The 140164-nt window shown below is 39.3% G+C and overlaps 13 protein-coding genes and 1 pseudogene across 18 annotated transcripts; 8 read left to right on the top strand and 6 right to left on the bottom strand.

Moving 5' to 3' along the window:
- Positions 1-387: 387 nt before the first annotated feature.
- LOC104442308 (transmembrane protein 120 homolog) lies at positions 388-7123 on the bottom strand. The gene is made up of 10 exons (XM_010055692.3): positions 6624-7123; positions 6424-6502; positions 6197-6291; positions 5000-5104; positions 4821-4900; positions 1901-1991; positions 1720-1827; positions 1484-1570; positions 929-997; positions 388-808 (listed from the first exon to the last, which is right to left on the bottom strand). Exons 1-10 carry the CDS (start codon positions 6873-6875, stop codon positions 677-679), a joined length of 1098 nt encoding a protein of 365 aa, XP_010053994.1. The 5' UTR covers positions 6876-7123; the 3' UTR covers positions 388-676.
- An 11281-nt stretch (positions 7124-18404) lies between these two features.
- LOC104442307 (HEAT repeat-containing protein 6) lies at positions 18405-33035 on the bottom strand. Of its 2 annotated transcripts, XM_010055690.3 has the most exons (27): positions 32574-33035; positions 32248-32343; positions 31963-32138; positions 31477-31750; positions 31327-31394; positions 31062-31131; positions 30596-30964; positions 29700-29779; positions 29546-29597; positions 29144-29297; positions 28875-28962; positions 28569-28671; positions 28402-28492; positions 28166-28263; positions 27083-27259; positions 25951-26202; positions 25396-25491; positions 25194-25288; positions 25022-25085; positions 24862-24949; positions 24705-24778; positions 22065-22316; positions 21907-21980; positions 21539-21645; positions 20627-20745; positions 19239-19316; positions 18405-19159 (listed from the first exon to the last, which is right to left on the bottom strand). In XM_010055690.3, exons 1-27 carry the CDS (start codon positions 32781-32783, stop codon positions 18950-18952), a joined length of 3615 nt encoding a protein of 1204 aa, XP_010053992.2. In that variant the 5' UTR covers positions 32784-33035; the 3' UTR covers positions 18405-18949. The 2 variants fall into 2 exon arrangements, with proteins under 2 accessions (XP_010053992.2, XP_039167124.1); XM_039311190.1 differs by lacking the exons at positions 18405-19159; positions 19239-19316; positions 20627-20745; positions 21539-21645; positions 21907-21980 and adding an exon at positions 22317-22387 and having other exon boundaries at positions 22071-22228; positions 32574-32895.
- An 11771-nt stretch (positions 33036-44806) lies between these two features.
- LOC104442306 (RING-H2 finger protein ATL79) lies at positions 44807-45750 on the top strand. Its single transcript, XM_010055689.3, has one exon. It carries the CDS (start codon positions 44830-44832, stop codon positions 45622-45624), a length of 795 nt encoding a protein of 264 aa, XP_010053991.3. The 5' UTR covers positions 44807-44829; the 3' UTR covers positions 45625-45750.
- A 2015-nt stretch (positions 45751-47765) lies between these two features.
- Positions 47766-52034, bottom strand: LOC104442305 (actin-7). Its single transcript, XM_010055688.3, has 6 exons — positions 51768-52034; positions 51545-51624; positions 50225-50298; positions 49366-49759; positions 48336-48949; positions 47766-48112 (listed from the first exon to the last, which is right to left on the bottom strand). Exons 3-6 carry the CDS (start codon positions 50282-50284, stop codon positions 48047-48049), a joined length of 1134 nt encoding a protein of 377 aa, XP_010053990.1. The 5' UTR covers positions 50285-50298; positions 51545-51624; positions 51768-52034; the 3' UTR covers positions 47766-48046.
- Positions 52035-55147: 3113 nt separating this feature from the next.
- LOC104442304 lies at positions 55148-56850 on the top strand. Its single transcript, XM_010055687.3, has 2 exons — positions 55148-55498; positions 56309-56850. The coding sequence occupies exons 1-2, from the start codon at positions 55283-55285 to the stop codon at positions 56540-56542; spliced, it is 450 nt and encodes a 149-aa protein (XP_010053989.1). The 5' UTR covers positions 55148-55282; the 3' UTR covers positions 56543-56850.
- Positions 56851-60616: 3766 nt separating this feature from the next.
- Positions 60617-62801, bottom strand: LOC104442303 (WAT1-related protein At1g43650). The gene is made up of 6 exons (XM_039311285.1): positions 62466-62801; positions 62202-62381; positions 61843-62101; positions 61595-61753; positions 61174-61325; positions 60617-61056 (listed from the first exon to the last, which is right to left on the bottom strand). The coding sequence occupies exons 1-6, from the start codon at positions 62636-62638 to the stop codon at positions 60909-60911; spliced, it is 1071 nt and encodes a 356-aa protein (XP_039167219.1). The 5' UTR covers positions 62639-62801; the 3' UTR covers positions 60617-60908.
- An 8543-nt stretch (positions 62802-71344) lies between these two features.
- LOC120292776 lies at positions 71345-73464 on the top strand. Its single transcript, XM_039311197.1, has 2 exons — positions 71345-72046; positions 73077-73464. Exons 1-2 carry the CDS (start codon positions 71846-71848, stop codon positions 73308-73310), a joined length of 435 nt encoding a protein of 144 aa, XP_039167131.1. The 5' UTR covers positions 71345-71845; the 3' UTR covers positions 73311-73464.
- A 1893-nt stretch (positions 73465-75357) lies between these two features.
- On the bottom strand, positions 75358-77460 carry LOC104442301 (WAT1-related protein At1g43650). The gene is made up of 6 exons (XM_010055684.3): positions 77122-77460; positions 76858-77037; positions 76500-76758; positions 76251-76409; positions 75838-75989; positions 75358-75697 (listed from the first exon to the last, which is right to left on the bottom strand). Exons 1-6 carry the CDS (start codon positions 77292-77294, stop codon positions 75550-75552), a joined length of 1071 nt encoding a protein of 356 aa, XP_010053986.3. The 5' UTR covers positions 77295-77460; the 3' UTR covers positions 75358-75549.
- Positions 77461-79834: 2374 nt separating this feature from the next.
- LOC104442299 (THO complex subunit 7A) lies at positions 79835-82351 on the top strand. Of its 5 annotated transcripts, none has more exons than XM_010055681.3 (3): positions 79835-79952; positions 80680-81322; positions 81914-82351. In XM_010055681.3, exons 2-3 carry the CDS (start codon positions 80729-80731, stop codon positions 82043-82045), a joined length of 726 nt encoding a protein of 241 aa, XP_010053983.1. In that variant the 5' UTR covers positions 79835-79952; positions 80680-80728; the 3' UTR covers positions 82046-82351. The 5 variants fall into 5 exon arrangements, with proteins under 5 accessions (XP_010053983.1, XP_010053984.1, XP_010053982.1 ...); XM_010055682.3 differs by having other exon boundaries at positions 79844-80042; positions 80697-81322; XM_010055680.3 differs by having other exon boundaries at positions 79847-80042.
- A 12374-nt stretch (positions 82352-94725) lies between these two features.
- Positions 94726-100880, top strand: LOC104442298 (dnaJ protein homolog). Its single transcript, XM_010055679.3, has 8 exons — positions 94726-94910; positions 96456-96631; positions 97555-97747; positions 97852-97993; positions 98936-99069; positions 99376-99518; positions 99827-100025; positions 100147-100880. Exons 2-8 carry the CDS (start codon positions 96482-96484, stop codon positions 100485-100487), a joined length of 1302 nt encoding a protein of 433 aa, XP_010053981.1. The 5' UTR covers positions 94726-94910; positions 96456-96481; the 3' UTR covers positions 100488-100880.
- Positions 100881-103313: 2433 nt separating this feature from the next.
- On the bottom strand, positions 103314-106446 carry LOC104443277 (annotated as a pseudogene).
- Positions 106447-114579: 8133 nt separating this feature from the next.
- Positions 114580-118983, top strand: LOC104442297 (nuclear pore complex protein NUP62-like). Its single transcript, XM_039310958.1, has 4 exons — positions 114580-115035; positions 115182-116064; positions 117298-117391; positions 117884-118983. Exons 1-4 carry the CDS (start codon positions 114580-114582, stop codon positions 118803-118805), a joined length of 2355 nt encoding a protein of 784 aa, XP_039166892.1. The 3' UTR covers positions 118806-118983.
- Positions 118984-123694: 4711 nt separating this feature from the next.
- LOC104443276 (Werner Syndrome-like exonuclease) lies at positions 123695-124257 on the top strand. The gene is made up of 2 exons (XM_010056606.1): positions 123695-123897; positions 123993-124257. Exons 1-2 carry the CDS (start codon positions 123695-123697, stop codon positions 124255-124257), a joined length of 468 nt encoding a protein of 155 aa, XP_010054908.1.
- A 5755-nt stretch (positions 124258-130012) lies between these two features.
- Positions 130013-137356, top strand: LOC104443275 (uncharacterized serine-rich protein C215.13). Its single transcript, XM_018872439.2, has 3 exons — positions 130013-130852; positions 135650-135743; positions 136266-137356. Exons 1-3 carry the CDS (start codon positions 130075-130077, stop codon positions 137191-137193), a joined length of 1800 nt encoding a protein of 599 aa, XP_018727984.2. The 5' UTR covers positions 130013-130074; the 3' UTR covers positions 137194-137356.
- The last annotated feature ends 2808 nt before the right edge of the window (positions 137357-140164 follow it).

Raw genomic sequence — 140164 nt, 5'->3', positions numbered from 1 at the left:
ATTATCAGCTTTGAATAATCAACCCGTGACATAAACTATTTCTAAGACTCATGGCGAAAGCTAAAATAGTTCTTTACACTGTCGGCGCACCTGATGATAATCACCGAGAAAGTAAGGCTAGCTTGCCTTGGGAAGTGGAACATTGACGCTCATCAGATTTGCTCTCAAAAGGCAATTATTATCTAATCATCAAAATCGAGAGAGGAGGAATCCAAACCCACTAATCATGGCGAGGTATCGTGCCCACATGTTACCTTAGGTCCCTGGTTTTATCAACTGTGCAATTATACTTCCACGGTGGTATGGCAATTAAGAAGCCTGCCCATTCAGGCAAAAGTCTCAGATCCTGATCAAACTCATCGAAACTCAAGTGCTTTTCTCAGATCCTGATCAAACTCATCAAAACTCAAGTACTTTTTATCTGGAAAAAAAAAGGTACACGAGAAGAACACGTAATGTGGTTGTGGATAAAGAAACATTTAGAGGATGGACCTATTTCCATGGCCTTGCATTATCATCGACAGTCATCACACAAGCAAAACAGGAAAAGGGAAAAAATTGTGGGGCGGGCAGAAATGGGTATCTAGAAGCAGAAGAGACTAAAAAATGAGAGCTATGGAACTTCTAACATAAAAAGATTCATAATCTAAGCTATAGCTAGGAGTTAGGGATGTGCCTAATCCAAGCACTGCTTGCTCTTTGTTCTTTTCATCTTTGCCTTAAACCTCGACTTCGTCATGAGTGTCTGTACTGTATTCACAAAGTTGCCGACTGCCATTATGACCAAGAGCATTCCGCAGAATATGACCTGCCAAAACCAGGTTGCATGTGCTTGATTTCTACAAAAGTTGCCCGTCTATTCCAAAAAGGTTGTGATTGAATGAAGGAAAAGATACCAATCATCACAAGCATCAAATGCATTACGCACCTGCCATTCAGAAGCCATGCCAACAAAAGCAGTTCTGAGCAGCAAAAATCCAACATATGCCTCGAAACCCTGAAGTACAGTTCAGAAGAAGCACGAGTCATTTATTAACAAAAGAATCAGTCCAGTGCACAAGTTCTACTCTTCAACATGATAGCATCATAGTCTCCAGATAATTGTCTTAAGCATACATCCGCCATTTCAGAGAAGGCCCAATGTTCGAGTCAAAAAGCTTTTGTGTGAAAGGTGTGCACTTGTGCACACAGAGAGAGAGAGAGAGAGAGAGAGAGAGAGAGAGAGAGAGAGAGTTGTTGTGGCTATCTGGGATCCATATTGTAACCGCCAACATAGCCCTAGGATAGATCATCCTATCAGTACAGAACTTTCGGGTTCTTAAGCTTGTTTTCCTCCATGCAGGAAGAGTTTCAACATGACATTCCATTCTCAGCTAAATAAACAAATATAGGCTTATAGGTTGTTTAACAATTTATAGCTTTATTGAAATGAACAAAGAGCTGCTATATGCAAAATCCTTTGCTTATCAGATGCATGTCTGACCTGCAAAATGAAAAGTATGGGACACAGAAGCCACAACTGGCCTTCCACACCTGCTGTTTCTCCCCAAACAACGTCCATTCTCTTGGCCTGAATCAATTGTTAAAACATTAGCTTTGGTCCTCAAGATAAAAATTATAGACAAGCAAGTGAAAAATCAAAACACAAAATACTTCGAACAAACAAAATATGATGCAATAGTATACAACCACATAAAGATTATGTTTGTATCTAAGCACCTTTCCCAATGCAATACGAGTATATAGTCTCTGACGTTGGTATCTATTCTGTAGAAGCATCGCCACTCCTTGCAGTATGGCCCATTGTAGGAAAAGTTGCACTCCTCTCTGCAATAAATTCAAACTGATCATCCAAAACTCAGACCAAATTTGAAGCATTTTATAACGAAACAAAATTAACCTGCTTTTGAGAACACTTGGGTTGTCCTTTAATTTCCCATGTCAAGCTGACAAGTGCCATTATCATGGCAAAATAGTGATGGTATATCCACCTGCCAAATAATCTTTCTTAGCCATGCAAAAGGCATACCATTACTAAGCTTATTACACACGTGCCAAGGTTATCCATGCAACCATCACACCGCCATCGAAAGGGGAAAAAGAAAGAGAGCATACCAACACAATTGTGCATGAAAAAGCACATTAGCAGTTACATAGAAGCTAATAGAGAAGCCATTGGGCCAAGAAAAGATTAGACCAAACTATATGTAAGGATACTTCCACTCAATAAAAGAATTTTAAAAAATCAGTATAAGGGTGAGGAAACACAGTAGAAACCGTCATGTTCCAAGTTGAAACTCACAGCAATAAAGAAATTAATCAAGCGATCATGCTTTCTCCTACTAAGTGGGCTAAAAGTTCGTGATCCTTTCACACCACCACATTCTACCTAGAACAAATTCTCCATAAAATTTACATATTCAAGATCAATCCCAAAAATTCCGTCCCTGTATTATTAGGCTTTCCCCCACCCATCCCGCATTTTAAAGATGAATGTGAGATCCCACCTCTGTTATGAGTTTATGAACTTAAGCTTGTCCAGCTATGGTACTCAATATCCTCCAGCATGCATGTTCGACAAAGTCAATGTAGCTCTTCAAAGCCTTGTTATCATTCTTGAACACTTATTGGCATGATCCCATAAAGGGCATAATATAGACTGGAAAGATAACATAGAAGACTCCTTTGACTACTTGTCCCTTATGACAGATTAGCATTTCTTAATACAACAGAAATTACAGGTTTTTTCAAGTAGTGCCAATATATGGCCAAAAGGAACAGTTGGTGCAAATGGCGGCACAAGACAAGAAAATCGCAAACCAGCATAAGAGGATGAACAAAGTTCTTAAAGAAATAGGATCTGACTAGATCTCACAATCAAGGAAGAGCAAATTCGATATTGACTAGGCAAATGAAATCAAGTCAAACATAGCAGTCAAGGGCTTCAAAGATGTGACTGAATATATGGAGGATGGATTTCAAAAACCACAAGCAACACTAGGGATTTCGCTAAAAGGTACTTATGAACTAGCATTTCCGGATATTTGGAAGAATGCTCCATGTCCAGCAGTAAATATAATGCAAGAAAAAGGTTGTGACTCAATTGTGTACAATTTCTTTAGTTCAAAAAAGGAGTGAATTCACAATCTTGGATATAGCTGGCAATTACACTTCACGTCTAGATGAATATGCTTGGCCTCTCCCCAACCTTTTCCCTTATATTAGTGAAACTCGTAAAGCTTAGCTACCATTGGACTAGCGGAACATGTTTCTACATATACTTCAGTGTATGTCTACACCACGAAAAGTCAATGAAACTAAGAAATGAAATCTTATTTCCAGTTAACTTTACAAGATCTCTTAAGTTGCGTATTTTAGCATAGATGCATGCAGTGACACTGCATGAGAAAAGATACAAACCAGTGACCTCCATTCAGAGACTTCAGAAAAAAAAAAAAGTACAACTCAGATACTACAAATTGATATGCCAACAAAGGTTGTGTTTGCTTCACGGAAAACTCAAGATTTGGAAAACATTTTCCGATGAATATCACTTAAAAAAATTTAGTCGACAGAAAATATTTTCATTATCAATAACAATTTATGCCAAATTATTTTCATGTATGATGATAATATTTTTCATTCATTCATTCATTTTTTGAAAAATATAACCAATTATTTTTTGGAAAATGTTTTTCAAATCTTGAATTTTCCATGAAATAAACGCACCCAAAGTTTCAGACGCTTTCGCCAGACCATATCAAAGGTTCAAGCAAGCACACTGGGTGCTGTGCCTGTGGTATGATTTCATGGCACAGAATTTCAAAAGCTACTATTTTGTTATGGTTTCTAAACTTAACACTCTTAACATTAAGTGTCAGGATTCACTAGCTCCGTTGAACGTATCTTCTTGAAGGTGGCCTGGGGAGAAAATTCACATTGACACCCATGATGTAGGTAGAGCCAGATGACCTTCTTAATTTTCTTGGGATCACACATGCATTCTAATAAGTCAGGTTTCATATGCCAGTCATTATTCTACTTTCAATTCAGCACAAAAACCCTATTCATGGTTGAAAGTGTTGGTGTGTCCAAATTCTACACAAAATGCAAAATAACTTATGTATTTTCACACATAGTGACTTATGCATATACTACATGCCAGCTTCCTTGCATTCTTTTCACCCCAGTAATCTTAGTTGTAGTTCAAATTCTTGCATATAGAGTACTGGTGCATCTACATACTCATGAGCGAGAGAAGAACCTCCAAAAAGACGAAATTGACTTTTAATGTCTGGAGGTAGTCACATAATAAATGAATAGTCAAGATCTTTACAAGCAATTGAAAATATTCTAAATTTCACTTTAATCTGAGATTACTTGTAAAATTACTTTCAATTTAGCCAGAGACTGTATGCATAGATTTAGAGAACACTAATTCTCAGGGTCCAACAATAATTTAATTGAGCAGCAGGATCTCATTAACTGCACAAGCAAAATGTCAAGTTCAAGAACCAACTTAAGTTGATTTCAAACAAAATTGATTCCTCCACTTCTTCAAGTTCCAGATACAGCTAAACGTATGAAGATCTCCAATTGCTCAGTAACAGTACAAACTCAGAGACAAACTAAATATGACTGATCATGAAATCTACTAAATTGTTTTAAACTATGCCACTGGAATGTTGGATCTTAGAGAATTAGACTAGTGCCTACGAGCTCAAGTTAGTGAAAACCAACCACATAAGCCGACTAAATTTTGTAGAGGACATCAGGTTTATGAATACAGGTCAGCATAGTGTGTACATGAATTTACTTACCATGGACGAATATCGCTTCCGTTCACTCTCAGTATGTTTTCCCTGAATGCCAAACCAGTGTACAGGACCAAAAGCCATGCCTAAGTCATATGCTCAAGTTAAAAGAAAGTACAAATATTCCGCTGCTACAGACATTGACAGAAACTTCATATCAGCATGGAAATGCTACCAAGGGATACCTGGTATAACTGAACTGGAAATGCTGGAAGGCAGCCATCCCAAATCCGAGATCTCAATACGAGTAGGATTGCTGGGAACAGAAGAAAAAGGAGGGCAGTTCTATCCTGCTCCAAGGAAACAGTATAAGTTCTGGTTCCAAATATGAGTTCCTTCACATTCGCTTCAGATGTAATTCATATACACTATGTGAGGACCATACACCCGTGCAGTAGGATAAAGCTTAGCATGTTATAGGCACAACCCCAATGAAGGATAGACCTTACAAGATTTTCAAGATAACACTGTTTTAGTGAGCTTTCCAAGAAACTTAATAAATTTTACAGGGAAAGGGAATCTGGGAACGTAGAATGCATCATGATTCAAGAATCTTACCTACACAACAAAAGAATTACATATATTTTATAGTTGACATTACCTCAGTCATCATAGGATGAAAATTACAAAGGAGTCCAATTCTTGCCATCTAATGGCATTACATCCATAGGAAATAATGATAAGAAACAAAAAATGATTAAGTGATATAGAAATTCATCTTGGTCAAATGAGCTGCACGCACATAGCCTTGAACAACAATGACATAATGAGAAGGACAAGAAACGGGGAATATTATGATTTCACCAAATGTGAGGAATCCATTAAGTACCTAGTAGCAGCTTCAAGCTAGAAATTTGATTCGCATACCCAACGTTACTTTGGTAACGTAAATGGCATCACCACCACTGTTGGTACAAGTCAATCATTTCAGCTTCTAAGTTGTGTTGCTAGGGGAAACTTTAAGGGGAAAAAATCCTTGACAAATGCACAGAATGGCATTTCAAGTTTGTCCTTTGCAAGTCAGGAGGAATTCCAATGCAGCCGCATCTAGCTATAAAGCAGGTAAAACTACCTGCAGCCATGTAAGCTGAAATGGCCGTTTGCAAAAAAATAAAATAAAACCAGCAGGACACCATTAGCGGCTTGTTGTTCACAAGACAGGGATTGTTTTATACCTATAACCATTCAAGAGGCCAAAAAAGTGTACATGCACCACAGCAAGGCCAAGACAAAAAAGAAGGGAGGACACATATGTGCAGTCTCATCAATTGCCCAACAGGAGAACAAATTCATAAGAGTCGATAATCGACTCTGTCGAGAAGCATCCTAACGGCACAGCCCACCAAATCACGAGAATTCGTAATCGGTAAACAGGCACATACTCTGTAACTGTTGTACTCCTCCTTAACCTTCAGCTGCACATCTTTCTTAGAGGCACGCACGTTGATTGGCCCCAGAAACATCCGCAGAAACCTCCCTGCGCACCATTATCAATCATAACCACCTTCGCCGACGGATACCAACACAAGCAGGCCTTCAAGCTTCAAAAACTTAAATTTTTTTGCCCCCCTGAAAAGGGGACATTAAGGACGTAGAAGAGCAGACTCACCTTGAGGCTTAGGAGGAAAGAAAGAAGAGGCGTCTCCATCAACCATAATACACCTCGCTCTCTGCAACTCCTCTTCTAGCTGCATGCAACACATTTCCGATCACAACTCCCTCACACACGACGACAGTACTCGCCATAATCAACCGAGAGCGCACAATAATGATTGCACAGGGAGAGAAAGAGAGAGAGAGAGGAGATGCCTTTTCGGCGAGCTTAGGATCCAAGAGCTTGAGATTGAGTTGAGAATCGATAGACGAGCGGAGGCGGCGGAGGGTGGAATCGAGCGCGACGGCGCGCTGCCCGATGAGCTGCTCCTCGCCGGAGGTCCGGGCGTTGAGGGCGGAGGCCATGTCCTGGAGCTCCTTGGCCTGCTCGACGGCGCGGCGCACCTCGTCCCCAATCCTCTTCGCGGATTCCTCCGCCGCCGGCGCCGGTTCCGCTCCGTCCGCCATCGCTAGTCCGTCCGTCCGTCCGGCCGATCGGATCGATGGATGGAATCGCCGCCGACCGAGCCGAGAGGAGGGCGAGGTTTTGGCTTGGGAAGGAGAGGAGAGTGTGATGGTTGGGGTGGGGATTTGAGGAGCTCTGTATATTAGGCTGCTGGCGAGAGGCAGCGAAGGAAGCGGACGCGACTTTTTGGCACACACGACGCGACGTTCGCTTTTTCGGTTCGGGTTGGAGATGAAATTGAGTCGACGCTCTCTCTCTCTCTCCTGCCCACAAAGGAAGAATCAGCACGCCTTCCTGCGTGAGGCCACACAGAGACACAGCACCTCTCGTGGTGTACGTTTCCCTCAATTTATTTTATTTTTTATTTTTACTTATTTATCGTTCATACAAATAACAAGAGTATAAGTAAAACTTGTCAATAAAGTACAATCGACCCTTAAAACTTACAAAAATATATATATAATTAAGTTTTAAAACTTATCAAATTGATTAAAACTTACTAACAGAAAATGTTGATGTGGCCTTGACGTGGCACTTTAATTAAATTTCTATCTTTCGTGTGTCTTTTGAAATTATTTTTATTCTTCTTCAATTAGATTTAAAATCTAAAAAGGAAAATTTAAAATTTATTTATAAAAAAAAAAAAACAAAACTATTCCAAAAAAAAAAGGCACCGATGAGCTTCCGCCCATCGTCGAAGGGGTCGGCGATAGTCGTTGGCCCTCGGTGAGGGTGGTCAGGGGAGGCCTTGCTTGTCCCAAGTGAGGGCTAACCACCCCTACGAGGTTGGGCAAGGGCACCCAAATCTAGGCATGTTGACCCTCACAAGGGATCGATGACCAACGCCCACCTTGGGTGAGACCTCGTAGACCCTCACCTAGGGTCAACGAGGCTTGCCTGATTTGGGCAAAGGGGCGAGTCCTTGTCCATGGCGGGTGATGGTCATCGGCCCCTTGCTAAGGGCGGGCGATGGTCATCAGCCTCTCGTGAAGGCCGGCGTGCCCAAATCTAGGTGCCCTCGCCCGAGCCTGGGAAGGGTTACCACCTGGGGCAAGTGAGGGCCAACCACCCCGGGTCGCCGACCATCACCGGCCCTTGGCAATGGGTGGCAACAACGATGGAAACACCTGCCGATGCCATTTTCTTTTTTTCTTAACAATTTTTTTAATTAAATTTTAGCTTTTTTTTTTTATTTTTTAAATCTAATTTTTAAAGATTTTGAATAAAAATTAATTTAAAAATTCATGTGGAAAATAAAAATTCATTTAAAATGCCACATCATCGCCATGTTAGCATTTTCCATTAGTAAGTTTGACGGTATTAATTTTATGACTCAATTGAATCAATTTTACAAATTTTAGTACTTAATTAAAATTTTTGAAAGTTTTAGGACTCAATTGTACTTTCTAGACAAGTTTTAGGATTTTTATTGCACATATCCCTAAATAAAAAGAAGAAGAAGAATTACTTATTTATTTAACTATTTCCAGTTTTCACTTTCCCCAACTAGACCATGACGAAATGGGTCATAGACTCATTTGTTTAACTTGTATTAATGGGTTGAGTTATTATAAGGATGGGTTATATTTAGCATTTGAGTCATGAATGGGTTTAGAATGTTAAATTTACTTAGACCCAACTCACCACTATGATCCTCTCTTTACTTTGGCTCTCGATCGATCTCACGCTCATTCATTTTGCTCTTTGACCTAAGTTTGTGCATAAATTTTCCTAAATTGGGTTAAATATGAAGGTATTTTAGTAATATGAGTCAAATCGAATATGAGTCGCTAGATTTGTTTTGAATGAAAATAGGTCAAGACAGATTAAATAGGCTAAATTGGATCAGATCATTTTTTACCTATCTCAAACTCGATCCGATCCCATATGATCCACTTATCTGATGGGACTATTCCCACCAAAACCTAAAATAATAGTTGAAATTTAAAAATCATTATTACTATTTGCTAGGATTTTCGTACGAAAAATTGGACCACTTAATCTAAGATGACATTTCACATCATCGAATGTTTGCAGCTTATCTTGATGGGGTAGACCGAGTCTTAAGGTTGCCCTCAGAAAATGACAATGCGATGTCCATGTTTCTTAGATCGTTGGAGTACATCGATTCCAAGGCATTCAATTTTGCCGTTTTTCCGAATTCCGAATACTTTGGAGTCAATCGCGACAAATCTCATTGGATGCTAATAAAGAAAGAATTGGCATTTGACCGCCATCTAAAATTAAAGAAAAGTGGAGAAGAAAAATCAATACACGGAGAGACGAGAGAATAAATGCGCCGACCAACCTCGTAAAGCTTCATTTCTCCTAACAACATAGTGTGGGGATAATTATGTGATGGGTCAGTCATCGACATGAGACAATAATCTAATTACAACGTCATGTGAATTAACCGAATTATTTCAGAATTTATACAAATCAGACGGTCAAATTACAATATTTTTATAACGTAAGAGGATAGAGGGTATCTAAATTGAGTATGTCCTTATATAGATTTCGTATGAATTTTAAGATGCAAAACTTCGGAGGTATTCCCTCCTAAGTGGACAAAAAAAACATATACCTAAGAACTCGAGAGCCATCAGAGGGAGGGGGCAAGGTAAATTTTCTATCACTTCTTTGTAAGTAGCTACCGTCGAATAGGTAGGTATGATAACCTTCCGCACCTAAAATGAAGTGGCGGGACACTCCAGTGTTCTTGCTAGATCAACCTGTGTTTTCCTCGATGTCTTGTACCTACTTGTCCACCTAACACCCCCAGCTACAAGACACTGTGATTGATAAAGGAGATGATTGTGTATTGTGTAGCCAATTTTAACAAAATAAAGAACAAATGAAAGAACTTAATTCCTGCCCTGCACTACAAGAAGCTAGCTAGACAGCCGCCAATATTGTTTAAGGGACACCGGCAAGGGCGTCCTTGAATTTCTGGATTTGTGCAATGTTAGTTGCTCTGTCATATGTTTGGATATAAATGCTGATTTGACGGTCCAATGGCCATCAAGTGTTTACGTAGCAACTTATGTTAGATGCGCATAAGTGGTATCGCCTCAAATAAGAAAAAGAATAACAATAAAAAGAAGGAAATTAGAAGGGGAGGGAAGCAAAGGGTCCAGCAACCCCCATTTGGCAATTGGGCATTGTATCATTAATGGGCGCACATGCTTGGACTAAGAGAGGGTTTGACAGAGATAATCGGGTCAGTTTGGAGTGACTTGGTTGTCATATTCGTTCTCTACAAAGGGGGCGAGGGTGGTTAAACCTCGCCCAGAATTGAATAAGGGTTTCCCAGATTTATATAGAGTGACTACGGTCGAGTGTGTGTCTTCGCATGAGTGGAAGATTGTGATAATTTTTGGATTAACTTTTTCTAGGTATTGTTCTCTTTTATCTTGTCCCATACTAAGTCTGACCATTAGCTTTTGTTTTTTAGCGTACAAGTAGTCATTTTCTCTAAAGGTCACATATGATGTTAGTATTATAACCTGAGCACACATAAATATTGGAGTTTTAATGCTCAACATTAACTGTGTTTCAAAAAGTGCTTCTTGTTAGTTAATTTATGAGCGCTCCTCCTTATTTGGCACAAAATACAATCCACTCCCTTCTTCAACCTAAATGTATATTAGGAGCTGCTTATGGTGCATTTAGTAACCATTTTGTTATTCGAAAATAACTTTTCTTCAGAAATATTTTTTTTTTTAATTTTGTTCTCTGAACGAATTTCTGAACATTCAAATGTATTAAGTAATTATCCAAAATTTTAATGCGTTTGATACGACATTTAGATTTTTTATGACTTCCAGCTCTCTTTGCCATTTTAGAAGCCAGTTGGAAAGTCACTCATTAGGTCTTCTCACCTTAGCAATCACTCTACCCTCATCAAGCGAGGCAATTGCAACCCTTGCCGACCTCACCACTAGGCAACAAGTGTCGAACCTCCCCATAGGTTTGGTGAGATTCGTGGCCCTTGCTAGATTTGAAATTGTAGATTTGGTGAGAGGGTTGTGACCCTCATTCAGATTTGAGGCGAGGCAATGGCCCTTGATGACCCTAAACGCTAGATCGGCTGGTAAGGGTTTGTGGTCCCAACATTTTGTCCTCCACAAATTCTGCCATGTACACATTGTCGACCATTGAAGTTTCTTTTTGAAATTTTTTTAAAGAAAAGATTTACTTCATATATCTTTTAATATTTTTAAAAAAATTTGTAAAAGCCACATAGACAACACGTGGCTGCCAGGTAATGCAAGCACTTAAAGCCATTTGACTGCAACTATTCAAGCATTGGACAGAAGGATTTATATTTTTCAAAAAGGTTCAAGGTTCCAATTTTAAAAAAAAAATGTCTAGTGACAATAATGCACAAATCGAAAAAGTTCAAAACCCTTAGTGTTATCATCCCTTCTATGTACCACACTTTATGACGATGGTGAAAAAACAAAACCAGGCGAGCTATGTTTATGAAAAAGTGCATGAAAGATGGGATGAAATTTTTTTTGAGATTAATTTTCAAGAAAGTGAATCCAAAGTAATGTCCCGAGCTAAAAGATGCCTAAAAAATAAACCAATTTAATCATAAATTTTAATTTTTGACCAGACAAAAACTATAAACTTTAATCTCGTCGTCATCATAATAACACTTGCTCGGATTAGGCATCTTTAGAATAGGACTAGGGATCGGATGAGATTTTAGCATTTACTCAAAGGGAGTTTTATCATTAGTTTGACCGTGTTTTTGGCTTTTCTTTGCTAGAAAGTTGTTTGACCTTGTCGGCAGCTACCTTGGTTTTGTCTTTCTCCTCTCTGAAAATAAAGGAGAAAGTTTATACCCCGAGTCGATCATGATCCCCCAAACGTTGATCAATTTTAAGAAAATATAATATAATAATTGATAATGCTAAAACAGAGATTAAGGAGTTTGAATGATGGGAGGAATATACCGAGTCATAATAGCCCTCACCCAACTCGAGTAGCTTGGAGTGCTAGTCTAGCAGAAGCAAGACAGTGCAATTTTAGGCCTACCAAATGAGATAGGCATAAAGGGTTGTGTTTGTGATTTGTGTAGATTCGTGTCGTTCTGGAGTATCTTGATTTCAATTTTAAATGTCAAATAATTGAATTACAATGAGAACGTGTTAATTCATTTTAATTCGTCTCAACATATAAAATTTGGTGTGTCGGTCAGGTCGGTCTAATTTAGGTTTCTTTCTTCATACGTCACATATAACTCCTGACATATTCTGTCTGGCAAACTGAATTTTAAGGTAAGATAATGAGGAAGAACAAGAGAAAAGAAATTTAAGGTTTTTGTTAGTCTTATTGAAATTGTGGCCTGCCAGATGTTGAGAGTATCTTAGGATCATTGCAAAGGACATTCTGCCGGCCCTACAAAGTCATCTATGTTTTATCAAATTAAAGATTGCTCTAATTAAAAATATTCAAGATCGAGTTGGTTGAAGACAAAGTCATACATAGAATTTTGGTTATATGTATATAGGTCAAGATTTCCAGGTAGCCCACATTTCTCTGGTAGCAATAGATGGAATTTTTCGAGAGGCTATTCTTTGCCGGCAATAAATCAAAAAAGGTCAGAACAAAATAATTAGGATCCTTTTATTTCTTATCGGGAAATAGAATTAAACGAGGAACATGTGTGTACATTTTCAGGCCAATTAGCGGATAAATATCAAAAAATTCTGAAGCATATTCCATTGATATCAATTCATTCCTAAATCATTTAATTTGATTAATTTAATTCTAATTATTTTTACATTAGTACTAATTGAGTCCATTTAGTCAATTTCGGCTAAAAATTGTTAATGTGGACATTGATTGTTCTACGTGATATAGCTACTGCTCACGTGATTATTTTTTTTTCCTAAAATTTTAATTTTTTCTTTTCTTGTCTTTTCCTTCCTTCTTTTTTTTTTCCCCATTATGACCAATGAGGGTTGCCGGAGCTAGTCAGCCACTAGACAAGGCGCTAGTGGCCATGGGCAAAGGAGGCCTTGCTTGTGGCTAGTGAGGCCATAGCCACCTTTATCTCAAGGTCGGTAAGATAGACTTTGTCGGCGGCTGCCGGACCATCAATAGTCATAGAACGAATTAGCATAGAATGAAACACTTTGACTAAAGGCCTATTTGTTAAAAAAAAATTTATGTTCTTTGAAATAAAAATTTATATTCTTTTGTTTTAGGGAACAAAAATCTATCCCGGGAATAGATTTGGAACATAAATAAGAAGTAGAAAAAAGTAGTTTCTTGTTTCCGGGAATAATTTCTAGTTACAATTTTTCTCTCTTTTCTTTGTTCTTCTCTTTCTTTTCTTTTCTTCTTCTTCCTTTTGCCATGGCTCGCCAGCCTTAGCCATGGCTGGCGCCGCGACTAGCTAGACGGAGCATTGGCAAGCCTCCCGAGACACTAAGCCACGGCAAGGCTTGTCGCCCCGAGCTTGGTAGTGGCCCGGTGAGGCCTCACCGGTGACTGGGCAAGCTCACCCTCGCCGGATCCGTGCGAGATCAACCTCGCCCAGCCAAGCCTCGTGCGGCCACAGCGAGGCCGAGGCTCGCCGGGCCTCGCCCTGGCCTAGTAAGGCTCCAGCGAGCTTGTCGGACATCACTCAGCCAATCGCCGACTACGACATCCAAAGAGAAAAAGAAAAAAAGGAAAAACTAATAAAAAATAATTAAAAGAAATTAAAAAATCTAAGAATCTTACCAAATGTATTTCTAACCCGGAAATATAAATTTTGGGAAATTGTTACCAAATAGAAACAAAAAAAATCATTTTTTATCAAAAATTGTTCTCGGAACAAAATCGTTAAATTAACTTGTTCGAAGAGACAAAAAAGAAAAGAAAATGGAAAGCGAAGGGGAAAAGACGGTAAAATTGCAATTGATGGGGTTGAGAAACGAAAAAATCATTTTTTATCAAAAATCGTTCTCCAAAGCCCCTTGGGATAAATCGTGGTGTTTGGCAAAAAACTTTGAAACAGCATTTTTAAGGACGGCATAACTTGCCACAATCAGCAAAGAGTACGAAGAGACAAAAAATGAAAATGGAAAGCGAAGGGGAAAAGACGGTACCTAAGTTGCAATTGATGGGGTTGAGAACTACATGATGCTCGGGCTTTGACTCCAAGACGTCACCATGTCTCATTTGCTTGAGGTTCAGCTCGAGTTCATCTCCTTTGGAAGGTCCGTGTTTTAGAGAAGCCATTTGCCCCCGCCAGACCTTTGCCATGCGACTACAGCAAAGGTGGCCATGACCTCACCCATGGCCACAGGAGAGGGTCGCAACCCTTGCTTAGTGGTCGGCCATGGATTTTCGAGCCTTGTCTAGTGGCAGGCAAGCTCCGAAGATTCTCGCTAGCCACAGTGAGAAAAAAAAAAAAAATGAAATGAGATGAAAAAAAAAAAAAAATATTTTTTTAAATTTTGCAAAAAAAAAAAATATTTAAAAAGTCTATATTAATGCAAATCGTGTCACATAAGACGGCCGCCACACATATCAACAATTTCTAACTGAAATTGGCTAGATGAACTCAATTAGTACCATTATGAATAAGTTTAAAACTAAATGGTTAAATTCAAAGGTTTATGACTAAATTGGTACCAATGCATTAGATTTAAAATTTTCTTAATACTTCTTCCAATCTTTAACCATTGTTGCAAAATCAACAAAATATTTCAAAAGTCTAAAGAGAGTACATATCATCGTTGTGAATTTAACACTAATTTTTGAACATTTCGAAGATTAATGTACACAACATCTTATGATCATTATGAATTTAGTATCTGTCAATATTCTATCTATTTTCACCATTATCTCTTCCACATGTTAGGCACAAATTTGACACGCGTAAGTTTTTTAATATAATTAACATATATAGTAATTTGTCAATGACACAATTTGTTATGATTACAAACTCAAAAATGACATGAACACGAATTACCAATCGTTAAATGTGTTTTAAGAAAAGGAGGGTAACTTTAAGTCACAATGGCCTTGATACTAATTCCATCAGCCCCAAACCCTTTCTTTTTCTCTCTCTCTCTCATTTTCACACAATTTTCTTCTTCAACCTTCATGGAGGAGAAGGTTTAAGCTAGACCTCTCCCTCCCCTCTCTTTTTCCTTTTCCTTTGACTGTTTGGTTCTTTGTTTTTATTTTCTTACTTTCCTTCCGTTTTGAAGAGCTTTTCTCTCCTTAGAAGTTTCTCTCTTCTATTTCAAGGAGGTTTCTATCTTAATCTAGTCTAGATTTAGGATTTGTTTGCTTATATGATATTGGGGTCTTGCTTCTCTTGGTTTCGTTAGTGTAAAAGTTCAGTTTGAAGGGGAACATAAGAGTTATTTGAATGTTTCACTCTTATAGGTGTTAGATTCATGCGCGTTCAACCTTGTCACTCTAAATGCGATGGCATGGGAGGCGCCGAACCTAAACGCGCACTGTCACCGCCAAAAGGTAAAATCATAGTAACAAATAGAGATCTCGATCTGTATTCATTACCGAAGACAAGTTTGGTGATCGAACACTAATTTTGGTTTGAAGAAGCCATAGATATGCTCTTTAAGCATGTGACGCCTAACCTTATTCTAATAATTCCTCTTTTTATCTGAGTGCTAGTCTTCCTCAGCCCTAATTTCTAATTAATTTTGCTGGAAATGAGTTGCATGGTATCATTTCGAAGGGGTAACGTACTGATGTACCCGTCAGCACAACAACAGCCATTGTCTTACACATGGAAAAGACGACAGCGAAAATGAACGGAATATTAATGGATGCTAAATTGGCAACAATAGTAAAATGTGCTTTTTTTTTATATAGAAATTAAAGTCCGCGTTAAGTTTACAAAAAAGGAAAAAGGTTGCATATTTTATGAAACGTTTTAAAGTCCGTACTAATTTCGCAACAAGGATAAAGGATAGTATACTTTCTTTTGCTAGTTGGCTGTGGATGTTCTCGTTTTTATTGGACGAGGATATTTTATTGGGAAGTATGGATGCTTTTTTCAATTATGGATAATTGCACTAAGCTTTCTGACATAGGAGAGAAGAAAACCTCAGTGTTTGGTTTGACAGGATCAAATAGAGATCACATCAAGTCAGACCAAACCCAAGGCGTTGTTTGGAGATTCAATCCATTGACATTGTCAGTGTCACTTGAGGAACAATACCATTAAGATGTACCAAATGAACATTTAGATGTGCCTTTAAGAGAGCTTGAGTACATGCCTCAATGTTCAACAAACCTTGCCCAAACAGTGTCACCTAAGATTATCCTTACAAATCATAACCTCAAAGTTCAATTTAAGGTCAAGTTGAGTTCTTAATTCAGTTCTCTTCAAAAGGGGATAATTTGATGATAGAGCTTGCTCAAGGATAGGCCTTTCACCTATGACAGCTAGTGGTTGGTGATCGGTTGGATGGCTTTACTTTACATTTGAGTGCCATCTTTTGGTCAACCAAACTACATTTTCTAGCTCCAGTAAGTCTATGAATAACAAGTAGAGCTCATTGTGTAAGTCAAGTTTTTCTTGTTCTTGAAGACATAGGGTAACTTAATTTGAAATACTAGGATTCAGATCATTTCAGGCGGTAGGGTGTAAGGTACAATGGGGTTGAGAGGTCAAGGTTGAAACTCATACCGAGTCCTATCTTCCTTGGAAACTAGGATTGGTCCCGCTTTGGAGTTAGATGAGAAATTTCATCAATTATCTTTCCATTTGTCTAAATACTTCTTTTTCCACTTGTGGATGTGAGGTTCCAACTGCTGTTCTGTGAGGCAATTTACCAAGAATCAGTTCTCTGCTTGAATTTTCTTTTAGATGGGAAAGGCTTACTTTACTAAAGAATACAATTCTAAGCATTGAATCCTACGAAGTGGGCATCTATTCTGAGGAAGTAGATGTCCTCCCCAACAAATAAATTGGGCAGTTAAAGTAGTACTTTTTGTGGGGTATCTGGGCAAAGAATTTAATCTTTAGAGAGAGCAAGAGACGGGACCATATAATGTCCTTCTGTATTGCTATTTGAGGAAGAAGGAACGAAAAAAAGGTCCATGTTTTTGCCTCGTCGAAAGAAGCAATACTTGGGACAGGAAAGCTCCCAATTCGGTGAGGCTCTCAAGTTCGAAAGAGAATGATGTTAGATCCCCCTCAAAAGTCACCAACCATTAAGTGAGGAAATTGACTGCACGAGTGTTGATTAGACAGGGAGAGATGGATAGGGTGGTTGGCTTGAAGTGGGTCATCTGCAAGTATGCAGAATTTGTTGTCCACCAGTGGAGGAATTCGCGAGATTTGCCTATCTTCCCTTGGTGTCCCTCCCAAAGCAGGAGCGATTCGGCTTCGCCAAAGCCCTTCAAGGCCTTAAAGGCCCTTCAACATATACAAATGACGTCGGGCAAATTTTTTTTTGAAGACTTTTGGAGAAATGCAAATTACATTTTCAAAGGCTTCTAGGCCTTTGGCTCAAGGCAGATTTGGAGGTGCTTTGAAATGTTGTATTTTCCAAAATGCAAATAGATTTTTTTTTTTTTTAATTTTACATTTGATATACTTCCATAATTACAAAAATGTTCTTAAAAACCCTAAAGTTGCCGGCGAGCCACCGCCAATCTTGCGATTGCTTTGGGTCACAACCTTGTACGAAAATGTTCTTAAAACTCTAAAGTTGCCGGCGAGCCACCTCCAGCCTTGCGATTGCCTTGGGTCACAACCTCAGGCAAGGTTGATAGTTGATTTGGCTCGTGACAATTCAATTTCATGGAAAAAGTTTGGATTTAAAAAAAAAAAAAGAATTAGCAAAAATCATTTGCAAAGTGTAGTTTTTTCTAAGCATTTAAATCAAAGTTACTTCTAAACAGTATTTAAATTAAAGTTACTTCCCTATGACAAATCCATTTTACCTAAAATCCTTTACATTTTCCTACAAGTTTTCCTCCAAAATCGAACCAAACACATCCTAATTGTATCATCAATGTTGCACTTGATTTCCTCTAAAGGTAGAAAGATTGCCAAAAAGTGAAATCGTGATTTAGGTAAGAGCTAAGGGCATAAAGATGTTGTACCCGTTCGACTCACTTGTTCTTCAAAGTCGCACACATTCAGACTCACGCCATATTAGCAAGAACGACCTGAAATGCGATTGCTCACCACTTTCACATGATCAACTACCTTATAGTGGGGTATCGACTTACCCAAACTCTGACACCGAAACTGATGAAGTGCCGATGCCCTATGTTTACCTCAATTTGCTAGCTATTTGCCAACTCCTGGCGGTCACCATAGAACGATACCTGCATTCTATCTTGATAGACGGCGATAGTTCCTAGGTCGAAACATTACTATCCTACCGTCACTTAGAATGTGCTCAAATTGGCCAGCACCTCACACAGCTCTCTCGACTACTGAGGAAAAATTCTCTGCATCTCGACAACAATGAGCTGGGGGAAGGCGTTAGATCATAGAAAATATAGATTCATCAAATATGCCACGAGAAAACTTCTTAAAGTATGCCATTTCATAGCTTTTACCAGGCAAGCTTGATTGACTGTGTCTGGACACTAACAAATACAAGGCTTAAGAACTTCACTATGCTAGAAACGCTGATTTAAAGTATGATACAATTTACATTATCTGGCAATTGAATGAGGTATGGGAAAGCTAAAGAAATGTCATCTGACTGATACCTGCAAAATTTAAACGCAACATGTGGGAAGAAAAACTGAGATTTCTGGGCCATACATGCTACGTTATAAATACCCAGAGCAGCCATGCATTCAATATGAGGACCCCATCATCAGACATCCGATCCTTGATCAATTAACACATGGGTCATGGGCCTCCTGGCATGCACGGTTCATCACAATCTTCAAAAGCACCCTTAACTAAGCAATTGCCTAGATTATCCCCTTCTGAGATGCGACAGCTACCGCGAGTGTTCCAGGCATCAAGCACCATACAGTGCATGGCCATAATGACTAGAACCAAATCTTTGTGCTTATCTTAGTCATCAAACCATAACGCCCTTGTCAACATGAGATATTTTCACCATATCATCTCATGCAGCACCTTAAATTTCTCTGCTGTTGCGTGATGGTTTCCGCTTTCATACACCTCAACTAAGGATCTCAAGGCCTTGGATATAATCTCTTTCTTTTGGTTCTCAACTGAAATATCTTCAACCTCACAATGGCTCCTTGTCTCCTTCAATGATGAGCATAGTGCCTTCAACCATTCCTCTAAGAAAGAGGCTTTCTAGAAACAGAACAGATATCAGAGAGGATTCCATCAAGGAAAAAAGGAGGACTTCAAAAATGAATAATAGGACACTCACTTTCACTAGAAAATCTTTCAAAGGTTGGTGATCTGTACTCCAGACAAGGCTGATGACGTGTAGCATTGAGGAGGTCAACTGCAGAAGATAAAGGGACAATAAATAAGAATATGCAACAGAAGATACAAAAAAAGAAAACCAAATAAACCAAATAAACTTGCTATAAGTACTAGCCTACTGGAAAGTCCAGAAGATTTTATCAAATTTGCCAAAACAAATATTATGCACATGGTTAAAAATAAAGTGCAATGGCATAAGAAGATCCATACAACAATCCTACACAGCAAGAAATGATCCATTTGTCATTGTCATTACTGCTATTGCTGCTGTAAATCAAATTTTATGCAAACTTCTAGTATCCTACTCTTGATCTTCTTACTTTTTAAACTAAGCTTACCACAGGTGCAACAACAAAGGATATGCAACCAAATAAAAGAGAGGTTCTTGCTTTTGCTCTGACATTCTTTTTCAAAAAAAAAAAAAATAAAAAAAAATGTTCAATAACCAAACTGCATAAGAGGCACAAGCTGGACTCCAGCTATCAAGTTGTGCTCTAGGTTTCAACTGAAAAGAAATATTAGAGATGCTAAAAAGTTAACATTTTACAGCATGAAAAGTATGGTTATATCTGTTAGAATGTCAACCAAAAAACTTAACCCATTAGGTGGATGGAGACCACATGTATATAAGGCACAATTGCATATTTAAGATATGTGGGATTATACTTCCACATCCCTCGCATGTAAGCAGCTTGCTTAGACGTGCTCGGTTTGGCTTGGCTATTGTGGAATAGGCACGACCCCTATTTTATGCCGGCAAGTTATTGTGAATCTTTTACGAGTGATGAGTTTGAGAGGGAAGCGTTAGGGTCTGATACCATGTGAAATTTGATGGAATCACAGCCAACTATTCTAAAAGTTTAAGCTTTTGAGTTGGAATTTCTAACATGGTATCAAAGCCAGTGCTATCCCTTTTGCGAATGTGCATGATCAATTGATAATGTGTTCACTTGCTGCTCGTAATCGACGAGCGTGCATGTGAGAGGGGTCTTGAAGTATTTTCCCATATCGCTTGACAACTGGTCCTGAATGCTTTATATATTCATGTGGTCTCCCTTGACCTATTAACTTAAACTTTTAGAATAGTTAGTAATAATCCCACAAAATATCATTAACATAAACAACCCAAAATTTTAAAGTTATAATATGAAGGGTGGCTATATGTACATATGATACATTATAAGTGATGTGCGATTCAACTTGACAGTATTGTACCCATATCATCAGTCAAATACTTTGAGTGAAAGTCCCAGAAGTAACATGTCAAAGGCATCTTCTTTTACAAAGTAAGGCACCAAAATGAGGAAATAAGATGGAATGTTACCCAACCTGCTTCTCAAGTGCAACTCTATACTTGAAACTAGAGGGGTTTGCTACTTGATCCGAGCCAAGATTCTCAAGCACATGCTCCAACCCTTGGACCACATCTGAGAAGGATCTACCATAATCTGCATCAAGCAAAAGAGCGAACATGGTATTAGAAGAAATAAAATATTGTGCAAAGCCTTTGATGTGCTTAAAATAAAGGGTTTCTTCCTCGTATTCTTCAAGTACAAAAAATAAGAAAATGGATCGGCATTCTTGTGGACCCATGGAAAGTCAAGATGTTGGAAGGCCATGAAAAGCATGGATCAGAGAACTAACTTGATCCAGCACCAACTCATAGACACTAATTTCCAGCATGATTGGCTGATAACTCTCAGTTATTACTTGATATCAGATTGTATTTTTTATAGTTGGTCAGCAGGTTTTATTTTTTCAATGGCTATCAAGATCTCTTCCAAGATGCAAAGCCACATGGTAGCATCTCATGGTATACCTGCTTAAAAAGACAACAAGGATGATACCCTCAAACTGCTAAACAACTATCATTCTTTCTGTGCAAAACAGAAACTCTAAATCCTGACTAACCTATGCTATCACTTCGCATATAAGTCTGAAAAATCCCAAATTAAGAATAGTTTAGCTAACTATCGAGTAAATTAGGTTTTCCATGCTGTTGCAATCAATCTGTACTAAATCAAATTCTCTTTTGTTTCATGTCTGGATCAGTTTTTGGCTCGCATCCCTCTCCTCTTTTCCGTTTCACTTCATCTTATCCAGGACAGAAAGCGCATTACTTGTAGAATAAGTAATAACAAATTAACATGTTGCGCTAAAAGTGACCATACATAGACCACTTACTAAGTCCACCAAAACGATACTTTTAAATTGAACAAATAAACTGCAACCGGTACTCACAACGTTTTGATGCTGGAACAGCTAGAGCAGCAGCAGCTTGTATCCTGATCTTGAAGTTAGAAGAATCACGTAGAAGTAATAAAAGAATACTGAAAACCGATGGAGCCCTGCAATAAAAATGAAGGTGCAGAACCTATTACATTGAGAATGTCCATACAATAGTAAGTATTGTCAGAGAAAGAGAGATACATGCAGTGAGGCACAATATATTAGCAACAGAAAATCAAGAGAAGAGGGGAGGGAACAATGAGTTGAGAAAAAACAGGAAACCATCAAATGCAAATAAGATTGTCAGGATAGAAAGCCATTGAACAATGCGTGAGACTGAACAATGAAATGAAATGTGAGGCAAATTTAGCAGGACATACCAATCCTCATCTCTCAGCTGCAGTGTCTCATTACGAAATAAATTACTCAACGCATGACAAACATTCCATTGGACCTGTTAAAGAACTTCAATTTAGATAATATTCAGGAATCAACACTAACTACAAAAGAACGACTGGAGAGGTTATCCCCCGTGCACCTTAACGTTCCCTGTCGTCACACAGGAAAGAAAAGCCTGGACCATCCTTCCTAACATATCAGAACCTCCACAAGAAGCTGCACCGGACAATTGTCTCTGATTCTGCAGATAGATGGTCGTTGGATGTCCCTCAGAGCTGCTAGTCCTAGATGAACTTGTACATTCTGCACGCCTCTCATGATCACCAGGTAAGCTTGTACACTTGACAAATCGGGAAAGACTCCCAAGAGCCCGTACAGCATTTGACTTTACCTAGAGAGGAGATCAGAGGACGAGAAAGAAAAGCCTCGAGTGAACAGAGTAGCGGGCAAACAGGAGCTCCTCTGGGAAAATGAGAATTTTTTCAACTATAGAAACCTTTTTTACTTCAAAAGTTATACAGTTGCAAGTTGCTAGGCCTAGATTGAGATGACATCACAGAAAGCTAGCCAAACAACACACTTGAGCTCTAAATTTGAAAATAGCATGAATGGGAAAATGCTTTGGGATGAATCCCTTGTGCTTCCACAAGTCAAATAAAATCAACAATAAATGGACATGTAGTTGGACAAATATTGATACCTAGTGTGAAAAAAATATATATACTCATCAAACCAGTTGATTCAAAGTCCAGTAAACTCTTACCATGTCTGCTTATAATCTTAATTGCCTTATAGACAATTAAGATCTTATTTGGAGGAAGAATAGGTCATTCTTTAATAAATCAAAAACCAACATTCAAATTAGTCACCTTTCAGTATTTTAACTTAACCAATTCCAACATTATCTTGCGTACAGTTCTTTCAGAGAGTATCATTGCATAGTATGACCCCACCTGTTCATGGAATAATGATATCCTTTGAAATCCCAATCCTCGTGCACAATAATCTAATTGCCAAACCTAAATATATCATGTATACACAAGCCTATTATTGACAAATAGAGCCTTTCTCAAAGCCAAGTGGCATTTTGCAGTCATTATGCCTTTTTTGAATTCATCTAATTGGATCCATAAGCAGCAAATCTTACCCTTGATGATTGATACAAGCAAAAGCCAACATATTATGTTTTTATAATCTCATTACTAATTAATTTCCCCCTCTCCTTTTTTGACGGGAGAAGAATAGCAAGAGTGCCATAACTTTTTTTTTGCTCACTCGAGTACCATATCGAAGTAAAATCGATCATTTGAGTGCCGATTTCAGCAAATCATCCTACATAGATTCTTTTAATAACTTCTCATCCAACGTGGATTTTTTTTTTTTTTCCCTTTTTTTTTCTGGGCCGGCACCGACCGCAAAACCCTCGCCTAGAGGGCCACCTCCCCCTCAGCCATGAAGGCCTTGGGCGAGGCCACCTCACCTAGATCTGGCAATTCGTGACGGCCTTGCCCAGGGCCTTCCCGATTGAAGGCAAGGCAGCCCTTGCCCAATCTACACGAGGGTTTCACAGCCAGCAACAGTCGCTAGTGACCCTCGCCAGCCATCCTTGCTAGCCCTAAAGAAAGGGAAAAAGGAAAAGAAAAAGGAAATATAACAAATTCAAAAAATATTTTAACAATATTAAAAAAAATTTCGACATCAACACTAACGAAGCCATGTAGGACGACTGATTGCCACATTGGATTTTCTGGCTTAGCAAATCGCCGATAGCACTCAAAGTGATTAATTTTTCAAATTTGTGGCACTCAAGTGAGTGAAGAAAAAGTTATGGCACTCCTACTATTCTTACCCATTTTCTGACATATACATAGTACTAATTAGTTTCCTCCAAAACTAACAAGTTATAAATGGTGAGGTGGCGGAAGATCTTTTCCTTTCTAACAAACCAGTTCACCCCCAGACATGGTAAAGGAGTTGGAAAATCCACAGGTTCCTGCTTCTATAAATGACATAAAGCTGAAGGAACCCCCCTCCCCCAACCTGAACTTTCCTGATAATTAAGTGCACAGAATTATCATGTTTATCATGTCTATCCTTTCTTTTCCTTTCCTCTTTCCTTCTGTTTGAGAGAGAGAGAGAGGCACCTTCTAATTGATACATCATTGGTTAGGACTTGTTTGGGGTTTTGAGGCAACTTATTTTAAGTCAATAAATAGATGGGATCATTCTTGCCAAAACATGAAAAAGATAAATGAAATGGCTCAAAATTCTGAAAACTTTGTCAATATGTACCGTATTTAGAGGAACTTAATAGTTCGCTGTTAAAACAAGTCAAAGCCAAAATCATACAAGTAAAAAGTACAAGCAAAAAGCATTAGACAACTCCAAAAACATGCAATGCTGGCGAGAATATAGGACCCATATGTGACTACTATGGGCGCGCATGATAAAATTTCTACTTCTCAATTTCTCTATTCCCCGGAACAGTTTTGGAACAGAAATCCGTTTAATAACGCAATTTGATTTTTCTATTTCTGAAACAGATTTCTATTTCAGAAATAGAATTGAAGAATTTCAGAAATTGAGAAATCAATTTCTGGTCAAAAATCAATTTCTGTTCCAGAAATTTGGTCATGTGCACCCTATATCAAATAAACCCAAAAGCACACCATCATCAACCCAGCATACAGAGATTCATGTTCATGTACTTCATCATGGACCTGGAACATAATGCAAAAAATGGCTTGTAGAAAATGTTTCGAGTCAATATCACACTTACCTTGTCTCCGTCATTGGTTAAACGCAAAGCACACTCAACTAAGAAGGCCAAACGTCGATCACATTTCTCCAATTCTATAGGACAAAAGATTAAAATAATTATAAATAGGTGAACACCATCCGTTTAAGAAAAAAATTCTAATGCCTTTTAGATTAACCTAGAAGCTCCATTTGGTGTATGTCACCAAAACAGTGACGGAGAGAATCACATATGTTTGCCAAGGCCCAACAGGCTGTCACACGCACCTGAAACATATACTCATGCTTAATCCCACCTCAAAAAAATCCTAAAAAGCCACAAGCGAAACAAAAGAGTACCGAAACTATGGAATCACGGGTGTTAACTTCCACGGCATGAATCAACTTGTCAACAATCTCTGCACTACAAAGATTAACTTCTTAGTAGATATTATTTTATGCATGTTCTTCTTCAATACGATACTAACTACCGCCATATTTTGATCCTTATTATAGCCAGTTGTTTGACTACCTCTGAGAAACTTCTGGAAAACATGCAATCACACCAATGGCTCGACAAGCAGCAGACCTGACAGAAGGTACAGCATCTTCCAAAGCAGCATTCATCTACAGTTTTCAAAGGTCAATCGACATTCAATAGGGAAAAACAATGCTGGTGTTCATGAGCAAACGAAGGGAAATGTTAGGCTTAAAAATTTGATTAGAGAACCTACTGTAGAAGACAGAATGAAATCCTGTTTGAGCTTTGGCAGCGAATTGAATGCCGAGGAAGTTATACCAGCAAAAGAAGTGACGGATGCTGTTCTCACCTAGCAGGCCCAAAAACAAAAACAAGGAGAGAGAGAGAGAGAGAGAGAGCTTCAGTTAAGAAAATTGCATTCTAAATGTCAACAGCTTCTCCTAACTATTTAAATGAGAGGGGAAAAAAAAGATATAAGTTGTAAATAGAGAAACAGCTAAATGTGGCTTTTATGCCAAAAATGATGTCCAATTAACATCTTATCAGTAATTACTGCACTGATAGAAATCATTGTGTTTTGACAAAAAACTTAGTCAACTACAAACACATACATCTTGTCTTATATTAAGTAAGCAAGTCTTTTGGTACTGTGGTGGGAGCTATTTCAGCAAATATTATTATGTAGAAGAGCGTTTGCTTCCTTTCTCAACAAACAGTGATTTTGACGGACAAAGAAAAGCAGAAGGTACTTTTCAAAGGTTACTTATACTATGATCAATGTACATTTGGGGATGAGTAGTCAACCAACCAGTGAAGAAGTGTGCCACAAGGTCAGTGACAAATATTTCTCAATTGCCTCACACCACTGCTCACTTCCTGTATGACTTGCTTCAGAATTGTCTCTGGAATTATCTGGGCTTTCTATAATATACGTTGGGGCAGATGAGATCTTCTTCATCCTCACAAAGTCAGATGCAAAAGGGCTATCAATTAATCTATCATCACATAGATCTTCAGTTCCTCTAAATCCACAAATTGCTCGAAGACATTCATCCAAAACCTGACGATTGGATTATAAAGTTAACATAAAATAAAAAAATAAAAAGAAAAAACTCAAATTTGGTTTGACTTGAACACATGAAAAGTATTAACTATGCTGCTTGTCTATAGTAAGTGTCAATTTTACCTATATATTGCATCGCTTAAAATGGTTCTTTTAAGTTGCAAGATTATCAATGACAAGCAATATGGGATAAAAATAAAGTTAAGAGAGCAAGAAAGGAAGCAAAATCTGGAGACTAAAGCGATCTACCAATCTACCCAGAGAAATAGGTGCATAATCTACAAAAAAAGAAAAATGTATGGCATTTTTTTCCAAGAGGAGATGAAAGGTTGAAATACCACACAAATAGAACCTTAGAACACATTTTGATGTTATTTTTAAAAGGCAGTGCGAGATTCATCCCAGATAAGCCATGCACCAGATTCTTTGAACGCTTCGTGACAATAGTATACATGGGTCATCAAGCAATAATATTGCCAAAAAGAATTCGATTAAAGACTACCATAAGCATTATCTCCTATATACTTGGATAACCTTCCATTTTAAAGGTTCTCTGCACTTTTAAAAAAGGAACATGAAAAAAGTTAACTACAAAATACTTAATTGTATTAGTGGTCAACTGATTCAGACACAGTAAGACAGTCACTCGAAAAACCAAAAGTAACAAAACACCATTGGTTGGATCGAAGAGTATTGGTGCACGAAGTTCCAGCGATGCATGGGGTCTGGGGAAGGGTCGGACCGCTTTGGATCCATGAGTATTAACAGCAAAAAGACCACGACTGCAAGTGGTTATGCTATATAGCAGAAGTGCTGGTGTCGTTACTAGCACTGAAACAAACTACAGAATGTGGAAGGAGGGTAAAATATTTCACACCTTGACAGCCGCTGCAATGACTTTCTCCCCAAGGACCCCACATATATTTCCACTTTGTCCTCTGCATGCACTCCTATGGAACTCACCAACTCCAAGGTTAACATAAATGACTGAGAAAACTAGTTGCCAGCACCCTAGCATTATGCTCGGGTAATTGTGTGATACAGCTCTAATACCCTGCAGCAAAAGTAAATGTAGAAGATTTTCAGAATGACTCAACATCATGATATTGAGACTTTCAGATCATTCAATCAGAATTACAGTAGGCAAGTATTTAAATGAGTACTTATAATTCCATTTTCTTTTTTTCATGAGTAATAGCGATTCAATATGAGGCACCAAGCAGGTGCCAAGCCATGTACAGAAGGAACTCAAAGCCAAAGGGAGCTTGTTTACAACTTTTAATGTAAAGAATAAAATTACAAAGCAGATGTATGGGGCACTTGACCCCCAAAATAGGTTATTCAAAATGTCAAAAGCAACAGACCATTACTCCCTAAAGTCATGCTTGGATTCCCAAATGTGATATGGTGGGTTGGATTCTCTATAATGGTGTCAAAGCCAGGTTTCAATTTCATTGTTGCACTCCATTCCCTTAGTGTCTGGTTCTTATTCATCATATTCCCAGTAATTCATGTCCACATGTGTTCTTCATGTGATCTCATCCAGGGTTGCACGTTGAGGGTGTTGATGGCATCTCAGCTCATTTGCGTCTGGGATTTAGTGGCCTTATGAGCACATACTCTCCCTCCTCCTAATTGCTTAACTTTTGGCTTAGAATTTCTAAAAGAATGGCTAAATTAGACAGGACAACGTGATATGCCAAGACCTTCAATTGGCACCTCTGCAACTGTATACATATTTCCACATTCACTATGTTCGTTGAAATATCAGATTTAACCATAAATAGACATGCTATAACTGCCTTGTCCCAGTTCCATCCTGATTTCTCAGAATACATAAACTAAAACATGTACTTATATATTTAAAATAAATAAATAAAAGAACACTACATCACCTGGTCGTTTGTCTATTATATTGTCAAACCTACTAAATTCCTCAGAGTCACCATAATTAGCGTACCTGGAGAGCCTCAAATCTTGTTGTCAGGTTCATAGGTGGCTTGGAATGATTAAATAATGTAGACAGAACACCTAATTTCTTCTGGTTCTTTGAGAAACCTGAAGAACAAGATTGAGAGCCTCTCATGTACTCATAAGTGAAGAAAACATAATAAAGTCTCTGAAGAAATAAAACAGATTAAAGTACATCTAGATTCCAAGTGGTAGGCATGCTCAAATTCAGTGAATACCACTAACCCTGCGATATTTCTCCAGTGAGCATTTCTTGCACTGGCACTGAGGGGAATGAAGTTGACAGAGCCGCGGTCAAACAACTGATTGTAGCTGCCTGTCAAGAATAAAACTACAAAGGTTAAATATAAGCACATATTCTATATTCATAATTCAAAATTTAGTATGCTAACCAGAAGACTAGTTTGATCCATTTTGGATGAGAAGTCTTCTTCTATTCTGGCTTGTAGAGATTTAATAACAGTCAGCAACAACTCAGGAGGCATTCTCATATATCTGTAGAATGAACACCATCAATAACCATAATTATGTATAAATGGAGTAAGAAATAACAGGAAAGTACACCTTTACCAAAAAAAAAAAAAAACAACAGGAAAGTACACCTGGTCTAAAGCACTGGCCATGGGGAGATCATGGAATCTTAATATCTTAAGAGAGTAAAGGAAAATAGAACAATTTCCTAGCAAAGTGATCCTTACGGTGTGGATGATATCAAGAGCATAAGAATCTTGAACAAAGATCCCAGCAATCCACTATGAGTTTCACGCATGATTAGGTGGATGATTCCTGCCAATACAACAATAAACCACACTATTTAATTCAGATACTATTAAAAAAATAATGGCTGCACCGTTGCAGGTTGCATGCGCTACCTCAGCCTGATATCAGCAATCTTCTACTCCCTCCAAGCTAAAGTACAGAGAAAGCAAATTTTCTAGAAAATCACTAAAAAACCCTCTTCAAGTACCTCTATGAAGTTGCATTAAAATCTCGCCAAGGGAACTTGATAAGGATGTAAAAGATCCCAGCTTAGAGGAATCCCTGTATTCTGCGATCTGCATAAAAGCAGATGAAGGACCATCCAACACAACAGCCAGAGTGGTTGTAGCTGCTATACGCACCTAGACACAGGAAAAAATAGCTAAGAGCAACCACATGAAAGTTTTAATCATTATTGAACCAAAAATGGTAGAGACAATACAGAAAAATAATCCAAACAGTGGCTGATAACCTTAAGAAATGGTTCACCCATGTGACATAATACTAAAATAATTTCTCATAGAACATTCAGCAACTGATTGGATTACTATTTGGGTATCAATAAATCCGAAGTGGTCTGAAAGGAACTCGTATAGAATTCTACAAGTACCTTCAAATAAGGATCGAACAACAAGCATGTCATCAGAGTAGGATCTAATTTCCTGTAGACAGAATAAGATCATGAAACAAGGACAAGGATGCACAAGGTTCAATGACATGAGAAAATCAGTTCACTGTGAAGGAAAATGAATTGATCTCCCTACCTTGACTCTAGTGCATCACTGGTGGGTAGAATCATGGTCCACTGAGCTGTGAAAGATTTGTGATCAGCTTGACAAAGGTCCTTCTCACCAATTAGAGAAAAGAGTCAATTAAAAAGGTTCTAATGAACACTCATAGTTTTCAGTCTGCAAAGACGATGAATGTTAATCTTGATCAATTCATTTATATGGCCATTCTTCAGGCATAGAAAATTGGAAAAGAAAAGAGAATTCCATTGCTGCAAAATATTACCAAGCCTTAAGCGCATACAAACCCAAGGAAACAATAGAAATTTTACAGTAACAAACTCAACCAGAATATCAGCCATGATAAGCTCAAGCACAGAGGGATTTAATCTTTTCAGTCATATAGTCTAGCCAACCCTCTTCACCACATCAGGAAGAAGATGTCTCATCCAATCTTTAAGCCCAGAGACTAGACTGAACCAGACAGAGCCAGTTGCAACTCAAGTACCACATATGCCAGGAAAAAAGGTCCTAACAATTTGCAAAACTCATAACTAGAAAAAATTTAATTCAGTGTAAACTTGATAACTTGTTTACCATGTCGTAAATGGAGAGGTATTCTGTTGTAAATAAGAAATAATTCTAACGAATTACACTCATGTCTTAATAACTATCTATATATTTAACCCAGACCTGGTTTTTGTCTCACTTTCTATATATCTCCACCATCACACTTACACCAAAATAAATTTATCTATATATTTGATCCAGAGCTGGTTATTGCCTCAACACAAGTTTCTCAAAAGGCAAAGTAAGAAAGTGAAAAACCCTAGAGAGCAAAGCCATATGCCACAAGCATCAAAAGCCTTGCATGACACTTATCTTGTATTCAGCAAATTTGGAAGCAGAGAGTCATCTTGTTGTAAGATTACCTGGATGCAACGAATGGCGGCTATTCTGACCTTAGAGCTCTGTGTAACATTGCTTTCTCTTCCTAAGCTGTCACTATCGCTGTAATCTGAATCTGATGACATGAGCTCTATTGTGGAAGATTCATGATCTGATGAACTCTGTGAATCCAACATTTTAATGTGCGTAGACCGAGAACTGTCCTTTTTCCGTAAATGCGGAGGCCTATATGGTTTACGATCTGCTTTTTGTTGTTGACCTAATCTCGAACCTGAGCTCCCAGAACTAGCTTCCTTCTCCTCCCAGCTAACAATTGGGAAATCATGTTGCAGTCTGCTACTTGTGAGACCATATGTAAAAAATCCACGTAAAGCTGCTACAAAACCAGGTACCTGCAATGGATTTCTCGAGTTGAGCACATGCTGCATATGTATATGTAAACATATCTAGCATAGGAATTAGTAATTGGGTCCAAAAAGATCCACTTACATGGTCAGAAAGGGAACACTTCGGTTCCACAAGAACCAAATGCAGACACTGAAGCAGAGAAGCATAAAACCTGCACAGAGGAGGTGCCAAACTTTCCTTCGGTAAGTAATCCAGTCACCAAAAAACTGGCAATCCTCCAGATTGCACGAAAAAGGTTATTCTCATTGAAGCACGTGTGCACATATGTGCATGAACAAGCGTGATGTGCTCATGTGTGTGTGTGTGTGTGTGTGTGAGAGAGAGAGAGAGAGAGAGAGAATATTACTTGGACATGACATTGTCTTCCACAATCAGATTCATAGACGCCAAAGGATCCATCTCTTTCCGTATCACCTAATTAGTGACGAAAAAAAAACTTAGGTGGGGCATGCTTTCACAAACATAATGACCACAAAAATTGGTATGCAAAGCATACCTTGATGACTAATTGCCAGATGTCAGGAGGAAACAAGGGACCAACTCTGGAGAAAGCTTCTCCAAGCATAGTAAATGCAAGAGTCTGAACTTCCCATAAACTGCTAAATCTAGGTGTTCTCTTCTCAGCAAAAGCAGCATGTATCTTGTTGCCACTTCTATAAGATGAAGAAAGCAGTTTCACACGGGTGCGAGCGACATTGTGGCAAAGAAACTTCACTAGCTCCATATTCTCAGACAAAGATGATCTTCTGTGGAAGGCACCAATAAGGCATCTGAAAAGAACCAATGAGAAAATTAGAGTCAAAATATTATCCAGCAGACTTCAACCTTGCTAAAGGCAGGCAGAGAATGCTGACAGAATAAAGTGAGAATGACCTGATGCATATTTTCTTATATGCCACATTGTCCTATAATAACATTTAGGAAAATCTTTTATATGGAAGAATGCTTAGAGCATTCAGACAAGCTCTACTCATCCACTGACCTTAAAGTCTCTAAGCAGTCCATGATAGGCCTGATTCTAGCTGCATTGGCAAACTGCCCACCCTTCATTCCCTCTCCACCCACCAAAACTTCCATAGACTTATCAAAAGAGTTGAGGATACTCATCCAAGAAGAGGGATTTATATCCAATGAAACACGTCGAGTAACATCATGAACCTGAAGGAATCAAATCAATTCAAAGAATTAGCCCATTCAGTGCCTCTGCAGTTTCCCATTCAATAGAGATGATAAGCTGGAGAACTGGTTTGCCGAAGAAAACCCATACCAAGTGACACAACTGAGTGTAGAAAGAGCCCCCATTTCCATGAACAAGATCCGCACTTGAAACCAGTTCTATCAGGAATAGCACATCTGAGGTGACCTGACAGAAAAGCGAGCAACAAAACAATCAACGCCCAAACGTAAATGATTACCAATCAAATTCAACGCCATCAAACAATCTATAATGGGAAAACTAAACGATGACACAAAGCAAGAACTCCAAAAACGAGCCTCCCGCAACAATGACGTATCAATTCCAACACGTTGAGCATAACGGCAGTTACAAAAGGCCAAAAGCAGAGCAACTCTCATCGCAGAACGTGAAAGGACCTCGTGAGGCGGGAGGTTAGGAGCGGCAGCGACGAGGGCGGAGGGATTGGAGAAGATGAGGCCGTGGAGGAGATCCGCGAGGGAAGTTCTCGGAGGGCTCGTGAGCGTCTCGTCCCTCAGGGTCAGGAACCCCGTCCTCCATGACCTGATCGCCGCCGCCGACGGCGCGGCGGCGGCTGCGGTGGTCGCGGACGCTGAGGTCCCCGCCATGCTTCAGCAGCCGCCGCCGCCGCCGCGGGCGAAACCTCGCATGCCGAGATTGTCAAATCCAACTTCTCGATTGATTTGGAACGATGGAGTTTGCGGCGACGATGCCGGAGGCGGGCGGTGGCGGGTGCGCGTCGCCGTCGAGTCGGAATTCTCCGTGGTCCGCCGTCGATCGTCGAAGCCTGTCCCCAGTGAAACGCAATGGGATCGCGGCTTGTTCTCTGGAATTTTAGGAGAATGTCACTTTGCTCCCATCTAGTTTTCAGTTTTTTCAGTTCGCACCACAATTTGACAATACTTCTTGATCCACCTTTCCGGCTAAAAAGTCCAGATAAACTTTCATTCTCCTTTTTCAATCAAGTTCCATTTGTGTCAGCGAAAAAATGAATATTTTCGTAGAAATGATCGCTTGAAATGGTGACGATGAAATCAGGTCCAAGTGCCGGAGACCTAGATGCAAGTGTCACGGGCCGATCATTCTTTCGGACCATGACACAAGCACCAAAGTTCGAACCTAACATCGATGGATTCAAATGCAAATGCTAAGATCCAAGGCCTATCTTCAATGTAAGAGTGTCGATTGTTTGATTTGGTTCGGATTTTTTAGGAAATCCAAACCAATAAGGGAAGCAACTAAATCAAACCAAATCGTGATTTGAACTACATTTTGATTTTTGGTTTTTGGGTTTTTTGGTTTTTGCCTTGTTTATTAGAAAAAAAGTAACGATTATCTTTCCATTATCTGAACCGAAACTAAACCGTATTGAAAGTGCATGAAATGTCAATTTGATTGGGTTTGGTTCAGTTCGATTTTTCAATTCAGATCTAACATCCCTACCTCAACATACTCGAGTCTAGGCATTGGGGACCTAGTCCTAGGCGCCAAGGTTCGAGGCCTAGCCTTAATAGACTCGGGCATAGCCGGTTGGGGTCCTGACCATAGGCCCGGCCTCAATGGATATAGGCATGGGAGCTAGGGTCCTAACACAACCTCGATGGATTTGAACCTGGGCATCAAGGGACCTGGTATTGAGATTAATTTTGTTCTAATTTTTTGTTCATCATTTGATGTCTCTATTAAGTTAGATAATTGCATTGTGGGGTATACTTGCTTGCCGCTGTTGTAATTCTCCCAACTAAACTTTTTTAAAATATTCAATTTTCTTGCATTTACTTTTCTGGTTTTGATCCTAAGCTAGGGTGACTCTGTTGTGATTTTTTTGCAACGACGGGTGTTTCTCAACCAAAAATATTTAGATGCTTAACCTGGAAACCTGAATAGCCATTTTTTCTCACTAATATATGTTAATATTCTGGATTGATTTATTGTTTTGGTCTAAATTCTGAATTGATGAATAGGTGGACTATTTGGCTGAAGATAGAATGGAAGCTTTTTTTGGGCATGTTTGGGAACTTGCCAAATAATAACCGATTCTATTATTTTATTCTCGGGAATAGATTTAGAACAAAAATCAGTTCAGTAAATTTTTTGTTCTAAGGAATAGATTTGGAACATAATTAAGAAGTGAAAAAAAAAATTGTTTATTCGTCCTTGACAATGATTCGAGAATCAAGTCAAATCAAATTTCTTTTTTCTTTTGTCTCTTCTTTTCTTCTTGTTCTTCTTTATTCTCTCTTATTCTTCCATCGTTGCCAGTCATCGGTGACCGATTGACTGAGGTCTCACAAGCTCACCAGGCCAAGGCAAGGTTCAAAGAGCTCGTCGGAGACTTCGGAGACTCACCCAACCATCAGTGATCCATTGAGGTTCAGCCAACCCTTGGCTGGGCAAGCTTGGCCAATGAGGCGTAGCCTTGCTAGGGATTGGTGATGCTCCGACAAGGTCATCAACCCTCGTCTAGCAGATCGCCAGTCATCCCGAGGCCGGTGATTGACTAACGCTTGAAGAAGAAGAGAAAAAAAAAGAAAAAAGGAAAATTAAAAGAAAAAAAAGTAATAAAATTATTAAGAAAATGGTTTAAATTAGAAAATTTGAGGATAGTGTCAAATGCAATTCTATTCCAATAATAGAATTTTTGTGCAATTATTAAACATATTCAAATGCTTAAAAATTGTTTCTAGGAAACAGAATAAAATGAATCATTTATGATAAGAAATTATTTTCGAGAACAGAATGATTACCAAACACACATTTTATGTGGGGAAAAAATCTCGTAACTTGTGATCACATATAAATAACAAGGAAAAATTTTATTTCATCATAAAATTTCTAGGAAAATTTGTCAGTACTCAATAAGTAAATTTAACATTTTTCGCAATTAATGTACTGATCAAGTCACAAACTTAATACTGTGTAAATCTGACTATATAATCTAAGTTTAGGTATGTAAAAGCTAAATTAATTTGTTACGCCACTATAATAGTTATCGAATACTGGCCAGTGCGTTAGAAAAGTCTTGTAATTGAATAAGTCACTCTTTCCTCTGGTAGTGGGCCTCCTCTTTCGACCGCTTTGCATGAGAAAGGGTTCCAGAGCCAGATATCCTGAAGAGGGCATAAAGTCAGGCAATTTGCGTTCTAGTTGCCAATTTTTTCCCTGAACGTGAGGCTTATCATTTCATATAAAAACAAGCCTATAGAGTAAGAAGCATTAAAACACATAATCTCCCATAGAGGGGGTCATGGGTAAGAAACTTCATAACATGGAAGGGCCTTACATCTAAAGGCCTTTACAACTCAATCTGCTAGTCTATTTGAATCTCGAGGACAGCAAGCCAAGTCAAGACTCTCATGAAGGGCCAAGAAGCCTAAGCATTATGGAATAAATGCGCATTTGGTAACGTTTCTATTCAAAAATTGTTCCAAGGAATAGAAATAGTTAAACTTGTATAATTATTTCTTTTTCGGGGAACAATTTTTAACATTTCCGTTCAAAAATTGGTTAAAAATTGTTCCAAGGAATAGAAATAGTTAAACTTGTATAATTATTTCTTTTCGGGGAACAATTTTTAAACAGAAAACGCATTTGATAACCGCACAAAATTTCTGTTCCAGAATAAAAAAAAAAACAAAAAACACGTTTGGTAAACTTATATAATTTTTTTGTTTCTTTTAATTTTTTAATATTTTTATTTTATTTTTCCTTTTTCTTTTCCTTTTGGCGATCACCGACTTTGCCCGGCCAATGCGAGGCTTGCCGTGGCCGGGCGATCTCGGCCTCGCGCCCCCTCACGGCCGATCGGCGGCCATAGCCGAGGCCGGCGAACCACCAAAGAAAAAGAAGAAGAAAATGAGAAAAAAAAAGTGTTTCTCGAAATTGTTTCTAGTAACAAGAAACAAGTTTTTTTACTTATCGTTTCTATTCCAAATCTGTTCTTGAGAATAAAATGTAAACAAACGCGTTTCTGTTCTTTTTTTGTTCCTCGGAACAAAAGAACAAAAATTTGTGTTTCGGGGAACAAAAACAGATTTAAACAAACAGGGCCTAAGTGGCTCAACGTCCCAAGAGCAAAGAAAGGAATCTTGCAGGAAGCTTATCAAGATTGAACTATATCAGTTTCCAGCACATATTTCTATCTAGATCGACTAGCAAAGTGACAAAGAGCATGGAGACAAGCAAGGGTTTCGAAATGAAGAGCGGAGGACACTCGAATTGGTTGTGCAGCTCCTTTGATCAATCTCCCTTCAGAATCGCCGCAAACAAAAGCAAAAACCCCTTACGTAGACCCTGGGAAATGCGATCCATCAATGTTGATCTTTAGCGTCCCTAGTTGGGTGGTCTCCACCTCGGAGGTAAATGCTTCGATGCACACTCTCCTCCTTGTTACTTCTGTTCCACTTCGCATAGTTGTAGTGCATGGCAAGAGATGAGTCTACCATGCTTCTAGGACTAGGATTTCGGTGGTGGAAGACAAAGGTATTACGCGCAAGCCAAATATTCCAAAGAGTTGCTGCGATAAGCTCAAAGGGTAGGTTCTTTAAAGTCAGATCTACAAAGTTCAACAACCACTCCTCGGTTCTAGTCACTTGTTGGTGAGAGAATTGGAAAATGAATTCTAGACTAGACCAAACCTGTTTTGCCCCCATCAAAGAGGAGGAAAAGATGTTCCACCGTTTCGGGTTCCTTTCAGCACAAGGGGCAGTGAGGCTCAAGTAAAAGCTTCCTTTTATACCAGTTACTCCTGGTTAGTAGAGCAATTTGGTAGACGCTCCACATGGATAATTTGACTTTGAGGAGTGTTTTTAACTTCCAAATTTGCTCCACAGAGAATTGGGAGTTTAGTAGGATGATGAAGCTTGCTTGTTGTCTTGGTCATCTTTCAAAGTTGATATAACCACTATTAACAAAGTAGCACCCAGACTGATTTTCTGACCAAACTAGCTTATCCTCTATTGAAATGATTGGTAGTGGAACTCTAGAATTTCATAAATGACTTGCTCATCAAAAAGGTTCCCCAATATATGCTCTTTCCATTGTTGTTCTATTGAGTCTATTAATTCAATAACCATTTTGGGATCTTGTTGGTTATATGGCACTCCTAGTACACCCCTTTCCAACCATCTATCCTCTCTAATTCTAATTTTCTGGCCATGACCTACTTTCCATCTCACCTCCTTTAAAATGGCTTCTCTATCCATTAGTAGGTTTTGCCAACCTCATGACGGGTGAGAAACCTTAACAGCATGCCAGAAGTCACAGCTTGGGAAGTAACTTCCTTTTAGTACTTTGTACCATAAAGCATTTGGAGCTTGCAATACTCTCCAAGCTTTGTTTTCCCAACATCACTCTATCGAAAGTAAGAAAATCTCTAAAGCCCAAACCGCCTTTGTCTTTCCTTTTCTTTAAAGTATCTAATTTTTTCCAACGAAGGCCAACTTTGGAGACATGTGCTTTCCGCCAAAACAAAGCTATCTTCCTTTCTATGGCTTTGCAAATCGATAATAGAATTTTAAAAATAGACATCGCAAATTGTGGCAAAGCTTGTACATTTGCTTTGATTAATATTTCTTTTCCATTTTGGACATAAAATTTTCTTTCCGACCTTCCAACTTCATGTTTACTCTTGCTAGCATCCATGTGAATATCTGCTTTTTTTTTTTTTGTTTGGCCCCAATCCAACAAGAGGCGCAAATACTTTTCAATTTTGTCAATCTCCAGAACACACATCTCTTGGGCCCATGTTCCTTCTAAGTTGAGAATGGCACCCTATACCAAAGAAGATACTTGATTTGTTTAGGTTGATTTCTTCACCTGATGCGAAGCAATATTGATGAAGGATCAATGTTAACTTTTGGCATTCCCTAACCTTTCCATCCATGAAGAAGTTGGAATCATTTGCAAATAGTAAATGGGAAAGTGTGGGCCAATACTTGTTTAGTCTAATTCCTTCGAAGCTCCCTAAAACCTTGGCTACCCTAATTTGATAGCATTAGAATAGAGCGCCTTCATTAGTAGTAGACAAATACAAGACAATATTCTTGTGATACAAGAAGTCCTTCACCAGTTAAAAATTGGGAAGAGGAAAAGAGATTGCATGCCATTCTAAAGCTCTATATGAAGAAAGTTTATGATAGAGTCGAATGTGATTTCCTAAAACTTTAATGACAAAGATGGGTTTCAGGGTAAGATGGGTTTCTTGGATTATGCAATGTGTCTCCACCGCCTCCCACAACGTCAAGTTTAATAAGGAATCCCTCCCTTTCTTTAAGTCCTTGAGAGGTCTTCGCTAGGGGGACCTTTTGTCTCCATACTTATTCATTATCGTGGCAAATGCACTCTCCTGCTTCTAGTTGCCATTGAATTGCTTGCAATTAATATCACAATGAAGAGGCGGAGCAGTGTTGAGATGAACCCCATTTCATGTAGGAGCCTGCGTATTTAATAAGGATTACTCAGACACGCACTTACCTATCAATAAAAGTGAAAAAAAAAATTAAAACTACTATTTTCTTATACACAGTGTAAAAAGGGAGCCTTTGCTTTTTTACCAACGAAGGCATATTAAATTATGAAAGGTAGTCTTTTACTTGGTTGTCCTACTCGTGACTAAAAATTTACTTTCGTGGACTAGATAAGTCGAAATAGTTGCTTCTCTCTTTGGTCTTTCCATAACTCAGATAGGATGAAGTATGAATTTGATTCAAGCCAGATTATCGGACTAGTTTAGCCTATTTAGCATAAGGATGAATGTTGCTGTATTTGCAATGGTCCAATAATTTGAAATGCCCCTACTGAAAATGGCCACAAAAGAAACTATTTTTTTTTTTTGGTTGTTGAATCTATTTTGATTGATCAATGTGTGATATTTCAAATCCTCGTTGCTAAACGAATCAAAGGAAAATGTTCGGTACTCGACCATGCAAGAGTAGTATACTAGGCCTTGGATAAACTGATAGATGTCTCCGACCTCCTTCCATATGCCTTCTTTCTAATTTTGCACACGAGAGGTCCAGACTAACGAGCAGCTTTCACATATACTAGGCCTTTAGAAAGGCAAGGCGATATAATATATATACCTTGGGAACAGGGAAAATCCAAATTTTGCCTCTTCAACTGCACAACCTAGTCTTCCGAAGTTGTAGTTTGGACGACGCTAGTACAAAAGAAAATACCGGACTGCTCACCCATCTAGAAAACTTGAGCAAGTAGAAAAGAGGACCACGCAAGAAGGCCACCAAAAAGTCTCCACCGGTGTCAAAAGCATCTACTCTTTACGCAAAAGCCGAGGAAGAAGATGCTGCTGAAAAACGAAAAAGACTTGCTCAGATATACCAAATTCGCATCAGGAGGGGCTTACCCTGAAAATGAAGCTAGATTCCTTCCAAGGGCATGACAATGGATATAATGGCACCTGTCATTTGTGGATTTGTCGATGTAATGACCGACAATAAAGATTGCGAAAAGTCAAGATGCTACAAAATCCCCTCCCTTGACGGCCTGGATTGGGTGAGGCCATCATGGCTCATGGACAACCCGACTCGATTCGATCCGATCCAATTCAATCCGAGCCCAACAAATAAGATCTGGATGATGATTACCCTTTCTTCATAAGGAGAGAAGTTAACGACATAAGCATGTTCACATTGAAGAAATATAGGATGTGATCTAAATGGATATTGATACATTTTCTTTATATTCATCTAAAGAGCACTCGGGTTCACCATGCCGTTACATACGGTGAACATCGAAAGAAATGGACCAATTTCATGTCCCTTTTTGAGGTGCACGAACACAATGAGGACGTAGTTTCTTCATTCGGGTTTAGTCTTCGATGCATTTATTAAGAATACTATTTCATGATCCAATCGATTTCTTTGATTTATAAAGGCATGTTTTTCAATGCTCTGAAGTTCAAAACTTTTTAAGGAGCATAGAGCATCTGGTTAGGCAATAGTATAAATAATCTTAACAGGATTACGATGTCATAATGTTTGAATTCACATAAGGAGAGACAAATTATATTTAGAGCCAACTATGTTTGTAGCTTTTCACATAAGGAGTGATGGCAGGGCCACTGCGGGTAACATGTTATTATGTTACCATTTACGGTGAGAGAAGAGAGACATGGAGCAAGCAGCAGGGTGAGGAATCGGGGCAGATAGCATTTTCTTGCGTCAAGTGCATTTTGTGGGCGACCGAAAACTTTAGGGATACAACGACGTCACGTTGGGGTTTGGGCGGATCGGGGATTCGATATACCGTCCTTGCTTCCATCCCTAAACCATGTCGCACGTGTAGGATCTCAGCACATATACCTATATGATATTTAACTTGCCCAGCGAATCTTCTCGAAAAGAATTTGGATGAGCGTGATGATACGTAGCCACATGGGGATCCATGGATGCCGATTCATGGCGATACCAAGATCATCGGAGAAAATTATCAAACAAAAAAAAAAATTACGTGAATTTAATTCTAAACTTTTTAATTTGGCTAAGTTAATCGTAAATATTCTCACAATTTGCTAATGTACCCCTTTTTTGCCAATTTTAATAGGAAATCGCTAATATGAATATTGACCATCACATGACCAATGCTAATGATGAACAATGTTTACATTTTCTTGAATTACTTACTTTTCTTTTTTCTTTTTTCTTTTTTTTTTCTCTCTCTCTTTTCTTTTTTGTGGGGCCCTACGAGGGTCGCCAAGCCTCGGCGATGACTAGCAATCCTCATCAACCACTAGGAGACGGCCACAAAGTTCTCGTTAGCCGTGAGCAAGGCAACCCTCGCCCAGATTTGGCAAGGACGTAGACAAGGGCCGCAACCCTCATCAATAGTTGGCAAGGACTAGTAGCTCCTTTCGTAGTGGCTAAATGAGGGTCAGTGGAAGAAAATTGAAAAGAAAAAAAGAAGAAAAGAAATACAAATTATAAAAAATAAATAACTCGATAAAGTTACAAAAATCATCCACGTCAGCGTTTGCCGTCACTAACTACGTCATGTAGGTCTACCGGTATTGACATCAGTGATTTTCGACCGAAATGACTGCATTGACAAATTATCAAAAAGGTTCGGAACTAAATTGACCAAGTTGACAATCGTATAATAGATTTAACATTTCTTTGGTGATTATCCTAACATCAAGGTGCAATTATTCTTTTGAGGAGGCAGTCAACCCGTATGCAAATTGGCTTAAGAACCTAGAAATTTCCGTTTGAACATTCTTCTGGATCCTACTTGAGATTTGAGCTTATTGTTGGTGGGGACAAGGTAGGTACCCGTGCTATTCGTCATTAATCTATAACCTGGCTTCGATGGTGATGGAACGAGGCGGATTTAATAGGAAATCCCACTCGCTCAGGCCCAAACGGACACAAATTCGTAGCGTGTTTAGGAAAGCAGAACGAGTTTGGGGCATGTCGCTAAAAACTCCATAGGGTTTGAGAACGGATAGGGGTTTTGTAGTTAGCAAACTTCATATCCGATCCGATATGGCATCTATTGAGATACGGTAAAGGCATTTGGGATTTTTTTTTTTTTTTCAGTTTCCCTACTGTGTTAAAACTTAAGGTTACTTCACTATAGACATTACAAATGTGAAGAACAGAATTTAGTATAATATAATATATTTCAACGGCGGCCATAAGTTCACACGTAACTTATAATTATTGTAAGACATGATTGTTGGATCTTAAATTCTTCCGAGCTTATGTCTCGGATTTGTCTCGATTTAAATTAGAGATTACGACACACGAGTTGAATAAATATTTGGGTTTCAAATTTGAGATAATTTATTATGTATCTAACATGTAACTATCATTTGTAGTACATTATTTTTGGAGGGCCGGGTGTTCCTAAGTTAGGCGAGTTTGAGATATCATATCGAAACCTATAATCGGTTTGTGGCGGGTTTGGAGTGCAATGAGGATGATGTTAATGGAATGGCTTTGGAACGCCCCCTTTCCATATACCTTTCTTCAACCAAAAAGAATATAGAAAAGGAGAATAAAAAGTTTAAGTAGATACTCATTCAAAAGAAAGAAAGGACATCTTTGTGCAGGAGGCTGGTGGCCCATCCACGCCCGGCATCAATCGCACCTTCCCTTCACCAAGAAAACACTCCAACTAGTGGTAGTGTACTAAATGTGAAAGGGAATGGATGCCCCCCCAAGGATTCATTGTTCAGTTGCCCGCATCGTCGGGCAATAGTTAATGTTGCTCCCCCAATTTGCACACAGACAGACGGAGAGATGGCCCCGGTTTCTTCGGGGTTCGGCTTAGTCGACTCGTGGGTCCAAAGCTCCCACAAGATGCCAAGCTTGTCCTCCATACGATCATGACGCTGCGACTTCAATCATTCTTCACCACAGCAAGCTGCATGTGGAGACGTCTCTCGTTGGCTCTCTCTCTTCTCTCTCTCTCTCTCTCTCTTCTGGACGCGAGAGAGAGAGATAGGGAGACAGAGGTATGGGGACATTAGGGCTCTCTGGAAGTGTCTACATCTTGCGATTTATAGAAATCATTCAGTAGGGGAGTCGTTTGTTTGGTGGGTTGTTGACGACCCTAGTCATGTCCTTGTATTTTAACTCTTATAGCTTATCCATCTATATCTCTCTCTCTCTCTCTCTCTCTCTCATCTTCTGAGGTTCGTCACCTCCACGTTCCATCATCGGCACACAGACATTTGTGCCCACTCGTTCCGAATTCAGCTTAGTGTCACGAGCCAACAGATTCCTTAGCCGCGAAATGACCCATGCGGCGCCTGGTGAGCAGAATTTGCTAGGCCAGCATTCTTTCTATAACTGTTCCATCAAACAATATGATGAATAACTTCTTTGTACCAGATCGTATCACGTCCAACTTTGCTCGAGCGTCTAATCCATCAAGATAGCAAATTTCTTTAAGCTCAACAACTGGTTTCGGCTTGCCATAGCCTTGTTAGGAGAGCGGCATCAGCTCCCTACTAATTTATGCACGGGAGGCCAAGCTCGTCTTCAGACTCCTAAGCGATATAATCATTCCATCTTATAACTCCTAACACCAATCATCATGACGCTACTCTCACGGACTAGTTGTGTTCATCTTCTCTGCCTCCTCACTCTTCACTCGATAACCTCAAGTACAGCTCACAAGTGTCACGAGTACGAGAGGATTCACGGACCGTAACATTAGCATATGTTGCTTGCTGAGGGCAACAATAGGTTTACAAGCGAAAAATTGATGCACAAAACTTGAGTTGATGCTGATCCCAACGCTTTGTCGCTTGCTATAGCAATGCGTAGGTTCGCTATCCTATCAATCTTTGTAAACTCATCCGGGTGCCATTCCAAACACAAAATCTGTCGGAAGCATGCGATTGATCTCTTTCCCATGACTCCACGAGAAGCATGTGTAGTCCACATCAGCTTGAAATCAAATGACTAAATTGTGCAAGTAAAAAATAGCTATTTGGCATGGTCATTATTAATCTTGAGAAATGATATAAGACTTGTATAAACTTTTATCATTTGGCTTTGATTTGAGATAACCTCATTTATTCAATATATCTTGCCGAATACAACACCTCTCGTACAAATTAATAATAATGAATTCTTAGTTAGTACTTTGTATTGCCAAATGTAACTAAGTCGGTTAGATCTCGATACGAATTTAAAAACCCTAGCACGCATCGTTATCTCACTGCTATTGCGCTATACGTATGAGAAATTTTGTATCCGCGGCCATTAAAGCTACCTTCCATTTTACCTCTACTTTCTTAGGTCGGCGGAATTGTACCTTCTTTTCTGCAAAAGTCGAGGGAAAGCACATACTGTCCTTATACAATTACACACCTGGCATATATAAAACAAAAAAATGAATCAGGCATCTTTTTTTTAAAGAACTCAATGCAACCTCTTTCCAGTAAAAAGTTATATATGCATCCGGGTCCTGTGAGCCTGCTCTATCTCGATCATCAAATCACGCGAGTATCGATGACCACATGGTAATTTGACTTGTACATCCACAACATAAGATCTTTAATCAAATTATTTACAGGGAAAAGTTAAAGAGATGTAATTCGAATACTTGCTAATCCTTCTTAAATGTCCTTTGGAGATTCGAAATTCACTATTTAATAAATGACTTCACTAAGATATTTAGTTCTATCTATTTCCACTTTTAATTAACTTACCCAGTGATAATTATCAATAACTATGCTATCGCTATTGAAAAATTTACATTACTTTAATTTGGTAACACACGCAAAAAGCAGAACAAAAATCCACCGCAAAAAGTGAGGCTTGAACCATCATGACAAAGGACTATTTTCGTGTCAATCCTGTCGATCATAAAGCCAAAAGATTAAAAACCAACCATTTCTTTTTCTAAAGTCAAATAGTGCAAAATTGTCCTTATCACCCTCTCCTATTTCTTTTCTTTCGTAAGGCTACAATCGAGGCGCAAGTAATCAATCACACAGATTTTCGATCGGCGCCAGATAATCCAAGCAATACAAGTATTGTATTATGCCGGAGAGAATCCGTATAAGCATTTATTTTCTTTTCTTCGTTCGAAAGGTTTTGCCCTCAATGGGGGGCCGTATGCATTTGTGGCTCCTAGAAATTATTACGTAGACTCGGTCTAAATAGCCGTAGACCGGATTCCATGCGGTATTCTTCCGGTTCTCTCTTTATATTAATCATCCCGGCCTTTGTTCCCACGCAATCTCTCTCTCCCTCAAACACCAAAAACCAACTTCCTTGGCACACAGAGACGCTCGAGACCGGCAAAATGCGGCCAGCACCGGAATCATCAGCCACCTCCCCGCCGGCGCCCCGAACTCCCCGCCACCTCGTGCCGCCGCAGCCCTTGCCGGCCACGACGTGCGACCTCCCCAGCTGCCGATGGCACCCCTACTCCGCCTCGGGCGACTTCGAGGCCAACGCCGCCATGATCCTCATCGTCCTCCTCTGCGGCCTCATCTGCGCCCTCGCCCTCAACACCGCCATCCGCTGCTTCCTCGGCGGCCATGGCCGTGGCCGGCCAGCTGCAGCCCACCGTCGCCGGCCCCAGCAGGGGCAGGAGGAGGAGGAGGAGGAGGAGGAACAGCAGCCCGAGCCCAAGCTCGGGGACTCCGACCTGATGGCGGCCCCGGCGGTGACCTACGCGCCGGGCGTGACGAAGCTGGCGGGGACGGAGGCGGAGTGTGCGATCTGCCTCACGGAGTTCGACGAGGGGGACGGGATTAGAGTCCTGGCGACGTGCAGCCACGGGTTCCATGTGGAGTGCATCGAGAGGTGGCTGCGCTCGCACAAGTCGTGCCCGACCTGCCGGAGCAGCTTGGTCGTGGACCGCCCCGGGAGCTCCGAGTCCGAGGGCGCCGACCATTGCCGGGAGAGTGCCGATCGGAGGGCGGGTTCCGCCGGCGAGAGCCTGTCCGGAGGAGCCGCGAGCGTATGAAACTTTACTGGGAAAAGGCTCTGATCTGGCCAATTTTCTGAGTTTAAATCCGCCTAATCGATGTAAATATTGTTGAGTTACTCCATGAATTGAAATTAGAGAAGTTCCTCAGTAATTCTGCAGCAATTCGTGAAGGTTAATGCAAAATATTCGAGCTAAATGTCGTCAACTTGACTATCAAAACGTGCCTACCGAAAATAATCGATAAAGAAAATAGTTCGGAGGATTGAACAGTGATTATAGTAATAATCAGTTAATTCTAGACTCTACATTAAATAATATCGAACGCCAATGACTTGTGCAGTTAATAATAATAATCATCACTGACGGTGATCGATTTCAATTATTTCTCTAAACGAACTAAACTGAAAATTTACTAATCTTGAACCAAAGTTATTGAAATGTCTTGCCCAAAAGCTCATGGTGGTGAAATTTAATAAAAGTTAATTCTCGACCTTATTGCGATTAGAATTCGTGGGAAAGAAAAAAATTATTTATAGATGGAATCAAATGCATAAAATTTACCAACAAAGGTGATGGGCTATCGACGAGAAGTCTTGAAATTTGTGTTGAGCATCGAACTTGATCTATAAACCCCATTATGATAGTAAAGTCATATAAATCATTGAAAACCGACAAAAAAAAAAATATAAATCATGGAAAGCGCCTAAAGTGGAAGTCAATCTCATTCATGATTATAGTGAAAATCAAGCATGGCGAAGCCGACATAAGTTACGAAATGCCATAACCTACTCTTTTCGCGAAGCGTATAGGGAAATTAGCGCGTTGTATTATTTTTCTTTTTTTTCTGATTCGACCTAACAAAATCGAGTTTATTCCCGAATACGACGTCGCTTGAGACGTCGCTGCGTGTCGCTCTCGTGGTCCCCCCCAAGTTTCAATACTGAGGATGCCTCGGGAAATTACAGTTGGAGGGCGATTTGTTAGCAAAAATCGGGGGGAAAAGCGGAAAACGACAGGGCGTACGACCGTTCGACGGTTACGGCGATGTCACGCCGACCGCGGCTGCGCGGGTTTTGTTTCTTTCCGGATGGGGGGAATTTCCATGTGGTTCCTGGGCTTTCTTTTTTGATGCTTGGGTCTTTTCCTTGATTTCATTAAGGTCGGCACGACACGTGACGCGCTTGTTAAATAATCGAATCTCTTAACAAGTACTCTTGGAGTCAATCTTTTCATGTCGATTTCCCGAATTCAAGCACCCCGATGCCCTTTGTTGTGTTTACATACTCAGCCACATAGATAGTTCAATGTGCTTATCAGCGCCTAGCGCCTGACCCTGAGATGTGGATCATCCAAGGCACATTAGCATGGCGTACTTCTAACCGGCTTTATTTGGTTCAAACCAGGCCATTACTTTAGTTTGCGGAAGGGAACGAGGCAGCAACAAATTAGAAATTAGATTGTTTTGCTTGAATAGAACGAACCGATAGAGATGCATAGTCATTTGATAGGTAAATTTCGATTCGTTAGCAAGTGCCATTATAGGTTAAAGAGAATTTCCGATCTCTAATGCATTAGATTTCTTGTATTATAGCGTATGCAATTCTCTGATCTAAGTATTTTTTTTTTCTTTTATTATGATTGAGACACATTTAACAAGAACATCGAGGCACTTACTAATAATGTTGAACGCGGCACAATTCGAAAACCCCATGTCGAAATATGCTTTGACAATCGAACCAGACCAAACTTGTATTATTCATTGGAACCCCTACCAAATCGAAGTGCTACGAAAGAAATCTATACATCTTTAGGATTGAGATGATTAGCTAAGAATTGCGAAACCATTCCTAGAATAAGAAAATCAAGCTTACTCCTATCAGCATGAAATAGGCTGTTTTAAAGGTGGCCAAGGAATTTTGATTGGTGATAAGGTTGGGCATAAAGCCCGAAATTATAGGTGAGACTAAGCTCACGAGCTTAAGAATAGTTTTATGGTATCAACGACCGCTAGCCGCCTATGGCGGCGGCGGTGGCGACAATGGCTCTTAGCCCATTTGTTCAGCCGCAATTCTCCGTGCAATAGCACTAGTCGAGAAGGCAAAGAGAGGATGCAACGCACCTGATCTTCACTCTTAAAAATACCATTAGAAGCTGAAGAATGCTGAACAGATTAGGAGTACAAACAAAGAACCGGAGAAGGGATTCTAGATGCAACCAGGAATTTGCCAATACAACTCATCATCGATAGTCCGATACATCATTCAAGCACATCTGATTATGTATAAGCTCGTATTTACGAGTATGGCTTCATCCAAGCTCGAGATAATAAATAAATAAAAAAGACTATAGAAAGGGAAAGCCAAGCCAAACCAAACACAATAATTACCCAATCATCTGCAAATCCATCATCATAAGACACGAGCAAAAACTGCAAGCCGGAGAATAGCAAAAGACGTATCTAGAAGCACTTCCGGTGAACGATCGATGGCCCGGATTCATCATACTCGGCCTTTGATATCCACATCTGCACAGAGCAAGTACCAGAAGAACACATCCAAATCATCATCTTCTTTTTTTCTTTACTAGGAGAAACTCATGAAGTCACAAATAAGCAAAGCCATTAATGTCTGTCCTACTAGAAGCATTATTAAGCTGTAGATTAAACAAAGATGACGTTCACATCAAATAATAATTATATTTGAAATGAAAGAAGAAACAAATAGTGTAAGTCTGTGCAATGAAGTTACCTGTTGGAATGTGCTGAGGGAAGCTAATATTGAACCTCCAATCCAAACACTGTATTTTCTCTCTGGAGGAGCCACCACCTTGATTTTCATGCTGCTGGGTGCTAGAGCAGTGATCTCCTTGCTCATGCGATCTGCAATGCCAGGAAACATGGTGGAGCCACCACTAAGCACAATGTTCCCATATAGGTCTTTCCTTATATCGACATCGCACTTCATGATTGAATTATATGTGGTCTCGTGGATTCCAGGTGCTTCCATCCCGACCAGCGATGGTTGAAATAGAACCTCGGCACATCGGAAACGCTCTGCTCCAATTGTTATTACCTGGCCATCAGGTAACTCATAGCTTTTCTCAATTGATGAACTACTCTTAGCAGCTTCAACCTCCTGCTCATAATCAAGAGCCACGTAGGCAAGCTTCTCCTTTATGTCGCGGACAATTTCACGTTCAGCTGTTGTGGTGAATGAGTAACCTCTCTCCGTCAAAATCTTCATCAAAGCATCGGTTAAATCCCTTCCAGCAAGGTCAAGCCGAAGGATGGCATGGGGGAGTGCATAACCTTCGTAAATGGGAACTGTGTGACTGACTCCGTCACCAGAATCCAGCACGATACCTGATCGGGTAAAAGAATATTAATAAAGTGACTGCCATGAGGAGATAAACTACGAAGGAGTAAGCAGGCAAGTGGACAATAACACATATAGCAATACCAAATTCACTTGCCATAAATTGGATTATTTCTTGCTGCCGTGTTCAGTGTCAAGTAGTTACTCAATTGAGTAGCAATCTCAGAACCTCTTTTGATTTCCTCTCTTTTATATCTCAATTTTGTTTTATTTAAGATAGTTATTATATCGTTCTTGAATGGTGTCATCAAATTCATCAGGCCATGACAAGTGGAAGAATGAACAACTTCCTTAACCAACAAAAACTTTAAAAGGTGAAAAGTTTGCAAGGTTATCAAACTACCAATCTGTTTAAGTATTCCATCATTAAGTGGAAAGATAAGATTCTAATTCAGGAACACACCTGTAGTTCGACCACTGGCATAAAGGGAGAGCACGGCTTGAATGGCAACGTACATGGCGGGCACGTTGAAAGTTTCAAACATAATCTGGGTCATCTTCTCCCTATTCGCCTTAGGATTGAGAGGTGCTTCGGTGAGGAGCACGGGATGCTCTTCAGGAGCCACGCGGAGCTCATTGTAGAAAGTGTGATGCCAAATTTTTTCCATATCATCCCAATTGCTAACAATACCATGCTCTATAGGATATTTCAGTGTAAGGATACCCCTTTTAGATTGAGCCTCATCCCCCACATAAGCATCCTTCTGCCCCATTCCTACCATGACACCGGTATGCCTTGGCCGACCTACAATGCTGGGGAAAACAGCCCTTGGTGCATCGTCTCCAGCAAAACCAGCCTAATTAAGTGCATAAGTTTGAGTTAGGAACATGACACCTTATGCAGATGCTAAAATGGTTATGTGTGATGCAACTAGACTATCTCATGCCTGACTCATTTAAACGTGTAGAACTTACAGCACCTAGAACAGATCAGGTGCTTTAGTTTGTATGCAAAGCCATATTGCATACTATATAATATACTTGTGGAGTTTGACCATTTTTCTTCATGACTTATATTGAACGAGTTTCAGGTGAGGTACACTCTAATCATGAGATATTGAGATGGATCAGGTCATTCGACCTCTACACTTATTATTTGATAGGATAGTAGGAGTAAAAACTAGTATTAGAGAAGACGCATGACTCTAAACAACATGGCATGCATATGCCCAACAACATGACAAAGAGCAAGGTTTGAGCATATTTGAATGGCCTGGAGCAAACAGTTAAGACATTACTTACACAACAATAAGACTTCTTACCTTAACCATCCCAGTCCCATTATCAACAACAAGGGGCTGAATGTCCTCTGTCTCCGCCATACTTTGGAAAAGCTCTACAAACAAACAAAAGTCCAGTCAGATTAACCAATTGACTAAATGTGCTTCAGTCCAAAGTTAAGTGATAGTGCATACGCATACCAGGTAAGGGAACCATCAGCCAAATTTTAAAAAGTGAATTCAATTTAGTTTTTTCCTTTTTTAACTTTTAGAGGATGAATTATTTTTAGCAAAATTCAAATCTAAAATGACATCTTAAAAGCTTACTAGTCTAATGCATAGTTTAGACAGAGTCAACACTTTTACCAAGTCCAACAGCTACACACTCAAAATGCAACTACCTGTCATTAAAAAAAAAAAAAAAACCAAAAAGATAGAAATCCTGTTAATAGCGCCGTGGAAAAGTTAATATCACGTTTCCATCAGATTCTTGAACAATACATCGGGAAGAAGCACTCTCTGAGGAGGTGGGTCAAGATGGTAGCCTAGGCTGAATCCACCATTGTTCTGGAATTCTTAAAGCAGCAAAGCAACATTCATTCATTTTAGAGTTTTCCATAATATAATTTGGGTTTTTTGGCCCAAACTTGATATAAGTGTTGCCAATATTCAAGTTACAAAAGTGATTGAGTAATCTTGATATTGAATTGAAGTCAACATGCCATGCCTACATAACTATGAATAACTGTCCTATTAACCATCAACCAACGAGCATTGACCAGACCTATGAAACGGCCAGGTCTCCAGAGTGAATGAAACAACCACTTTCATCTTTATTATCTCATAAAAAATGAAGGGTGTCCAGGGAAGCCTAATTGTCAGGGTTTGATCCTGTGACATAGATCTTGACAAAGAATGCGTGCACCTGCTCTTGGTTCCTCTCTCATATTCTTATAGCTCAAAGAAAAATTAGCAAGCAGTTTAGACAGTGAGAAGTAGCAATAAGGTACTAAATTAGTAACAATGTGCGACTTTAGAAAATGATGAATGATTGGCTACAGATCATTGACCCGGAAGCTTGATTTAGTAAGACTTTTCTGCATGAATCAATGAATGCAGCTTTAACACGTTCGGATCTAATCAAACGGCTACTAATCAACCGATCAGGACTCGAACTCGAGTGGGCTATATACCGCATCATCACGAATTGATCTGTCTGGTTCTAAACGACCGAGCACATCAAAAGGGATGCCCTTTCTCTCCTATCTTTTTTCCCGATCACATTGAGAAGCGAGTAATAGTCCATAAAGCAACCGAGGAGAAGAGCACAAAAACTCATCCGTTCACAAGAGATTGGATTACCTTCTGTCTCTGTTCTCTAGAAACTCTTCACTCTCCCACTTCTTAAGCAAAAGTGAGAGAGAACAGAGACCTGCTACAACCTGCAGAAAAACCCAACAACCCAAGTCAACAGCAAATACCATTCGTCACCCGAAATTCGATTCCAACAATCAAATAAGATGACAACCAAAGCAAGGAACAACAATGGAAAGGAACGAACTTTGCTTCGGTTTTCGAGCTTTACCTGAGAGCCAGAAGCAGAAGAAGGCGTGGGAATGGAATGAGGGAGATGGGTTTCGTAGAATTTGTGCAGAGAGTAGGAAAAAAGGAGGGGAAGAGACCACGAGTTACAGTTGGCAATGTGGGTGATTAGAGTTGCCTTTTTTCCTTTCGAAAAGAAAAGGGAATAAAAGAATCAGAGAGGAGAGAGAGAGAGGATGGAAGGAGAAAGGAAGAAGGAAGGCAAGGTGACCACACTGACAGAGGGAGGGAGGGGCATGGTGGTAGGCCTCATCGCCATGAAAGTGGGCGACACCTTTTGGAGCTGGAATCGAAATGTGCCTGATCCTTTCACTTTACTCCTCTCCTCCTTCCTTCCTTTCCTTCCTTTCTTGATTTTTATAATCTGCATACACACATACACACATTACATGTCGACCTGTGTTCCCGAGAGATGTGATGATAAGAGAGAAAACATCGCAAGAATATACCTCCTATTCAGATGGGAAACGGTGAGTTCATGGTGCTACAGAAATCTTAGGGGCTGCATGGTAACGTTCCTGTTCTTTTTTGGTTTCGGGAACATAAATAAAAAATTATTTCTTTCCGAACAGTTTTTGAACAAAAGAACGCGTTTGGTAACGTTTGTTCGGGAATAAAAATGAATAAAACACGTTTGGTAGATTTTATTCTTTTTTGTTTCTTTTAATTTTTTAATATTTTTATTTTATTTTCATTTCTTTTTTTTTTTTCTTCTTTCGGCCGGTCGCCTGAGGCCGGCGACCGACCGACGGGCCGGTAGCCTCGCCTAGCCACGGCGACGCTCCGGCGAGGTCGCCGACCTCGACGGCGTCACCGGCCCCTCGACGGCCATGGCCGAGGCCGCGACCGCCAAAATAAAAAAGAAGAAAAGAAGAAGAAAAGAGAAGAGAGAGAAGAAGAAGATGTGTTTCTTCAAAATCATTTCTGAAACAAGAAGTAAGTTCTTTTTGTTTCTTTTTTGTTTCATTTTGTTTCTTTTTTTTTGTTTCAAAACAAAAAAAAAAAAAAGTGTTCAGAAACAGAAACAATAAGTGTTTCCATGCAGGCCCTTAGCTGCCAATATCATTTTGTAGGCATAAAAAAAAAATCATCAGCACAATGCATGGTTTGCATATGCAAATACTTTATATCCCAAAACCGTCATTGAATATACGATACAAGGTCCGAACGGGAAGTCCGACTCAAAAGGCCTGGCTTTCACCTTGAAGAACTTCTCCTATAAGAGAAAAATGGAAACACGGGGAAGGGTAATCATTTAAAACGATGCGGATTCTATTAATGAAGCTATAGACAGAGTAATTAATGTGGGTTGCAACTGTCTACGTCAGGAATATAATTCGAAGGGATTATGCTTTTAAAAAGGTTGGTAAAACGATATCAGGAAAAAAAACAGAAGACTTGCATAATGCCCTTTCCATAGTTTTGTAAGGATTATGAGTAAGATTTGCTGAGGGGTGGAAAAGTTTTACAAGTTGCTAATTTGGAATTATCAAGGGAATGGATAAAAGAGTCATCAGCTCTGGCGATGATACAGGGAGGAGAAACTAGGGACTTCCATACATCAGTAGGATGAGATCAAAGTTGGACCTTAAGCTCATGTGTTTTCACTTTGGTAATGGACAAGCTCATCATGAATTTCCTTTTTAACATTTTTTTTTTCATTTTAATTGAACAAAAAGAATGACATAACTACTTCATCCGAATGTTATTGTAATAAGGTCTTTGCTTATTGGTCTAGCGAATCTGATATCGCGTCATCCTCACCAGATCAATGTGTGCTAGAGCTTTAGATTGACATTTGGGAAGGAATTCTTGATATAGGTTAGGTTGTTATTCTGAACAATCAAAGTACCAACTAGATACGAGCTCTTTGACTGCAGTTTGACTCAAATTTAATTTTTCCAAATTCAAATCCCAAAATTTAGTCCACTCTCATATCTCCACTTTGCACCGCATATATTTACTTTTCCATCTTTTGGCCTGACATCATTTCAGATTCTAATTTGTTAATCAAAATTTTTACTTTTTTTTAATAAGCAAAATCCCATATTAAGGTGTCATGCTAGTGCCATTAGCCTCGTTTGCTGTCACGTAGAACGCTTTGATGGCTAAATCGGATGGAATTCTAGCGGAGGGTATTGCGACGGTGGTTGGTAGTAGGTACCACTTTGGCGATATATTGTGGATCAAAAAATATTTTGAGATAAATATGTTTAAGTGATAACAAATTTAGGGTTTTCAATAATATTAATCTTTTTAAGCTAGATCTCTCGATCGCACCACCAAACAGTCAATGGAAAATAATAAAGTTATCTCTAATTTTATATTCGATTGTATCATAAGAAAATACAAAAGAAAAAAAACTATCACAATTGCTTTTGACTAGAATAAATTATACAAAATCTATTCTCACTTAAATACACACAAGGAATAAATACTTCTAGTTCTGTACATGTTTCATTTGGAATCTGAAACATATTTATTGAAATAGGTTCCTTATTTTATGAAACCTAAAATTTACCATATATATTCTGAATTTGGAACCTAACCTCGTCATAGATTTTAAGATCTACACATGTTCCACCTATATTATTAATTGAACAATTGCAATGAATTATCACACTTAATGATTATCATTTGTTGCTACAATTCACTAATCATAATCTATATTAAGATACTTGAAAAAAAAAAAAACATTAACAAAATAAAAGTTTAGATAATATGCTTAACATCGAACACCATGGAATACATAGGGTCGCATGAAGACATAAATCAAGAAAAATACAAAAATTTATTTCAAGTTTTAAATTTAGATTTTACCAATCTAGAATTTCGAATGTTCCTTGATTTTCAGAACTTGAAACCTACCTTGTATGCTTTGAAACCGCTTTGGTTCCTAGGTTTCAGATCTTATCTTGGAACCATACTCACTCTTATTTTATTTTTTTATTTTTTTGTGATCCAAGAATCTCATACAGCCGGCAGCGGGCGATTAAACCTGGGGAGACACGTAAGCGAGAGAACTCACCATCTCGATGTCCCACTTAAGACCCCAAGCGACCGTGAGAGGATTCGAACTCCTCCCATTCGTAAAGAGGAGAAAGCCCAAATCATCGTCGCAGCCACTAAGGCGGTGGTCATACTCACTCTTATTTTGTATTGGACATTTCTACAAATCTATTCTTCAAAATTCGTACCTTTTTTATTTTTTTTTATAAGAAACTATTTACCTGCTTTCATTCTTAATTTTACGGCTAACGAAGTAATTTCAAGAGGCCATAATGATGCAGTATCACAATCCCACCCCACGTGCGTTGCACGTGCCCTTTGGTGGGGGGAGGGGATGGGGTTTTAGGAGCAGGGGGATGTTAACCTCTCGAGCGACGGCGGCGAGATCTCTGCAAACGCTGAGAAGAAGTGCGCCTGATCCGTTTCCCGCAGGACGGGCGCGAGAAGACAGCGATCGAGGAGGGGCTTGGCTCGGGCCGAAGGAGAGACATGTGGTCGAGCGTTCGCGGCGGAGCCTCGAGAGCCGCGGCGAGCGGCGGCGGCGGCGTCTTCGTGCGGTACTTCTCCCGGCAGCGAGCGGAGAACGTGAGGAAGATAAACCCTAAGGTCCCGCCTCAGGAGGCCTACTCCATCGCCCGCTCCCTCCACGACGTCATCCGCCAACACGGTCCCCTCACCGTCCCCAGCACTTGGACTCGCGCCTTGGTACGCTTCCCCTTATGGATTGCGATCTCCGTTGGTTGCATATGCTCTTTCCTTTTTCCCCCCCGGGTAGAATTTGGGTTTTAGCGCGTGATTTATCGGCTCGCGGACGGCGCATTTCGAGTGCGATTTTCGCCTTCCGTCGGACTAGAATGTTCGATTGCGGGGACGGGCTGGGAAATGAATTTGCTGATACGCGTCGTTGGACGTTGCGTTTTTGAAAGGGAGAGCGAGGTTTTTGCTGATTAAAGTTACTGCTTTTGAGTAGATTAAGCCTGTTAGCTAGCCTGGATCGTGTGAAGCTCGTGGCGGAGTTCGTGAGTGGAAAAGGAAAAAAGAAAGCTTGGTTCATCTTTCACTCGTGTGATGCAGAAGGTCACGATTGATTGTGTATGTGTTTCAAGACCGTTCGTGCAGCTCGTGGATTACGTTTCTTGTTTGCTTCAGCTCTTCTTTCGTGATACGGTCCCCCAGGGATGTGGAAGTTTGAAACTCTTTTTGTGTGTCTGTTCAGTGAAGGCAGGGTTAGTCTTTGTCGACGCGATGGTGTCTGCTTTAGTCTGGCCTTGTCATTTCTGTGGGTGTGGGTACATGAACCGTGGGGTGTTGGTCGTGCTATATAGTTCATCGACTCGATGATCACTTGTCAAATTTTTTCATTCTATTGACAATGATGAGGGCAACATCTTTGTTCCACTTGGGAACGGTTATCTGTGAAGGATATCAATCAAGATTTGAGGAATGATGAGCTATCTAAATCTTCTGTAACTGTATGGTGTGTCACTGTCTGCTTGTGTTTGCTTTTCATCACAGGAAGCAGGCGTGAGCGGTTTGCAAAGCAAGACGCACATGAAATTGATGCTCAAGTGGATGAGGGGAAGGAAGATGCTGAAGCTGTTCTGCAACCAGGTCGGTTCCAGCAAGAAGTTTCTTCTTTCTACCCTACCTGAAGAACCTCAAGACGATCGATCAACAAGTACGGCGGGGTTGAACCTGCAAACTGAGAAGCCCTCCTCGCACTCGAAGGGAAAAAGGAAATCCCAATAAACATGTCATTAGCTTGTGTGGACTAGGGAAAGCATTCTCTTGGTATTTGTCTTTACCTCTGGCTATTTGCCTTCTTTTTCCATAGGCGTCTTGATTCTAATTGGCTTCTGCAATTTGAAATGGAAATGGAATGAACCTGGGTGAGTTTTAGGCCAATTGGGACTTCCTCTTCGCTTTTTCTGGGGCCAGCCAAATATATAACTACTTATTGTACCTCTTGCTCTTTGTCTTCGTTTGCCAGACATCTAACTTCTCATTGGCTTCTGCGATTGAAATGGAATGGAATAATCCTGGCAAGTTTTAGGCCACTCGAGACTTCATCTTCCTTTACTTAGGGGCCTGATAATCCGAATGCCATCCGATTTCACAATTAAAGTTTGCAAGTCTTTATCATCATAACAAGTCTGTTTCTCATCTGACTGATGTCAGGTATTGAAGTTTAAAAGCTATTCATTGAACATAAAATGTGTAGAATTTTGTTTGTTCGGGCTGTCCTAGTTGAGCAGAAGCAACTGATATGCTGCGGCTGTGAGAATAGCCATTTGAAGACTGAGAAGGAGATGCTGTTTCTACATACAATCAATTGACAACAGTTTCATTGAAACTGGTACTATTGTAGCCATTTAAAATTATAGGGAAGGTGCAATCTATAATAAATCTCCTCCTCCTCCTCCTCGGCGAGGTTGAGGTTGATCTCCCTAGGCCTTGGCAAGCCTTACGGCCACTGGTGAGGCTCGATCCCTCACTAGAGGACGCAAGGCTGCTTGCGCTTGGCGGTGAGACTCAACCTCGCCAAACTTGGCGAGGTCAAGTCTCGCTGAGGCCGCCCAAGCAGCGAGGGCAACCTCGTGCTGGACTGGGAGGCTCGCCCTCAACTAGTCGCTGGAGAGGCCGCCCTCATAACCTAGGCGGCCTCGGCTGGGCGAGGCTTGACCCTCGCCATATCCGACAAGGGTGAGCCTTGAACTCTCAGCATGAGTAGCCCTTGTGGCCTCTAGCGAGAGCTCGAGCTTCATTAATGACCATGAGACTCGTTAGAGACTAGCGAGGTCGACCTCGACCTCACCGACCTCAGCGACTAGCGGGAGGAAGGAGGAGGAGAAAGGAGAAAAGAAAAAGAAAATGATAAAAAAATGATAAAATAAAAAAGATAATAATATATTATTAAATGTTGTCTACATTAGCATCAATCATGCCACGTCAGCCTATTGGCGCCAATTAACAAAATCCAACTAAAATTAGTTGGAAAGAATTAAATTAGCACCAAGTAAAAATGTTTAGGACTAAACTAACATTAAGTGAAAAAATTTATAACTAAATTGACACCAATAAAATGTTTAAGATTAAATTAGTACAAATACAAAAGGTTTATGACTTTTTTTATACTTTTCTTGCACACGATGCAGCTCTGTTGGAATCAACTGAGGTCGACCTAATGAAGAAGCAGACCAGGTCAGTATCGGGTATTGATGCCTCTCCAGTTAACAAAGTTCGGTTCTTACGCCTGAACTTTGCCAAGTGATCACTACTTAGGAGAATTATGCAATCAAATGATACTATCACACTATTCTCCCTTGAGAAAGCTAGTGACATTAACTGTCTACGCTTTTTGCGGTTCTTTATTATTAATAATTTATCAATATTTTTGGGTTTTTTTTTTTTCTTTTAGTTGGAATTATGAAAAGTTTATCGCCAGGCTATATGGAGGTTCCAAGAAAATGAAGAAAGAAACTAGCATAGAACAAGGAGAGAAATAATCTCAAATTAGTTCCTAGCAAAGAGGATCATCAAAACTGTAATTGAAATGAAATTTAGGACTAAAGTAAACAGCAAAACGCGAATATCTTTATGGGATGTCTTCGGCGCATGACTTGCGACATATGTTTTAAATAGTTTGAAAAAAAAAAAAAAAGGGGTAATTTTACTTTTTCGACTGACCCCAAATTTTTTTTTCTTTTTAATTTCCATTTAAAATTAGATGGAACTCAACGAATCTTCATTGAAGATCGACACATGGCATCGACATTTACTAGCCCTTAAATAGAAATCACACATTTATTTTTGGGTTAATAGCCTGAAAAATCCAAAACTTGTACTTCTGTGACAAATTTACTTCAAACTATTTTTTTTACCACCAAAAACCCTAAATTTGTATACATTTGACAAATTTACCCTAAATCGGTATACTTATGACAAATTTACCATCTGTTAGTTTTCGTTAAATTTTACTGTCAAATTATTAAGTTAAATGACACGTGACAGTTGACTGGTATACCAATTTAGGATTTTACGCTCCATTTGTCATAATTTACAATTTTTTTGATTTTTTTGTGGTATTAATCCAATTTAGCGGAAAATATATTTGTCACAAATTTACCAGTTTGGGGTTTTTTACGGTCGAATAAATTAGTTTGGAGTAAATTTGTCATAAATGTACCAATTTAGGGTTTTTTTATGGTCAATCGGAGTAAATTTGTCACAGGTATACTAGTTTGGGGTTTTTCATGGTAAAAAAAATAGTTTGGGGTAAATTTGTCACAAGTGTACCAGTTTTGGGTTTTTCAGGGTATTAACCCTTTATTTTTTTTATCATCGTCCATTCATGGTTTATAATTCTTATCCTTATATTTATTCTAAAATAATAATATGTATGTTCGTAAGTTATATCATCGGGCTAATTCAAAAAAAAAAAAGCATTAATTCTAGGTCAAGTGATAATCTTGGCCCGAACTTCTTCTTTTTTCTTGTAACAAAACACCAATTTTAGGTCGAGGCACAATTTTAACCCTATTTTTTTTTGTCTCATAAAAAGTATCGATTTTGGGTTGAGTGACAATTTTGACCCCAACTTTTTTTATCTCATAAAAATTCATCGACTTTCACCTTTATCCCAAATCTAGCCCCTCCACAATTAACTCTCTGTCTAAAGTCAACCTTGTTTCAGGAGAAAAAAAGGTTCTAGTTGTGAGGTTGGCTGATCTCATCTATGGTGTCTCTTGACAAGCGGTGGTCTACAACTTCAAATTACAACAAAACGACGAAGTCTTGCTAGAGAAATTCAATCTAGTTTGACTTGCTAGTGAAGGGTATGAGGCTATGAACATCTTCACTATTATTCTCCAAGCTGTGGCTTAGAGAAAAAGATAATAAATAGTGCTTTAAATCCAGCCAACGAGTAAACATGGATCTATTGCTTAGGACAATCAATGGTTTTAAGTTAAGGGGCCCAAATTTGGGATTTAAGAGAAATTTGTGATTTTTTTTTAGACAAAAATGCTGCAGCCAAAATTGTCACTCGACCTAAAGTTAGTGATTTTTTATGAAACATAAAAATTGAGGCCAGAATTGTCACTCGACCTAAAGTTAATACTTTTTTTTGGAATTAGATCTCAGGAAATGATACGAGACTAGGTTTGGGACTAAGACAATAAAAATGAATCTAAATTGAACATGGGGTATGAGACTAAACTCGTAATTTTCAACAAAAGAATTATTTTGCGCTGGGTGTCACGTGTTAATAATTGTATTTAACTCGGCTATTTTTTGTTTAAAAATTTAATTAGAAAATCAACAGGACAAAATGAAGCATGGGACAAAAAAAAAAACGAGGAAAAGAAAATGATACAAATAGTTCATGAACTTTGGCTCCATGTGCAATGTGATTCAAGAAATTTTAATTTGTTCAATGTGATATTTGAACTTTAGCTCAATGTGCAATGTCATTCCTTAACTTTCCAATTTGTTCAATGTGCTCTGTAAACTTTTGGTATATGTCCAAACTAATCCCTAAATTATACGAAAATATCCAATGTTATCCATCCATTAATTTAGGTCTAGCAACAATATTAAAAAAAATTTATACTGGAGACTAGTTTGGAAAGTTCAAGAATCACAATGATATTATACATTAGATTGAAATTTAGGGATCATATTAAATAAATAAAAAATTTAGGAATCAAACCGCAAATTAAGTGAAAGTTTAAGGGGTGATTTGAAGACTGAGAAGAAGATGCTGTTTCGACATACAATCAGTTGCTGATTTGCATGTTAATAACTGACAACCAACAAGGGAGAGACAAAGAAAACTCCATGAATTAAAACCATGGGAATTGTGCTCTGCAGTTTGTGCTTGTAGCTTTACAGTTTTGTGACAAATCCACAGGGTATTTAGTATTGTCTCGAATGAGTAAATTTTGAGAGAACAAGTGCAACTGAAGAGAGAGAAGTCATCCTGAGGATGATCTACGGTCAACTTTCTAGCAGAAATTTTTTCTAACATCTGTCATTATACAGCTCTCTTCATCTGCAGTCGAGGAACCTATGACACGGTTTTTCGACTTTGTATACAAGGATGTGATTCCCTTATCTACTCGACAGTAGTCACTGAGATCTCCTGTGTATTACAATCGGCTACGCCTTTTTGGTTCTCTAGTTGTGCATTGTCTAGGCTCTCCTTCCTTTTGCCCCAGAGCACACAGTACAGCCCCAGAACAATGATAACAGCTCCTATTAGGCTGAGATAAATGCAGAGTCAGAAGTTGAATTCTTTGGTTAGATGGCATTGGCGTCAATGGAGCGTGCTTTTGTACATACATCAAACATGCTAGATGACATTTAATGATCCGTTTTACCTGCCCAGATGAAACTGCTCCTTAAACGCCACAGCCGAGAATATTCCCACGATCACGAGTAGCAATGGACTAAACATTGCCACGAACACCGGCCCTTTACGACTTATGCACCATGTTTGTAGATAGTACACTAGCGATGATATCACGACCCCCTGTGGAAGAAAATGGGCAAGATGATTAATTTTATTGGATGGTTGAAATAAGTCCTCACTTCAGGTCGAAAATCCTATAAAAATCCTTGAATTATGAGACGACTTTGATTTGCTCGTGATGTCAAGATTGTGGGTTACCAGTCAAGAACCAGAGTTTGAAGGGAACGGGAAAAGTAGTAAATAAAAAAGAGAAAAGCACAACTTAGACTGATTTTACCGAGAAGAATACTTTGTGATTATGTAAAGTTGTATTCACAAGACAAGCTTACACAGTAGATGATGGTCCAGAGCTGCACGTTCGCCTCCAGCTTCCACAAGCTCCGATTTCGAGCAAAGAACAGAGAAAGGACAGAAGATTGCAGTGATGCGAAGAAGCAAATCAAAGCAGTGAGTGACAGTCGAGCTGGATAGGCTTTGTATATGACAGCCTACAATCACGTAATGCGCTAAATTATTCGATTCTTTCTTCCTTCATAATTCATCTTTATCACTAAAAGTTCACCATCGGCAAAATCACCTGGAGAATAAGCCATGCACTCCATGCAATATGACTGGTCAGGATAAGTAAAGAACCTTTGATCCAATCTTCTTTTCCATGCGTCAAGACATCAGAAGCTTGGCCGGTGTCATGAACGCTTATGAGTGGTTTCTTCAGAAGGCTTCTTATCAGATACCCTCCCTTCCAGAAGGTAAACGTGAGAGACCCGCCAACACAGATAAGTGCACCGGCAATCTTAGCTCGGCCACTAGCGTTATTGATGCTGAGTTTCTCCATCCTGAATCAAGAACACAACTAAAAGACGAGTATTTTCGGTGATCTAGTACAGTATCGGGAAACCAAAGACTGTTTCTTTGCACTGTGAAACAAGGTGTTACCCGAGCACAACTGCAATGAGAAACGTTAAGCAAGGGATGACATTACTCAAGGCACTCGCAACGGTCGCGGAAGTGTACGCCAGACCAGCATAGTACACATTGAGATGGATGGTGGTGCCGAGGGAGGAGAGCACGAAGATTTTAGCCATGATTTTGAATGAGAGCGAAGGGCGCTGCTCCCTGCTTTGTCCATGCACGGTTTACCATGTCAGCAAAGTGCAGAAAAACAGGAGAAGCATATGACAGGACGAAGGGACTCTTTACCTTTCAAGCATATAAGCCAAAGGACCTAATAACAACATGGCGATCAAATGGCGGTAAACAATAAAGACGAGCTGATCGAGCCCTTTCTCGAGGGCGATCTTCATGAGAATGTTCGAGCCTCCATAGGCCAATTGAACTAGCACCATTGCCACGTAAGAAGCGCCGTTTTCCATGACAGGAACACAGAGCAAGCCCTTTTTGGTTGTTTTTAGTATCTGCCCATGGCTTGAACTGAATAGCTTGTGGAGAAGCCTCAGGGATTACTTATATGAGGGGTAAACAGGGTAAGTGGAAATGACAATCAGTCAACTTGTATGGTAGGGAAGCAAAGCGTTATAAGCCCCACCTTTTGGCTTCCCATCCAAAAGAACATATTTCTTATAGAGGCAGCATGACAAAGGTCTTTGAGATGCTGGTTCTTCCTGTCGTGTCGTATGAGATGTCACGTCCTCTCGATTATGCTCCTCGGAGAACTCGATTCGACTATCTATCATTCTCTCGCTTTTGGGGCCTCTCTATCGCTAAATTCGTGGCATATGGAGTTAATTCGACACCGATCCACGTGTCCTTCAGTAGTGGTGCTTTTTTGCTCGCTGTTAGCACTTCATTTGATGGCTTCGTTGTTGGAAGATATGCAGTATCAACCCAAGATTGCAGTTGATTGAATGAATCAATCTGGGATTGGATTTGATTCCTTAAATTAGTCTATAATATTTTCTTTCTATTTATTATTCATACTTTGTATTATACAAAGAGCTTTGTACATGTAATTGAAACAAATCACAGAAATACTTGATTACTAATTATGTTTTGACAAGGAGATTGTCTAAACATTTGAAGGCGTTTGTGGCCAATCTAAACAAATCGCAAGCCCTTTTTGGTTGTTTTTAGTATCTACCCGTGGCTTGAACTGAATAGCTTGTGGAGAAGCCTCAGGGATTACTTATATGAGGGGCAAACAGGGTAAGTGGAAATGACAATCAGTCAACTTGTATGGTAGGGAAGCAAAGCGTTATAAGCCCCACCTTTTGGCTTCCCATCCAAAAGAACATATTTCTTATAGAGGCAGCATGACAAAGGTCTTTGAGATGCTGGTTCTTCCTGTCGTGTCGTATGAGATGTCACGTCCTCGATTATGCTCCTCGAGAACTCGATTCGACTATCTATCATTCTCTCGCTTTTGGGGCCTCTCTATCGCTAAATTCGTGGCATATGGAGTTAATTCGACACCGATCCACGTGTCCTTCAGTAGTGGTGCTTTTTTGCTCGCTTAGCACTTCATTTGATGGCTTCGTTGTTGGAAGATATGCAGTATCAACCCAAGATTGCAGTTGATTGAATGAATCAATCTGGGATTGGATTTGATTCCTTAAATTAGTCTATAATATTTTCTTTCTATTTATTATTCATACTTTGTATTATACAAAGAGCTTTGTACATGTAATTGAAACAAATCACAGAAATACTTGATTACTAATTATGTTTTGGCAAGGAGATTGTCTAAACATTTGAAGGCGTTTGTGGCCAATCTAAACAAATCGCAAGCCCTTTTTGGTTGTTTTTAGTATCTGCCCGTGGCTTGAACTGAATAGCTTGTGGAGAAGCCTCAGGGATTATTTATATGAGGGGTAAACAGGGTAAGTGAAAATGACAATCAGTCAACTTGTATGGTAGGGAAGCAAAGCGTTATAAGCCCCACCTTTTTGGCTTCCCATCCAAAAGAACATATTTCTTATAGAGGCAGCATGACAAAGGTCTTTGAGATGCTGGTTCTTCCTGTCGTGTCGTATGAGATGTCACGTCCTCTGATTATGCTCCTCGGAGAACTCGATTCGACTATCTACCATTCTCTCGCTTTTGGGGCCTCTCTATCGCTAAATTCGTGGCATATGGAGTTAATTCGACACCGATCCACGTGTCCTTCAGTAGTGGTGCTTTTTTTGCTCGCTGTTAGCACTTCATTTGATGGCTTCGTTGTTGGAAGATATGCAGTATCAACCCAAGATTGCAGTTGATTGAATGAATCAACTGGGATTGGATTTGATTCCTTAAATTAGTCTATAATATTTTCTTTCTATTTATTATTCATACTTTGTATTATACAAAGAGCTTTGTACATGTAATTGAAACAAATCACAGAAATACTTGATTACTAATTATGTTTTGGCAAGGAGATTGTCTAAACATTTGAAGGCGTTTGTGGCCAATCTAAACAAATCGCAAGCCCTTTTTGGTTGTTTTTAGTATCTGCCCGTGGCTTGAACCGAATAGCTTGTGGAGAAGCCTCAGGGATTACTTATATGAGGGGCAAACAGGGTAAGTGGAAATGACAATCAGTCAACTTGTATGGTAGGGAAGCAAAGCGTTATAAGCCCCACCTTTTTGGCTTCCCATCCAAAAGAACATATTTCTTATAGAGGCAGCATGACAAAGGTCTTTGAGATGCTGGTTCTTCCTGTCGTGTCGTATGAGATGTCACGTCCTCTCGATTATGCTCCTCGGAGAACTCGATTCGACTATCTACCATTCTCTCGCTTTTGGGGCCTCTCTATCGCTAAATTCGTGGCATATGGAGTTAATTCGACACCGATCCACGTGTCCTTCAGTAGTGGTGCTTTTTTGCTCGCTGTTAGCACTTCATTTGATGGCTTCGTTGTTGGAAGATATGCGTATCAACCCAAGATTGCGTTGATTGAATGAATCAATGGGATTGGATTTGATTCCTTAAATTAGTCTATAATATTTTCTTTCTATTTATTATTCATACTTTGTATTATACAAAGAGCTTTGTACATGTAATTGAAACAAATCACAGAAATACTTGATTACTAATTATGTTTTGGCAAGGAGATTGTCTAAACATTTGAAGGCGTTTGTGGCCAATCTAAACAAATCGCAAGCCCTTTTTGGTTGTTTTTAGTATCTGCCCGTGGCTTGAACCGAATAGCTTGTGGAGAAGCCTCGGGGATTACTTATATGAGGCGCAAACGGGGTAAGTGGAAATGACAATCGGTCAACTTGTATGGTAGGGAAGCAAAGCGTTATAAGCCCCACCTTTTGGCTTCCCATCCAAAAGAACATATTTCTTATAGAGGCAGCATGACAAAGGTCTTTGAGATGCTGGTTCTTCCCCGTCGTGTCGTATGAGATGTCACGTCCTCGATTATGCTCCTCGGAGAACTCGATTCGACTATCTACCATTCTCTCGCTTTTGGGGCCTCTCTATCGCTAAATTCGTGGCATATGGAGTTAATTCGACACCGATCCACGTGTCCTTCAGTAGTGGTGCTTTTTTGCTCGCTGTTAGCACTTCATTTGATGGCTTCGTTGTTGGAAGATATGCAGTATCAACCCAAGATTGCAGTTGATTGAATGAATCAATCTGGGATTGGATTTGATTCCTTAAATTAGTCTATAATATTTTCTTTCTATTTATTATTCATACTTTGTATTATACAAAGAGCTTTGTACATGTAATTGAAACAAATCACAGAAATACTTGATTACTAATTATGTTTTGGCAAGGAGATTGTCTAAACATTTGAAGGCGTTTGTGGCCAATCTAAACAAATCGCAAGCCCTTTTTGGTTGTTTTTAGTATCTGCCCGTGGCTTGAACTGAATAGCTTGTGGAGAAGCCTCAGGGATTACTTATATGAGGCGCAAAAGGGTAAGTGGAAATGACAATCGTCAACTTGTATGGTAGGGAAGCAAAGCGTTATAAGCCCCACCTTTTTGGCTTCCCATCCAAAAGAACATATTTCTTATAGAGGCAGCATGACAAAGGTCTTTGAGATGCTGGTTCTTCCCGTCGTGTCGTATGAGATGTCACGTCCTCGATTATGCTCCTCGGAGAACTCGATTCGACTATCTACCATTCTCTCGCTTTTGGGGCCTCTCTATCGCTAAATTCGTGGCATATGGAGTTAATTCGACACCGATCCACGTGTCCTTCAGTAGTGGTGCTTTTTTGCTCGCTGTTAGCACTTCATTTGATGGCTTCGTTGTTGGAAGATATGCAGTATCAACCCAAGATTGCAGTTGATTGAATGAATCAATCTGGGATTGGATTTGATTCCTTAAATTAGTCTATAATATTTTCTTTCTATTTATTATTCATACTTTGTATTATACAAAGAGCTTTGTACATGTAATTGAAACAAATCACAGAAATACTTGATTACTAATTATGTTTTGGCAAGGAGATTGTCTAAACATTTGAAGGCGTTTGTGGCCAATCTAAACAAATCGCAAGCCCTTTTTGGTTGTTTTTAGTATCTGCCCGTGGCTTGAACTGAATAGCTTGTGGAGAAGCCTCAGGGATTACTTATATGAGGCGCAAACAGGGTAAGTGGAAATGACAATCAGTCAACTTGTATGGTAGGGAAGCAAAGCGTTATAAGCCCCACCTTTTTGGCTTCCCATCCAAAAGAACATATTTCTTATAGAGGCAGCATGACAAAGGTCTTTGAGATGCTGGTTCTTCCTGTCGTGTCGTATGAGATGTCACGTCCTTTGATTATGCTCCTCGGAGAACTCAATTCGACTATCTACCATTCTCTCGCTTTTGGGGCCTCTCTATCGCTAAATTCGTGGCATATGGAGTTAATTCGACACCGATCCACGTGTCCTTCAGTAGTGGTGCTTTTTTGCTCGCTGTTAGCACTTCATTTGATGGCTTCGTTGTTGGAAGATATGCGTATCAACCCAAGATTGCAGTTGATTGAATGAATCAATGCTGGGATTGGATTTGATTCCTTAAATTAGTCTATAATATTTTCTTTCTATTTATTATTCATACTTTGTATTATACAAAGAGCTTTGTACATGTAATTGAAACAAATCACAGAAATACTTGATTACTAATTATGTTTTGACAAGGAGATTGTCTAAACATTTGAAGGCGTTTGTGGCCAATGTCTCCGCAATTCAAGTTCCTAGTAGAGTACAAGAAGCCTTGAGGGATCCCAAGTGGGTTCAGGTAATGAAAGAGGAGATGGAAGCCTTGCAAAAAAATAAGACCTAGCGACTGGCAGAATTGTTGAAGGGGAAGAAGGCAGTAGGGTGCAAGTGGGTCTTCACCATTAAATACAAAGGGTGCGTTTGGGAACCGCTTTTGGGAAAAGCCTTTAGGAAAATGCAAAGACCTTTGACTTAAAGGTATTTTTCAAAATGCAAACTGTGTTTGGTAAATTATACTTTGAAAGCTCTTTGTGAAGTACTTTGAGCAAAATAGTGTTTGGAAAATTACATTTACAAAAGAGTTTTGTGGTAAAAAAAAAAATTATCAAAAGAAAAATTAAAAATAAAATGACCGGCAAGGGCAGCGGCCGTCGCGACCTCACGGCGACCGCCGGCGATCTCCGGCGACCCGGATCCGGGTCGTGGGAGGCAGTCTGGTCGCGCGACCTCTGCGCGTCGCCGGAGGTCGCGCGACCTCCGGCGACCAGATCCGGTCGCGCAGAGGTCGCGCGACCTCGCGGCGACCAGTCCAAATGCGACCAGATCTGGTCGCCACGAGGTCACGCGACCTCTGCGCGCGTCGCCGGAGGTCGCGCGACCAGATCTGTTCGCCGGAGGTCGCGCGACCTCGCGGCAACCAGTCCGGCGACCAGATCTGGTCGCCGCAAGGTCGCGCGACCTCCGGCGACCAGATCTGGTTGCGCAGAGGTCGCGCAGCGAGGTCGCCGCGACCAGATCCGGTCGCCGCGAGGACCTGCGACCTCCGGCTGACCTGCGACCTCCGGCGGACCCTCGTTGGAGGTCGCCCAACCCGTGGCTCGCCCGAAGAAGATGAACAGTGTTCATACAAGGACACGCACCGGAAAAACAAAAAATTCATGAGGATAATTTTGGAAAAAAAAAAAAAAGATGAACAAGAAGCTCCCGATGCGAGAATGCTGAAAGCCCAAGGCAGCCGCAGCCTTGGGCTTTCAGCCTTCCAAGTGACTTGCTTTCCCATTAAGAGGCTTCGAAAGCTGGTTCCCAAACACCCATTTTTTTGCCCAAAGGGCTTTTGATGCCCAAAGCCCCTTCTAAAGCTACTCCCAAACGCACCCAAAGTAGATGGGTTGGTTGAGAGGTAAAAGGCAGGGCTGGTAGCAAAGGAATATACCCAAACCTATGGTGTGGACTACCAAGAAATATTCTCTCCAATTGCGAAGTGGGTTTTGATGTCACTTGCAGTGAACCTAGACTAACCTTTGTACCAGTTTGATGTGAAGAATACCTTTCTTCATGGAGATCTAGAGGAAGAAATATACATGAAAGTCCCACCTGATATGCGTGTGCTGATCAATCAAATGTGTGGTGCAAATTTCAGCAGTCATTACTAGGGTTAAAGCAATCACCCCACATGTCAAAGTAATTCTGATCATACATTATTCTTGAAGCATAGACAAGACAAAGTGATAACATTGATCATATACATGGATGATATGATCATCACAGGGAATTATCTATAAGAAATTGCAGACCTTTAAGAGTGGCTAGCCAATGAGTTTGAGATAGAAAAATTTGGGAGGCCTAAAATATTTCTTGAGAATTGAAGTAGTCAGATCGAAGGAAGGTATTTTCTTGTCTCAGTGAAAGTATGTGTTATATTTATTAGCTGAGGTTGGCATGTTAAAGTGTAAGCTTGCTGACACTCCTATAGTTCAAAATCATAAACTTGGAGAGTTTCCCGATCAGGTGCCTACCAATAAAGACAGATATCAAAGGTTAGTGGGGAGACTGATATATTTGTCACACACTCATCTTGATATGGCATATGCTGTAGGGGTTGTGAGCCAATTTATGCATGCTCCAAGTGAAGAACATATGAATGCTGTGATTCAGATTCTGCGCCGTTTGAAGTCAGCTCCAGGAAAGTGGTTTTTCTTTGCAAAGAACGGTCACCTTGAGGTAGAGGGATTTATGGATGCGGATTGGGTAGGTAGTATCTCTGGTAAGAGGTAACATGGAGGAGCAAGAAGCAGAAGGTTATAGCCTTGTCAAGTGCTAAAGTAGAATTCCAAGGGGTAACTAAAGGTCCATGTGAGCTACTATGGCTAAAAAGGTTGATGACAAAAATTGGTTTCCCAAATGAGTATGAGATGAGACTATTTTGTGATGATAAAGTTGCGATTGAAATTTTTCACAATCTAGTTCAACATAACTGTACTAAGCATGTTGCGGTGGATAGGCATTTTGTCAAGCAGAACTTGGATGCTAAGGTGATAAAGTTTCCATTTGTCAAGTTTGAAGATTGGTTGGCAGATGTTCTTTTAAAGCCTTTGTTGAGTTTTCACAGCTCACTTGTCAAACTGGGTATCAAAGACATCTTCTCACTAGCTTGAGGGGGAGTATTGGAAGATATGCAATATCAGCCTAAGATTACAGTTGATTGAATAAATAAATCTGAGATTTGATTTGATTTCTTAGATCAGTCTACGAAATTTTCTTTCTATTTATTATTCATACTTCGTATTACATAAAGAGCTTTGTACATATAATTGAAACAAGTCATAGAAATACAAAAAATCCTTTCTCCATTTCTTTGATTCTTCCTCCTCCTCCCTATTTTATGACATTCAGGTGCCTTTCTCTATCAGCGCACTGCGAAACTTCTATGATCCTAGAATCTTGGTGGAGTTTTTTTAATTCAATACCAAGAAATCACCGGCTGTGGCTTTGCCAGAATCAACAGTGGTTGATCTAATAATCTTCATATCAATGAGAGCTTAGCTTGTCTAGAAAAAGAAAAGGCTACTGAGTTTGAAAGTGAAGAAGCAGACCTGGTGAACACCAGGTATTGATGCCTCTCCAATTGACGAAGTTCGGTTCTTGCGCCTGAACTTTGGGAAGTGACCACTACTTACGAGAATGATGCAATCAAATGATACTATCACACTATTCTCCCTTGAAAGAACTAGTGATATTAACTATCTGCGCTATTTGCGGATCTTTATTATCAGTGATTGATAAATCTTTTTGGGTTTTTTGTTTTTCTGTTCCAGTTGGAATTATGAAAAGTTTATTGTCAGGTTTTATGGAGGTTCCAAGGAAATGAAGAAAGAATCTAGTATAGAACAAGGAGAGAATTAATCTCAAGCCAGTCCCATGCAAAGAAGATCATCAAATAGATGTGAATTATGGTTGCAATAATATTTAAGACTGAAGTAACAGCAAATTGCGAATATCTCTATTGAATGTCTTAGGTACATGAATTTCCACTTATGTTTAGTTGAGTATGTCTTTAATCATGTTTCGGACATTTGACTTGAATTTAATTTTGTTACTGGAATTGAAATTTGTGGTGACCGACTTGGGAAAAATATATGAAGGTTTAGTATTGGTAGCAAAAAGCTTGGGAGGCTCAAGCCCATAGCCTAACACTGGGGTTAGCATAAATATTATTTGTTTTAAGTTATTAGGTTAAAAAATTAATACAGAAAAAATCTTAATTTTCTTGAACCACCTATTGTAATCCTTAAATTTTCATAGTGGATTTTGATTATCCTGTTTAGTGATTTTTCCTGTAAGGATTTTCCACATAAATCTATATGGCCTTTTGTATTTCACAATTTTAATTTCACTGTAATTTTCGCGTTAGTTAGGACAGTTTTAAATAGTTTCGGTGAAAAGGAAATCAAATATTTCTTTTTTTAGCCTCGTACTTTTATGGCTTATGATTCTTTATCTTATATTTATTCTAAGATAGTATTACGTGTGTACTTTAGTTGTCGGGAAAAAATCCAAGACTAGATTTGTTACTAATCCGATTCGAATTTCCCTTGATCGTTCGACTGCATTATTTTTCGGTGAGCGTGTCCGAGTCTATAATGGTTCCTTCTGATCTGTTTTTTTTTTTTTTTTTTTTTTTGGGGGGGTGTGGGGTGATGGATTTGCTTTATGATGTTGGTTCTGAGAAGATGGCTGGTGCAGGAACATAAAATTGCTTCGGCTTTGTGTTGGGTTCAATTTGATTTTAACTGCAGTTCAGAGAAGATGGCTGGACCTGGAAAATGAAATTGGTTACGACTCTGTCGTGATTGCCTGCTAGATGTTCGTGAAAATTTCTGTGAGAAATTTGACTTAAAAGGTTTGAAACTTTTGGCGTGTGTAGTTCGAGTTAGTTGCGTAAATCAGAATGTTCATAAAGCCTCCCTGTTTCAGTATCTATAATATGTTTGATACTTCGCGTTGTCCAGGAGGCCGGTTAGTTCGGGTCCAAATACTTGCTCCTCTTATGCATGCAATTATATTCACATATGGAGCAATCTATGGTGCGGTTTTGTTTATCAGTAAGTTTGCTGCTTGGTGATCATTCTAGATGTTTGTAACAACTGCAGAAACTGCTCTATTTCAGTATTGGATAGCCCATCTGCTTCAGCTGGCTAGATGTCTGTAAAGGGAAGGAAAGTTTCGGGGAGGGGGGAAACAGTGGCAGCAAATTATGCATTTGGCCCTCTCGAAGATGACGTAATGATAAAGCATAGACTACCCGCACCACAACAACAAGAGGTGAACCGCCATTGGAGAAACTTCCAAAGAAATTCGCCTCCTTCGTCGTCGAAGTTGAGAAGGACGAAGATAACTATGGTGAGTGTGAGAAATTGTCTAAAGCCTTCTTACAGGAGCTTTCTACTTTTGAGATTCCTTGTTCTCAAGAGCAAGGCGGTTATCAGTGCTAACATCAGAGAGAAGGATAATTTCAATGAGTTGAAAGATGAGATCAATGGACAGATTCTGCAGGCACAGGCTGATATAAAAGAGCTGAAGAAGCAACTTGAGGAGAGTAAGATTGAGAGGAAGCATAAAGAGGAGCGTGAGGCAATTAGAAAGTTGATTGCTATGCAGCCACTGAGATCGGAAATTGGTTGCAGATGTTCTTTCTTTTTCCCCCCAGGTAGATTTGGGGTTTTAGTGCGTGATTTATCAGCCCAAAGATGGTGCATTTCGAGTGCAATTTTTGCCTTCTGCCAGACTAGACTCTTCAATTGTGCGGATGGGCTGAGAAATGAATTTGCTGATATGCATCGTTGGACATCACATTTTTGAAAGGGATGGCTAGGTTTTTGCTGATAAATGTTACTCCTATTATGTTCGGCTTTTGAGTAGATTGAGCCAGTTAGCTAGCCTGGATCGTGTGAAGCTCATAGCAGAGTCCCTGAGTGGAAAAGGAAAAAACGAAAGCTTGTTCATCTTTCACTCATATGATGCAGGAGGTAATGATTGATCGTGTTGATGCTTCAAGACTGTTCGTGTGGCTCCTAGATTATCTTTCTTGTTTACTTAAGCTCTTCTTTCGTGATACGATCCCTGGGGATGTGGAAGTTTGAACCTTTTTTTTGTGTATCTGTTCAGTGAAGGCGGGGTTAGTCTTTGTTGACGGAATGGAGTCTACTTTATGAACCATGGGTTGTTGGTTGTGCTATGTAGATCGTAAACTCGATGATTGCCCGATGAATTTTTTCAGTTCTGTTGACAATGAAGAGTGCAAGATCTTTGTTCCACTGGGGAATGGTTACCTGGAAAGCATGTAACACAAGATTTAAGGAATGATGCGCTATCTAAATCTTCTGTAATTGTATCGTGTGTCATTGTCTGCTTGTGTTTGATTTCATCACAGGAAGCTGGCGTGAGCGGTTTGCAAAGTAAGACGCACATGAAATTGATGCTCAAGTGCATGAGGGGAAGGAAGATGCTGAAGCTGTTCTGCAACCAGGTTGGTTCCAGCAAGAAGTTTCTTCTCTCTACCCTACCTGAAGGACCTCAAAATGATCAATCAACAAGTACAGTGGAGTTGAACCTCCAAACTGAGAAGCCCTCCTCGCACTCGAAGGGGGAAAGGAAAACCCAATAAACGTTTCATGAGCTTAGGCGGACTAGGGAAGCATTCTCCCTGTATCTGTTTTTACCTCTGGCTATTTGCCTTCTTTTCCCATAGACGTCTTGGTTCTAATTGGCTTCTGTGATTTGAAATGGAAATGGAATAAACCTGGGTGAGTTTTAGGCCACTGGGGACTTCCTCTTCACTTTCTCTGGGGCCGCCGGATACAAAAGTACTTCTTGTGCCTCTTGCTCTTCGTTTTCGTTTGCTAGACATCTAATTCTCATCGGCTTCTGCGATTGAAATGGAATGAATTAATCCTTGCAAGTTTTAGGCCACTTGGGACTTCAACTTCATTTACTTCGGGGCCTGATGATCAGAATGTGATCCGCTCTCACAACTAAAGTTTGCAAGCCTTTAAATCATAACCAGTTTGTTTCTCTTCCGACTAATTTTAGGTATCGAAATTTAAAAGCGATTCATTGAACATAAAATGTGTAGAATTTCGTTGGTTCAGGCTGTCCGACTTGAGAGGAAGATGCTGTTTCTACATACAATCAATTTACAACAGATTCATCGAAACTGGTACTGTTGTAGCCATTTAAAATTGGGTTAATACCCTGAAAAATCCCAAACTGATATACCTGTAATAAATTTATTCCAAACTAATTTCTTGATCATCAAAAATCCTAAACTGGTACACATTTGACAAATTTATCCTAAATTAATACATTTGTGATAAATTTTACTGTCAAATTACTAACTTGAATAACACATGTATACCAATTTGCAATTACTCTTCATTCATCATAGTTATACATTTTTTGTGATTTTTTGTGGTATTAATTCAATTTAACGAATGGTATATTTGTCCACAAATGTACCGGTTTAGAGTTTTTGATAATTAAATAAATTAGTTTTGGATAAATTTATCACAAGTATACCAGTTTAGGGTTTTTTATGATCAGTTGGAATAAATTTGTCACAGATATATCGGTTTGGAGATTTTTATGGTCAAAAAATTAATTTGGGATAAAGTTGTCACACGTATATCAGTTTAAGGTTTTTAAGGGTATTAACCCTTTAAAATTAGAGGAAATGTGCAATACCAGGTAACCTTCGAAAGGGGGGCTAATTCCAAAATGAAGCACCAACCTTAGATCGAATGACAAATCTAGCCCAAGTATTTTTTTTTTTTTTTTTTGTCTCGTAAAAAGCATTAACTTTAGGTCAAGTGACAAATTTAGTCCAAACTTTTTTTTATAACATAAAAACAACAACTTTAGGTTGAGTTGACAATTCCAACCCCAACTTTTTTTTGTTTCAAAAAAATCACCAACTTTCGCTTAAATCTTAAATCTGGCCCCCCTTAACTTAGATCCATTAATTATTCTTAGCAATAAATCCATGTGCACTTGGTGGTTGGATTTAAAACACTATTCATTGTCTTCTTGTTGGAGTCAAGACTCAAACAATGACGATGAAACTATTTATTGTCTCTTGCACTTCACTAGCAAGTAAAAAAAATTGCAAATTGAATTTCTCTAGCCAGACTTTGTTGTTTTGTCGTAATATGAAACTATAGACCATCACTCATCGAGAGATTCCATGAACGAGATCCGCTAAGCTCATGGTTGGAACCCTTTTTTTCTAAAACAAGGTTAACTTCAATAGGGAGTTAATGTTATGGGTAAAATTTGAAATAAGGGTGAAAGTTTGTGATTTTTTACGAGACAAAAAAATTAGGACTAGAATTGTCACTTAATCTAAAATTTGTGTTTTTTTGTGAGACAAAAAAGGGTTCGAGCCAAATTTGTCCCTCAATCTAAAGTTTGTGTTTTTTTATGAGACAAAAAAACGTTTGGGCCAGATTTGTCTCTCAACCTAAAATTGGTGCTATTTTTTCAGAATTAGCCCTTCGAAAGGTGTTAGCTGTCTAGGTTGTAGGTTTGCATGTTGATAACTGACAACCAAGAAGGAAGAGACAAAGAAAACTCTTTGAATCAAAACCATGTGAATTGTGCTCTGCAGTTGCTGCTTGTACCTTTACAGTTTTGTGACAAATTAATGTGGCATTTAGAATTGTCTGGAATGAGCAATATTTAAGAGAACAAGTGCAACTGAAGAGAGAGAAGTCATCTGAGGATGATCTACGGTCAACTTTCTAGCAGAATTTTTTTCTAACATCTGTCAGTAACCAGCTCTCTTCATCTGCGGTCCAGGAACCTGACAGAGTTTTTCAACTTTGTATACAAATATGTGATTCCCTTATCTACTCGACAGTAGTCACTGAGATCTCCTGCGTATTACAATCGGCTACTCCTTTTTGGTTCTCTAGCTGTGCATTGTATAGGCTCTCCTTCCTTTTGCCCCAGAGCACACAGTACAGCCCCAGAACAATGATAACAGCTCCTATCACACTGAGGAAAATGTAGAGACAAAAGTTGAATTCTTTGGTTAGGCAGAATCAGCGTCGATGGATTTACACGCCAGAGCGTGCTTGTGTACCCACATCAAACATGCTACAAATATGAGAATACAGTTTAATGATCCGTTTTACCTGCCCAGATGAAACTGCTCCTTAAACGCCACAGCCGAGAATATTCCCACGACCACGAGTAGCAACGGACTAAACATTGCTGCAAACACTGGCCCTTTACGACTTATGCACCATGTTTGTAGATAGTACACTAACGATGATATCACGACCCCCTGTGGAAGATAATGGGCAAGATGATTCAATTTTTATTAAATGGTTGAAATAAGTCCTCCCTTAAAATCCTATAAAAATCCTTGAATTACGAGATGACTTTAATTGGCTTGTGTTGTCGAGATTGTAGATTATCAGTCAAGGGCCAGATTTGAAGGGAACGGGAAAAGTAGTAAATGAAAAGAAAGAGGAGCCCAACTTAGATTGATTTTACTAAGAAGAGTACGGGACGATGTAAAATTGTATACACAAGACAAGCTTACGCAGTAGATGATGGTCCAGAGCTGCACGTCCACCTCCAACTTCCACAAGCTCCGATTTCGTGCGAAGAACAGAGAAAGGACCAAAGATTGCAGAGATGCGAAGAAGCAAATCAAAGCAGTGAGGGACAGTCGAGCTGGATAGGCTTTGTATACGACAGCCTACAATCACGTAACACGCTAAAGTATTCAGTTTCATCTTTCTTCAATGATTCATCTCTATCACTAGAAGTTGAACATCAGCAAAATCACCTGGAGAATAAGCCACGCGCTCCATGCAATATGACTGATCAGGATAAGTAAAGAACCTTTGATCCAATTTTCTTTTCCATGCGTCAAGACATCAGAAGCGTGGCTGGTGTCATGAAGGCTTATGAGTGGCTTCTTCAGAAGGCTTCTTATCAGGTACCCTCCCTTCCAGAAGGTAAACGTGAGAGACCCGCCGACGCAGATAAGCACGCCGACAATCTTAGCTTGGCCGCTAGCGTTCTTGATGCTGAGTTTCTCCATCCTGAATCAAGAACACAACCCAAAGGGGAAAATTTTGGTGATCTATTACAGAATCGGGAAATCGAAGACCGTTTCTTTGCACTTTGAAACAAGGTGTTACCCGAGAATAACTGCAATGAGAATCGTTAAGCAAGGGATGACATTACTCAAGGCACTCGCGACGGTCGCGGAAGTGTACGCCAAACCAGCATAGTACACATTGAGATGGATGGTGGTGCCGAGGGAGGAGAGCATGAAGATTTTGGCGATGACTTTGAACGAGAGCGAAGGGCGCTGCTTCCTGCTTTGTCCATGCACAGTTTACCATGTCAGTAAAATGCAGAAAAACAGGAAAAGCATATGACAGGACGAAGAGATTCTTTACCTTTCAAGCACAAAAGCGAAAGGGCCTAACAACAGCACGGCGATCAGATGGCGGTAAACAATGAAGACGAGCTGATCGAGCCGTTTCTCAAGGGCAATCTTCATGAGAATGTTCGAGCCTCCGTAGGCCAATTGAACCAGCACCATCACCACGTAAGAAGCACCGTTTTCCATGACAGGAACACGAAGCAAGCCCCTTTTTGTTTGCTTTTAGTTTCTGTGTATGGCTTGAACTGAATAGCTTGTGGAGGAGAAGCTATAGGGAGTTCTTGTATGAGTGGAAACGACCAGTTTTATAAACAGGTAAGTGGAAATCACAGTCAGTCAACTTGTATAATAGCGAAGCAAAGCATGATAAGCCCACCTTTTTTGCTTACCATCCAAAAGAACATCTCTCTTATAGAGGCAGCATGACAAGGCCCTTTGGTGCTTCCTGTCGTATGAGACGTACCGTGCTCTGACTGTGCTCCTCGGAGACTCGATTCGACTATCCACCCTTCTCTCGTTTTTCGGGCCCCTCTATCGCCAAGTTAGTGGCGTATGGAATTAATTCGACTCTGATCCACGAGTCCTGCGGTAATGGTCTTTCTGTTGCTCGCTCTTAGCACTCGATGTAACAACTTTATGTGCCTTTCTCCATCGTCATACAGCAAAACTTCTACGGTCCTAGGATCTTAGTGCAGTTTTTCAGTTGTGTACCGGAAAAGCACACTGCACGGCCTTGCCGGAATCAACTGCGGTCAATCTAATGATCTTCATATTAACAAGAGCTTAGCTTGTCTGAAAAAAGAAAGGCTAATGAGTTTGGAAATGAAGAAGCAGACCAGGTAAGTATATTGATGCCTCTCCAATTGGAAAAGTTCGGTTCTTGCGCCCGAACTTTGCCTAGTGATCGCCGCCTGGGAGGAGAATGATGCTATCAAATGATAGTACTATACTATTCTCCCTTGAAAGAGCTAGTGATATTTTCTGTCTGCACTTTTTTGCGGTGCTTTATTATTGGTGATCGATCAATCTTTTTGGTTTTTTCTTTTTCTCTTTTAGTTGGAATCATGAAAAGTTTACTGCCAGGTTATATGGAGGTGCCAAGGAAATGAGGAAAGAATCTAGTATAGAACAAGGAGAGAAATAATCTCAAGTTAGATCCTAGCAAAGAGGATCATCAAAACTATAATTGCAATAAAATTTAGGACTAACGTAACAGCAAATTGCGAATATCTTCATCGGATATCTTCGGTGCAAGACTCGCCACATATGTTTTAAATAGTTTGGGAAAAAATATGGGGTAATTTTACTTTCTTAACTGGTCCTAAAAAAATTTTCTTTTTAATATTCATGTAAAATTAGATGGAACTCGATGAATTGTCATTGAAGATTGACACATGGCATCAACATTTTCAAGCCCCCAAATATAAATCACACATTTATTTATTTTATCCTTGACCATTTATGGCTTATGATTCTTATCCTTATATTTATTCTAAAATAATAATATGTATGTACTTAACTTATGTCATCAGACTAATTCCACCAAAAAAAAAAAACACTAATTTTAGGTTGAGTGACAATTTTGGCTCTAAATCGAGTGATAATTCTGGCCTTGACCTTTTCTTGTCTCGTAAAAAGCATCAATTTTGGGTCAAGTAACAATTCTAGCTCCAATTTTTTTTCGTAAAAATTCACAAACTTTCACTCTTATCCCAAATCTAGCCCCCAGTATTAACTTTCTATATGAAGTTAACCTTCTTTCAAGAAAAAAAGTTCTAGTTTGGCTAATCTTGTCTATAGTGTCTCTTGACAAGTGGTGGTCTACAACTTTAGATTACATCAAAAAACGAAGTCTCACTAGATAAATTCAATCTAGAGGTCTTTTTTACTTGCGGGTGAACTGTAGGAAATGATAAACAGCTTCATTATTATTCTCCCAGCTGTGACTCAGAGAAGGGGGCCTAGATTTGGCATTTAAGTGAAAGTTCGTGAGTTTTTTCAAGACAAAAAAATTGCGATCAGAATTATCACTCGACCTAAAGTTAATATCTTTTTTTTTCAAAATTAGGTCTCAAGAAATGATACAAGACTAGGTTTAGGACTAAGACAATAAAAATGAATTTAAATTGAACATGGGTATGAGACTAAACTTGTAATTTTCAACATGAGAAATTTTTTGCGCAGGGTGCCATGTGTTAATGACTGTGTTTAACTTGGCCATTTTTTGCTTAAAAATTTAATTGGAAAATTGATGGGACGAAATGAAGCATGGGACAAAAGCAACGAGGAAGAGAAATTTATATAAATGATTCATGAACGTTGGCCATGATGTGATTTATGAAATTTTAATTTATTTAATGTGATCCTTGAACTTTACCTAATGTATAATTTGATTCTTAAATTTTCTAATTTGTTCAATATGCTCCTTAAACTTTTAGTAAATATCTAAAATAATCCTTGAACTATACAAAAATATTCAATGTTGTCTATCCATTAATTTAGGTCTAGGGATAATATTAAAAAAAATTATACTATTTTGGAGATTAATTTGAATATGTACAAAAAGTTTAAGAATCATAATGATATTATACATTGAATTAAAGTCGATGATTATATTGAATAAATTAAAAAAAAAAAAAAAACTTAGGAATCAAATCGCATGTCAAGCGAAAGTTTTAGGGCTATACCGATCGTTTTCCCAGCCACGGAAAATGGACTCGTCCACCGCTGTCATGGATCGCTATTCAGTGTCGTAATCAGCGCGCTGGTCTTCAGCTCTTCAGCTTGTCTCTCTCCTTGGTTTCGTGCCCGCTCGGCTCAACCGAGCGGAAAGGCTTTACGGGGGTACGTCTTCATTCTCTCTTTTTCTCAGCATCAACGGCGACCCTCCGATTCGAATTCTCCCTTCATCGTTCGACTGTCATTATCGGCTTGGTGAGCGTGCTTAAGCCCTTGTAACGATGGTTGCTTCTGATTTCTACTCTTCCATTTTTTTTTGTCATGACGGTTGCTTCGGAGTTGAATTTGAATCCATTCTCGACCTGGGTTTGTTTGTTTGTTTTTTTTTTTTTTTTTTGAAGCCCTTTTTCTGGGTTTGGAAGGTGGGTGGGTAGGGGGTTGGATTTGCTTTACGGTGTTGGTTCTGAGAAGATGGCTGGTGCAGGAAGATAAAATTGCTTCGGCTCTGTGTTGGGTTCGATTTGATTTTAACTGCAGTTCAGAGAAGATGGCTGGAGCTGGAAAATGAAATTGGTTTCGACTTTGTGGTGATTGCCCGCCAGGTGTTCGTGAAAATTTCTGTGAGAAATTTGACTTAAAAAGTTTTGAAACTTTCGGCGTGTGTAGTTCGAGTCAGTTGCGTAAATCAGAATGCTCATAAAACCTCCCTGTCTCAGTATCTATAATATGTTTGATACCTCGCGCTGTCCAAGATGCTGGTTAGTTTGGATCCGATTACTTGCTTGTCTTATGCGTGCAAGTATATTCACATATGGAGCAATCTATGGTGCGCTTTTGTTTATCAGTAAGTTTGCTGCTTGTTGATCATTCTAGATGTTTGTAACAACTGCAGAAACTGCTCTATTTCAGTATTGGATAGCCCGTCTGCTTCAGCTGGCTAGATGTCTGCAAAGGGAAGGAAAGTTTCGGGGAGGGGGGAAACAGTGGCGGCAAATTATGCATTTGGCCCTCTTGAAGACGACATAATCATAAAGCATAGACTATTAACCCGAACCACAACAACAAGAGGTGAACCGCCATTGAAGAAACTTCAAAAGAAATTCACCTCCTTTGTCGTCGAAGTTGAGAAGGATGAAGATAACTATGGTGAGTGTGAGAAGTTGTCTAGAGCCTTCTTACAGGAGCTTTCTACTTTTGAGATTCCTCTTCTCAAGAGCAAGGCAGTTGTCAGTTCTAACGTCAGAGAGAAGGATAATTTCAATGAGTTGAAAGACGAGATCAACAGGCAGATTCTGCAGGCACAGGCTGATATAGAAGAGCTGAAGAAGCAACTTGAGGAGAGTAAGATTGAGAGGAAGCATAAAGAGGAGTGTGAGGCAATTAGAAAGTTGATTGCTATGCAGCCACCAAGATCGGAGACACAGAAGATCATTACAGAGCTGGAGAGAGAGATTGCAGCTCTTGAGGCTGAGAATACAGCAAGTTCAAGAATGCTTGAGCTTCGGAAAAAGCAATTTGCCCTGTTATTGCATGTGGTATGTGGCAAATGTCTGTATTTGGATCGACACTTGCTTTCCCTAACTGCTCGACACGATATGGTTAAAAGACTCGTGTTCAGCATGATTTAAGACTGTCCTTGTAACTTATCTTGTAGTCAAGCCAGTATTTAGTGAATCAATAGAACTAGTATAGAACCATGCTTGTCCCCATCCTCAGTTAACCAGTTTGCTTACAAATTTAACAGAACATGGAGCTGCGTATTTATTGTTCCTCTAGCACTCTCACATCTCTCTCATTGTTAAGTACTCAGCTATCTTCGTAAACATATGATTGAAGTCGTCGCTAAATTGAGAAGCTCTTATGTTAGAATAACGTGCATAGAAGTTTTGCCTTGAGATATGGTACTATTATTATGTCACCTTTTTCGGCTTTTGGTGGGATTCCTCCAGAGTTGGTTTTACTTTGGCCTAACCTTTATGACAAATTTATCTGCCAGAGGTCATATCTGCTAGATGCTATTTTCTCTGATATATGACCATTCTTTCCAACAAATTTTAGATTATTTCCTCTTACAGATAGTGCATAAGTACTCATCTTGAAAACTTTCGGTTCCTATGTATAAATAGGTGGAGGATCTACAGACTACTTTAGAGGAAGATCAAAAGAATCTGATTGAGGAGATGCGCATTGCTGCAGAAGAACAGAAGAATGGATCGGAGGATGCTAATGGAGGTTCTGAAGCCATGGTAGTTGATTAACGAATATGTTGTGTTTTGATGCTGAAATTGTAGTTATATGTACACTGTCCATTTTTGATTTTTCAACGGTGACTGGGAGTTATTAATGTGAAGAATGAGAGGACTAATGTTCATTTCTGCGGAGCAAGAAGGTTAGGATTCAATGCCATAGCTTCTCATTTAATTCTTATTTTCATGTTTTGCCTAGTTGCTTTACATGGTCATGTTGCAATGGCTTGAAATGCAAGATATCCGCTTTCTGTTGTGAACCTTTGAATCTGCTGCGGGTTTTACCTGAGCATTATGAGGAGATCATCATTGATTGAAGAAAGATCTTGCAAATTCGTTTATTTCAGATACTTATTTGCCTTCAATCGCCTTTTCTTGGGGACGAACGCCTTCTGTGGCTTCTACCGCTGAATGCCAATCCATTGAGGCTTGGACAAGAACATCAACGAACTTATAAAAAATGCAGTGACTGATGATAAATCATGTTGTAAATGGATGACTGACCTTTATTTTTCATCTTTCTCTTTTTCCTTTTTGGGTATGATGGACATGGATGCAGAATTCCTGTCTCTATGAATTCATTTCATAGAGGACATAATCATATTGCTTATTTCACTCTTATCCCACAACATGCCACCTTTCCTTGATTAACTCATCTAATAGGTGAATAGCTGCAACCCAATGAGTTTCTCTGTAATGCCGTGCATGTTCATATGACAAACGTGGAGCTGGATTTTCTTGTTGCTTGATTGGGCTTTAGGACCCAAGTGTTCCACGATCCTTCTGAGTCCTTCCAACTGAGTATGCAATTTTTCCCCACAGGATATTTTATCGATCCAAATCCAAAATGACAATTGAGCGTATCAAATAATGGAAAAAATTGCATTGGTGAAAAACACAAAGCGTGTTTTCTTTAGGGAAAATTATCAAAAAAATCATAAACCTATTATAATTATGCCAATTCAATTCTAAACTTTTTTTTTGTCAATTTAGTCCTAAACTTTTTACAACTGTGTCGGTTTAGTCATTTTAGCCAATTTTGGCTGGCCGGCGCTGATATGGACACGAGCCATTCTAACAAAGCTAACATGGTAATTTTTTAATATTTTTTTATTTTTAGGGTTCGTTCGTTTCACTGAAAATAATTTCCAAGAAAATATTTTCCGAATTTTCCTGTTCGTTTCACGGAAAATAAACTTCTCATGGAAAATATTTTCCATCATTGAGAAAAATAACCTTCAAGGATAGGAAAAAATTTTCCGCTTTTCAAATGTGGAAAACATTTTCCATAACTTCTTCTTCTTTTCATTAACACATTTTTATTTTATTTTTATGCTTTCTTTTTCTTTTTTTCTTTTTCTTTTCTTTCTTTCCTTTTCAACTTTCTTCCTTAGCCTTGGCCGGTCGTCGGCCACGACGGCGGCCGGCGACCGGCCACGGCCGCGAGCCAGCGACCGACCGCGGCCGCGAGCCAGCGACTGACCGCGGCCACGAGTCAGCTTGAACCTCGCCCCAGGCCGGCGAGGCTCCGCCTAGCCCGATCTGGCGAAGCCGAGCTCGGGCCTCGCCAAATTGGGCGAGGCGGAGCTCTCGCCGGCCTGGGGCGGAGCTCGGGCCTCGCCAGATCTGGCGAGCTGGGCGGGGCTTGGGCCTCGCCCGAGCTCGCCAGAGGTTCGCCGGGCTCTGGCGAGCCGCGAGCTCGCCGGATCTGGCGGCGGAGCTCGGGCTCCCGATCCAGGCGAGCCCGCTGACCGTGAGCTCCGACGCGGAGAGGAGGGAGGGAGAGAGAGGGGTAGGTGCAGCCGCAGAAGACGGAGGATCAACCACCGCGACGTGGAAACCGACCGACTCCCCGCCGGCAGGCGGCCGTCTCGCCGACGGACCCGATCGCCGATCCCCCGAGTCAACCCCGAGGCCGGACAGAGGAAGAAAGGGAGGCAGGGAGAAGGCGATTGGGGGAAAACGAAAAGCGCCCTGCGCGACAACCGCCGCCGATCAGTGCGAGGAAGTCTTCGCCGCCGCCGTCAACGCCGCCGCCGCCGCGAGCTGGCCGATCGTCGTGGATTGAGAATCGCCGGCGGAGGAAGGAGCTGGCGGAGGAAGGAGGAGGTAGAAGGAGGAGGAAGGAAAAGAAAAAGGGAAAAAGAGAAAGAAAAAGAAAGAATAAAGAATAAAGAATAAAAATTTCTATTTTTTAAAAATACAAATAATTAAAAATTCATTTAAAAAAATATAAAAAATAAAACTAATTTTTTGATTAATTAAAAATAATAAAATTCAATTTTTGATAAATTTTCTCAAATAATTAAATTAACTAACAAACGGTGGTAAATATTTTCCACTCAAAATTTGGTTTCGGCCAAACACCTCGGAAAATAGAGTCATTTTCCCGAAAGATGACTTTTCTAGGAAAATATTTTCCAAAATATGATATTTTCCACGAAACGAACGTACCCACCATGGCGGCGCCTCACTGTCGCCGGGCAGGCCCCGCCACATCTAGCAAGGCTTGGTCTCACCCAGCCATGGTGAGAGCCGAGCTCGCCAACACTAGCGAGGTCAACCCTTGCCATGGCTAGGCGGGGCCGAGCCTCACCAGATCTAAGGCGAGGGTGGACCTTGCCAATAACCAATGAGGCTCCTCACCCAGGGACAACAAGGCTCGACCTTGCCAAGACTGGGCAAGGCCGAACCTCGCCAGATCTGGTGACAATAGCCTCGCTGACCACCGGCGAGGTCGATCCTCGCCTTGCCAAATTTGGCGACGGCGGCCTCACGGTCATTGGGCGAGGCTCACCTTCGCCAATGGCCGGCGAGGACGAGCCTTGCCATTGGTGGTGCCGACCGACCTTGTCGGCCAGAGAAAGGAGAAAAATGAAAAAAAAAAAATTCAAAAAAATTTAAAAATTAAAGAAAATTGTCATGTCAATCTTTGCCGGACGACCGGGCGTGTTCACGTCAACGTCGGTTGGCCAATCCAATTTTGGTTAGATGAACAAAACTGGTATAATTATAAAATATTTAGGACTAAATTAACCGGTGTAATGAGGCAATTGTCAGTATTTCGCCCTCCCACTTCTAGACGCGTGAAAATATTGTCTTGAAAAAGAAAAAGACTTAAACAGGAAGAGTCAATGACCGGGAGTGGCACTCGTTGACTCATTGACCAAGATCCCAAAATTCATAGAGACCAGGCATTTATTGGGATCTTGAGCCTATGGCGGCTCACCACGAAGGGGGTGCTCATGGACTCCTTTGGTGTCGTTGGTCTCAAGCCCACCAAATTTTAAGAGGAGGATCAGTAAGTGCACTTTAAAGTTCACATCCTAAATCGCCACAATCTTATGACAAAATCAGTATGAGACTATGAATATAGTATATGAGAAAGGTAGTCTATTTCCAAACTAAAAATTACAAACTTGAAGTATTCTAAAAAGAAAAAAAAAAAATTGCTATCGATTTTAGAATGCATTTAGCTTGTGCATACTGTCTTTACCAAAAGTGGTCTACACACAATTGATGAAATTTGAACAAGTCACCTTAGATTTTTGAGTTATAAATCTTCTGACCTCTTAACCAATCACGTCAATTTTCGAGGCTTAAAATAAATAAACAAGTATGTAGATGCATATCATCTACACAAATGAGGTAATGCTTTATTTTTCCTGGCAAAGTGTGGAATATTCAAATTTTCAATCATTTTTCAAAAGTGATTTGCCAACTTTTATCGTTTGAGATTTCTCTTTCTTTTGTGTGTGGGGGAGTAGCTTGGAGGAAAACACTACTCATTCGGCGTAATAATTTGAGGGGACACGTGACCGCGTACCATAGAAAGTTAGGTGGGAAATTGACGGGATGGCACTGTTTGACTCGTTGACCGAGATTGCCAAGAATCATAGACACCGAGGGTTCACGTGATCCTTGAGTCTATGGCGGGCCCACCGAATGTGACGTCACTTGGTTGCGACGTCATATAGCGAACCCAGAGAGTGGCGCTCGTTGACCGTTTGACCGGGCGACCCAGCGTTTATGTGTTATTGACCGAATAATGACCTCTCGATCAAAGAAATGGGCGGTAGGCCTTGCCTTAAATACTCTAATTGCTTCTACAAATTCACATTGCTCTCAGCAATTTTCAAAATGAGAATTTTATAATTGCGTTGAAATGTTTCTATAGCGACACAAATAAGCGTACGGAAATAGTGATATTATGCAAATTCACGACCTATAATAATAAATTAAAATAACGCCTCTATCTTGCAAGAGTTTTCATGATTGTGTTGCTTTTTCTTAAAACTTGCATCTACGTAATTTTACTTTTATTTAGAAAGAAACAACTAAAACCTCCCCTGCATGCAAATAATTAACATGTAAATTCACATACATGTGACATGATTTCCATTTTCAACATTTTGAAAAATAGAGTTTGCCTTTTCTTTTAAATAAATTCATATAGCCTATAAAATGCACATATGTATCTCCTAATTCACCTGCTGCGGGATTTCTTGTTTTCACATTTATGGCTATATAATATTGCTTCTTAATCTTAACTAGGAATATAATGGAATCTCAATAATTTTTACTCTTTGGATGAGGTTATTTTCGTTTTGAATGAATTCGAGCTCAATTAGGTGTTACCTGATGTGCCTAATGTTCTTGTGCAAATAATTTTTTTGGTAAATAACGCACAATCACTTAAACACTCATATGTTTGAAATGAAAGAGAATTGATTTTGGACGTGAATTATGATTGGAATGAGCAACTTAGCAACTACAGAATCTAAATACTTATTAAAAAATGGCCCGACAAAATTGGATCTTTTTGCAAAATTAAAAATTTAGCATTTTATCCTTCTTTGCTATTAGGAGGATAGTAGATAATATTACTAAAAATTGATGATAGATACATATTTAAAAAGTAATCTGGAATTTTGAAGAGTAGACATCTCACTTGGAGACTAATTTTATAATAATGTTAAATTTATATGCACACCTATCCACATGTGTATGTACATACATTTAGTGTTAATTGTTCCCCACGAAGGTGGATCTTTCTTTAGAAGCATTCGCAGTGGGCAAAATAGTTAGAGGATTTCTTTCAAATAGTGGACAATGCCAACAAATTGCTATATTAGCTTATAAAACATATTCTCAATTGGATCTTTATAACCATTGGGATTTGCTCCGGTGGCCACCCTTCCAACATAAAAGGGGGATGTGAGGGGTTCAAATTCCCACATTCTCAAGGGGAATGGGATGGGGAATCGTAAGTTTCAGGAGTGGATTTCGATTCCCACGACTTGCAAGAGGCATGACAAAAGTCTAAGAGTGAGTGTAGAGTAGGAATAGAGTAGGACTGACAAAAAAAAAATTGGAGTCTTTATAATAAATAAAATTTGAAAAAGTTTAAAAGCAAAAGACATGAATTACTAAGACTAACAAATATGTGAAGCACTAGGTTCACACATAGCTATACCTACTTTTGTTTTGGAAGTATTTGAGCAAGTTGAAAAAGGCCCTCCCAACCATTAAAGTACAATAACTCCTGAGAGCTCGTATCGTCCACTCTCAAATTAGATTTCAATGTTGTTTTCAACATTGGACTCAGCATGATGTTTTCTATGTTTAGGCTTCCCTCCGACCATGGGAAGAGAGAAGAAGAAAAAAAAAAAAAAAAAAAAGAGAAAAGAAAAGAAAAAGAAAAAACAGAAAAAAATGTGAAAGTGCTATTAGTAGGATAAATGTGTCACGATTATCAAATTTTAGAGTTTTTTATATCACAAAAAAAAGTTCGAAATAAATTTATCATTTTAGATAAAGTTTGGAATTTTTGATGACTTTTTTTCTATTCGTTATCATATTTCAGTTTCCTACTTCTTAATTCTTAATTATTTGGCTTGTCAAAACTTCACACGTGCGAATGTCGTGGAAAAGACTTGCGCGAGATGGACCCCATGTCCTTAACCGCTTTTGCTCATGGATTTCTTAGCCTTTTTTTTAAAAATCTTTTTAAGTATTTATCCTCCACCAACGCCAAGTCGCCAGGTCATATGTCCTTCAGCCAAGGACACGTTAAATTTGAGGTCATTCTCTTTTTTTTTTTTTTTTTTTTTTTTGGTCGAATGGAGGTCATTCTCAAGCACCCAGTTTGTGACCAAAGTCGCTCTTCCTAATGACTGTTTCTAACATGTCATGCAGAACCACACTCAAATTATTTCTAAAGAATAGTCAACCCAAAAATAATAGCAATAATATAAAAAGGCGACCTAAATAAAGAAAGTTTGCAATTTTCCATTCCATGATTTACTTGTATTAGATATAAACAAGGTTCTTAAAGAAAAATTCGACATAAGGTCAAGCCCTCATAAGAAATACTTGAAATGACAACACGATATGATAAGTAGGTGAGGATGGATTTAATTTATGAATAAATATCACACCGCATCATTCATTTGACGTCAAACCTGAGGCGTTGCAAGCTTTCCTCCTTCAACTACGAATGTAATTGGTAGTGTTGGCTTGTACCGCTCAACAATACTCTCATTTTTCGATTTATAATTCAATCCACTCTCATCCCTTCAACATCCTAGAAGTCTACTGGTAGCCACATCTTCTTTGGGCTTGCTTGCTGGCCTAGGTAATTACTTTCCACCATCATTGAACCGGATTATTACAAATCTACTAACTTCCGCATGATTCGAAATGATGTACGATCTATCAGGATTATGCCATATTATTTCACCAATCAATTTTGTGTTTGTTCATCTAAGACCATTACTCTTATTATTGTTATCTAATTACAATATTTATAGACAACAAAAAGGTGATAAATAAATTAGGAATGTATGGTTTTGTCTATTAGCATTTGGCCATCCTTTCATTTTTTATTTTTTATTTTTGTATATATCGCCCACTTAGGCGAAGTGCCACATTAATTTTGAGTTCATTAGGAGCATCTCGAGCACTCAATTTGTAACCACGTTCTGAATTATTTTGCGAAGGCAAGTGAACCCAAAAATATCAATATATCTCACTGATACTGATCTCATGGTCATGTTTAATTTAGTTTTTCCTTACTAAAATATTGTAGTTGCTTTGGTCACGGAGCGAGTTCATCGCTCTAGCCTACAGAATGATCAATCTAGTATAGTGATCCCCGAATAGTAACAAATTGAGTTGTCAAGGTTCTATGATATTGCGCACTTTTGATTCTTCATTCATGTGGTGATTGTTCATTATTACTCCGATTGCTTTAATTAGCTGCGAGCATGCACGGATCAAGGTAATTAAACAGGAGGTCGTGAGACCCTGATTATTTGATTGTCGTGAATTTCATCTTTCCACTTCAGTTAGTGAGTTTAGCGAATGGAAAGTCTTTTCCGGCCAAAAGATAAAGAAATTGTATCGGCATAGATAAATAAACTTTTCTTTTCTGTAATCTAAGGGCATGAGCATAGAGATCCGGCTATCTATAAGTCCTTAAAACACCCTACAAGCCCCATAAACTGGTTAAGTTTGGCCTTTAGCCTATGCATGTGGCTCTAACCAAGAGTAATTTGCACACAATTGGTAAGATTTAAGTAAGTGACCTTTGATTCTTGAGCTGTTAGTCTTCTGATTTTCCAACTAACTGCGCCAATCCCTTAAAGGTTATAAATAAACAATAAATTATATTTACCAAAGTTTTGTCACGTTTTAAAAATGATTTCAAGGAGACCAATGTCATTCATCTAACCCCTGATATTTAGATCCTACTGCAGCAAAACACATGAGTATCTTATTTTTTGACCAGATATAGATATTTTGTGCGGCTTGGCATTGCAGCTGCTGCAGCATATGCTGTTTTCAATGAACTCATATTCCAACCAAAAGGAGTAGGAAAAATTGTCTTCTTTAATACGAATATTTGGTTTTGAATTTAGAGAACGGAGTTCTTACTACGTTGTTCGTCAAGAGATTGCTCTCCTCTGGCAGGTACAAGATCTTCAACATGGCTCTGAAAAAAATTCAAGATGACGGTTAGGTATATATGTATGTGAGAAAAAAAGCCCTTCGTGCCTCGTTACTGGTACACTGGTGTGGCAGGCCCAGAAGATGGATGGATTTTCGCTTTGGGAGCATCAGTCAAATTGGATAGTTGTAGCTATGCCGCCCAGCAATCAATTATCAATCACTCAATGAGCTCAGACAACTCCTTTGTGGATATAGGATTGGTGCTCCTAGTAGCTTCTGCTTAGATTTGGAGAAGCTATTACCTGCTGAATAAGGCATGGCAGTGGACTAGAAGTTCCAAGTAAAATAAATGAACCCTTTCATAACATGAAGATCCTAAATTGCTGGCAGAATCTTAGTCCATGTTTGCTTGTGCATGTGCTTTTGAGAGTTAACATTTCGTGGCAGCCCGGTGGCTTTAGTCACCTGAGCAAACTTAAGACCATGTTTCCCGTCTAAATTCCTTTAGCTCAGTTCATTGACATCGTCTATTCACAATTAGTTTGGAGACAATAGTTTCTACTCAAGGAGGTGCTACATCCGATTTCAGATTCTTTCCTTGTGACACTTTCTCTCGAAAGATATTTCTTCTGCCTTGTGGCTGAATATGATGGATCGTCTTGAATCAGCTTCGGGTAAGGATTGAATCTCCAGCTACTGGATATGTTCAAGGGAGTAGGAATCGAGCGGACTGCCAACGTATTCCACACAGGGTCTGGACCGATGGAGATGGTGTAGTTCATTGGTGACTCAGTTTTCTGATCTAATTTTTATGTCTCTAGAATTATTCGAATCTGCATGAACTGTCATCATTCTCCTAATGACACGGGTTGATGATTGGAACAATTTTTAGTCATCGTCTATAGAGAGAAATACAAAACAGATGAATCCCTTGACTACATGTGCCCATGAACTTAACAATTTTCGTAAAATGAAAAAATAAAAATAAAAACAAAAATCCAAGGGCTTGGACTTCATATAAATCGAACTCAAGTGACCCCGGTAATGTTACTCGTTCTTAATGCGCCAAATGAAGAATAATCAGAAGTCTTCCCTCAGTAGGTAGTTTATTCATTGGGGCCTTTCCCAAACTTTTAAACCCTGTTATTCATGTGATCAGTTTTCTTTAAAATGGCGAGTTCGTCATGCAAGACTGGATAATATTTTCTCGCGTACAGTGAATACCCTAACAAACTTTAGATACGATTGCTTTCGGGTTCAAGAGTATACCTAACTTTAAGTTGTCCAGAGTCATATTTAGATACAAGTCCAAGTCATTAATTATAGTAAAAAAGACCCATATTATTGAAAAGGAAATATTAAAAAAAAAAAAGAGGTTAATACCATGTAAAACCTCAAATCGATACATCTGTAATAAATTTATCACGAGCTAATTTTTTTATCACAAAAAAAATCCTAAACTAGTACAATGTAATAAATTCGTCCTTCATTAATTTCCGTTAAATTTTACTATCAAATTACTTAATTAGATTACACGTGATGGTTGACAAGTATATCGGTTTGAAAATTTACCTACTATTTATCACAAGTGTACAAAAGAGAGAGAAACCATGATCATGAGTTACAGTGCATGTGTATCTTCTTCTTTCAACTTTTGCTGGGATCCGTGGAATTCTCTATTTGATGATACGGCTTTCTCTTGCGGAGTGATCGGTTTGCCTTCTGCAGGATCTTCCCATTAAGAAAAAGGCGAGAAAGAGCTATGAATTTATGTCGCTGCGTTGCAAAGGTAAGACTCTGGAGAAGCTTGCAAGGCCCAAGACAAATCTCACCTTTCCTTTTGCTAGACCTTGTGTAACCGATATTTTCTGTTTTCGTCCCAAAAAAAAAAAAAAAGACTCTGGAGAAGCTTGCAATTCAAATCCACAGTAACCGAGCTGTGGGAATAACCTCCCAGAGCGCGACAGATGTCAGATACTGCGTGCCTAAGTTGATGTTTTCTAAAATCTTGCCGTAATGGTTTTCCGTGCCGTGCGTACACATTACACATTGGACTAATTTACAAACTAAATCGAACATATATCAAAAGTTCAAAGATTCTATTAAACTAATTAAAAATTCATGGATTATATTATATATTGAGTTAAAATTTATAGACTACATTAAATAAAATAAAAGTTCATAGATAATATTGTGCGTTGAGCTAGAGTTTAGAGATCATTTTTGTTTTTATCTTTTTATCTTTCATTTTAGATGATGATTTATTTGACTTTTTGGACGTGGAATATATTTGTTGAGATTCGATTGTAATTTGTAGGTTATGAGAAGAAGACATTCTGTCGGAATACCCTGTTTTGAAGAGCTTTAGAAGCTTTAGTCAGGGTTTCGGAATATTTTCTCTTATTTGATATGGTTAGCTGCTTTTATCCTTTCATTCTCTATGCAAAAAGAGTACTTTGATGCAAATCAACTTTTGAGACTCGAAAAAGTGGAGTTAAAGGGGATGTTTGTTAATGTTCTTTATTTTATTTTTTTGGTAAAAGGTAAGAAATGTTTTTTGTTTCTGTTTATGAATAAAATTTCTATTTTTTTGTTCCAGGGAACAAAAAGAAGAACATAAATGCGTTTGTTTGCAATTTTGTTCCAAATTTATTTTTTTATTCCCAGGAACACATTTAAAACAGAAACAATAAACAAGAAAAACGTGTTTCTTGTTTTTACGAAACAATTTTAAGAACAAATTTTCTTTCTCCTCTCTTTTACTTCTCTTTTTCTTTTTTCTTTGGCTGGTCGCCGGCCTCGGCTATGGCCGACGACCTCGCTAGAGCGTTGCCGGCCCCCGGCGAGGCCGAGTGTCGCCGGCCCTAGCAAGACTCGGCCTCGCCTTGGGCGGGTGAGCTCGGGCTCGCCCGAGTCCGGTGAGCCCGAGCTCGCCCGGCCATCGGCGAGGCTTGCCCGGCCTAGCGGTGGCACAGTGAGGCCGCCAGCCCTCATCGGCCGGTCGTCGGCCATGATCGAGGCTCGGTGACCGGCCAAAAGAAGAAAAAAAGAAAAAAAAATTAAAAATTAAAAAATTAAAAGAAAATTTGTATTTCGTTAATTTTTTTTTTTCGTAACAAGTTTACCAAACGTGTTTTTTATTCAAAAATTGTTCATCGGAATAGAAACACTTTTTTCTATTTCTGTTCCATGGAACAATTTTTAAACATAAATGTTACCAAACGCGCCCAAAATAATCGCATGTATTACTATTATTATCGTGTTGCATAAGCTTTCGCTACTAATATGGTAATATTATAAACAAGCCAGCCATGTAAGGTGCATATAATCTGGTATAAAAAATTGGTTGAAATTCTTTAACGAATGAATTTAACTTATACTTACGGTCTTTAGACCAAATAGAAGTACTTCAAATGTACATTTGCGCGCCCAGGGGATTTCCAATGAGGAACTTTTTGTTTGAGTCGCACATATTGCTTTGAATTAAGACCACTTGCATAGGCTAAAAGCCCGTATTTAATCAGTTTATGGGACGTGCAAAGTGTTTCATGACCCTCTTAGCCGCTCCATAGCCATGCCTTTGGATTATTAGAAAAATAATTGCAGTTGATGATTACAACTAGTTCATTTAGATAGAACGTAAATTTTTCATTCGTTTGTGTCTTATTACCATCTTTCTATGTTTTTTCTTCCTCTATTGCTTTGAATGTATAAAACGTAAGTGTATAGAGGGGTATGTATGTATCGAACAAGAGCATGTAAAGGGTTAGTTTCTACGTTCTTTTTTAAAGATCCATGTCCTTCCGGTCAATTTATATTCATGTTTGATGATCTTCTATGTAAACGGGGATATTACAAAGTGGCCTTTACTTTATATTTATTATTATTTGATAAAGCGAAATAATATTTAACATTACGAAGCGTGAGTTATCATCGATCACTGGATTTCACAAATGTACCCACGTACTTTGTTTAGGGACTCTAGACTGAATTTTTTTTCTTGAAGTTGAAAGATATGCCGTTATAAGGTCAGCTTAATTCAACATGGGAAAGATTATTCATGATCCCCATTCCATAGTAAGAAAGAAAATATTTTGAATGCACTTTAGACCATTGGAAAAGCCAAAGTCAAATGACACATGGACTACTCAACTTGGCTTTTTTCTAGTGTGTACTAAGTTGTAAATACCATGACAAACATTCACCAATCTGAATTCGAAAACTTACCTTTCTTTACTGGTAGGCAGTAGGCACCGACCTTTCTGAAAATAAAACGTTTAAAAAACTAAAAAAATTAAAATATATATTCAAAAGAAAAAAAGAAAAACCTTGTACGAGAGGAAATCCGTCAATAGCAAAGACTTTAGACCGAATTTTTTTTCTTGAAATTGAAAGATATGCTATTACTCGATCGTGAAAGGTCAGCTTAATTCAACGTAGGAAATATTATTCACGATCCCCATTTCATAGTGAGAAAGAAAATATTTTGAATGCACTTTAGACCATTGGAAAAGCCAAAGTCAAAAGAAACATGGACGACTCAACTTGGATTTTTTTCTAGCGTGTGCTAAATTGTAAATACCATGACAAACATCCACCAATCAGAATTCGAAAAACTTACGTTTCTTTACTGGTAGGCACCGTCTTTCTGAAAAATAAGCATTTAAAAAACTAAAAAAAAAAAAAAAAACCTAGTACGAGAGGAAATCCGCCAATAGCAGATGACCCCCTCTCTTCGGTCTTCTCCCTCTTTGTCCCCGATAGGCTTCGAGGAAGGCGAGCAAAGACTCTTCGTCTGCCTCCCTCCCTCCCTCTCTCTCTCTCTCTCTCTCTCTCTCTAGAACTGCATCCCTCGCTTTCTCTCTCTTCCTGCCTTGGTGGGTTCCTCGCTCTTCTTCTTGCTGGCTGAGCCTTGGTCGTCCAGGTATGGATCTTTCTTTCTGTGCTTGCTTTTTTGGTTCATGCGTCGAAATCAAGATCGCTTGTGGTTTCGGTTTATCGCGTGAAGATCTGATTTTGAGCGCTCCGGCGTTGGTTTTGGTACTTTTCGAGGCTGCCCATGATCGATCGCCTCCTTGTTTTATGGTGGAATCGGGTGTCGCGACTGCGCGTATGTCGAGGCAGTGGTTGTTTAATCTTTTCGCTTGATGAATTCAATTCGTTCGGCGGGGAACGTTCTGGGTTCTGCTTTCTGAAAGGGTGATATGTATAGGGTTGTCTGATTTACTGGCGGTATGTGGACGTGACCGCTTCGAGTAGTCCCTGATCTAGGTGGTGGCGAGTGAGAGGATTTGCTGGGTAGGTCGGCTCTTCGTGTTTCGCGGAGCTGCTCTGGTGTTGTGAGCTAGGGGATGGAGTGTTGTAGAGATTGCTACTGATGCACCGTTTTGTATGCTGAGATGTGACAAGTACGAGATTTTGTAAGGGTCAGTCGTGGAGGAGTGTAGGGAAGTGAAGAAACTAATGCCCGTTCTGTTTCTTCGCTCTGAATTTTAACTATGGTGGATTGAAGTTGACCCAGAAGTTTTATTGTGAAGTTTGGTTTAAAAAGAAGTTATGTAGTTGATGGCATTTGACAACTTGATTATGCTAGTATGATAAATGCCTTTCTTTTCCATGGGAATTGATACTCCCTGGTATTTTCTATTGATAGCATAGAGAGAAGAAGCTTATTTACAATTGCGTAGGAAATGCGACTTTTAGCCAGGACAACTTTATGCCCATTTCCTTTGAAGATTCCTTTATCTATTGTGCATATGAAGTTACAATCTTTTTTTGTTTGTTGTTTTATTCTTAAAATGGTGAATTTAATTTTGGGTGTGATTAATTGTTTTGAGAAAATCTAACGTTACATGAATAAATGATCTTTTGTTAGTTTTTCCAATGTGTTATATGGGAGTACAAGTGATTTTTGGTTAGTATCGAATGGCGCATTAATCAGAATAGTTAATGTCAGGTAGGAGAGATGGATGTATCCAATTGCTAAAGCTCTTCCAGCTTCTTGTAGACGGAACTCTCTTCTTTTAAGCCTTGGAGTTTTTTTTTTTGGTGGGGTGATAGAATTTTTCTTTGCCACCAGTGGCGACTAAGTTTTGGTAACAATCAAATTGCTCCAGCACTAGAGAGAATACCAAGCAAAATCAGTAGTTTTGTCTTCTAGTGGAAGTTTAAGGTGATAACTGGACTAAGATTTCTGTTCATGAACTTTACTTTGTATTGCTTGTTCTTGAAGTGGTGGCTCTTTATTGTCGTTTTCGCTGTCTTTAGTATGCATGTATTTCTGTTTGATGTACCTCTAGCTACTGAAAGAATATTATTGTGGGCAAGGTCCACTTGGTGGCAAGCATTGCTGATTGTTTGCTTAACGGTTGTAATCATTCTCTGAGAATTAGATTTGGCCCTGTAAACTTTCCTTTAAAAAAGATAGATTAAGATCCCTGGTAACCAATTTGAGTGTTTCTGCTTCCAGATTGGTGTTCATAAAGTGATATAATCATGTTTGGGCGTGTTCCAAGGAAGAGTGATAACACCAAATACTACGAAGTACTTGGTGTCCCAAAAAATGCCAGTCAAGATGAACTTAAGAAGGCATATCGAAAAAGTGCCATAAAGAATCATCCTGACAAAGGTGGTGATCCTGAAAAGGTAAATAGTTTGTTTGTCATATCGTTATTATACTCATGTATGGATTTTATGTCTGAAATTCTTCAGCCCCTTCCCCACAAGATCTCGCTGAGGAGGTGTTTTGAAACAGTCTCTTCATGCAAAATCGACCAGCTCCATATAGTATGCACGATTCCCTCCCCCCCAAAAAAAAAAAAAGCAAAAACACACCCCAAAAAACCATCCCCACAATAAAATTAAGGCCTTTACCCAAAAAATGAATGGATACTATCAACAGAAACTGAAAGGTTTTGAAAAGACTCCCGTTCAACATGGATGACAGTGCATCTCAAAACACATTTCACAAACATTGTCATTAATTAAGCAAATATAACCATGAAGGTGCTTATCTGTGGAACATGATCAACTCAAAGAGTTTACAAGTTAAACTTACAAATGCCTAGGTTTCTGTCACATCCACAATATACTTATCCAATGTCATAGAAATAGAGAAGGTGAAATAAAGAAAGAATTGAATAAACAGATTTCCACATGAATAATGGATTTTATATCTTGATTGAAGTATGAAAATGTGAGATGTTTTAGTTTTCCTCTGGTGGATATCTCTTTAGTCCTATCTGATATTCAGATTTTTCGTCAATTCAAAAGGAAAATTGTTTTTGCAAACATTCGAAAGGTGCTCATGCCCATCAATTGCCATCTATAAAAAGTGATCATGACAGATTTACACATGTTGGGGTAGAAGTTTTACTGGATTACTCATAGTACAGCAGGACAGTAATCTGTATGCATTTTATGAGTGCTTTAAGGTAGTATTTGATGGTAGCATTGTAGTATAGTGGCAGAATTACTTTTCAAAGTGAAGGATTGGAAGTAACATGCACTTTTATGTAAGATTCATTAATTGCCATTCATTTATTCTTTTCTCTGTTAATATGGATTAGTTCAAGGAGTTGGCTCAAGCTTATGAAGTTCTTAGTGATCCAGAGAAAAGAGATATGTATGACCAATATGGCGAAGATGCACTTAAAGAGGGAATGGGAGGGGGTAGTGCTGGTCATGATCCATTTGATATTTTTGAATCATTCTTCGGTGGAGACTCTTTCTTTGGTGGAGGATTCGGTGGACGATTTGGTGGTGAGTGAACTAATCTGAAGCTCTTTTTAAAGAAATTATGCCTGTGAATTTTTGCTTTTATTGGGGAATTGTTTTCATGGATGATTTAAAAAATTTTATGTCAGGTGCCAGTAGTTCTAGAAGGAGAAGGCAGAAACAAGGGGAGGATGTAGTGCAGGTTCTGAAAGTTTCTTTGGAGGACTTGTACAATGGGACTATGAAGAAACTTTCTCTTTCCAGGAATGTATTGTGCCCCAAATGCAAAGGGTATGTTCCATTGTTGACTTCTTTCGCTAAATTTTGAAGTTTGAAGGGCTGGATTGCATCTAAAAATGTGGGGAAAGAGTCGGTTTGTGGTTGAAACTCGTGAAAAGAGTTTCCGGCCATTTACCATCAGATCCATCTGCTGTACTCTCTTTTATCTGTCGATTAAGCACTTTGTCTGAAAATATGATCTTCTTAAGCTAAATGCTAGTTCTTTACTGATGGAATTTGAGTGCATGGAGAGTCTTAAGAATGAATGATGAGGATGGAAGATCATGGAGATGGAGATACTCCAAAATGGTAAATGATAATACAGAACAAGCAACCTAGCCAGTTCAACTTCGAAAGCGGACTACTTCAAAAGCGGACTAACTGGCCTTACCCGATCGGTTTCATGCCAGTTCAGAAGGGGACCAGCTAGTTTCATGGTTGAAAAATGGTGTACTGGCCTTGATTGATTCAGTTCCCGATCTTAAATCGTGATCTGTTAATTATTGGGTAGAATCGGTTTGAATTGGATCTTAACCTATTTTTACTTTATCTAAATAAAATAGATGTGTTAGACATGGGAATTGAACTTGGGTGGCCCAGATTCAGTGACTCAATTATCTCAAAGGTCGTTGACATGCAATCATTAAATTATATCTATATTACTTAGAGTTTGTTTAAAGTTATAAAAAGGGGTAGAGTCAATTCCTGGCTATATGCTAACAACAGCTGATTTGGTTCCAGAAATGGGGAACCAATTGCCAAGGTAGGTTCTAGGTTTTGTTCTGAAACCTACCCACCTATCATCCCAAAATGAATGCTTGTGCAGCTTACTGTTGTTAGACAACTGGAGGAGAAAAGAAGGATTCTGGCTATTGTTTTTGAAACTCGAGTCAGTTGGTAATGTTTAATGGGATGTTTAGTGTGCTTGAAATTTAACAAGCTTTCATGTTTCAGGAAAGGTTCAAAAAGTGGAGCCACTAGCCGATGTTATGGATGCCAAGGTAAAGGAATGAAGGTGACGACACGCCACATTGGAATGGGAATGATTCAACAAATGCAACATGTCTGTTCTGAATGTGAAGGCACAGGCAAGAAATCTGCACTCAATTTGATTATTGCAATAATTCCCTTCTCCAAATTTTCATTTATGACTAATTTTAGTTATGCAGCCTATTTGACTCATTTTTTACACAGCCCAAATCTATGAGCATTGAGTGGATGGATGGTCAATCTTTCAAAGTCTATATTAAGTACCCATAACAATTGTGATAAAGTTGGGTTGTGTCACAAATGGGTTATGCATGCTGTATAGAATATGAAATCCCTATGTTAAACCGTAAATGCAGAAGAAAGGAATATATTTAACCCCTTTACTTTATTTCATGTTGATACAGGTGAGGCTATTAGTGAGAAGGATAGGTGCCGCCAATGCCTAGGAAGCAAGGTGTCTCAAGAGAAGAAGGTGTTTGAGGCGCATGTTGAGAAGGGGATGAAGGACGGCCAGAAAGTCGTGTTCGAGGGACAAGCAGATGAAGCCGTATGTCATCAATATGTTGATATTCTACGTGTGCCTTCAGTGTTGAATTAATTGATTTAGTATTCCACTGTATTACCTTTGGCTGGGGTATCAAGAATGTGGTTGCAGTCCCATAATTTGGTTTTCAATAATTAGATAATTCATATTGGAGAAGTTGGTATGGTTGATGGGATTGGGGATTTGAGATGGCTTCCTCACAACGGTTTTTTGCTTTTTGTCTTTTGGTGCAACACTTTGTTTTGACTTTATTGTTGCTAATTATGCAATTAAAAAATGAGACCTCACATGTTTCCATCCCTATTTTGCAGCCCGACACTATTACTGGAGACATTGTTTTTGTCGTGCAAGAAAAGGAGCATCCCAAGTTCAAGAGGAAAATTGATGATCTTGAGGTGGAGCACACACTAAGTTTGACTGAGGCACTCTGTGGGTTTCAATTTGTCCTGACCCATCTTGATGGCAGGCAGCTTCTCATCAAATCTAACCCTGGAGAGATTATTAAGCCTGGTAAATTTTGCCCCGATGATTAATCTTGCATTAAAAGTCAGTTATGAATTCGGACCAAAAAAAAGAAAGTAGTCTGTTGTGAACCAGCTTTGATTGCTCAATAATTTCCTTTGCTTTGCAGGTCAATTCAAAGTGATTAATGATGAGGGAATGCCTCAGCACCAGAGGCCCTTCATGAAGGGCCGACTGTTCATACACTTTAATATTGAATTCCCAGACGCGGGGGCTCTGTCCCTAGATAGATGCCAGGCTCTGGAGAAAGTCTTACCACCAAGGCAGGGCAGGACTTTGTCAAACAAGGAGGTGGACCAGTGTGAGGAGACCACCTTACATGATGTCAACATGGAGGAAGAGTCAAGACGGCAGCACCGTCACCGTCAGCGTGAGGCTTATGTTGAGGATGATGATGATGACGACGACGATGAACACTCAATGCCACGAGTACAATGTGCTCAGCAGTGAGACTCGGGCCTATCGCCAGGGTTCTCAGATGCTGCCTGGAGGTACCAATATTTTCTATCCAAAACGGCCTAGAGGTTACCCTGCCCTTGGGGTTGCTTTGCTGGGTTCAAAAGAAATGAAGTCTGAGGCCCTTGTCCTTGGAAGGGAGATGCTATTGATGCTACAACTTCTGGGCGTCGGGAGCAGGTTTTCATTATAATATATTACCAAAATCCTATAGTAAGCTACGGAATATGCTTGTTCTTTCTAGTTATGCATTGTTTTTTGTCATGTTAGGCCCTTTGTTATTGGTTTACTAAAGCAAAGTTTAGCTTTATGAATATCACATGTAGTATTTGGATGAGATGAACCACCAGATTGAATATGGAGTTTGCAGCACTCACTTTTCGTGCATTTTTTGGGTTGGCATCTATACCCTGCTCAGTCTGCAATTCTTTCATAACCATCAAGCCAATCTTCAGATGGCTGTAGCTCGAGTATTCGAGGAACTTTCTTGTTAAAACTTATTCGGATCGCTTATGTAGTTTCGACACATAGTCAAACAAATGGCTGCTTCCATCAATTGTCGGCAATCAACATGATGAGTGCTCTTCCTTGAGGTCAATGGGATGAGCTAGTTGGATAGGATTTCGTTAGAGAGCATCCCCCTCAAGTTATCAGAAAGGATAATTTGCAATTTCAATGTTGTGATTATTTTCATGACGATGGATAATTAATATTTTGAAAATGGAATATTTACCTCGTTTGTTTTGCAAGTGTTTTGGAGGCACTTGTTAACAAAGCCTTTAGGGTATAATACTCGAGCAACTTCGGATGTTTCGAGTGAATGCATGTCAATGTGTTCATTTGAACCAGCCTGAAGTACGAGCTTGATGGTTATGGTCGACAATAAGTCTACACATTCGTGTCTGTAAAATTTTACAAAAGATCGAAAGTACTGATGCTAGCTCGCAGAAAGTCAAGAATCTATGGTTATCTTCACTGATGTTCGGCCATTTCTAATACGATATGATGCCGCGTTCTTAAGATAACAAGAGAATTCGACTCAATACAAAACAAATTTATCAAGAAATTCAAATCCGACACAAATTAGAAATGATTAATTATAAAAGTCAATACGATTTTGTATGTTGTCACTCATTTTCAGAAAAAGAAATTTGTCACCGCATCAATCATTTTGGCGTCAAAACTGAATTGACACAATAAGAATATTATAATTCAAGTTCCTTAAAAATAGAAGGATAAAGTTCTCAAATCTAGCTTGACTCAAAATTGAAGGTTTCACAACTCTCTCGTCAATTTCCTTGGTTGAGCACCTCCTTAGTTTATTCATGTGACCTTCTATAGCTAGGTACTGTAGAGGGGTAATAACATCACAAGCTTCCTAAACTTTCCATAGAAAATACTACGATTCTAGCTGCAACGGCATACGGAAAAACAACGTACGAAATCAGCACATTGGATATTATTAAACAGAGGAGAAGAGAGTCCATGTTCGTGAGCTTCTCTTTCATCGTTCCGAGAAACTCGTCGGTCCATGCCGCATCCTGGATCGGAGCTTTCGAGTGGACTGGACTCGGGACCAACGCTCGATGTCGGCAAAAGAGTCTCGAAGGAACCAAGGCTGAAGCGCAGTGAGTGGCTACATGTGTGGCTGCTTCCTGCGTAAGTATGACAGAGGGGAAACGAGCTCCTTTGGTTAGGCAAAGGAAGAAGAAGAAGAAGAAGAAGATGAGAGAGACAGAGTGAGAAATGTCTAAAGATTTTCAGAAGATGTGCAAGAGTACAAAGCCGCTTCACATTGCTGAACCCGCCGACTCTCTCAGAAAAACTTCTCAAAATTTCACTAGTTTCAGCCTTAAAATCCTAACGCATTCTCCAGAGAATCCAGTGGAAACCCATCTGCTTGTGCGGTGCCACGGTAGACCTTTGAGTGAGGAATAGACTGTGCTGACCTGGAGTGACCGGACTATCTAATATTTTCTCCTGATCTAAGGGAGGCGAGATTTAACAGTTTGCAGAGTTTTTCTCTTTTTACCTTTTTTTTTGGTAATTTCTTTCCAATCTTCAAAGGAGTGATGCAGGTGGACAACTGTCTTCAATCACCTTTTTCTTTTCGTTTGACTAATAAAAGAAGTGAAATTGAAACCCCCTAAATTTAATCTGAACTTCAGATGGGAGGGTGTTTTTAGTCATTTCGATCTCGTCGCCTTTAAAGTTCCCGCCGTTTCAAACTAATGGAGTTTTCTCTCTCCAAGTTACATCTTGCCACCAGCTGGCTCTGCTGGTGCTTTTTACTTGCATGGCCTTGAACTGAAAATTTGTACTTTTCATTTTATCTGGACCTTATTGCAAAATCCCAACCAAGATTACCCATTATTTCCTTGTTAGTTTTTCTAACTAATTTCGTCGCATATAGATGAATGGTCTCGGTAATGGGTAAAAAAAAAATTTCGTTTCCGACATGCTGATTATGCATGACACAAATAACTAATAGTCATTTCCTTGTTTGTATTTAATGGGTGTTTTGAAGAAACTTATCAACAAAATCCATTGAGAAAAAAGAAAAACTACAAAATTCAACTCTCAGTTGGAAAAATTTAGGTATCTAATTCTCAGGCTATCATAATGTCGAACAACAATCCACCAAAATTCATCCAAGACTGAATCTTTGATTTCCAAACAAAGGGTAAGTGAGTAAAATCCATTAAAAGTGAAAGAAAGAACTAGCAAGCAAAACGAGTAGATTTTTACCCCCACTGTGAATCGAACCAGCCATGGAATTTGTCAAGTCACTTCCGACTACATGTTTCCATTTTCTTATCCTTAAATCCTAACTTCTGGCTTCTTTTCTTGGTTGACCGGGAAGCTCTCTTCCGGTTGCCTCTTCCAGAAATAGAAGGAAGCTTCAATCCACCGCGGATCAACCAAAAACTTCTTTTCCTTGACCGCCCAATGTGTCTTCTTTGATCCAGCATGCATTGCAACCACATGGGTCACCGAATCGTCGAGGTCCACTGTGCATGTGGCTCCCAACTGCTTCGCCATCTTCCACAGATGCTGATAGTTGGCGGGGGAGAAATGTGGCTGAAAACGATCTTACAGCCTCCAAGGACTTCCATACGAAGCGTCTTCAAAACCTGATTAACTCGATACAGAAGATGACATGTCAGAAGTGAAATGACCACTTCCCTTAATCTAGCTGCTGGCTAGACCATCACTCAAATGTTCTCACATATGGTAGTGTTGGAGTATATAATGTACTGTTCCATACTCTCTCCTTTGTTCCAATGCTTTATTCTATGGCTAATTTATTCTGACCATGGTCCTAGTTCTAAAACCTTGCTTGAGAGCACTTGAGACATCTCTCTGCAAATCTCTTTCCCCTTTTAATCATTTCAATACACTTTAAAATCCATGTTCAAGGGCATATTCAGCCAACCTCAAGTAAGAATTCTAAAATTCCTAGCTAAAACAGCATAATCATCTAAACACTATAATTTCTTTACTTTAATGGGAGTATGGAAAAACTAAAACAAATCCAGTCAGCAAAAGAATACCCGTGTAACGTTTCTGCCGGCAAGCTCGTCCTCAAGTTCCTGCAGAGCAAAAATCCAGTCATAAGATAAAGACAACAAACAGTAGACTTGTAGTATATAAATGACACTACAGGCCATAAAATACCCACTTGGACAAGGAATTTGTCGTCTTACGATGTAAAAACCCGTAGCCATACTCCAAAAGGTTACAAAGTTCTCATACAGTCAGAGAAGGAGCACAATACATTAGAAAAATATGGTAAGAATCCGCTTGAGGACTCCAATAACAGTTGCAAGTGTTCCATCACCCTCGCTTTCATCTATCTCAAATTGAAAGAGTGATTTACATTGTAGTCCAAATTGTCGATAGCTTGAAGCAAAAAAATGGTATCTGTCTATCAATATCAAATTGTCTTTGTGCTTTGTCTATGCCTACAATAACAGGAAAATTCAAGAATTAAAATGATGATTCAAAATAAGCCTCACCTTCAAAAGAGCTATAGCGAGACTCTCATGGAAGGAACGTTATTTTGAAATCAACTTACCTTTTCAGTGTCGTCCAATATCAGTACACAACTTTCTTGGCCCAGCACAACATCAAGTCCTTTTTGGTGTGTCTTTATGAACCATCATCTCGAGAGATCACCGTGGAACCAAAGTATTCTCTGTTTGGGTCGAGAAGCTTAGCCATTTCGTGGGCGTACAATCGATCGCCCATTGTGTGTATGTACATCTCAAACATTTCACTAGCTTTCTTTAAGAAGGTCCGCACGAAGGGTCTCAACTTGGTCATTGTATGCATATGCTCCAATACAAAGAGACTGCCTTCGTATACGTCTGCCCGTTCCATTATGATTAAATCCGACAAAGAGACAGGAACCGATACTTAGAAATGGGCTCAGTACTTAAAGCCACAAGGAGGGAACTTGTAATATGGCTCATGGCACCACAAATTGAAAACTCCACGGTCCACAGAGCATCTAAACCGGAAGGAAAGGTATTCCTCGCCTTCCTCTTACGTGTTCCTCCTCCGGAGTAATATTTGTGAGTGGAGTTGAATTAAGCAACGTGTGATCTAAGTCAAGGATCAAGTAAAGCTTTTGGTTGTGCAGCAAATTCTTTGTGTTTTGATTCCACAGCCGAGCAATTTCATTGGTTGAAAGCCTTAGACCCTGCATATACAAGTGCTAAATATATCATATCCAGCTAGGTAAAAATGGTAAATGCTATACGTATATGACAAATAAAAAGCCAAGCCAAACATTTCCTTTTGCCAAAACAAGAATTTAAACAGTCATCCCTGAGCTATTCAGGGAAGGCGTCGAACATCATCAACTAGGAGGCTGTTTCATGAGAATGCTGCCATTCGTTCTCAAATAACCATTTTTTAAAAATGTTTTTAGCTAAGATTACAAAGCAACGAAGCATGTAAGAGACTAATGAGCTTAAAGTGCTTATTCCGTTTTAGAACCAGAAGCGAGTGAAATTAAGCCCCGGGCTGATCATCATTCACTTCCTTAAAGGGAAGAAGGAACTGCTACAAGCAAAGCGAACATCGCTCAAAATCTCTAAATGCCATACGGTTCAAAAGATGTCATAACTTCTGCACATAGCCAAATGTTACATCATAATCCTCTTCAAGAAGCTCTCCACAACACATGCACATCCCATAGAAACAACCAGGATGTGGACAGGTCGTCTCTGCACATCAGCAAAAGGCCGGATTATTATATGGTAATCCCAAAGGAAAATAATTCTACAACAGGAACTTGCAGGGATTGAAGCAACAGTAAGAACGAGAAAAGAACCCAGAAAAAAGAAAAAGAAAAAGAAAAAGAAGCTGGATAAATAAAACCAGTTACATAAGCACCGGAAGCAGGTGATGACATCTATGTATTTTTCAAGAACCCATCAGTTACCTCTTCTTTTACAGACCCAGAAACATCCGAGCATCACAAAACGGGGCAATCGTATCGAGTTTACATGCAACACCGTAACAACGCAGAAAAAACCACACATTCCCATTAACCCTAAAAGGCAAAGACGGTTCAACCTTTGAGACCAAGCAAAGCAGGGATGGTATTCAATCAGACCAGACAACGGTAAATCTCGGCCAAAAGCGGGGGAGACATATAAACACGGAACAGGAAAGCCGACCGAAGATCGACAACAACCTTAGGTCTCCCTCCAGTCAACAAAAAAGCATTACGAATCGCAGCAACCGCAAACCATTACCCGAGAGAGCCGACCGAAGAGTCGAGCCATCGGCATCACTCAAAAAAACCACGTTAAAGAAACCAGATAACAAGTAAGTAATCCGGAACGAGGGAGGGAGTAGCAGGGCTGCTGCGGGAGGTGGAAAAAGGATCCTTCTGGGGATCCTCGCGGTCCCTCGAGACCCGGATCCGCTTGGAACCCATCTTCTCAACGTCGACGAACAGATCGACGCTGGACGCAGAGATCGCAGAGAGAGATTATCCGGTTTGGTTTGCGTTCGCGCGGGAGCGCGAGAAGGAGACAGAATGCGAGAGCGATGAGGAGGGCCACGAGGAGGAGGGCCACGAGGAGGAGGGTTTGAATAAATAGAGCGGGGGACGACTTTCGAAGTGGGCATCCGACGGCTCTGATGTGTCCGTTCGTTAGCGGGCCCAACCTTCCACCAACGGCTCTCGTTCTTTTTACCGGTTGACCCTAAGCGGCTGCCTTCGTTGCGCTTGCGCCCCTTCCTTCGGTTACTACAGTAGTAATAATAATTACGAAACTATAAAGGGTTAATACCTGAAAAACCCCGAAATAATACACCTGTGACAAATTTACACCAAATTATTTTTTTTACCACAAAAAATCCAAAACTAGTATACTTTTGATAAATTTACCCCAAATAAGTACATTTATGACAAATTTACCATCTATTAGTTTTCATTAAATTTTACTATCAAATTATTAAGTTAAAGGACATGTGACAGTTGACTGATATACCAATTTGAGATTTTATGCTCCGTTTGTCACAATTTACAATTTTTGTGATTTTTTATGATATTAATCAAATTTAGCGGAGGGTATATTTGTCACAAATTTACTAGTTTTGGGTTTTTTGTAGTCGAATAAATTAGTTTTGGGTAAATTTTTCATAAATGTACAAATTTATAGTTTTTTTGGTTAGTTGGGATAAATTTGTCACGGGTCTATTAGTTTTGGGTTTTTCATGGTCAAAAAAATAATTTGAGGTAAATTTGTTACAAATGTATCAATTTAGGATTTTTCAGAATATTAACCCAATTATAAAAGACATATCACTTTGAAAGGTAATCAAATATCGTGAGTTCCTTCTAAACTTGTTCTATTTAATTCGATTGGATCATTGGATCATTCTTTTTAAGTGACTATTATATCATATGAAATCGAAGTAACTTTACTCTTTATAGTATATTACACTGCAAATAGTATAATTCAGTTTTCTCCATATAATATTCAACATGCACAGTAGAGTCAACTTTATGTGAAATTATAAATAGTGTTACTTTCTTATTCTCTTTGAATTTATTTTACTATTTATTACTTTTTTTATTCTCATTGAGTTAAATTTTTTAAAAATATATATATCTCTTAATTTTTTTTCCTTAAAATGTATTTTCTAACTCTCATAGGTCGATTTTGCAACTCATTGTCTAGAGATTTTCCTCCAAACTTTCACTTTTTCTTAAACTAATGTTAAATTTTCATTTGGAAAGAAAAGGCACATTTCGTTCAAAAGTATATTATATCAAATTAGATTAGGAATCCCATGTGCTATCGATTTTTTTTATATAAATATATTAAGTAAGTGTCGTACCTAGACAGATCCTTAATGGTACGTTTGGAAACATTTTTGTTTTTGGGAGCAATAATTCTATTTTATTCCTACTCCCTAGAATGGTTATAAAAAAAAAAAACACATTTGTTAACAAGTACAAAATTTATATTCTCAAAATAGAAAAAAAAAAAAAAAATAGGAATACATTTCGTACAACTCACAAGTTCTTTTTTTTTTTTTTTTTTGTAACATAGAATTTATTTTAATTTATTGATAATTTTTTTGAGATTTTTCCTTTTTTTCTTTTTATTTTTTTCCTCTCTTCTTCTTCCTCCTCTAGCTAGTAGCTAGGTGGCGGCAAACGGCGGTGGGTGCCTCGGCGACGATGAGTGGCAGCATGCAGTGGCGACGAATGAGCATCGGAGCTACCAACGGCAAAGGGGCGGCAACCGGCGGCAGGGGTAGGGGGCAACGAGCAATGGGGACGGTGTGTGACATCCCGAAATTTCGGAAAAAGAAATTATCGGATGAAAAATCGGAGATTAGAAGAAAAAGAAAAATGATAACAATACTATTGTTATTTTTCTTCTCTCTCTCCTCTTCTTCACCCTTCCCCCTCCTTGGCACGCAATTTCCTCCCCCTCTCTTTTCTTCTCTCTCTCCCACTTTCCACCCCCTCACTCACGCCAACCCTCTGCAGCAATTTCCCCTCAATTTCCCCTCCATTATTTTATTGTTTCTCTCTCATTTTTCCCCCTTCCTCCTCACGACAACCCCCACTCCCACGTCCCTCTTCTTCTTCTCTTTTTCTCTTTAGTTCTTTTCTGTTCCAAAACAGCACCGTGTGCTGCTGTTTTGTCCCAAACTAGCCACCATCTTGCACCATGGCTGTGAGCCATCACTGTCTGCAAGCCGCCATCCATCGCTAAAGAGCCGCACTACCCATCCACGAGCTGTCTGCCCACCGTCCTTGCCAAATCGGAAATCACCTCCGTTGAGACCCATTTTTGCCGAGCACTTCCGTGACATTTTGGACGTAACCGTGAGTAGCCCTCTCTACTGCCGTTGCGCTCATGTCGTCGGAATTTTCATCGGGTCTCCAATGGAAAGAACCCGGAGCTTGAAGCGGAAGGGTCAGGAGTATAGGTGACTCAGTAGTCCTTTATGAGATAGACATTCTGTATAAGTTTGAGGTGTTTATGAAAGTGTATTTGATTTGAAATTGGTTGTCCTACTTTTTTATCCCATGTTTGTGGTTGTCAGGGGATTAGTTAATTCGTTTCCGCATGTGCAATAAAATGAAAATGGTTGGCGACGAGTCTTGGGAATATCGCAAAATTCTATCGACCACCGAAGGATGTGCGCGCGCTCGAGGTTCGGAGCGTGACATGGTGGGGGTGAACGGGGGACAACAAGGGCAGCGGGCAATGAGGAAGAAGAAGAAAATAAAAAGGCAAAGAAAGAAAATAATTTATTTCTAAAAATTGTTCTTAGTAACAATAAACTGCTTTTTTTTACTTCTTATTTCTATTCAAAATCGATTCTCCGACCACTATACTATTCCGAGGAATAGTAAAATTAACTCATGTTACCAAACAGATTTGTACTCTTTTTTTAATTATCGGAACAAAGAAACAAAGAAATAGGAACGTTACATGTAGTGCCTAAAAGGCCTATAAGAAAACAGAGGGGGATGACCCTTTCTAGGGAAGGTGAACCCTTATAGGGGTGAGTATCGATCCAGGGTCAACCTTGGACCGACCCTAGACCGGCCCAACCCTATTGGTCCTGGTCCAGTTCCTAGGGAGATTGGGTCAATTCTTCGTCCTAGAATTCTTGGACCAACACTGTACAAGTTGATCCTTGATTCTGAGAGTTCCAAGTCAGTCTAACCTTGACTATATATATATATTACTTATAATTTTTTATATAGAAAAAACCTTAAAATAAACAGCGTCAACAATATTAAATAGTTCTTTAGTGAGGAGTTCAAGTAATTTTATGTTGTTCTTTAATAAATTAAAATTTTAATTTCTTTTACGACATTAATAGTCATAATTTACGAAAGAGGAAAATGTTTTTGTGAGGAGTCCTTACGACACTCACGATATCAAAAAAAAAGCATAAACAACTCCTTATGGCATCATCCTCTAGTATTCGTTCTTTTTTGTCTTATTTGTCTTCTTAATCTTCAATTTGCCAAAATCGAAAGAAATAACTTCTCCGCTCACCACTTGACACTCGCCCCGCTTGCTTTGGGTCACTCATGCCGCTCGTCGCTCGATGCTCGCTTGGCTTGTTGCTTCCCGCTCGACATTCGATACTCATTTTATTCGATGCTCACCCCACTTGACTCTTACCGCTTGCCTTTCTTAACTGACCTCACTCATCATCGAATCCATTGGGTTAGTATGGTCCTTGGTTGCCCTTTTAAGGAGTACAAAAAATGAAAAAATAATAATTATTGATTAGTCTTAGGTTGATCCTGAAAATCGAACCCATTGGCTTAGTTCAGTCTTCAATCGCTTTTTTAAGGAGTACAAAAAATGAAATAAAAAATTATTAGTTGATCTTGGTTGACCTTGAAATCAGACCGAACCCATTGGGTCAATTCGGTCCTCAATCGCTTTTTTAAGGAGTACAAAAAATGAAATAAAAAATTATTAATTGGTATCGGGTTGACCCTGGAACCGAACCGAACCAATTGAGTCGGTCCGGTCCTTGGTCCCAAGCTCAATAGGATCCATCTTTGGTCCAAAAATTTGAGGACTAGCACTGTGCGGGTTGGTTCTAGGGTTACGGGGCGGACAGGCCCAACCCGGACCATGCTCACCCCTAAACCCTTATGCTCCTATTCCTAAAGGATGGGGCCACATCCTATTGTGGGTGTGGTCAACTGATGGTGCTGGCCCTTACCTTAGGCTGTCCCCTGACGTAAAATTAAAGGGATAAAGGCAGTTCCCACGCCTCAATAAATATAGTGGTAGGGTTAACACTTATAAGACTTGGATTTGAACAGGTTGTTAAAAGACTCAAGGGATAAGAGACGGATGGGAGATTCACTTTGGGGTAGGAGGCATCGCAATGTCGCTCCTCATATTCCCATTGGAGAAGGAAGAAAAAATCTTCTCCGTAATTGGGGGGTGAGGTGTAAGGGCCATTACGCGTTAAAAAGGATTGGCATCCAAGCTAGGCACTAGGTTACTAGACTTATGCTCGTGAAACCTCATCGGAGTTTTCAACTTCTACTAGACTTTGCACAATATCTTGAACTGACGTGCCAACTACTACCCCCGGTTCAAGATATTGTGCGGATATTAAATGGAAAAACCAATTTCAAATGCTAAAAATTACAGATACAAATAACCGTAATTTAACATTATATGTTTTTCCTTTTATATTAAATCGGTTGGATTTGGGCTGCAAAAAAATTTCAAGCAAGTAACTCCAGCCATAACGTCAAAGTGAGGTATCCTTGCTATCAAAACAACATGCCTATCTACGGCAGCTTTAAAATACTTCATCGATAAATTCAAAAGAGTCGCCATCAATTTTTTTTAGCTTTTCTAGATTATACAACGTATTTGTTGTTTTTTAAAAGGTTAATCCCACAAAAAATATTAAACTAATACACTCATAACAAATTTATCATAAATTAATTTTTTAATCATTAAAATTCCAAACCGATACATCTTTAACAAATTTACCTCAAATCAGTACATCAATGATAAATTTATTCTTTGTTAGTTTCTATTAAATTTTAAGGACAAATTATTAAGTTGGATGACATGTGACAAAGGATCGGTGTAACAGTTGACTGGTATAACAGTTGATTGGTATACTAATTTAAAATTTTACTCTCCGTTTGTAAATCCAATTTAACGGATGGTTTATTTATTACAAATGTACTAGTTTAACATTTTTAGAGATCGAAAAAATTGATTTGAGATAAATTTATCGTAAGTGTATTAGTTTATAGTTTTTTGTAGTCATTTTGGATAAATTTATCACAAGTATACTAGTTTGGCATTTTTATGGTCAAAAAACTAGTTTTTAGTAAATTTATTATAAGTGTACAAGTTTAAGGTTTTTTTTGTGGTATTAATCATTTTTTAAATAATTAATTATCGATTTTTAGCTTTACTTTGCGTATTATGTATGATTAAAATACAATCTACCTAAGTTTATACTAGATACCTTGTCTTTTATGAACGAATCAGATTTTACAGTTGCTCGATATTTAATTAATGAGGTAAAATAAATATTTAAAAACACTATAAGTAATGTATAATTTAATAATTTTATGAAAAATGCATCATATGTGGTTTACTATTACCAAAAAAAAAAAAAAAAACTCTCATATTGATACTCATATTACAAATTTACTCAAAATTAATTTTTTGACTACAAAAATCTTAAACTAGTATATTTGTAATAAATTTACTTATGTTAGTTTTCGTTAAATTTTATTGTTAAATTATTAAGTTGAATAACACGTGGCAGTTGGTGAATGTACTATTTTAGGGTTTTACGCTCTATTTGTCACATGTAGGGGTAAGCATGGTTCCAACCTTGAGAACCAAACCGATGAGTTCTAAATTCCAATTTATACAGGGCAGGTTCTAAATTCCAAATATTGCAGAACCTATTTTGATAATAAGTTATAGATTCTAGGTTGATGGAATTTGAAACCTATAACTTGGAACTTATAACCTAAAACCTAAAATAAGTCTTTTTTGTTTTTCTTAGTCTATGTCTTCATGCAATCTTGTAATATTCCATAGCATTTGATGATGAATGTATAATTTAAAACATTCTTCTTCTTCTTTTTTTAACTAAGATTTTTACTTTGTTGATATTTTATATTTTTCATATTGTTTAAATATAAGTTATGATCAGTAAATTATAATAGCAAGTGGTGATTATTAAATAGATAATTTATTGCAACCGTTCAATTGATAATAAAAATAAAAGCAGAGTAGAACTTTGGAAACGACCTCAAAACCTCTAATAAGGTCCAGATTCCAAAGTATATAGAGTATGTTTCAAGTTCCAAAATATGATTAACTTACTCCAATTGGTAGATTTTATATTCTAAATAAAACCTATACAAAACCTAAAACCACTCACCCTTAATTCGATATGTATCAATTTTGTGGTAATTATTATATTAATTTAATTTAACGGAAATCAACTGGCACCTTCTCTACTATTGCCTCCCTTAGCGCCTCCGTGATGGAGGAGTCGCTTTCTTTGGTGATGAAATTCGGCTGCACAACTTAAACGAAGTGCTTTCTCCTTGCTCACGAGAAGGGTTGAGAGCCCATCATGCTCCGAGGTCCAGATACGTGATCGGAAAGGTTTGAACCTCACATACAGGAGGAGCTCATAGGAGATGGGAATTTTCAAGATTTTCAGACGCAAAAAATTCTCAATTCCCGTTTTCTTCTTCGGGTGTTTTTCTTTTGCATCGGCACCCTTCCTCTTATTCTTTGTATCTCTGGTTTAAGCTTTTCATATTATACTTACCTTTACTATAAAAAAAAAAAATTATCAATTCCATTTTAGATTGTAGATTTTCAAAAGTTTGAATTTTTTTTTTCAAACATCTCAAATTATATCTTAGATTGCACATTTAACGTGATATCTTCACAATCCACCAATATTTGGAAGATTTTAAGTTTCCTTTATCTAATCTTATCTCAATTCAAATTCAGATTACTTTAGGACGCGAATGATAACCATTTTGACCAGAAATAGATTTCTGGAAGAGAAATATATATTTTTTTATTTTTATTTCTAGATGAGTTTCTAAGCAAAATACTCATTTGATAACAATACAAAATTTCTACTCTAAAAATAGAAATTCGTTTGATAACGACACGAAATTTCTTTCTTTTGAACTATGGTGACTGGTGGTTGACGATCGACGGATGGTGGCGGCCGGTGGATGGTGGATGGTGGCGAACGGCGGTGGCAGCCGGCGGACGGTGGATGGTGGCGGCGGATGGCGGATAGCGACGACGAATGGATGACCGGTTCATAGCAAGGATGAGCGATAAGAAGAATTTTTATTTCTTATTTCTGTTCCATAATTAGAAAAGTAGAAAATTTTTACTTCTAATTTCTATTCCAAATCTATTTCAAATAAAAATCTATTTCGAAATAAAAAAAGAAATAATTTTATCAAACGGATTTCTATTTTAGAAACAAGTTTAGTTTGGAATAAAAAAAATTGTTTATGGAACATAAATTTTAGTTTGTCATGCACCCCCTAACTTTAATTTTTTTTTTTTGGTAATCTAGGAACCCCGTACAGCCGGTGAATAAACCTGGGATAGGTAAGCAGAAGAACCCACCACCCCGACGTCCCATTTAAGACCCCAAGCGAGCGTGAGGGGATTTGAACTTCTCCTCTTCGTGAGGGGGAGAGATCAAACCATCGTGGCCACCTACCAAGGTGGTGGTAAACTTTAAAATTTTTTGTGATATAAATTCTATATATTTTAAATCAAGCCGGCGATAGACGCGATAGTTAGAGCTTTCTCCTCCATAGAGAAGTGAGGGGTTCAAACCTTGCGTCCCCATTGCGTGACTCACCTGCGGCTGGATTTGTGGTAATGGCCCAATTTGCTCCGAGTTTACTCCGCTGGATACCGACTCTACGGGGTTTCATGATCATGAAAAAAAAAAAAATTCTATATATTTTAAACTATCATACTTTAATAGACAGTGCGCCTGCTAGGTACCCGCTCCGACGATGTCTGACTTCTGGTTCGGATCCTCCGGCGCCACCGCGTCCAGCCCTAGTTACTTCCCCGCTCCCTTCGGCGTCGCTCCCTCCTCTTCCTCTTCGTCGACGTCGTCGGTGTCCTCTGCTCCTACATCCTCCTTCGGATGCGGCCTCGCGGGGGCCGTGCCGGTGGGGACACCCTTCGGTGCGCCGCGGTTGGCCGGCGACGATGACTCGTGGCTATTAGGAAGGTTTAAGCGCGGCGGAAGCCCCGGTCCGTCGCCGTTCGGGTCCAGTTCTCCTTCGCGATCCTTTGGCTCGTCGGCGAGCTCTGCTGCTTCTCCGTTCGATACGCCTGCGCCTTCTTCCGGTGCGCGCTCAGGTTGGGGCTCGTTTGGGACGCCTCAATCCGCGGCGAGTTCTGGATCGTCCTTGTTTGGAGCGGCCACTGCCGATGCGCCGCCGTTCGGGGTGGCTTCGAGGGTAAGCTCGCCACTGTTCGGTGCGGCTCCAACGTCGTCGTCGACTTGGACCGCAACTGCTGCTCCGTCTCTGTTTGGGACGCCGTCTTCCGCCGCCGCCGACGCCTCTGGAGCGTCCTCATTTGGAGGGACTGCTTCAGCCACTAGCTCTGGAGCGTCCTCCCCTTCGCCGCCGCCGCCGCCGCCTCCAACCCCCGCTCCTCCCCCGCTCCCGCTCCCTGCGGCTTCGCTCCCCACTTTTCCGCTTCGTCGGCGTCCTCTGCTCCTTCATTCTCATCCGGCTCCACACCGGCGGCTTCGGCGCCGACGCTCTTCGGCACGCCCTCGTCGGCCGCGTCCGGAGGATCGTCGCCCTCCGGAATGGTCCAGCCTGCCGCGAGCCCGTCGCCGGTCGGGCCGAGTTCCCCTTCGCTATTGTTCGGCTCGTCGGGGAGCTCCGCTTCTTCTCTGTTCGGTACGCCTTCGCCTTCTTCCAGTGCGAGCTCGGGTTCGTCCGTGTTTGGAGCGGCCACTTTCGGTGCGCCTCTTTTCGCAACGTCTTCGAGCGCAAGCTCGCCACTGGTCGGTGCGGCTCCAACGTCGTCATCGACGTCGACTACAGCCGTCGCTCCGCCTCTGTTTGGAACGCCGTCTTCCTCTGCCGCCGCCTCTGGAGCCTCCTCATTTGGAGGAACTGCTTCAGCCGCTAGTTCTGGTGCGCCATTGTTTGGGACAGGTCTGTCCCTGTTCGGCACAACCGCCACCTCCGCGAGTGCATCGACTCCATCTGCAGGTGGTTCCGCTTCGGCGTACTCTTCGACGACATTGCCTTCATTTGCCGAAGGTGCCTCGTCGGCGGCTGCGAGTTTGACGGCGTCAGCAGTCAGTGCAGGATCTTCGACGCCTGCTAGTTCCTTCACGGAATTTGGAGTGACCGCAACACCTGCTTCTTCAGCGACTGCTAGTTCGGTCCCAAGCTTTTCGCGGTCTACCAAAACTTCAACACCAGCTTCATCTCAAGCACCTTCTGCCACCACCGTCTCTGCTTTTAGTGAGTTTCTACTGACACTTTGCGTTTGAACTAGCATGATGAAGAAGTTGGAATGCCCTCGTAACAACATAAGAAGTGCCAATTGTAGGTTTGCTCTGCATCATGACGCATGCTTATTCTACATGTGCATATTCCTTCTAGTTTCAAGGGCGTTGCCTTGTTGTCTGTTTTGGTTAGTACGATGAGATATCAATTTGTGGATCCTGATTCCTCTCACCATTTTCTTTAGCTCCACATGTGAAGCAGTAGGTTAAGAAGTCCTGAATAAGAAGTAAATGGATCTTCTAATCACAATATCCTGTCTTCCCTTGGGGACACTCTCATTAGCATTGTTCGTTGTCCAGTTGTCACCTGTATACTTTCGACACATACCTGAGCATCCTTGTGCACAGTGCTTCTGGAGTGCTTCCAGTGAAGAAAGAGTTTCCATTTTTCATTTTACTACTTTTCTGGTTCTGTGGGTTTTTGGGGTTGGGGGATTTGCTATATGCGCTGCAATATTGGTGAACACAAGGTGGGCAACATAAGAGAGATTTTTTTCCCTTTGCTTTGTATCGACACACAATCTTTTTCTTGCACATACATTTATTCTGTCATTCTCTAGTTCTTCATACAGGAGTCTTGACTGTACAGTTACCTATTACAATAAGTTCTATGAAAATATTACTGTATGGAGAAATGTTCATGCCAAGACGTGACTTGCTGCTGCAATCACGAATAGAGTCTGACCCTTTCATTTCTTTACACTAAGAATTATAAAAAATTAATTGTTGAATCCTTTTTAACGTTTCTGCATAAGCTTGGTAAAAAGAAGAAATGCTCTTCATGGTATTATCTGGAAGTTATCCCCTTTTCCGCTTCAAAATATATTATTCCGGTGCACATGCTACGTTAATGAATTAATGTACCAAAAAAAATCATTATGCAGGGAGTTTGCACCTTCTGCATTATCTCATCGCAGCTCTTCCCTTTTTTTATGACATTGACTTCCCTGTGCTGCTTGTCCTGGGCACTTGGATCCTTGGATTGTCTTCATAATATAGGCATTCTTGACTTGCTGAGTAGTTCGCATCTTCTTATCATCTCTTAGCACATAAATATGGTATGACACGGTATTATGTTTAATTCATGTAGAAACTAACACAGGAAGCTGATATGTTGTTGTGCATTTCTGGTTTTATGCTTAAGGAATGGGATGTTGTGCTGAATAATTTTTGACAACCTCTTTTTAAGGTGCCCCTGCTACAACTTCTGCAGGAACAACAGCTTCTAGTGCCAGTACAACTGCAGCTCCTACATCATCTCTTGGCGTAGCTTCTAGTAATGGGTCTGTATTCGCTGTCTTGATAGCTAACTAATGTACTTTTTACTTCATAACATGGCATGACACTTTCTTGTTCCATATCTATGGATATCTAGTGCCTAGTTTTTGGACTATTCATTTAAGGATTAACTCCTTTCTTTGTTTGTTTCTAAAGAATTCTCATTCATGTAAGTTTGCTTTATCTACTAGCTTTGCTTTATCTAACTATTTCATCTAGAATATTTTTGAAGAACCTGCTTTTTTTTTCTTTTTTTTTTAATACAGGAAGGATTTCATAAACACTTTCCTATCTTCTCCCTACCATTTGTTTGTTTGTTTGTTTTTTTTTTTTTTTGAGATTAATATATTCTGTTTGAGATCATTAGCATCATTTTTGTGTTACTGAATTTCATTTCCTTTTGTTCAATGATGAACATATAATGTCACTCCGAGAGCATGTGTTGTTGGCGTCAGAATTTTTCAGCTTATTTCATTTTTCTTATGCACTTACTTTAGAACAACATCAAGCACCAGCTCTGCAGCTGCTAGACCTTCAGAGATTGTGTCCATGGCCACGCCGACATCGACAACTACCACACCTTTGCAGGAATCAAACATAGGCGCAGATGATCAATCAAGTGTGCCAACACCAGAACCAGCTGAAGAATCAACTACTGATCTTTCAGACGTCGAGCCAGCTGATCTAGATGCAGTCGACGAAATCCTGGGAGTAATAGAACCAAGATATGGAGAGTCCCTCCCTTCTAGTTCTGACCCTTCTGACTCATTGACGCCCGTCGCTTTCGGTGATGTTAGGGCTAAATGGGAGGAGTTATACCAACTGACAAAAGGAGGGTACTCCCAGATTGCTTCTAACTCAGCCCTCGAATGCAGAATAAAACATCTGCTTGCTGAGTTGAGTTCTGGCGAAGACTGCTTCACCAAGACTCCTGAATTTCGGCATGAGTGCGAAGAGTTTGCCAAACATTTTGCATGTGGCACTGAAGTCTATAGACTGAACTGTGACAAGATTGAGTCGTCGATAGCTGCTGAAGAAGGTTTCGACAAACTGGAAGACCGACTGACTGCAGGAAAGCAAACTCTGAAAGAACATCGCAGTTCTTATCAGGCTGCCGTGGACAGAAAGGCTGAGCTTACAGAGGAGAAAGAAAGACTGGAAGCGGTTCTTGCTGAAGTTCAACGCCAGATAGAATCGACCCAACTTGAAGTTCAGCGTGAAGGGAGGTCTATGAAGCAACAGCTTCGGGATGTCGTCACAACCATGCAGGAATATGATCGACAACAAACGGAAGTCGACAGGCATTTATCCATCAGAAGAGTATGTGTTGCTAATAACAAGACATTGGATGAAGACCTTTCGGATTTCAGGAGAAGTGTGAAGAAGTTGATTGATGATCCGGAATACATAGTAATCTAGCTAGCTCTCTTTACATCTCGACTGTCTGTTTGAAGAAGCTGTATGTTTCATTTCTCCTATATCTCTTGCATCTGTCACATAGTTGGATAAGAAACTTTTTAGGTACTTGCCATTAATCGGTTGTGGTAATATTTCACCATCCAAGTCCATCAATCGATAGGCATTGCCACTTAGCACATTTAGCACCGACTATGGGCCTTTCTGAAGTTGGCGAATGCTTATCGAATTAATCGCTTTTGCAATTAACACGCAAAAAAGTCTACATACCAAATCACCAATGGCAATAGTTTAATTTTAAAGGACTAAAGTATACCCCGAGTGCCAAAACTTGATACAGAGGGATATTTAAAGTGTCAAAAGATTCGAAAGGTACACTTAAGTGCTAAAATTTGAGCAAAATTGATCAGTTAAGTGCCAATCTGGTTAAATTGCTGACGTGACAATTTTCTGGCGAGATGAGTGTAAAACGGCGCCATTTTGCACGCTGATGTGGCTAGAAAATGCAAAAACGTCGTCGTTTTGACTATGATGTAGAAAATAATTAATATAAAAATTAATTAAATTAAATTTAAGACTAAATTTATTTAAAATATTTTTTTTTTTTTTTTAAAAAGGGGATTGAAGGGAGGCAGCTGAGGGTTGAGCCCTCATCGGGAAGGGCCGGCGACGGAGGGGGAGGGTCTGTCGGGGTCATTGGCCCTTGGTCGACCGGCGGCGAGGGTTGCGACCCTCGCCCAAATTGTTGGCCCCTGGTTGACTTGTGACGAGGGCTTGCGAGCCCTCATCGGATCTGGGGCAAGGGTCGGCGGCCCTTGCCCGGGCAGGCCAAGGGTCATTGCTTGTTGAGGGGTCGCCCCAGCGGGCGGCGGCCCTTGGCTCGACCAGGTGAGGGCCGCCGACCCTCGCCGTCAATCGGCCAGGGGCCGGCGACTCCGGCCGACCCTCCCCCTGTTAAAGGATCAAGATCCTTATCTTACTCTACTACATCTAAAGTCAGCTGATGATCAACAATGGAAGACACGGATCGCCAGAAGACTGACATGAGTTGATGCAGAAGGCACGGATAGCCAGACTAATCAACGGTGAAGATTATATAATGTAGAAGACATGGATCGCCAAGCTTGATTTGTTAACAAGTTGCTATTCTGTTGTAAATAGCTGTAAAAAGTCTGTTAGTTCGTTTTTTCTGTTATTGGATTTCTAGCTTCTCTTCGTATGATATATATAGAAAGAATTAAGCTCGTCTAGAGATAAGAACAGATAACCAGAACAGAGGAGAGAGGAAGAACAGAGGATTTGTATTGCTTTGTTGCTTTCGATACTTGGAACAAATATGAGATTTTGATACAAAGATATAAAGAGAGAACATTTCTTGTACAGATCCTTCTCCTGCTAAGTTCATTCTCCATCATCATCATCCGATTTCATTCTTCATCATCTGCATCCTCGATTTCTCACCCCCTCCGTCGCCAACCCTTCCTGGCAGTAGCGGGGAGGCGATGGCGTGAGGGCTTAGCCCTCAGCCCGCCTCCCTTCGCCCCCAAATTTTATTTTAAGTTTTTTATTTTTTAAAATATTTAAAATAAATTTAATTTTTAATTTAATTTTTACATTAATTATTTGCCACATCGTAGACAAGACGATGTCGTTTTTGCATTTTCTAGCCACGTCGGCATGCAAAACGACGCCGTTTTGCACTCACCTTGCCGGAAAATTGTTACGTTAGCAATTTAGTCGAATTGGCACTTAAATGATCCATTTTACTCTGATTTTGGTACTTAATTGTATTTTTCAAAACTTTTGGCACTTAAGTGTCCCTCGTACCAAGTTTTGGTGTTTGGGCTGTACTTTAGTCAATTTTAACGTATTTGTTGTTGTAAGCCTAGGCGACTCCTTTCTTTTGCATGACAGTATGCTTTAGTGCCGATGCTCAAATTCCATCCAAACCATCTAGATTCACATGCATGACATATTTTAATGTTTGTCTTTTGAGTTTTTTGTCCCTTCATTGACTCTGATCTTTTAATATTCAATGAGCGACTGTTTCCAATTTTCTTTATATTTGGCCAAATAAGTACCTACCACCATAGTTCGAATTTCATTTGATGATGGTACTTTTATTTCTGTTATTATTATTTTGGCTAATCCTTGTAATATTTTGTATTCATATGCAATTTGAGTTAATTCAGTGGCTTCCGGATTTTCATATCTTCCGATATGGATTCAACCATAGCTGGGACCAATAGCTCTGCGCGGGGCCAATATAATTTAACCAATTATCAATTCATTTGACAAAATTTGGTTAGTTGGTCAATTAAAATTTGAAAAAGTTGATGATTTAGGCTTGACACAACAAACATAAAACTCACTTTCAATTTGTTTTATTAACACAATCGGGAGGTGGTATTGAAAATTTCACGCGAAACTAAAAAGTTCTAACTATCCAAAAAAATCGAAGTGTAGCACTTGAGGTACTTTCTTTTAGTAGCACGCTAGTATAATCTGTAATTCTCCTATGTCAAAATGTTGTAAGATCAATATCATCATAATCATACTCTTATAGGTGATATTTCATTCCAATAATACAATCTAAAATTGGAGGCGCAAAGGAGGAATTTGAATTTGAATTTGAATTTGGATTGAGAATTTTAGGCTGCGCATGGAAACAATTCTGTTTCTTTTTGTTCCTGAAATAGAAACAAAAAAAAGTGTTTCTGTTCAGGGAACAATTTTTGAACAAAAGAACGCGTTTGGTAACGTTTGGTCCGGGAATAAAAAATGAATAGAAACACGTTTGGTAAATTTTATTCTTTTTTTGTTTCTTTTAATTTTTTAAACATTTTTATTTTATTATTTATTTTTTCCTTTCTTTTTATTTTTCTTTTTTCGGCCGGTCACCGGCCTCCGGCGACTCGCCGACGGGGCGGGCCTCGCCCGGCCACGGCGAGGCTCACCGGCCCTCGGCGAGGCTCGGCCTCGCTGGATCTGGGCGAGCCCGAGCTCCCCCAGCCAAGGCGAGGCGAGGCGTCGCCGGCATGGGCGAGGCCGAGCCTCGCCTTGGCCGGGCGAGCTCGGGCTCGCTCGAGCTCGCCCGGATCCGGCGAGGCCGAGCCTTGCCGGGGCCGACGACGCTCGGCCTCGCCGGATCTGGGTGAGCCCGAGCTCGCCCGGCCAAGGCGAGGCTCGGCCTCGCCCGCGCCGGCGACGCCGAGCCTCGACGGCCGGTCGCCGGCCATGGCCGAGGCCGGCGACCGGCGAAAGAAAAAAAGAAGAAAAAAAGAAGAAAAGAAGAAGAGAAGAAGAAGAGAGAGAAGAGAAATGTTTCTTCAAGAAATGTTTCGGAGCAAGAAACAACAAATTGTTGTTTCTTTTTTGTTCTTATTTCGTTCCGAAACAAAAAAACAAAAAAGAACAAAAACGCAACCAAACGCGTTTCTGTTCTTTTAGTCCGGGAACACTTTCCGTACAGAAGTGTTCCGGAAACGTTTCTAAGAAACGTTTCCATGCACGCCCTTAGTTTCTTTGAGCTCCATTACATTGGTACGAAACATTCATAAATTATCACCAAACGGCAAGCAGCCCTCCTTAGCAAAATCCCAACTTATAATAGAACTTTGTTAGTCTCATTATAAAATGAAAACATAGCCAGATGAATGGAGAATGACTTATGTCTAAAATATACATGTCGAAATCTAGAAAAAAAATTCTCGAATAAATAGCATTCCAAGAATGGCCATGATTTTCTTTTACATGTACAAGTGTCTCATGCCAGATCCTTCATAAATTCTTCAATAGGAGGAAATTATTTAATTGCTAACGGCACGCACTCGTATTAACGATGCTCGCAAGAAATGGGTAAGTATCATTTATCTTTAAAAAGGGAAACATTTCAAATTTGATTGGAGAAGGTAAAAATTTCCTAATATAAACACAAGCCCGTTTCCCATTTACAATTTAATCCCACGTGGAACTTTGTAAATATTTCCTATTTTAAATAACGTAAACGTTTCCTATTTTAACTCCATCTTGTAGCTACTTAGGACGCATTTGGTAACGATTCTATTCTCGGTAACAGATTCTGATAAAAAATTATTCTTTTTTATTATGTTTCCGGAAACAATTTCTAAGCATTTTAAGTCATTTGGTAATTGTTCAAAATTTCAGATTTTGGAATAGAGTTGTGTTTGGTACTTTGCTCATTGATTATATTCCAAATCAATTTCTTTTAATTTTTAAATAATTTTTTTTTACTTTTTACTTATTTTTTCTTTTCTTTTTTCCCCTTTTCTCTTATTCTTCTTCTTTTTCAAGTGGCCAGTCGCCGAGGCCAACCCTCATTGGCCGACCCTTGCCGATGGCTAGGTCGGCCTCGGCGGGGTTGGGCGAGGCCTACCTGGCCACCGGCGAGGCTGGGCGTGCCTCTTCGGACCTCACCCTAGCCCGGTGAGCTCACCGGACCGGTGGCGACAGCAGTGGACGGCGGTGGACAACAATTGCGAGATGGCGGTTGATGAAGAAGAAGAAAAGAGAAGAAGAAGAAGAGTTGATTTTGATTCTTAGATGTGTTCCCGGAACAAGAATCAATTTTTTTTTTTTATTATGTTCCAAATCTACTTCTGAGAACAAAAAAATAGAAATTTATTCTAGGGAACAAAAATTTAATCAAACGCGATTCTATTCCAAAACTACTATTGGGAACAAAAATCAAAATCAGGTACTGTTTGAATGGTTACCAAACAACCCCTTAACGCACACGTCCTCAATTCTAAACCCAACATAATAACAGTTTCTAGTTTTCTCACTTGCGATACTCTCTGCTCTCTCAGTTTTTTTAATCGCCACTCGACAGTCCTGTCTTCCTCATTTCTCACGTTTCAGAACCCGTCAAGATGCATTCTCTTCACAAGATCACCTCCTACGGCCAGCAAATTTACGCTTGCATCACCTACGACCCCTCCATCGTCACACGTTGGATCAACGACGTGGAGCGAGCCTACCTGCCTTGGCTGAATCGGCTTGTCGTTGGCCTCGACATTGAGTGGCGCCCGAACCTCGAGCCAGGCGTCATCCACCCTGTGGCTACACTGCAACTGTGCGTCGGCCACAGTCGCCTCATCTTTCAAATCCTCCACGCCGAGTACATCCCTGGGTCTCTCCATGCATTTCTCACGAATCCCAACTACACAGTGTCCATGCATTTCTCACGAATCCCAACTATACATTCGTCGGTGTCGGCATCGAGGATGTCGCAACAAAGCTGAGCGACGACTATGGGCTTGCTGTGTTGCGCATGGTTGATCTCCGTATGCTGGCGGTGGGGAGGTGGCGGAACCCGTCATTGGGTTACATGGGGCTGAAGAAATTAGTCAAAGTTATACTCCGCAAAGATCCCGAGAAGCCCAGAGAGATCACGCTGAGCCAGTGGGGAGAGCTTGCGTCGGTGGGTGTGTGAGGCCTCATTGCGTGATGGTGCCTAATCCTGTTGGCCCTATTTTGCTTCGCCAGTTTCCCTCATGAAGTTTGTAAACTTAAATGTATGTAATTGCCTTTTATAAATAGAGTTTTTTTGTTGTTGGCATTTACACGAGTCGATCTTTTAGCATATGCCGGTGAATTGTGCAGTGCATGCACAGTCAAATATTATTCATACAATGCTCATCAAACCCGGAAAATACATGAGATTTTGAAAACAACAATATAAATCAAGTAAAGTAGACCTGTTCTTTAATTAATTTTCAGTACCCATAAACAATATTGGCCTCACAATATTATTAAAAATCTGTAAAATAAAAATTAAGTTGAAAATACTGTAAGGAATCAAATTTTTATGGTGTGATATTCGTAAGAGATATAATATATGGTGTGAGATTTGTAAGAGATATAATAATAAAAGGTTGGAATATGCAAGATATAAACAAATATGGAGGATTAATATTTTGAATTTCTCATATGCCACAGTTACTTATAATTCGTTCAAATGTTGCGATCCCATTTACGGTGCAAAGTTTCAAGTGGAAGATAACTTTGCAAGGGCTAGGATAGTATAAAATATAACGAGTTACTTAACAAAATTAGTTCAGTCGGCCTATTGAAATTTGAAAAATTTAGTGATTGAGGCTTGATATAACAACCGTAAAATCACTTTCGCTTGCGGTTTCAACACAAACCGAAGTAGTATCGAATATTTAATGAAAAATTATCAGTTTCCTAAAACAATCAAAAAGTAGCACTGGAGGCACTCTCTTTTAATAGCCTACTAGAATTACTCTATAGGGGGGATACATTTTCAAAGATGAATAAATAGATCATCGTGATAAAAACCAAAATAATATATCGATTGCAAAGGTTAGAACGTATTCGAATTAAGTGCCTTTCTGGGCAAAAATTGTGAGAGTGACAATGAAAGTGAAAATTGAAAGTTTTGTTTCGATAAAGTAATGCTTCTCGTTTCTCTAGCTTATCCACTGAGTTTAATCGAAACAAAGTGAAAGATTTTCTGACAAATGTTATAATGTGTTTGCATGTACTTTTTCTTTTTGACTTTTTGTATCTAATTTAGATCTTGACACGAATGCACCGACTTCTTAGTGATATACTGATACTGACATATATAGTTACATATACATTTTTTTAAAAATTTAAAATTATATATTAAAGATTGATGGGAAATTCAAAAAGTACATTTTACTTAAGCTAAACATAAGCGAACAAGCTCCTTACCAAAAACATAAGCGAACAAGCTTATCTTGAAATTAGTTACAAAATAGGATCAAAATTGTTCATCAGGGCCTGCGATTATTAGTGATAAGTGCATAAGGATTACAACGACGGTATATATATCAAATTACAACCACAATGTCAAACTATTACATGTACGTGTGATCGACCTTGGAATAATTTCTCGTTAATTATGGCAAATTTCAGAAAAATTACGTTTTACACAAGATCTGCTGTTTGTACAAATAGCGGTATATCTTCTCAAAAACTATGTGCATCAATTGATGCCAGGCTTTGACCTGGTTTAAGTTCTCTTTATGACATCAATGTAAGAACTCAGAAAAAAATAATTTAAGAAATACAACTTGCTGTGTAGGTGAAAAATTATTTCGGATGAAATGTACTATGAAACACGATCAATATTAAAGCAGGCTACCATTCATGTATATGGAGACGACCGACACCATTGAGGTGTTACTGAACACTTCTATTATGGAAGAGATAAAGGAAACTAGTATATTTTGTATAATGCTGCAGTAAACTCATGTACATTATCTTAAGAATGTCATCACAGAATTCACATTGTTAATTATCATGTTGTGCATCTATATCGAAGAAATTGAATATTGCATAACTAGAAGGGCATTATCATGTTGGGCATCTATATGGAGGCAATTGAATATTGCATAACTAAAAGGGCAATGCTAGAGGCGTAGAGCTTCATTAAAAAACTAGTATTCTAATGTGAAAAACTATAACTAGCTGTTTTAACAAGCAAGTCATATCCATGCACCCCTGTGAATCAAATTTGTTAACCCGTCTTTATATGTCTCACATTAAATTCACAATTGAAGCATGCCATGGCTTATATTAGAATTATCTAACCCTTGCTCTTCATGGGCAGGCATGATGAAAAGCACCAGAGATGTATTAAACCTAAAAACCATAGAGAAAGATTGCTGCTAATCTTTATGTCCTCCCGAAACATGTCCTATACTGGAAAGGCAAAAGTTGACATTCAAATGAAATTTTGTGATATCAGATAACGTAAGAGGAAAGAAAACTTGCAACCATTTTCATCCAAACCAAAATTCAGGCTCACAATGAGTTTCGTATTATTAGTCTCGGGTTTATCTATTTGACCATAGGAATTCCTTCGAGAGCAGTATGGGCTAATGATCAGTTTTGACAGCAAGAATTGAATGGAGAGATGATAGAGCACTTGAAAAGAGATCAGGAAACTGGTAGAAGAAAATATTCTAAGCTTTATTTTTAAAGACTTTAGTGGCATTATTTTCAAAAGCTCCGGCAGCCAAGTGTAAATTTTGAAGAGATGCCAACTTAGAGATAACGTGTAGCTTATTGTGAACATAGATTTTGATTGTTTATTGATCTAGAGCCGTTTTCCTTAACAAAGAAAAGAAAACAACAATATTTTTTATAACATTCTTTTTCTCTTTGATAAAGAAAACAACAAATTCAAAGTTTGAGATATCAAAATAAAAGCTGTGCCACAAGAGCTCACCTCATCTCCAAGATGGAAACCATAATCTCAATTAAATTCATGCAACTAAAACCTTTAAAATGAAAGCTGTAAAACATTTCTTCTACCTCCCTCATTCTCTTCGAAAAACTCGGAAGTAACCATTAGCGTTCAAGTATCAAGTATGGGAATTTGATTTCACAAAGCTTTTCAAAGATTTCTTGATTATTAAACAAGTTCACTTGTCTTTGGCATTTCCTCAAATTATGAAGTCCAATGTCAATTCTCCAGCTGCTTTGGGGCATCCTACTATCAAAAGACAAATCGAACCATCTAATTTTACTTTTGGCTCCCGGGGAAACCAATCTTTTGGGTCATCTCCTCCATCAGAATGTCCACATATGTACCAAAGAAAATAGTCCATGGGTCAATGATGTCAGGTTTATATAGCATCGTCCCTTCAAAGAGAATCTTTTGTATCATTTCTTTCATCACAATGCCTAATCATCCACTACACATACATCTTATCTAATCTATTTAGTATCAGCATTATAATTTTATTAGAGAAAAATTACAAAGATCGGAATAATTAAATCACTTGAAACTCTGTACCTTTATCACTAATTAAATAATGCACGCAAATAAAATCCTAAAATAAGATGAAATTCCTAAGCTAGCTTTCATATATGAAAATAATACTCTATTCTAAATATACAAATATCTGATAATATATGCACTAGTTACTTAAGTCTGATAGACTAAACATTAATCATTAATATATCCTCGATTGAATGCATTGCATGAGATTCAGTCTAGAAGTTTGCAGCTACAAGTACATGAAGTTCACAACTTTCTATCTAGACAGTTGACATATATATTTTCCTTGTTGTTGCCTTACCTACACAATTCACATAAAAGGGATGTTTATAATCTATCACAATGAAGCTTTACAATGGAGTTTTATTTAAAGCTTCATGAAACTACAGTTTCAATGAAGGGTTTAGATCTGTAATATTAAGCTTAATGAGCGTACTCACCCAAACAACATGTATCGGTTCAAATATATTTTTCAAGAAAAAGAAAGTAGAGAGAGGGAAAAGAGATAACTACTCAATTTCAGGAGAAGTAGATAGGACACATACCGTTGCTTCAAAGAAGTGTTGAATCTAAACTCACCTTCAAGAGCGGAAGTGCGAGATCAGCTTAGACTTAGAGGACTCGAGTGTATATATACTAAGTGTTTTACCTGGAGATTACAATGTTTTTAACTTTAAAGAAGTAAATACAACATCACAAATTCATTCTTCAAAATTTAAAACTGGAAACAGTTTCCTTGTTCCATCTAGAAACAATTTCGAAAATGTCACCGGACCTGCTCCATAGCATGTTCAAAGAAACTCCGCAAGAGCTAAACAGGCCTTGTGCTCTTTAGAAAATATGTCTAAGGACGACAAAAATAATCAACAGACCCAAAAGTCTCCATGTCCTTACTATGGATTATTTCCCGGAAAATTTAGAGTTCAGTCACTAAAATAAAGTAAACCAGTCGACGCTTAGGGCTTGGGCTTCACCGGAGCACTCTCGGCCCTTGGTGAGCTCTCTGGACTTGGCCCAACCAATCGCTTGCGATCGGCGACAGGGGGTGGCAGACGGCGGCGACAATGACGGCGGTAGAAGCAGTTGAAGAAGAAGAAAGAGGGAAGAAGAACAAGAAGAAAAAAAAAAAGAAAAGAGAGAAAATATGTTAACTTGATTTAGAATTGTTCCTGGGAATAAAGAATCAACTTTTTTTACTTCTCGATTTTATTCCAAAATCTACTTCCGAGAACAAAAAATAGAAATTTGGTCTCGCGAACAAAAAATTTACCAAATGAATCTCTATTCCAAATCTACTCCCGGGAATAAAAAAAAATAGAAATTGTTATTATTTGGCAAGTTGCCAAACAGAGCTAAGGGCCTATTTGACTTGCCAAACAGTGCTTGTTTCAGTTTTTTGTTCCTAAGAGTAGATTTGGAACAGAAATGCGTTTGGTAAAAATTTTGTTCCCAGGAACAATTCTAGAATTAAGTCGACCTATTTTTTTTTTCTTTTTCTTCTTCCCTCTCCCTTGTTCTTCAAGTGTTGCCACCGCTGTTGCTGTCCGTTGCCACTAGTCACCGGCGAGCTTGCCGAAGGCTCGCCCAGCCACCAGCGAGCCTCGCTTAGCCAGGTGAGGCTCAACCTCGGCCATATCTGGCGAGGTTAAGCCCCGCTGGCGGCTGAGCGAGCTTGGCCTAAGAAGAAGAAGAAGAAGAATTATTTAAATAAAATTATTTAAAAAATAAAAAAAAAAATTTAAAGTAGGAATTGAAATTTTGCTATGTATAGAATACATATTTAAATTTCTATTTAAATTTATTATTTAGTATTTATATTTATAGTTTATAATATAGTTTATTATTTACTATTTAATAAAAATTTGATTAGTTAATATTTTTATTACTTAGTATAAATATAATTAATCAATAGAATTTCTATGATTTGATAGAATTTTAGAATGGAATAGAATTCTAAATTCGAATTCTTTTGAAATTGAAAATATAATAAAATATAATATGATTTCTTCATTCATAAGAAAACAATTATATTGATGAGTGGTCTATGAGAATTCAATATCAAATTTACATTCATCCAAAAAGGTAATTGAAAAAGAATTTGAATAGAAATTTTATTCAATTACAAAATGTATTTTTTTTTTCTATTCTAGAATCAGAAATTTTGTGCAGTTACCAAACGTGTTCTTTTGCTCAGAAATTGTTCCCGAAATAGAATGGTTACGAAATGCATTCTAAGTGTCTGTTTTTGGATTTTTTTTTTTTTTTTTTTGGTCGGACTGTTTTTGGGATTTAAATAATAGTGAAATTATCATTTTTATATTTTTGTCAATATATAAAAATTTCAAAAATTCAAAAATTGAGGGACCAAAAACCCCGTGGCGCGGCCCGCTCCTCCTAAACCCCCGTCATTTTTACGCACTCTCTCTAGCTTACAGAGAAAGAAAGGAGGGAAAGAAAGTAACCGCTCCGACGATGTCGGGTTTCTCGTTCGGGCCCTCCGCCGCCGCGGCCGGGTCCTCCTCCGTCGCAACCGCGTCCCCCTTCGGATCCTCCTCTGGGTTCACCTTCGCTCCTTCCTCCGCCGCAAACCCTAGCTCCGCCTCCGCCTCCGCCTCCCCTCTCTCCTTCTTCGCCCCCTCCTCCGCCTCTCCCTCTCCCTTCGCCACCGCCGCCGTCTCCAACCCTAGCTCGTCCCCCGCTCCCGCTCCCTTCTTTCGCCTCTCTTCCTCTTCGTCGATTTCGTCGGCGTTCTCCGCTCCTTCGTTCTCATTCGGCTCCACGCCGGCGGCTTCGGCGCCGTCGCTCTTCGGCACGCCGTCGTCGGCCGCGTCCGGAGGATCGTCGCCCTTCGGAATGGCTCAGCCTGCCGCGAGCGTGTCGCCGTTCGAGTCGAGTTCTCCTTCGATATTGTTCTGCTCGTCGGGGACCTCCGCTTCTTCTCTGTTCGGTACGCCTGCGCCCTCTTTCAGTGCGAGCTCGGGTTCGTCCTTTTCTGGAGCGGCCACTTCCGGTGTGCCTCTTTTCGGAACGTCTTCGAGTGCAAGCTCGCCACCGTTCGGTGCGGCTCCAACGTCGTCATCAACGTCGACTACAACCGCCGCTCCGCCTTTGTTTGGGACGCCGTCTTCCTCCGCGGCCTGCTTTATAGCGTGCTCATTTGGAGGAACTGCTTCAGCCGCTAGTTCTAGGGCGCCATTGTTTGGGACAGCTTCATCTCAAGCACCTTCTGCCACCACCGTCTCTGCTTTTAGTGAGTTTCTACTGAGACTGCGTTTGAACTAGCATGATGAAGTTGAAATTCCCTCGTAAATACATAAGAAGTGCCAATTGTAGGTGTTAGGGAAATCCCTTATGATGTTTTGAAGATGACAAAATAAATCAAAGGCTACTAACATGTTTGATGGTTGAGTAATAGACCATGCAGATAATAGAACATGTAGAGGATATTATCAAAGTCAAGACTGCCCAGGACTCGAGACTCAAAGTCCAAGACCGCATCGACTCAAGACTCAAAGTCTCGAAGACAGACTCTATGCTTTGAAGCCGAACCGGGTACGGACTCAGATTGTAAAGTCTACAGACTCAGATTGTAAAGTCTAAAGACCCAGGTTGTAAAGTCTCAAGACTCATATCGTAAAGTCTCAAGACTCGGACTTTTACATCCGATTCGATGAATCGTAACTCAAGCCCAATCATACAACGGCTAGTGATCTGGTTTGGATTCCACATCAAGATTGATTTGATTGAAGACAAGATCTTTCTATACGAAGAAGCTTTACTTATGGAAACCAAGATTTCGTTTGTATGGGCGATCGGAATCAATTTGGGATTTTACCTTTGTCACTCAACGGCTACCAAATCTTCTAAGATACTGAGCTGTCCAATGGGTATATTGGAAGACGATTCTCCGGGATGCTGTCCAACGGTAGTTTGGAAGTGGAGGAGTATTTAAGAAGATCATGGACCGATGAGCAAGTAAGAGACGGAGCGTAGAATTTATAATTCCAAAGTCTAAGCGACTTTAGATCATATACTTGTCTCTTGAGAGCTTAAACGTTTGTAATCGTGAGAGAAATACCAAGAGAGTGACTTAGTGAGATAGTGTGATCTACTACTAAGTGTTTGCACTCGGAGTTGTAATCTCTTGTTGATTGCATAGTGGAATCCAGCCAAGAAGGCTGTTATCGTGGGAGAGTGGACGTAGGCTTGGATTAAGCCGAACCACTATAAATCTCGTGTTCTTATTCTCTTCCCTAACTTCTTTATTTTGTTCATACTAGCACTCTCAATTGGTATCAGAGCCAAGTGCTCGGTTTATAAAAGTGTTTTTACTTTTGAGCTAAAGATTCTTTATGGCTAGTATGTTGGCACTAGGACTTATGGAAGGGCAAAGCAACACAAGGCCACCATATTTTGATGGAAAGGAATACGATGTATGGAAGAACAAAATGAAAGCATTCCTAAGATCCAGAGATCTCTTACAATGGGATGTTGTGGAAAGAGGAATCAACCCCATTGCTGCGTCTACATCAAATAAGAATGGCAAAGACAAAAACACCAAAGCCCCCGCTCCTATGTCTCGGACGGAGTTGTTTAAAAGAGAAGCGCTTGATGCAAAAGCTATTTATTCTTTATATTGCGCTTTGTCTCTTGCTGAATATAACAGAATCTCTTCATGTGAAACAGCAAAAGAAGTTTGGGATAAACTTCATGTTACATATGAAGGGACCGATCGTGTAAAAGAGACAAAAGTAAACTTCTTGCTCGGCAATTATGAATCCTTCAAGATGAAGCAAGGAGAGTCAATTGGAGATATGTTTAATCGTTTACAGAAATTGTAAACGGTTTGGCATGTCAAGGTCATCCTATTTCTTCCCAATGAAGGTCAACAAACTCTTGCGAGGTCTTTCAAAAGATTGGAACCATGTCAAGACCTCAATCCGGGAGACTCAAAGGATTATGCCACTCTCCGTTGATGAATTGATCGGCACTCTTCAATCCTATGAAGTGGAACAACTTAATGACGAAGATCCTGAAGGTAAGAAGTCCATTGCTTTAATATCTAATGCTGTTTTTGATGAAACAGATTCAGAAAATGACATGGACGATGAAGAATTTGCCTTTATGGTCAAGAAATTCAAAAAGCTGAGTAGAAAAGAAAGGAAATTCAGTGGAAGAAGTCAATACAAGCAGAATGGCCAGAAAAGAATCATGAAAGAAGATGATGAGCAAAGAAATCTATGCTTGATGGCACATTCAGAATCTGAGTCTAACTCGACAGAGACTCGAATCGAGTCTCATTCGGAACTGCACTCAGAATCCGATGAGGAAATCAAGGGGAGAAATCGAATCCAAAAGAAAAGGAAAAGAATCGTGATCACCTCAAAAAGGCAACAAATTGAGGGGGAGCTTTGATCAATTATGGAAAAATCTTTTTGATTGATCGTGATCTTATTATGGATGGAAGGAAAGGTAATTGTGTCAGAATTTATTCTACAAAATCCGGTTAGTGCATCTCTTATTACCTTTTGTCATTAACAAATCTCATATTGATATTATCATTTTATTATGACAAAAATGGTACGTGAATTTTATGATGCATCCGTGATTTTTATTGGATATTTACTGATATAATCGAAGTGAGCTATATTGCATATCTTTAATATTCGATAAAAGCTGATTTTTCGAAATTGTGATTCATGCAAGATATTGTTATCATTCTCTACGTGAATCCATTATCGCTTTTTGATTATGACAAAAAGGGGGAGAAGATATGAATATGCATATGTGCTGATTGGTTGATATTATTTATTGCATAATATTGAGCTGCAATTATTTTCTATCTTCTGATATCCTTTGATTTAAATTTTTAAATCTGCATATTCAGAGATTGTTTTGTCATCATCAAAAAGGGGGAGATTGTTAGGGAAATCCCTTATGATGTTTTGAAGATGACAAAATAAATCAAAGGCTACTAACATGTTTGATGGTTGAGTAATAGACCATGCAGATAATAGAACATGTAGAGGATATTATCAAAGTCTGAAGACTGCCAGACTCGAGACTCAAAGTCTGAAGACTGTCAGACTCAAGACTCAAAGTCTGAAGACAGACTCTATCTTTGAAGCCGAACCGGGTACTGCACTCATTGTAAAGTCTGAGACTCGATTGTAAAGTCTAAAGACCCGGGTTGTAAAGTCTCAAGACTCATATCGTAAAGTCTCAAGACTCAGACTTTACATCCAGATTCGATGAATCGTAACTCAAGCCCAATCATACAACGGCTAGTGATCTGGTTTGGATTCCACATCAAGATTGATTTGATTGAAGACAAGATCTTTCTATACGAAGAAGCTTTACTTATGGAAACCAAGATTTCGTTTGTATGGGCGATCGGAATCAATTTGGGATTTTACCTTTGTCACTCAACGGCTACCAAATCTTCTAAGATACGTGAGCTGTCCAATGGGTATATTGGAAGACGATTCTCCGGGATGCTGTCCAACGGTAGTTTGGAAGTGGAGGAGTATTTAAGAAGATCATGGACCGATGAGCAAGTAAGAGACGGAGCGTAGAATTTATAATTCCAAAGTCTAAGCGACTTTAGATCATATACTTGTCTCTTGAGAGCTTAAACGTTTGTAATCGTGAGAGAAATACCAAGAGAGTGACTTAGTGAGATAGTGTGATCTACTACTAAGTGTTTGCACTCGGAGTTGTAATCTCTTGTTGATTGCATAGTGGAATCCAGCCAAGAAGGCTGTTATCGTGGGGAGAGTGGACGTAGGCTTGGATTAAGCCGAACCACTATAAATCTCGTGTTCTTATTCTCTTCCCTAACTTCTTTATTTTGTTCATACTAGCACTCTCAGTAGGTCTGCTCTGCATCATGACGCATGCTTATTCTACATGTGCATATTCCTTCTAGTTTCAAGGGCGTTGCCTTGTTGTCTGTTTTGGTTAGTACGATGAGATATCAGTTTGTGGATCCTGATTCCTCTCACCGTTTTCATTACCTCCATATGTGAATCAAAAGATTTTCTTAGTGGCTCCAAATGTGAAGCAGTAGGTTAAAAAGTCCTGAATAAGAAGTAAATGGATCTTCTAATCACAATATCCCATCTTCCCTTGGGGACACTCATTGGCATTGTTCGTTGTCCAGTTGTCACATGTATACTTTCGACACATACTTGAGCATCCTTGTGCACAGTGCTTCTAGAGGTGCTTGCAGTGAAGAAAGAGTTTCCATTTTTCATTTTACTACTTTTTTGGTTTTGTGGGTTTTTGGGGTTGGGGGTTGCTATATGCGTTGCAATATTGGTGAACACAAGGTGGGTAACACGGAACAGATATTTTTTCCCTTTGCTTTGTATAAACACGCAATCTTTTGCTTGCACATACATTTATTCTGTCATTCTCTAGTTCTTCATACAGGAGTCTTGACTGTATAGTTACCTATTACAATAAGTTCTATGAAAATATTATTGTAAGGAGAAATGTTCATGCCAAGACGTGACTTGCTGCTGCAATCACGAATAGAATCTGACCCTTTCATTTCTTTACACTAAAAATTATAAAAAAATTAATTGTTGAATCCTTTTTAACGTTTCTGCATAAGCTTGGTAAAAAGAAGAAATACTCTTCATGGTATTATCTGGAAGTTATCCCCATTTCTGCTTCGAAATATATTATTCCGGTGCACATGCTACGTTAATGAAACCAAAAAAATCATTATGCAGGGAGTTTGCACCTTTTGCAGTATCTCATCGCAGCTCTTCCCTTTTTTTTATGACATTGACTTCCCTGTGCTGCTTGTCCTGGGCACTTGGATTGTTGGATTGTTGTCATAATATAGGCATTCTTGACTTGCCGAGTAGTTCGCATCTTCTTATCATCTCTTAGCACATAAATATGGCATACACGGTATTGTTATGTTTAATTCATGTAGAAACTAACACAGGAAGCTGATACGTTGTTGTGCATTTCTGGTTTTATGCTTAAGGAATGGGATGTTGTGTTGAATAATTTTTGACAACCTCTTTTTAAGGTGCCCCTGCTACAACTTCTGCAGCAACAACAGCTTCTAGTGCCAGTACAACTGCAGCTCCTACATCATCTCTTAGCGTAGCTTCTAGTAATGGGTCTGTATTCGCTGTCTTGATAGCTAACTAATGTACTTTTTACTTCATAACATCGCATGACACTTTCTTGTTCCATATCTATGGATATCTTGGTATTTGTTTCGCATATTCAAGGCAATTAGTGCCTAGTTTTTGGAGTATTCATTTAAGGATTAACTCCTTTCTTTGTTTGTTTCTAAAGAATTCTCATTCATGTAAGTTTGCTTTATCTACTAGCTTTGCTTTATCTAACTATCTGTTTCATCTAGAATATTTTTGAAGAACCTGCTTTTGTTTTTTTTTTAATACAGGAAGGATTTCATAAACACTTTCCTATCTTCTCCCTACCATTTGTTTGTTTCTTTTTCTTTTTCTTTTTTTTGAGATTAATATATTCTGTTTGAGATCATTAGCATCATTTTTATGTTACTGAATTTCATTTCCTTTTGTTCAATGATGAACATATAATGACACTCCGAGAGCATGTGTTGTTGGCGTCAGAATTTTTCAGCTTATTTCATTTTTCTTATGCACTTATTTTAGAACAACATCAAGCCTCAGCTCCGCAGCTGCTATACCTTCAGAGATTGTGTCCATGGCCATGTCGACATCGACAGCTACCACACCTTTGCAGGAAGCAAACATAGGCGCAGTTGATCAATCAAGTGTGCGAACACCAGAACCAGCTGAAGAATCGACTGCTGATCTTTCAGACGTCGAGTCGGCTGATCTAGATGCAGTAGACGAAATCCTGGGAGTAATAGAACCAAGATATGAAGAGCCGTGGCTTTGGTATCTTGGTTCTGACCCTTCTGACTCTTTGACACCCGTGGCTTTCGATGATGTTAAGGCTAAATGGGAGGAGTTATACCAGCTGACAAAAGGAGGGTACTCCCAGATTGCTTCTAACTCAGCCCTCGAATGCAGAATAAAACATCTGCTTGCTGAGTTGAGTTCTGGCGAAGACTGCTTCATCAAGACTCCTGAATTTCGGCATGAGTGCGAAGAGTTTGCCAAACATTTTGCGTATGGCACTGAAGTCTATAAACTGAACTGTGACAAGATAGAGTCGTCGATAGCTGCTGAAGAAGGTTTCGACAAACTGGAAGACCGACTGACTGCAGGAAAGCAAACTCTAAAAGAACATCGCAGTTCTTATCAGGCTGCCATGGACAGGAAGGCTGAGCTTACAGAGGAGAAAGAAAGACTGGAAGCGCTTCTTGCTGAAGTTCAACGCCAGATAGAATCGACCCAACTTGAAGTTCAGCGTGAAGGGAGGTCTATGAAGCAACAGCTTCGGGATGTCGTTGCAACCGTGCAGGAATATGATCGACAACAAGCGGAAGTCGACAGGCATTTATCCATCAGAAGAGTATGTGTTGCTAATAACAAGACATTGGATGAAGACCTTTCGGATTTCAGGAGAAGTGTGAAGAAGCTGATTGATGATCCGGAATACATAGTAATCTAGTTAGCTCTCTTTAAGTCCCGACTGTCTCGCCGCATTTTCAATTCTCGTGTATCTCTTGCATCTGTCACATAGTTGGATAAGAAACTTTTTAGGTACTTGCCATTAATCGGTTGTGGTAATATATCACCATCCAAGTCCATCAATCGATAGGCGTTGCCACTTAGCACATTTAGCACTGAGTATGGGCCTCTCCGTAGTTGGCAAATGCTTATCGAATTAAACGCTTTTACAATTGACCGGCAAAAAAGTATACATGCCAAATCACCAATGGCAATCTTTTAATTTTAAAGTATTTGTTGTAAGCCTCGGCGACTCTTTTCTTTTGCATGACGGTATGCTCTAGTGCCGATGCTTGAATTCCATCCAAACCATCTGGATTCTTATGCATGACATATTTTAATGTCTGCCTTTTGAGTTCTTTGTCCCTTCATTGACTCTGATCTTTTAATATTCAATGAACGACTGTCTCCAATTTTCTTTATCTTTGGCCAAATAAGTACCACCACCATAGTTCGGATTTCATTTGATGATGGTACTTTTATTCCTGTTATTATTATTTTGGCTAATCCTTGTAATATTTTGTATTCATATGCAATTTGAGTTAATTCAGTGGCTTCCGGATTTTCATATCTCCCGATATGGATTCAGCCATAGCTGTGACCAATAGGCGCAGGGCCAAGATAATATAACCAATTATGAATTCATTTGACAAAATTTGGTTAGTTGGTCAATTGAAATTTGAAAAAGTTGATGATTTAGGCTTGACACAACAAATATAAAGCTCACTTTGAATTTGTTTTATTAACATAATCCGAGGCGGTATCGAAAATTTCATGTGAAACTAAAAAGTTCTAACTATCCAAAAAAATCGAAGTATAGCACTTGAGGTACTTTCTTTTAGTAGCACACTAGTATTTTCTGAAATTCTCATCATAATCATACTCTTATAGATGATATTTTATTATAATAATACAATCTAAAATTAGAGGCGTAAAGGAGGAATTTGAATTTGAATTGAGAATTTTAGTTTCTTTGAGCTCCATTACATTAGTACGAAACATTCATAAATTATCACCAAACGGCAAGCAGCCCACCGTAGCAAAATACCAACTCATGTTAGAACTTTGTTAGTCTCATTATAAATTGAAAAAAATAGCCAGATCAATGGGGAATCACTTATCTCTATAATATACATGTCGAAATCTAGAAAAAAAAAATTCTCGAATAAATAGCATGCCAAGAATGCCCATGATTTTCTTTTACATGTACAAGTGTCTCATGCCAGATTCTTCATAAATTCTTCAATAGGAGGAAATTATTTAATTGCTAAGGGCACGCACTCGTATTAACGATGCTTGCAAGAAATGGGTAAGTATCATTTATCTTTAGAAAAGGAAATATTTCAAATTTGATTGGAGAAGGTAAAAATTTCCTAATATAGACACAAGCCTGTTTCCCATTTACAATTTGATTCCACGTAGAACCTTTGTAAATATATCCTATTTTAAATAACGTAAACGTTTCCTATTTTAACTCCACCTTGCAGCTACTTAACGCACACGTCCTCAATTCTAACCCCAACATAATAACAGCTTCTTAGTTTCTTCACTTGCGATACTCTCTGCTCTCTCAGTTTTTTTAATCGCCACTCGAGAGTCCTGTCTTCCTCATTTGTCACGTTTCAGAACCCGTCAAGATGTATTCGCTTCACAAAATCACGTTCTACGGCCAGCAAATTTACACTTGCGTCACCTACGACCCCTCCATCGTCACTCGTTGGATCAATGACGTCGAGCAATCCTACCTGCCTTGGCTGAACCGGCTTGTCGTTGGCCTCCACATTGAGTGGCAACCAAACCTCGAGTCTGGCGTCATCCGCCCTGTGGCTACACTGCAACTGTGCGTCGGCCACAGTTGCCTCATCTTTCAAATCCTCCACGCTGATTACATCCTTGGGTCACTCCATGCATTTCTCGCAAATCCCAACTACACATTCTAGCCTCGATGCTTTTGTCACCTTCAAGCTTGGAATGGCTTTGCAAGCGTCTTTAGTGGGGAGAGCTTGTGTCGGTGGGTGTGTGAGGCCTAATTGCGTGATGGTGCCTGATCCGGTTGGCCCTATTTTGCTTCATCAGTTTCACTCATGAAGTTTGTAAACATCAAATGAATGTATTTGCCTATTATAACTAGAGTTTTTTCGTTGTTGGCATTTACACGAGTCGATCTTTTAGCATATGCCGGTGAATTGTGCAGTGCCTGCACTGTCAAATATTATTCATACAATGCTCAGCATATCCGGAAAATACATGTGATTTTGAAAACAACAATATAACTCAAGTAAAGTACACCTGTTCTGTAAATGATTTTCAGTACCCAAAAACAATATCGGCCCCACAGTATTATTAAAAATCTGTAAAATAAAAATTAAGTTGAAAATACTGTGAGGAATCAAATGTTTATGATGTGAGATTCGTAAGAGATATAATAATAAAAAGATTGGAATATGCAAGATATAAACAAATATGGTGGATTAATGTTTCGAATTTCTTATATATCACAGTTACTGATAATTCGTTCAAATATTACAATCCCATTTACGGTGCAAAGTTTCAAGTGGAAGATAACTTTGCAAGGGCTAGGATAGTATAAAATATAATGAATTACTTGACAAAATTAGTTCAGTTGGCCGATTGAAATTTGAAAAATTAGTGATTGAGGGTTGATATAACAACTGTAAAATCACTTTCGCTTGTGGTTTCAACACAAACCGAAGGAGTATCAAATATTTAATGAAAAATTATTAGTTTCCTAAGACAATCAAAAAGTAGCACTGGAGGCACTCTCTTTTAATAGCGTACTAGAATTACTCTAAAGCGGGGATACATTTTCTAAGATGAATAAATAGATCATCGTGATAAAAATCAAAATAATATATTGATTGCAAAGGTTAAGACGTATTCGAATTAAGTGC

Source organism: Eucalyptus grandis, chromosome 4 (genome assembly GCF_016545825.1).
Source record: "Eucalyptus grandis isolate ANBG69807.140 chromosome 4, ASM1654582v1, whole genome shotgun sequence".
Taxonomy (NCBI): Eukaryota; Viridiplantae; Streptophyta; class Magnoliopsida; order Myrtales; family Myrtaceae; genus Eucalyptus; species Eucalyptus grandis.
This window is presented reverse-complemented; position numbering and strand designations above follow the sequence as displayed.

Excerpts from the sequence above, each read along its gene's own strand:
- LOC104442308 (XM_010055692.3), bottom strand. The coding sequence starts at position 6,875 with ATGGCGGACGGAGCGGAACCGGCGCCGGCGGCGGAGGAATCCGCGAAG. Across the intron at positions 6,292-6,423 it reads CTTTCCTCCTAAGCCTCAAG|GGAGGTTTCTGCGGATGTTT; the intron begins GTGAGTCTGCTC and ends AATGGTGCGCAG. Across the intron at positions 1,992-4,820 it reads GGAAGCGATATTCGTCCATG|GTGGATATACCATCACTATT; the intron begins GTAAGTAAATTC and ends ATTATTTGGCAG.
- LOC104442307 (XM_010055690.3), bottom strand. The coding sequence starts at position 32,783 with ATGGCGGGGACCTCAGCGTCCGCGACCACCGCAGCCGCCGCCGCGCCG. Across the intron at positions 32,344-32,573 it reads CTAACCTCCCGCCTCACGAG|GTCACCTCAGATGTGCTATT; the intron begins GTCCTTTCACGT and ends CTTTTCTGTCAG. Across the intron at positions 29,598-29,699 it reads AGTGATGCACTAGAGTCAAG|GAAATTAGATCCTACTCTGA; the intron begins GTAGGGAGATCA and ends TTCTGTCTACAG.
- LOC104442306 (XM_010055689.3), top strand. The coding sequence starts at position 44,830 with ATGCGGTATTCTTCCGGTTCTCTCTTTATATTAATCATCCCGGCCTTT.
- LOC104442305 (XM_010055688.3), bottom strand. The coding sequence starts at position 50,284 with ATGGCGGAGACAGAGGACATTCAGCCCCTTGTTGTTGATAATGGGACT. Across the intron at positions 49,760-50,224 it reads ATGGGACTGGGATGGTTAAG|GCTGGTTTTGCTGGAGACGA; the intron begins GTAAGAAGTCTT and ends GCACTTAATTAG. Across the intron at positions 48,113-48,335 it reads CCCTCAGCACATTCCAACAG|ATGTGGATATCAAAGGCCGA; the intron begins GTAACTTCATTG and ends TGCTCTGTGCAG.
- LOC104442304 (XM_010055687.3), top strand. The coding sequence starts at position 55,283 with ATGTGGTCGAGCGTTCGCGGCGGAGCCTCGAGAGCCGCGGCGAGCGGC. Across the intron at positions 55,499-56,308 it reads GCACTTGGACTCGCGCCTTG|GAAGCAGGCGTGAGCGGTTT; the intron begins GTACGCTTCCCC and ends TTTTCATCACAG.
- LOC104442303 (XM_039311285.1), bottom strand. The coding sequence starts at position 62,638 with ATGGAAAACGGCGCTTCTTACGTGGCAATGGTGCTAGTTCAATTGGCC. Across the intron at positions 62,382-62,465 it reads TTGGCTTATATGCTTGAAAG|GGAGCAGCGCCCTTCGCTCT; the intron begins GTAAAGAGTCCC and ends TGGACAAAGCAG. Across the intron at positions 61,057-61,173 it reads GAGCAGTTTCATCTGGGCAG|CCTAATAGGAGCTGTTATCA; the intron begins GTAAAACGGATC and ends CATTTATCTCAG.
- LOC120292776 (XM_039311197.1), top strand. The coding sequence starts at position 71,846 with ATGTCTGTAAAGGGAAGGAAAGTTTCGGGGAGGGGGGAAACAGTGGCA. Across the intron at positions 72,047-73,076 it reads GAAGGACGAAGATAACTATG|GAAGCTGGCGTGAGCGGTTT; the intron begins GTGAGTGTGAGA and ends ATTTCATCACAG.
- LOC104442301 (XM_010055684.3), bottom strand. The coding sequence starts at position 77,294 with ATGGAAAACGGTGCTTCTTACGTGGTGATGGTGCTGGTTCAATTGGCC. Across the intron at positions 76,410-76,499 it reads GCGCGTGGCTTATTCTCCAG|GCTGTCGTATACAAAGCCTA; the intron begins GTGATTTTGCTG and ends ACGTGATTGTAG. Across the intron at positions 75,698-75,837 it reads GAGCAGTTTCATCTGGGCAG|TGTGATAGGAGCTGTTATCA; the intron begins GTAAAACGGATC and ends CATTTTCCTCAG.
- LOC104442299 (XM_010055681.3), top strand. The coding sequence starts at position 80,729 with ATGTCTGCAAAGGGAAGGAAAGTTTCGGGGAGGGGGGAAACAGTGGCG. Across the intron at positions 81,323-81,913 it reads TTGCCCTGTTATTGCATGTG|GTGGAGGATCTACAGACTAC; the intron begins GTATGTGGCAAA and ends ATGTATAAATAG.
- LOC104442298 (XM_010055679.3), top strand. The coding sequence starts at position 96,482 with ATGTTTGGGCGTGTTCCAAGGAAGAGTGATAACACCAAATACTACGAA. Across the intron at positions 96,632-97,554 it reads AAGGTGGTGATCCTGAAAAG|TTCAAGGAGTTGGCTCAAGC; the intron begins GTAAATAGTTTG and ends AATATGGATTAG. Across the intron at positions 97,994-98,935 it reads TTGTGCCCCAAATGCAAAGG|GAAAGGTTCAAAAAGTGGAG; the intron begins GTATGTTCCATT and ends TTCATGTTTCAG.
- LOC104442297 (XM_039310958.1), top strand. The coding sequence starts at position 114,580 with ATGTCTGACTTCTGGTTCGGATCCTCCGGCGCCACCGCGTCCAGCCCT. Across the intron at positions 115,036-115,181 it reads CGTTCGGGGTGGCTTCGAGG|CTCTGGAGCGTCCTCCCCTT; the intron begins GTAAGCTCGCCA and ends TTCAGCCACTAG. Across the intron at positions 117,392-117,883 it reads GGCGTAGCTTCTAGTAATGG|AACAACATCAAGCACCAGCT; the intron begins GTCTGTATTCGC and ends CACTTACTTTAG.
- LOC104443276 (XM_010056606.1), top strand. The coding sequence starts at position 123,695 with ATGCATTCTCTTCACAAGATCACCTCCTACGGCCAGCAAATTTACGCT. Across the intron at positions 123,898-123,992 it reads CCTGTGGCTACACTGCAACT|TGTCCATGCATTTCTCACGA; the intron begins GTGCGTCGGCCA and ends CCAACTACACAG.
- LOC104443275 (XM_018872439.2), top strand. The coding sequence starts at position 130,075 with ATGTCGGGTTTCTCGTTCGGGCCCTCCGCCGCCGCGGCCGGGTCCTCC. Across the intron at positions 130,853-135,649 it reads CACCACCGTCTCTGCTTTTA|GTGCCCCTGCTACAACTTCT; the intron begins GTGAGTTTCTAC and ends CCTCTTTTTAAG. Across the intron at positions 135,744-136,265 it reads AGCGTAGCTTCTAGTAATGG|AACAACATCAAGCCTCAGCT; the intron begins GTCTGTATTCGC and ends CACTTATTTTAG.